General features: G+C 38.3%; 5 protein-coding genes and 5 long non-coding RNA genes across 14 annotated transcripts in view; 7 read left to right on the forward strand and 3 right to left on the reverse strand.

The window, feature by feature from the left end:
• The window catches only part of LOC110914994 (probable N-acetyl-gamma-glutamyl-phosphate reductase, chloroplastic), an 8351-nt gene extending 3110 nt beyond the window's left edge, over nt 1–5241 (reverse strand). The window contains exons 1-7 of one of the 3 annotated variants that reach the window (XM_022159610.2): nt 4950–5241; nt 4355–4411; nt 1800–1922; nt 1018–1125; nt 866–952; nt 723–773; nt 579–650 (exon numbers count right to left, since the gene is read on the reverse strand). In XM_022159610.2, coding sequence (XP_022015302.1) covers nt 579–650; nt 723–773; nt 866–952; nt 1018–1125; nt 1800–1922; nt 4355–4411 — 498 coding nt within the window. In that variant the 5' untranslated portion in view covers nt 4950–5241. Of the gene's footprint in view, nt 1–578; nt 651–722; nt 774–865; nt 953–1017; nt 1126–1799; nt 1923–4354; nt 4416–4949 lie in introns of all 3 variants that reach the window. The other 2 variants (XM_022159612.2, XM_022159611.2) reach the window with 2 other exon arrangements.
• Nucleotides 5242–29472: 24231 nt separating this feature from the next.
• On the forward strand, nt 29473–32337 carry LOC110917514. 2 transcript variants are annotated; one of them, XR_002580613.2, is made up of 3 exons: nt 29473–29609; nt 31096–31180; nt 31477–32337. It is a non-coding gene; the product is annotated as an uncharacterized LOC110917514 (long non-coding RNA). The 2 variants fall into 2 exon arrangements; XR_002580612.2 differs by lacking the exon at nt 31477–32337 and having other exon boundaries at nt 31096–31323.
• A 12080-nt stretch (nt 32338–44417) lies between these two features.
• LOC110917516 lies at nt 44418–92811 on the forward strand. 2 transcript variants are annotated; one of them, XR_002580614.2, is made up of 3 exons: nt 44418–44567; nt 92111–92195; nt 92492–92811. It is a non-coding gene; the product is annotated as an uncharacterized LOC110917516 (long non-coding RNA). The 2 variants fall into 2 exon arrangements; XR_002580615.2 differs by lacking the exon at nt 92492–92811 and having other exon boundaries at nt 92111–92338.
• On the forward strand, nt 53585–54716 carry LOC118488019. Its single transcript, XR_004883273.1, has 2 exons — nt 53585–53649; nt 54464–54716. It is a non-coding gene; the product is annotated as an uncharacterized LOC118488019 (long non-coding RNA).
• On the forward strand, nt 63096–77849 carry LOC110917517. Its single transcript, XR_002580616.1, has 2 exons — nt 63096–63162; nt 77594–77849. It is a non-coding gene; the product is annotated as an uncharacterized LOC110917517 (long non-coding RNA).
• Nucleotides 92812–103104: 10293 nt separating the features above from the next.
• LOC118488020 lies at nt 103105–104505 on the reverse strand. Its single transcript, XR_004883274.1, has 2 exons — nt 103413–104505; nt 103105–103313 (listed from the first exon to the last, which is right to left on the reverse strand). It is a non-coding gene; the product is annotated as an uncharacterized LOC118488020 (long non-coding RNA).
• Nucleotides 104506–114798: 10293 nt separating this feature from the next.
• On the forward strand, nt 114799–115356 carry LOC110920252. Its single transcript, XM_022164475.1, has one exon. It carries the CDS (start codon nt 114799–114801, stop codon nt 115354–115356), a length of 558 nt encoding a protein of 185 aa, XP_022020167.1.
• A 7199-nt stretch (nt 115357–122555) lies between these two features.
• On the forward strand, nt 122556–124805 carry LOC110917522. Its single transcript, XM_022162057.2, has 3 exons — nt 122556–122854; nt 124113–124153; nt 124257–124805. Exons 1-3 carry the CDS (start codon nt 122743–122745, stop codon nt 124500–124502), a joined length of 399 nt encoding a protein of 132 aa, XP_022017749.1. The 5' UTR covers nt 122556–122742; the 3' UTR covers nt 124503–124805.
• Nucleotides 124806–128846: 4041 nt separating this feature from the next.
• Nucleotides 128847–132061, forward strand: LOC110914997 (DNA-3-methyladenine glycosylase). The gene is made up of 5 exons (XM_022159616.2): nt 128847–129337; nt 130505–130562; nt 130660–130743; nt 131341–131482; nt 131556–132061. The coding sequence occupies exons 1-5, from the start codon at nt 128908–128910 to the stop codon at nt 131832–131834; spliced, it is 993 nt and encodes a 330-aa protein (XP_022015308.1). The 5' UTR covers nt 128847–128907; the 3' UTR covers nt 131835–132061.
• A 762-nt stretch (nt 132062–132823) lies between these two features.
• LOC110914998 (phosphatidylinositol 4-kinase gamma 7) lies at nt 132824–135877 on the reverse strand. Its single transcript, XM_022159617.2, has 2 exons — nt 135665–135877; nt 132824–135110 (listed from the first exon to the last, which is right to left on the reverse strand). Exon 2 carries the CDS (start codon nt 134955–134957, stop codon nt 133065–133067), a length of 1893 nt encoding a protein of 630 aa, XP_022015309.1. The 5' UTR covers nt 134958–135110; nt 135665–135877; the 3' UTR covers nt 132824–133064.
• Between the last annotated feature and the right edge of the window lie 8302 nt (nt 135878–144179).

The raw sequence follows: 144179 nt of genomic DNA on the forward strand, positions 1-144179 counted from the left end.
AGTGCTCGCTCTTCCCGCCTAGGCGATATTTTTGGGCGAGTCGACCTACCTGCGTTTCTCCCTCCTAGGTAAAAAAAAAGCCACGTGATTTTTTTTGAAATCCTATTTTATATATATACACCAGATTATAGTTACAAATATTTATCTTTTTTTTTCGGAAATTATGTCTCAATCAAATTTGAATTCTAAAAAAGTTACGAGATCATATCTTCTGTAAAAAAAAAAACATATTGTTATATACAGCCTATGTTGTAAACAAACATTCATTTTTTTTGGCCGGCAAAACATACAATACTACAATTATTTTTCGACCTTATGAGGATTCTGCAGTATATTTTTCGACCTTATGAGGATTCATGACGATTTGGGTTTCATTTTAAGAATTAGGGTATTCAAATACTTTTGGAATTTGAAGAAAGTGTTTTTTTAATACATAATATTATTTTTTTATGTTTTTATTTGCTTGCGCTTTTTTTCTCAGTCCGCGCTTTTTTTGCGCTTCTCACCTAGGCGACAGGCTATGCGCCTAGAGTGCGCCTAGCACATTTGATAACTATGATATAAAGAACAAATTGTACCTGCAATTCTGATGCTTTGTGAGGCTGACCGTACCATTCATTGTAGTCATTGATGTCTCGTAATCTAAAATCCTGCAAATATCTTTTATTATATGTTATATCCAATATTGAAAGAATAAAGAACATAGTATTTGCTGAATGTACCGCAGAAAGATCAACAATCTTTAACCTACTTGGAAGACCTTTGATAATTTCCTGTAATAAGAACAATACTTCTCAACCATCAATCACAAACTGACCGCAATAAGCTCAACATAACTCCGTCTCGATAATAGAAATTTAGAAACCTGAGTGGTGCCATGTGGCAAACAACAAAAAACAGCATCTACGCTTGAAAAATCCGCATCCTTGACGGCAACCAAATCCGGCAAATCCTACAAACAAACAAAGTATCATAAGCTACTACGATCTTCGCAATATAACTGCAGCAGAAGCTTACCCGTGTGATCAGGTGTGGAAATACTGAAGCAATTGATTGACCAGCTTTTCTATCGGCAGTCATCAGAGAAATACCGAAGTAAGGATGGTTTGCAATGAATCTAATAAGCTGAAACCAAAAAATATAGTTAAATTTAGAAAAATCTCTAAGTAGATGTATATATATGTGTATATGTTAAAAGAAGTCATATATAGGGGTGTAAACAAGCCTAGAGGCTCGAGAGCTACTCGTGATCGGCTCGGTTAAAAGCTCGAACGAGTCGAGCCTTAACGAGCCCCAGCCCGAGCTCGAGCCTGAAATAGAGCTCGTTTAGTTATCGAGCCCGAGCTCGAGCCTGAAATACAAAGCTCGTTTAGGTTCGCGAGCCCAAATGAGCCTAAACAAAATTTTAGTTTTTTATATATATAATATAATAATGATGATAACATTGGTGAGCCGAGCTCGAGCCGAGCATTGGCTCACTTAATCGCTGTTGAAACGAGCTCGAGCCGAGCTTTTAGCTCATTTAAGGTTGTTCTCAAAAAAGCTCGAGCCGAGTCAAGCCGAGCTCGAGCTTTAGGTTTTACTCGCGAGCCGAGCTCGAGCTCAGAGAAGTAGGCTCGAACCGAGCCGAGCTCGAGCTCGAGCTTCATAAAAACATAACAAGCCGAGCTCGAGCCTAGTCGGGCTCGCACTCGGCTCGGCTCGTTTACACCCCTAGACTCATATACCATAAGTTAAAACATCATGTTAAAATTTAAGCAAAATGATACATTTAGTTGGTTAGTCAAAAAATGATTTACCTCGACACCGGTATACCCGCTGGCTCCAAGAATACCAACTTTAATAGCTCCATCGGCTTTCGGAGATGATATCGCTAAAGCCCGCACAGGCCTATTCCTAGCTTTCAGCAATTTTGGTTTATCCTATGATTCAATATAAGTCGCATAGTTAATTCCAACCAAACATCCTTTTGGCATAAGAAACTGGACATTGAATAATCCCTTTGCCCTTATATCCTACAACTAGAATTATAAATGAGCCGAGGCACTCGTGAGCTAAAACTCAAATCAAGACGTGCCTAAACAGGCAGAAGCTTGAGCCCGAACTTCATATACCAATTACCGAGATTGACAAGCCTCGCGAATCTAAACAAGTTATTACAACAACAACAACAACAAAAGCCACCATACCCGGTAAATCCCACAAATAGCAAAGCTACCTGTAGGGTATAGGGAGGGTGAGATGTAGGCAAGCCTTACCTCTATCCCTAGGGATAGGGAGGTTGCTCCCAGAGAGTCCCCTTGGCTCCAAAACAAATAACAGACCAACACATAGACCCAAAAATTATAGAAATAGGAAGTTACAAACTAGTCTATTATTCATATAAATACTATAACTCTTTTCTAATACAACTATTAAAAAATATATCTAAATAATACATAGGGTAAATTACTTTTTGAGTCCCTATGTTTTAGTAGTTTTAACTAGTTGAGTCCAAAAGCAAAAAGTTTAACGATCTGAGTCCCTGTAAGCATTTTCTTTAACCATTTGAGTCATTTTGAGTCCAAATTTTAACATTTTGAGTCCAATTTTTTGGACTCAAATCGTTATAAAATGAACAAAATTGGACTCAAAACGTTATAAAATAAATGGCTAGGGACTCAGGGCGTTAAACTTTTTGATTTTAATCACATATATGTTCAAAAATAACTATAAACAGTAAAACTTGGTACGATACCAACTTGAAGGACCCGAACAGTTAATGCCAGAAAGTATACAGGTGGTTCGGTTTTGGTCTCATGGGGTGGCTTGGAGGAGATCAAGGATAATAATAAGAATTAACAATATTATTATTATTGAGTTAGTCTATGTTTATCCTTTCTTTATTAATTAATTGGGTTAGTAGATATGCATTACCAAAAGATCTTTTTAAGTAGTCCGTAAGTCAAATTAACGTTGGAATAGGATTAGTTTAATTGGTTTCCAATTGAAATATGTTCACTATGGGTCGGTAGAGTTAGATATAAATATGGCATGCATTTGTTTCTTTTTGTTTTGTACATAAGTCCCAAGATCAATAAAAGAGTTTTTTTTTTTTTTTGTTCCGAGCATAACATTCATTAAGAAACAAGTTCCGTCTATAGGAGTTGTGTGTTCTTGATTCTTGTGTAAACGATCTCACGTTTAACACATAGATGTATGAATAAAATAACTAAAGAGCCTGACACAAGGCGAGCACGAGCTCAGGTTGGTTCGACTCGGTTACACACCTACCTACAACTAGAGTCTACTTTCGACATTCGACATTCAACTTGTAATTGAAAATCAAAAGAAGTTACTTTCTCCTATCTAAAAAATCATCGATAATCACATGAAATCCAGGGGCGGAACTAGCATTCAACGAGCCATAGCCCGGCTCAACTTCGTATCGGTAGTGTTTTTTTTTTGTTGGTTTTATACAGAGGATATCCCTAAACAATTACGAGGATACCCCTAACAGAAAAAAGGATACTTTAGCCCAAAAGAAATAATAAACCTTTGAATGTAAGCCCAATTGTTATATAAGCCCAAGTCCCAACCCAACTAATATTTTAGCCCAAAACAAATAATAACCCTTTGAATATGGGGCAGGGGTGCGGCAACAGTGACCATAACTTCTGAACTCCATAACATAAGCAGTGACAAAGTGCAGAAACTTATCAAAATTCGACAAAGTGTAACCTGTGGGAGACTGATAAAAAAATCGAACAAGCAGCCAAGCAGAACTTATCATAATTTCGATTTTCGAACAAGTAGAAGCAACAGTGCAGTCGCAGAACTGATCAAAATTCGAACCAACATCGACTAATCAAAATTTGCAGATTGTTTGTGAGTATTATTTTCTTCTTGCGCTTTGATAGTTTGATTTCTTGGTTAGTTTGTGCTTCGATATTTTGAATTTTGTTAGGTTATTCAGAATTTTGGTGATGATGATACAATTCTGAATGAAAGAACTCCGAATGTTTTTTTTTTTTTTTTTTGAAACGTAAACTTCATTAACACCACCGAACCCGAAAACCGGGACGGAAAACTCCGAATGTTGATAATGATAATATTGATGCAAGTCCGATCTAAAAATTAAAAATAAACCTAGCCCAATCTAAAACCTAAAAACTTATTGCCAATATTAATTCATAAAGCCTAGCCCTACTGTGAAATGCTTAATATTGATTCGTTAACCTAAATGCTTAAAATTTCCGTTCTATAAATGTACAGTAAAAAAATCGGGATACCCCTAGATATTTGTTCTAGTTCCGCCACTGAATTGAAATCAATCACACAATACCTATCAGCAACTGAATATTTTGTTTAATACCTGAAACCTGGAAAAGCAGCATCCATCCATAAAAAAAGCAGAATGCAGAGCAACCATCTGACTTGTGAAAATGCACAACGAAACATAATAAATTGTATTAGACCAGAAGGAGTTGCAGGCATTGTCAAGCTAATACTAGCATGTTTGGCTAAGCTTATTTAACTAAAAAAAAGGACTTTTTTGTTAAAAGGACTTATTGAATTATGACTTTTTGAAATGAAAAGGAGTTTTAAAAAAAGTGTTTGGATTAGCTTACGGGAGTGGCTTAAATTATTCATGTATGCAAATCATGCTAGTATTGTATGCAAATCAGAGAATTATTCATGTATGCAAATCATGTTTTAAAAAAAGTGTTAAAAGGACTTACAAGAGAACTATCGTATGCAAATCAGAGAATTTGTAAGCTAAAACAAAGGGTTCACGACCAAAAAAAAAAAAAACTGACCAAATGCCATAATCACAGAAATCAAACAATCAATAAATTAAGCAAATCAAATCAAACAAATCTGACCTTGTGTGGTAAATGCCATAATTACATAAATTAAACAACCAAGAACAAATGAAACAAACAGCATCAGCCGGAAACAAGTCTGACCTTGTGTGTGGAAGGAACGAAATCAGCAGCAGCAAAAAACGGAATCAGCGGCGTCGCCGGAGCTGTTGTGGGTGTCGGATCTGTTGTGGGAGCCGGAGCTGCAGGGTCGCTTTGGTGGGAGATGGAACTGGCAGGGGTGAGGGAGGCTGTGGAGAATGCGATGGGTGTTGCAGCCGGACGGAACTGTTGAACCAGATGGCAGCTGTGTTGAAGTTTGCTGTTGCAGAATATAAGCAGTGTTTCCACATGGGTAATCTGGTAATTTCGTTGTTGAAAAGTTAGAAACTCTTCAAAAAGTCACAATACAATTCTAACTTCTTAAAAATAACTTTTTCTAGTTTCAAAAAAAAATGACTTTTTCTTCTATACAAAAAGTCATTTTGGGTTTGTCAAAGTGCATGTTTGGGGTTCCTTATTTTGAAGAAAAAAGTCCTTTTACATGCCCAAAAGTCCTTTTTTTTGGGTGTTTGCCTTTCCTTTTTTAGCCCAAAAGTCCTTTTCCAAAGGCAAAAGTCATGTTTTCCTGACTTTTTGTTTTCAAAAGGACTTTTCCAAAAGTTGAAAATAAGTTAAGCCAAACATACTAATCTCGTTATTAGATTTTTGTAAAAGTCAATAAGTTATAAGTTGGGATGGAAAAGCTTAACCAAACATGCCCGAAGAGGATTCTAGAAGTAGGCAGGATGATGAGTTTGAAAGATTTCATGCTCTTGAAATGTAAGGTGTAGATTTCATCAGCCGTGTTGCATTATCTTGATTTCATCAAACTTTTTTTTTTTACTTTTTGAAGCGTGAGGTTTTTTTTTTTTTTTAATTAAGCGACTGCTCGACAGGGATGGTCATGAGCTGAGTTAGGTCAGAGCAAGCTCGAGCTCGGTTCAATTATCAATTATTAATCGAGCTAGTTAGGCTTGGCTTGGTTTGGCTTGGATTTGAAACCGAGTTGAAAATCTAAACTCGGGTTTGGTTTGGTTTTAAACCAAGCTAGCTCGACTCGGGTTAGTTTGGCTCGATTTTAAAAAGAATAATTAATATGCATCTCTCAAAATTATTATTAAGTAATATAAAATATTATTAGATAGTTCAAAAGAACATATACAAAATAAGATCAATTTAATACATTGCAAAACAAAATCAAGTTTATCGACACAAAATAAGTTTTAAATTTAAGCAAAATACAATAATACTTGATTAGGAATTAGGATGGTAATGAACCTTCAAATATGTCATAAATATCAAATTACACTCCAAAATACATGTAAATAACAATCATTTATTTGCAATATATTATAATGTATATAGATATAAAATATATTATAAGTAAAATAATCCGAGCTGAGCTATTAAGCGAGCCAAACTGAGCCAATCCTTCTCGTTACGAATCGAGCCGAGCTACGCTTACTTTCTAACCGAGTCGAGCCGGCTCGGCTCAGTTTCAAACTGAACCATACCAAGCGAGCTTTTTCCAGGCTAAATCCAAGCGAGCTTTTTCCAAGCTAAACCATACCAAGCGAGCTTTTTCCAGGCTAAATCCAAGCGAGCTTTTTCCAAGCTAAATCCAAGCGAGCTCCGAGCCATGAGTTTTTTCGGACAATCTTAATACTCGAAATTTTGTAAAAAAAATCGTATCTAAAAGTTATAATATTTTTTTTTTAATTACTAATGTAACAAAAACATTAAGAACTATAAAAGTTCTAATAATAAATAAATAAAATAATTTTTACTATTTATCGTCCTCGCAGTTTTAATCTAATATAAAAAGTAATATTATGTAGTTAGTATTAAAGATTTAGAAATTTCACAATATACGAACGAAAATCGGTACAAGTTCAAAATGTAGTAACTGGAGTAAAAAATGATGTAGGGTGTATGTTTGTAATAGTTTTTTTTATCAGGTGTAGAGGAAACCCTTTTTACTTGAAATCTCTATCTATCCAAATTCCAATTGAATCCCTCCCCACACACCGGTCCCTTTCAAACCTATTAGGTATATTTTTTTCGGTGAACGGCAGGACTTGAACCGGGAATCTTTCGTGCAGGAACCCCAGAGGGGAAAACCTTCCCACCTCCGTTGTAACTACTGGGCTACAACATCATTGGCTTATGCTTGTAATGGTGGTGGTCTGTTTCTTGTTTGCTGGCTCTAGCACCTTGCTAGGCCGGCTCTCTTTTGAATAATATGATTTTCATTTTGGTGTTAAGAAAAAGATTTGAAATCGCATGCGATAGTGTCATTGCTATGGGGAAGGGATTGGAATGAAATGAAATGAAAGGTAAGGTTAAAGTATTTTTTTGATAGTGATTATGGTGGTTAGCAACATCTTTCGTTATTTGAATTAAAATGGTATGTTATTAAATCCGGAGAATATTAATATTAAATTATTTAAACTACAATTTATACATGTTATTATGTTTATTTTAGAAAGGTAACACACTCACTAATTCTATATCGCTTAAAATTTACCTAAATGTCTATAATAAGATTTAAATGCTCACCTGATATTGTAATTCACTAGTGCCATTAGTCCAAATTACTTTAGACAGTATGTTGCATGCGTTATAATTAAACCCATCTAGTTTTGTGGAAAAATAAAATATTGTTTTTTTTTTAACTTTTATGGATGAAATTATACCCAAAAAGTACAAACATAAAGTAGTTGAAATGCATAACTAAAAAGCAGCTAACTAAACTAAGGGATGTTTGGTAATTTCTGAATGGTTAAGTGTTAAACCAATAAGATGTCTGAATCATTAAGGGGCTGTTTGGTAGCCTCTTAATAACCATTCAGATGTTACCTCTTAATGGTTTAAAACCTCTGAATGAATAAGAGGTAACCTCAAGTCTGAATGGTTAAGAGGTAACCTTTGAATGGTAAATCATCACATGTCACATTCTTCTACCATCTCATTGGTAAAATTCTTAATAGTTTCATTAAGAGGTAGCCTCTTAATGACCATTCAGAGGCTACCAAACAGCCCCTAAGTGCTAAATCAGTAAGAGGTCTGAACCATTAAGAGCCAATATAATGCTTAATCGTTCAGAGGCAAATGTTTGACCAATTCAAAATAGAGGTGTTAACCATTCAAATTCAGCTTAATGTTTAACCATTTAGAGGCAAATGTCTGAACCATTCAGACATCTGCTCACGAAACAAACAGTTTGAACCATTAAGTGTTGAACCAATAAAAAGTCTAAACAATTAAGAGTCTCATTAAGAGGTAAACAAACAGCCCCTAAAATTCACAGCTAAAATATCATCTAACTATAACAACTTTATTACATTTGAAGAATTTTAAAATTACTCATTCGATTTTTAAAAACCGTTTATAAAGTTTTTAAAACTAATATATTTCATTCCTGGAGCAACATGTTTTGAAAAAACCATTAAATTCTCTCTCCTCTCTTTTCTCTTGCCGCCTGGAAGTCGCTTCGAGTGCTCGACGATGAACACCTAACCTGTATAGTGAGGGGGGTTTAATCGTTCAGTTCAGTGGAGCTGTCCTAGATCTAACCGTTCTCCCTATTTGGGATAGGTCTAATCCATTCGCCTCTTAGGTTTTCTGTGGTTTTAAAAATGGCCTCGACGAATGAGAGTGAGGGGAATCAGGATGATGGTGACCCGTGGTATGATGTGCAATATCGGAAAAACAAAAGAAGCAAAGGCGATGGTGTTGAACGGACGTTTTTAGTACAGAATATCTCAGATCGAGTAACCAGGAACGTATTGTGGAGAGCTTTTAAGCCATACGGATATGTATCGGATGTTTATGTGGCTCGAAAGAGGGATGCTAGGGGCAAATGCTTTGGATTTGTAAGATATGTTGGGGTTGAGAATATGAAAGAAACACTAGTGTCGATGAACACTGTGAAGATGTTTGGCATGAAGGTGAGTGTGTCTTTAGCAAAATACGATAAGGATCATAAGAGATTTAATTATGTTCCGAACTCCACCGGTCGGAGTGAATGGAGGCCAATGGAAAACAACTAACCCTTTAATAAATTTACGAGCAGTAGTAAGAATGGGGACCAGTATCCTCCAAAGATGCAACCGACTGGACAGGGGCATAGTGGCCCCTCGTTCATGCAGAATGGAACGTCGTACGCAGATATGCTAAGAGGCAGAAAGGAAATGGGTAGTCAAGGTGCAAAAGGTATAACGGTGGAGGGAAAATGATCCTTGTATCCTTTACACTGCATTGGTAGATCAGGTCTAGGTTATGCTAAGGATGTTTGGACCCTGACGAATATCAGAAGAGTGATGGAAGCAGAAGGTATGGTTGATTTTGGATTGTCATATGTTGGTGGGTTAAATATTATTATCACATTTAAGGACAATGCATCAGCAAAGGAGTCATTGGAGCAACATGTTTCTTTATTCTCAAAGGTTTTTTCTAAGTTCAACCTTTGGAATGGGGAAGATATCCCGTTCAGTCGGATCGTTAATCTGAGAATTATCGGTGTACCTTTTCTCATCAGAGATAATAGTTTGTTTGATAGAATTGGTGGTCTGTTCGGTGATATAGTTCAACCATCAACCTTTTCGTGGCAAGAGGAGGATAATTCGTTTGATATGGTTAAAGTTTTGATGTCCCATGTCACACCCCGATTTCCACGTGTCTTACCGGTGGACCCAGTGGGGGATTACCGTGACGTAGTTGGCAACATTATAGTCAAACCACACAATATATATGAATGCACAGCGGAAGCATAAAGATAATATATTTCAACGTTAAGTGTAATATCAAAGTATCACCATTGTTGAAATAAAATCCACAGGGGATCAAATAAATATAATAAAGTATTGTTCAACAGACTTCAGACATCTTAAGCTTGCGAGACTTCTAATGATGCTAAGGAGAAATCCCAGCCAATTACGCATAGTACCTGCATTTAGTCTTTTTGGGAAAAATACGCCAGTTTACACTGGTAAATACATTCAACTGACACTTTTGTAAAATGTTTAATAAAATTGGTTTAAATGCACAAGGCACAAACTCTTTATAACTTGGGATAATTTATAATTAAATCTTGTAAAGAATTACATGTTACTATGTGTTCGGTCGCCCGGGTCGTGCCGGGTTAAAGTTTAATAGACACGCCACATAGTATAAAACCGTGGCGGGTAAACCAATGGCTACACTTTCATAGTCATGGACATAATGCCGGGTGTACGCCTACACCCGGATGTCAAGGTCGTGGCCATTTCATAAAATGCTGCCAAGGATATCCGGGACATGGTCATTAAGCCCCCAAAGGCGTAAAGCCAACAAAACAAGTTTTTAAACGGGTCACATTGATAATACCCAATTACTAATGAGTTGGGGTCAATTGCCTGACCAAGCGGTATTTTAAATACCGTAACCCAAGCCCGTATAACGGAAAATAAGTTAAAAGTATTTACCTTTGCAAGTATAATTCCTTAATTGAAATAAATTGCAGATAGCTTTTACTGGTTCCCTAATCCGGAACGAAGGTTTAAATTAACCTACTAGAATCCTAACGGGTCTTTAATTTAGCCGTAGATTAGACCGATCAGTTTCAATGGATAGTTACGGTTTAATCGCGTGAAAGGCGAAAACCGAGAATGGAATGTGATTTGAACCCAACAAGTTTGAAGACTTGTTTTATATGGGTATAACAACCACACTCTGAATCTTGAGGTCGAAACAACAAGATTTGACCCGTTTCGGCTAGCGTATGAAAACTAGTTACATAAAACGAACCGTGCGCGCAAAAGGCGCAACGGGTATCCGTTAGAGTCCTACACTGTTTTCCTAAGTCAATATGCCCTAAAGAGGTTGTGGTATCAGTAGGATACCTTCCATAATGCCCGTAACGAGTTTAAGTTAATATTATGCCCCGTAGGGGTATTTCGGTCCTTTTAAAGATTATAAAAGAGGTTTCTGAGTTCTACAGGAAATCTGAGTTTCCCGAATAGTTTATAAAGTCTAAAATACTTTATTTATTATTTAGAATCAGTAGCAACTGGAATCGGGTCAAAAGACCTTGTAGAACTCAAGTTATGGCCGAAAAGGGTATATTCGGTATTTACCGAACCGTTGCCATAACCGCAGGTTATGAGCAGGTTAAAAATAATTAAAAATCTTTAAAAATCCCAAAATATTATTTTACATCAGTGTGTAAAAGGTTTGGTGTCGAAATCTGGGTTTAGATAGGCGTTATGCTAATTGCCCTATTTAATTACTAAAGTTTCGCCATTTGCGCTATTTAGCATAACTCCTATTCTGGACCTCGGATTGACATGAAATTTTAGGGACATGCTTAGTAATCAGTAACTAAGGTTATGATTCTTTCACATGTCCGAAATTCTCGTTTTAATTTAAAAAGGGCGTTACGGTCAACTTTTAAGCATTTAACGGAAAAGTGTAAAAGACTCGGACAACAAACGAACCGGTCACAGAGGGTCATACCATCATGTAACCTGGTCCTAAGAGAGTCCTAAGGCATATCTAAATCAAACTTTAACGGGTCAGAACTGAAGTCAAAGCAAAAGTCAAAGCTTTTGCGACTTTCGGCTCCGAACCGGGTCAAAACAGTAAATGGTTGGATCAAACAAGCTTAGACTAGTTAATATACTTATTATCATGTTTTATGAGTGTTTAAACAGGTTACATATCATCTACATTACAGATTATGCAAGAAATCGCAAAATAGCATTTCTGTTGACTTTTTCTAAGCACGTTTGACTCGACATTTGGACTAGTTAGATGGGAATCAGAGGGTGCCCTTTTAGGGGTTTAAAGCCCACATGATTACCAACATATAACGATCTTTGATTCAACAACCCACTGGACCATTTGTGATTTATCGCAAAGTCAATCGTTAATTACGACGGATTGACTTTTAAGCTAAACTAAGCAAAAACTAAGCCATAAAAGGGTTGGCATACTTACAGAATCTTGGTGCACGACTAAGGATGTTAGAAAAGTGCTTGAGAGCTCCAGAGATGGCCAAGAGAGCAGGTTTGAGGTGTGATTTACTTGTGCACAATGTATGGCCTTTTATAGTAACATTTCATGCATAAGATCATTACAACTCACCCTACAAGGGTTCATGGATGATCACCAGGTGGCCCTTGGTGCTAGGGGGCATGTAGAGGGCGCCCATGCTTCATTAATTGCTCAAATGATCGTTCACAACCTCAAACAGCAAGTCTGTCCAAGAATTCTGCATCTGGGTCTGTCACGCGGCCCGCATTAGGATTCAGGCTACATGCACGCGGGCCGCCTGAATCTTCATGTCAGGAAACGTATCCACAGGTGGCTCACGGCCCGCTTCAACTTGCTTGTTTCACTCAGGCGGCCCGCCTGAGGCATGAATTTCAAGATTTTCAAATCTTTCGTCATGATTAACCTGACCTTTCGGTTTCGAAGGGGTAACTTTGCGATTTGGCCCTTGATTATTTACAATGAAGGGCCTCGTGACTTTTACCCGCATTGTTAAGTCCCCGGTTAGTTTAATTACTATCCGAAAAGCCTTAACTTTTAATATTGACGCTTTTAACCCCTCGCATACGAATTTGATCATAACTTTCTCGTTTTAAAACGGAACTTCGCGAAATTTATATCGTATATTCTAGTGAGCGTATTTTACTGTTACAAAGCCTCGGGTTCGTCAAAGGGTCACTCAGAGGTATAATTAAACATGTTGACACAGTTAACCCCCGGTAGCTTGTAATCTCTCACTTTCTTCCGTGTTTCGCTCCGTACGATCCATGATTTATTCGTTTGAAGGTACGAGCATCGTTCAGGGTTACTATACAGTATATTTACCCTTCGTTGACATTTATAACCCTCGAATTTACATACTTTCAAGGTTCGTCAACTTTAGTCCTTTATTTAATATTTTATGCCACGTGTAAACTCATGACACGTGTTAACACATTATTGGACACAAAATTTCGAGGTGTTACATCCTCACCCCCTTAAAATAAATCTCGACCCGAGATTTACTGAAATAAATAAGGGTATTTTTCTTTCATCGTGGCTTCAACCTCCCACGTGAATTCGGGACCTCTACGGGCATCCCATTTGACCTTAACAATAGGTACATGCTTCCTTCGAAGCTTCTTTACCTGTCGATCTTCAATCGACAAAGGTTTTTCCACAAATTTCAAGCTCTCATTTATATGCACATCTGTATGTGGTATTACCAGTGATTCGTCAGCGAAACACTTTTTCAGATTGGAGATGTGGAACACATTGTGAATTCCATTGAGCTCCTCCGGTAAGTTTAGCTTATAGGCAACTGACCCGACACGTTCGATAACCTCGAAAGGTCCTATGTATCTCGGGCTTAGTTTGCCTTTCTTACCGAAACGCATCACCCCCTTCCAGGGTGATACTTTAAGTAACACTTTTTCACCTACTTCGAAGTGAAAATCTTTACGCTTTGGATCCGCGTAACTCTTCTGCCTATCTCGGGCAGCTTTGAGACGGTCTCGAATCTGGACAATCTTGTCCGTTGTCTCAAAGACTATCTCTGGTCCTGATAATTGGACATCTCCAACTTCCGCCCAACAAACATGCGATCTACACTTTCTACCGTATAATGCCTCGAAAGGCGCAGCCTTAATGCTGGTATGGTAGCTATTGTTGTAGGAGAATTTGATTAGTGGTAGGTTCTTATCCCAACTACCACCCAAATCGATAGCACATGCACGTAGCATGTCTTCCAATGTTTGAATAGTACGCTCACTCTGACCGTCTGTCTGAGGATGGTAAGTCGTACTAAAATTCAAACGTGTGCCCAAAGATTGCTGGAAACTTTTCCAGAAATGAGACGTGTATCTAGTATCTCTGTCGGAGATAATAGACACTGGTATGCCATGTAAGGCTACAATCTTATCAACGTATAACTGGGCTAACATATCGGAGCTATAAGTCTCCTTGATGGGTAAGAAATGAGCTGACTTAGTCAGTCTATCGACTATAACCCATATTGTGTCATTTCCTTTCCTTGTCTTGGGTAACTTGGTAATAAAATCCATAGTTACACATTCCCACTTCCACTCGGGAAGTTCAGGCTGTTGTAGCAAGCCAGACGGCTTTTGATGCTCAGCTTTGACTTGCGCACAAGTTAAGCATTTGGCTACATAAGCGGCTACAGACTTTTTCAAGCCTATCCACCAATAATTTGCCTTTAGATCCTGATACATCTTATCAGCTCCCGGGTGAACAGAATATTTGGAACTATGGGCTTCCTAGAGGATAACATCTCGTAGTCCTCCATAAATTGGAACCCATATTCGTCCATTTAATCGTAAAATTCCGTCCTTGCTAAGAGTTAACTGCTCCTCAGTTACTCCTAACTTTTCCTTAGGATAGTTAGCTTCCAACACAGCTTCTCGCTGTGCAGCCAACAACCTTTCAATCAAATTATTTCACTTCAATGCTCTTGGCATTGATTCGGATGGGTTTCACCCTTTCCTTTCTACTCAGGGCATCAGCGACTACATTCGCCTTGCCGGGATGATATCTGATTTCACAATCATAATCATTTAAAGTCTCCATCCAACGGCGTTGCCTCATATTTAGCTCCTTCTGATTAAACAGATGTTGAAGGCTCTTATGATCAGAATAGATCACAAACTTGATACCATACAGATAATGTCTCCACAGTTTTAGTGCGAACACAACGGCACCCAGCTCCAAGTCATGGGTGGTGTAATTCTTCTCGTGCACCTTTAACTATCTCGAAGCATAGGCAATAACCTTGCCTTTCTGCATGAGCACACATCCCATGCCAGTGTGTGACGCGTCGCAGTAAACTACAAACTCTTCGGTACCTTCAGGTAATGTCAGCACAGGGGCGTTGCTCAGCTTTTGCTTCAGAATATCAAAGGACTCTTGCTGCTTAGGGCCCCAAACAAAATTTATTTTCTTCTTGGTCAGGGAAGTTAAGGGCGCAGCTATCCTTGAAAAATTTTCAATGAAACGCCTGTAATATCCTGCTAACCCCAGGAAACTACGAATCTCTGTAGGCGTCTTCGGCTCTTGCCAGTTCATAACTGCTTCAACCTTAGCGGGATCCACTTGGATACCACGCTCGCTGACAACATGTCCAAGGAATTGGACTGCTCGTAGCCAGAATTCACACTTAGAGAATTTGGCATAGAGTTTCTCACGATGCAAGAGTTTGAGAATACAGCGAAGGTGTTTCTCATGGTCAGCTTGGTTCTTAGAATAGATAAGAATGTCGTCGATAAAAACGATGACGAATTTGTCCAAGAACGGCTTGCAGACGCGATTCATGAGGTCCATGAACGCAGCCGGTGCATTAGTGAGCCCAAAAGGCATCACTAGGAACTCGTAGTGACCGTAACGAGTCCTAAATGCGGTTTTATGTACGTCCTCATCTCTGACTTTCAGTTGATGGTAGCCTGACCTCAAATCAATCTTCGAGAAATAACTTGTCCCTTGTAACTAATCGAATAAATCGTCGATCCTCGGCAAGGGGTATCTATTCTTTATCGTGACCTTATTAAGCTCGCGATAATCGATGCACAGATGCATCGATCCGTCCTTCTTCTTTACAAACAGAACAGGTGCTCCCCAGGGAGACGAACTAGGTTTGATAAAACCTTTAGCCAGCAGTTCATCTAGCTGGGTCCTCAACTCCTTCATTTCGGTTGGTGCAAGCCTGTAAGGTGCTCTAGCAATAGGTGCTGCTCCAGGGATGATATCGATCCTGAATTCCACTTGCCTATCTGGTGGCAAACCAGGTAGATCTTCAGGGAAAACTTCTGGATATTCCGAAATGACGGGAATGTCTTCTATCTTCGGTTTAGGCTCTTCAATAATCACCTGTGCCATGTAGATGACACAACCCTTCTTTAGACATTTTGAAGCCTTGAGCATAGTCACTTGCTCAGGTAATCCGTACTGGGTATCTCCCCGAATGGTAAGCGATTCACCAGACGGAGTCTTTATCACCACTTGCTTTCTATTGCAGACGATTTGGGCCTGGTTGTGAGATAACCAGTCCATACCCAATACTAGGTCAAAACCGGCTAATTTAAAGGGAAGTAGAGATAGAGGAAAAGAGTGGTTCTTAATGGATATCACACATCCATCTAACACAGTGGAGACGGTTTCTATGGTACCATCTGCTAGCTCTACCTCGTAATTCACATTTAAGGTTTTGACAGGCATATTTAGCAATTTGCAAAATTTATGATCTACGAAAGACTTATCAGCGCCCGAATCAAAAAGTACTCTTGCAAAGATATCATTTACGAGAAAAGTACCTGTGATCACGTTATCATCCAGCACTGCTTCTTTCGCCTCCATCCTGAAGACTCTTGCATTGGTCTTCTTGGCTTCTTCAGTCTTCTTGGCATATTTAGGGCAGTTGCTTTTAATGTGCCCTTTCTCGCTGCAGCCGTAGCAGGTTGCATCTTTTATCTTTTTGCAATCCACGGTCTTGTGGTCCTTGGATTTGCATAACCCGCAAGCATACGACTTCGAGTGAGTCTGCGAGTTTGATTCGAGTCTACACCTTCCAAAGTGATGTCTCTTGCAATTCTTGCACTTGGGCTTCTCACCAGACTGTTGCCCATCCTTCCTTGACTCCGACCCTCTCTTGTTATCACCGTTTCCACGGTGCTTCTTGCCCGACCTCCGTGAAGTATCATCTTCACGCTTTCTCTTTTCAGCTTCTTTGTTCCTCAGCGATCTTTGTCGGACCGCATCCAGAGTGAGGGACAAAGAAATATCAGCTACAGATCTAAAGGTCACTGGCCGAGAGGCCTTTACGCTTGCTTTTATTTCGGGGGCTAACCCACCGATAAAACGAGCTATTCTTTTTGGCTCCGGGGTTACCAGATACGGAACCAACCGGGACATCGTGTTGAAGCTCGTGAGGTAAGCTTGACAGTCAAGGTTCGTCATTACCAATGACAGGAAGTCGGTCTCTATCTTTTCAACCTCATGTTGAGGGCAGTAATTCTCTTTGATGAGAGAAATGAATTCCTCCCATGTCATGCTGTATAGAACAGCCTTTCCCGAGGCCTGAACCAACGACCTCCACCAAGCCAGGGCCTTGCCCTTGAATGATTGTGACACATACTTTACCACATCTTTCTCTGCGCATCCACTGATGTCCACCACGGTGTCCATCTCGTCCAGCCACGTCATACAATCGACCGCTCCTTTCTCCCCAGTGAAGTCTCGGGGTTTGCATGATACAAAGTACTTGTAGGTGCAGCCTCTGGCGCGAGATGCATCAGTATATACCTTTTCTGGACGGACACTGTTTTCATTGGATGAGTGATTATCATCGTCCTTTTAGGCTTGGACGGTGGTTTGCTGTGAGATTTTGAGTGGGTTTTTGGCTTTGAGTGTGGTTTGGATATGGTTCTGCTCCGGGATTCAGTATACTCCTCGTATTGTCGATCCAGAGTTGCCTTAACAGCATTGTCGACAAGAGCTTTCAATTCTGCGCCCGTCAAATGAACCTGGGCGTTATCGTATTCGTCTTCTTTCGAATGGCTATTCTCCCCACTTGGATCAACCATGGTAACTTGAATCTGCTACAGAAGATAACGAAAAATTTTATTTAGGAGTTTATTATGGAATTGTCTTTTATGGCAATTCATTAACCATGGTAAACAGAGACCACATCTGGTTAATTTGTTACTCACTTTTTATTTAGGATTTGAACTTACTTATCCTAATTACAAATAATATTGTTATCGGCACAAAAGCCTAGTCACGAGGACGTTGTTATAATATTAGCCGAGATTACAGATAATCAAGGTACGAAGGTTTAAACCGTAGTCCTTTTACCCTTTCTGACAGGGAGTCATAGACCACCACTGTCTTTTGTCTTATATGACAATAATTATGGCCCGTAGGCACGACATCACTAATGGATGTTTTATAATTTGGCCCGTAGGCACTACATCACTAATGGATGTTTATAAGTTTGGCCCGTAGGCACTATATCACTAATGGATGCTTAATAAATTTGGCCCGTAGGCACTACATCACTAATGGATCCTTAATAAATTTGGCCCGTAGGCACTACATCACTAATGGATGCTTAATAAATTTGGCCCGTAGGCACTACATCACTAATGGATGTTTAATAAGTGATCATCTTTATTGATGATTTAACCCATGATTTATAAATCATTAATTTAGGTTTTGGAATCCTTAGAAGGATTCTTATACAAGAATGACGCGTGCGATTTTTAACGAATCACATCTGCCATGAATGTTAACATGATTACTTACAGAGGTTAACTGGAATCTGAATCTTTTAATCAGGTCTTACCATCTTGGCCGGATCTTATAAAGACACCTGGCTAGGTTTCACTCTTAAGTGTTGGTGCATTACGTCTATTGACTTCGTCTTGTATCATGTTATAGGATAGGATAGGTTAGAATAACCAGTGCACGAGGTTCGAGAAACGAGAAGTGGTTGAATAGCATGTTGGACCGCTTATATGGACATTGTCCATAAAAGCGATCCACACACAACATACCTGGATCGCTTTTGTGACATGTACGTATAAGGGGTTCCAGATCTCTATAAATAGGTGACTGGTTATTTCATTTGTAACGGCTCGGAACTTGTAACGAAGTGCTGCCGAATTGCTTCCAGGTTGTAAACATTATCAGAATCAATAAAGTGAAGCATTATATTTGGTTTGAGCATCTAATTCACTGATTCCGCCTTTGAATTGGAAAACAACTCTTCTGATCGACTCATTCAGGGTCAACGACGATCCAACAAGTGGTATCAGAGCTCAGGAAGAAGAGTTCAGCTCAAATTTGATCCGTTTTCTGTCTTCTACACCTTCTTTTTTCGATTTAGACGAGTTTCCACGGTTAAAATTGGACGAATTTTTCACAGGACGTGTATTATTGGACGATAACAAACCCTTGAAAATTTCAGACTAAAACTCGAACTAAAAATGGACAAAACAGCTTTCGAATGTAGGTTCGTGTTTTTGGACATAGTGTGAACCGCTTTTAAGAAAATTTGAAGTCAGGACCGCTCCAAAATTGGTTTAGGACTGCTTTTCTGAACATCTAGGATCGCTCATTTGAACATCTGTTAGTCTGGATCGCTCATAACTACTATTTGGACCGCTCCAAGAACACTTGAATCGCTTATATGAACCGCTCATAGGTCTTAATTTTGAACCGCTTATTTGATTTTGAGGTGGTTCGCTTTTGTGAACAAAGTAAGGATCGCTTATACAGACATTGTGACTCGCTTATGTGACAAATTCTGGATCGCTCATTTGTCAAATGTTCTGGATCGCTTATTAGTTAAAAAGTTCAGTTCGCTTTTGTGACCATTCCTGGTCCGCTCATCTGACTTGGGCCGCTTATTTGTCCAATCAGTTTCGCTTATTTGTCAAGTTTGGTTTTGCTCGTTCGATCAATCTGTGTTCGTTCAAGTGTCAAGATTATTACACGACATCGAGTGTTTGTGTATTTCAAAAATTACTTGATATTGTTTTAACTGATTTAGTTTGTTTGGTTGCTTTCAGTCATTGAGTTTCAGGTATTCAAAGATGTCGAACAATAGAGAAGAGTATGATCAAATAGATCCTGAAGAAATGGAGCTGATGGATATCAGATGGGCTATGGCAAGTGCTGTTAGACGTGCACAACGTTTTATGGAGATCACGGGGAGAAAGTCAATTGGAGGGCCATCTACCAAATTGGGTTTTGATAAATCCAAGGTGACATGCTTTAAATGCAAACAAAAAGGTCACTTCAAACGCGAGTGCCGTAATTCATATGTTGCTGATGACTCTGAGAATCCTTTCACTGAAGATTATTACAAACGAGCAATTTACCATCAGAACAAGTCTGAGCCACCAAGATTAAAGCAGCAGGAAGAGAAATCAAGAGCTCTTGCAGTCATTTATGATGATGAAGGCTATGATTGGAGCAAAGAAATTCTTCCAGAACAAGATGCTGTAGGTTATGCATTTGTTGCAAGAGAAGAGCATGATGCCTGGTGGAGAAGAGACAGTGCAAGATGGGAGATTGGAAAGTTGTATGAACCATTTCAAGAAGCACAGAGAGCCAACAGATGGAATGAAGAGTTGGAGTGTTACTTGGATCCACAGGGGAATCCAGTGGTCGATCCGGAAAAAGTTGACTTTGATGCAGTAACTAATGTGTTTCCAAGTGAGCGTGTTTTCAACACAAAAAGGCTTTCTGATAGCAGCTATCTGCCAGAGTTGATGAATAAGTTGAGAGAAGTCTTTGAAATGAGTCTACCGAAGGTGGTAGAGATGAAGAAGAGAAAAGAAGAAGAGCTGAAGAAGATGATTGAAGAGGTAAAGACTGTTGCAAAGCTTGCTGGTGAAGAGAATCAAAAAGCTGAGGAAGAACAAAAGCCGAAAGAGATGGAAGAAAAAGTTGAGAAGATACAGGAGACAAAGGCAGCTGATCATGCGGAGGTGTCAATTACTGAGGTAACAGAATCTTCTGAACTACCAGATGTTGATTTAATTGTAGAAAAGGAAAACCAGTGCAGGAATTGCATTGAAAAGTGCAAAGCCTGTATTGAAAAAGAAGAAATAATCATAACAAAAGATAATGAAATGAACAAACTTGAAAATGCGTTAAAACTGAAATGTAAAGAAAGGATTGACACAGAGCAAAGTCTAAAATTAAAAGTTGAGAAATTAACACAAAAGTGTCATGATTTTGAAAAAGAAAATAAGGTTTTAAAAGAAAAATGTGATACAAAATGTGTTGATTGTATTGAGAAAGAATCTAAGTTTCTAGAGTTACAAAAACAGTATGATTCTTTAAAATGGTCAAGTAAGAGAGTACAAGAAGCTTATGATACTTTGAAGAGCCAAGTCAAAAGTTTTGATCAGAGATTGTCTGAAACTTTAACAACCAAAGAAATGTATGAAAGACAATTTAAACAAAAACAAATTGAATTAAACAAACGTGTTGATGAAATTGCGAATCTTAAACAAGTCTTGGCTGAAAAAGAAAAGATTGTTACAAAACTTCAAAGTTATCATAACTCTTCGTACATTCTCGAACGTATTTTCAATATCACACCTGATAACAAAGATACTAATGTTTGTAAAAAGGGTATTGGTTCAGAATATCATCAGGTACCACCACCATTGAGAGACAATTATACTTTTTATGATGAGGAAAAAGTGGCAAAGGGTTTGAACATAGCTGACCAATTACCTGACAGTATCGATGTTACTTACACCAAATCTGATGATGCTGATGATTCAGAGGTGGTGAGTAAGGTGGTTGATAGTGTTTTGAAAGATGAGTCTACAAAAGGTAAGTCTGAATCACAAGATGAAGATGAAGGAAATCTGTATGATGGATATCTGAAAGACACGAAATCTGAGAAGAATTTGAATGATGATTCAAAAGGATTGGTTTATACCATGATTGGATCGGACAAACTATTCTTGGATGTGGTTTTCCCGATTCAGAATGTGATTTCAGAAAAAATTGACAAAGTTTTCAAGATGGTTGAAATTGAGAAGTCGGAAATGTCGAAGTTTGCTGGTAAAGGTTTCAAAGGGTCTTATAACAAACCTGGGTCTAAGAAGAAAAACATGAAATCTGGTTTGGGGTATAAGAAGAAACATAATCGACACAGAACTGAAAGGTCTAATTTTCAGACAAAAATGACTTTTGTTCAAGGAAAAAGCTTCACTGAAGAAGAACAACTCAAACTTGGAACACAATCTAATGCAGAGTTTGAGGCCATGAAAAAGACACGACAACAACCAAAAGATGTGTCAAAGAAAGTTTGTTTTAAATGTGATCAAGTTGGACACGTTGCACGGAAATGTCAAATTTCAAAGTCTGTTGATGATCAAAAACAGAAATCTGGTAATGAGAAACCAAGGTCAACCAGATTTGATTCGAGACAAACTTGGAGGTACACTACAAATAAGTTTGCATCAAATCAAATTTGGAAACCAAAATCGGACAGGTTCGATTCAAGACAGACCTGGAATTCTCACACATCCAGATCGACTACAACACAGATTTGGAGACCGATAGTTGTTGTGACAGAACCTCGAAAAATCTGGAAACCTAAAAATGTTGTTCAAAAGCAACAGGTTCAGAAAGAAACAAATTTTTATAAAAGAGGTGTTCCTGAAGGTCAAGTGTGGTCGGTTAAGAAACGTGTTGATTTGATAAAAGATGAGAAACAGAAACAAATTTGGAAACCAAAAACAACTTCTGAGGTTTCAGATGTGGTTGCTTATGATGTAAATTTTCCACCGCTTAAGGCTGAGAATTTTAAAATTCAGGTTGCTAGAATCAAGGTTACACCTAAGGCTCCTGAGGCCTGGGTGGACACCATGTTTGATTAAGTGGTTGGAATTGCCGGAGCTTCCTGGATCGCGAAGCATGAATCGGCATCTATCTTTATTGATTGAAATTTTTATGACAAATTGTTTGTGTATTTGATAAAGTTTGAATGTGCAGGTGCTAAACGCTGATGAAGATTGTGAGAGTATTGCACAGGAAGAGGTTGAAGATCCCTGGTTTTGGACAGACAGGGAGTTTGTTGGTTGTTTTGTATGAATTTGTGTTGTGTTTGATGATTGGTGTATGTTTGTTGGTTGTGTTGGTTTAGATTGATGTTTGGGATGTTTGATGTTAGTTTACTTAGAATAAGTGGTGATGGACTATGCCGAAACCCTCACGGCGGAACAAACATGATTACTCACAGGTTGAAGAATGGTTTTCTAATGGTCAAAATCAATGGGTTGTAAATCATGGGGGTACGTTATATTTTCTGCAAAACAGAGCATGAGATGCAGAAAATGGATGGCGAGATAAAGCTATCAGTATCGGTTTGTCAAATTTCTTTAATGGTTTTGCATTTTAGGGAGAGAAAAATTGTTAGAAAATACAAAAACATTAGAAAATTTGAAAAATACAAAAACATGATAAAATCAAAAATTTGAGTTTTGCGTAAAAAGAGGAAATGATAGTACATCAGTAGACAGTTGCAGTATGCTAAAGAAATGTAATGATTAAACAGCATTAAGCAGTCTCACTGATGATATGTCGATAGGTTTTTATACATTTAGTAAGCTTTTTCGGGATATAAACCTAAATTCAAAACTTGCTTATTTTGTGGGGAACACTACTTGGATATATAGGTAACCCCTGAAATCTCGTTTGAAAGGTCTCGTATTCTGATATACTAGGTGTTTATACTCTATGATGTCTGGGGTATTATTCCGGGACTTCTGCTGAACGGTGGTTCTGACCTAGTCCCTGGCTAATACTTTCACCAAAATGCTTGAAATATAGCATAAAGCCCTCAGCTGATTAGACAATAAAATTGATAATCAGTTGTTGTAGCTGAAAAGATTCTCTAAAGGGAACACACTGCTAAGTCGAAGCTGATATCTCTCTGCTGAACGGAAGTTCTGACCTGAGATCCCTCAGTTCTCGCATACCCTAATTTATGTACAGACATCATTGTAGTATTCTTACCTGTAAGACTGAATATTGGGATTCTGGATACGGGAGTATATTCAAGAGGTGGGACACATGAATGAGTTTAAGTCTTAAAACATCTAAATAGTATCCTGAATCAGTTGAAATTTGTATGAAAATTTAAATGGATCAATATATCGACAATCTAAGTGAATTGTTTAATTCTGAGTATGATTTAAAGCTTAACGGTACTTGTGACTTGTCATAAACTGATATGATCCTCTGACGCATACTCAAACAAAAAAAATATCGTTTGTAAATATTGTTTGTATATATTTCTTTACAGCTTTATATTTTCAGAAAACACAAAAAGATTTTGATTTCTGCGTTATTTTTGATAAACCGATGTCTGAGTTGCTGAGTTTCAAAATCTTAATATGCTGATTGTGTTTCTGAAAACAAAACGAGTTCATTAATTTGAAACTTGAAATTTCTTGGAAAATTTTCAAAAACATGTGTGATTTCGTCAAGGTCATTAACTTGAACTTGAATGATAATGTGTGAGAAAATTGATTTCTTTATATTGCCATATCTGTTAAGTTTGTTGACAGGGGGAGTATATTAGAGAATATGTTTCATGAATTTGAAAATATTGTTACTTATGAATGTTTGAGAACTACAGGAAAGATTCAGATTACGATCCCGAAGAGCTGAATTTAAGGGGGAGTCTGGAGATAAGTTGTAGGTGAGAAAGAGCTTGTAGCTGGAAAAGCAAGGTGATGATCTCTAAAAGCATGGAAGCTTGACGAGAGGGAGAGCTTACTGATGATGAAGGTGTAAAGATGATCAAAGTGAAAGATTAAAGGATTCTTATATGGTTGCAATCTGAACAAGTTGGCAAAGATGATAAAGACTGAAGAGGTGGCATAACAGAGAATGTTCACTGAAGACTTCGTCAATATCCGAGGGGGAGTCTGTTGGTGCATTACGTCTATTGACTTCGTCTTGTATCATGTTATAGGATAGGATAGGTTAGAATAACCAGTGCACGAGGTTCGAGAAACGAGAAGTGGTTGAATAGCATGTTGGACCGCTTATATGGACATTGTCCATAAAAGCGATCCACACACAACATACCTGGATCGCTTTTGTGACATGTACGTATAAGGGGTTCCAGATCTCTATAAATAGGTGACTGGTTATTTCATTTGTAACGGCTCGGAACTTGTAACGAAGTGCTGCCGAATTGCTTCCAGGTTGTAAACATTATCAGAATCAATAAAGTGAAGCATTATATTTAGTTTGATTCTTTATTTAGGCAAATTTAAATTTAAAAGGAATGATTTTTGATTTATTTCATATATAACAATAAAAATGAAATTTATAACATAACATTCCAAAATTTCAAATATGATTACACGCTGCCCTAAACGGGACTTTTTAAGTAAATAAATACCTACGCAGAGGTTTATAGAAAAACATGTCCACGCAGGGACCAAATACAAGATAGATGTCCGCGTAGGGACTAAAAGATAAGTCCACGGAGGGACTGAAATACGATAAATGTCCACACAGGGACAAAAACACTCTAAGCAAATGTCCTCGCAGGGATTTTGCTTGTAATAGTAAATACTGTAATACATAAAGAGATTAATGATCTCGTTTCTTCCTCCCTTTTAGTAGGTTTGCTAGGCCCTTGAGAAATCCACGATTACTCTTCCGTTCTTGTTCGAAGTCTTGTTCCACACGGTTTAAACGGTGGAGTATTTCTTCTTGCTCCGGTGGAGAAAAACGTGGCTGCTGCGACGGTTGCTGAACCGGAGGTCTAGGAGGTATTGGATACCCATGAGCTGAGTAATCTGGTCTCCAAGAGGTTCCATGGAGGGCATTATAATTAGCCGCTACCACATATGGATCGGCATCATAGTTATAGTTGTAGTGCGTGTGAGTTGGCTGCTCAAACGGATTGTACGCGGTGGAAGTGCCGTACGCTGGTATCGGATTGTCATATCCGAATGGTGACGGAGATGGTGCAACTGGTGCAGAATTCACCTCTGCAGGGTGACCAGAAGGTTCCCCTAATTGTGGTTCTTCTTCAGGTACTGACGGAAAATGACTCGCACTCAAGTGGCGAGGGGTGCTGAAATGGAATTCCCCTCCTCGGGTAGACATCCGTGCGCCTAATCTTCTACGCCTTGGCGGATCTGGATATACTGGTTGAACCGGTGGCGGTGGTGGTGGCGTAACTGCCACAAACCGCAAATCCTCAGAAGAATCCTGTTGTTGCTGTTGGTCGTTAGGCGAGAAATGTTGCGATGGTGTGAAGTACCAATTACATTGGTCAAACCTCGCCTGGTAGCTGTCGGGACCTTGATAGGGTGTTCCATGGAAGGATGACCCATCCGAGATCTCGATTGGATGATTGGGAGTACCCCATGCAGGCTCGACGGGATCTGTATCCTCGTCCATATCCACTGCATTGTCTTCAGAAAAGTGATCCTCTGGTCCTAAAGGGTTATACCCTATTGGCTCTTGGACATAATCCGCCGGGTTAAACTGTCCTATGAAGAAAGGTGAAGGATCGCCATAAGAACGGTGCGAAGCAGATCGCTGGAGAGATATAAAGGATGGTTGAGGGTTATTGGGATTGTTTTCCGAATCTGGTCCAAACGAATGACGGTATAAGGGTGTTGAGCTATGCGAGGTAGAATGTCTCGCAAGTTCCAAAAGGTTTCTTCTTCGTCTCTGTGGTTCTTCACTCCTTGTACTGGAAGGAGCTCGCATGTTCGAAGGTCCAGCCTCGTGATCATTGTGAGTAATGATCGTTCCTCTGCCTCTTCCTCCTCTTCCTCGTCTGATTGCAGGTGGCATATTCCTGCTTTCAAAACTTTAAATAACAATGAACAATAAAAAGACAATTGGAATAACAATTCGAATTTGTCCTATGTTCTTATCTAGACTCAAGTATGTGCAATTGTGTAACTGAGATTAAACACAAAGGTTAGTGTTTAATTCACTCAGTGTTGGCTCTGATACCAACCTGTCACACCCCGATTTCCACGTGTCTCACCGGTGGACCTGGTGGGGGATTACCGTGACGTAGTTGGCAACATTATAGTCAAACCACACAATATATATGAATGCACAGCGGAAGCATAAAGATAATATATTTCAACGTTAAGTGTAATATCAAAGTATCACCATTGTTGAAATAAAATCCACAGGGGATCAAATAAATATAACAAAGTACTGTTCAACAGACTTCAGGCATCTTAAGCTTGCGAGACTTCTAATGATGCTAAGGAGAAATCCCAACCAATTACGCATAGTACCTGCATTTAGTCTTTTTGGGAAAAATACTTCAGTTTACACTGGTAAATACATTCAACTGACACTTTTGTAAAATGTTTAATAAAATTGGTTTAAATGCACAAGGCGCAAACTCTTTATAACTTGGGATAATTTATAATTAAATCTTGTAAAGAATTACATGTTATTATGCGTTCGGTCGCCCGGGTCGTGTCGGGTTAAAGTTTAATAGACACGCCACATAGCATAAAACCGTGGCGGGTAAACCAACGGCTACACTTTCATAGTCATGGACATAATGCCGGGTGTACGCCTACACCCGGATGTCAAGGTCGTGGCCATTTCGTAAAATGCTGCCAAGGATATCCGGGACATGGTCATTAAGCCCCCAAAGGCGTAAAGCCAACAAAACAAGTTTTTAAACGGGTCACATTGATAATACCCAATTACTAATGAGTTGAGGTCAATTGCCCGACCAAGCGGTATTTTAAATACCGTAACCCAAGCCCGTATAACGGAAAATAAGTTAAAAGTATTTACCTTTGCAAGTATAATTCCTTAATTGAAATAAATTGCAGATAGCTTTTACTGGTCCCCTAATCTGGAACGAAGGTTTAAATTAACCTATTAGAATCCTAACGGGTCTTTAATTTAGCCGTAGCTTAGACCGGTCAGTTTCAATGGATAGTTACGGTTTAATCGCGTGAAAGGTGAAAACCGAGAATGGAATGTGATTTGAACCCAACAAGTTTGAAGACTTGTTTTATATGGGTATAGCAACCACACTCTGAATCTTGAGGTCGAAACAACAAGATTTGACCCGTTTCCGCTAGCGTATGTAAACTAGTTACATAAAACGAACCGTGTGCGCAAAAGGCGCAACGGGTATTCGTTAGAGTCCTACACTGTTTTCCTAAGTTAATATGCCCTAAAGAGGTTGTGGTATCAGTAGGATACCTTCCATAATGCCCGTAACGAGTTTAAGTTAATATTATGCCCCGTAGGGGTATTTCGGTCCTTTTAAAGATTATAAAAGAGGTTTCTGAGTTCTACAGGAAATCTGAGTTTCCCGAACAGTTTATAAAGTCTAAAATACTTTATTTATTATTTAGAATCAGTAGCAACTGGAATCGGGTCAAAAGACCTTGTAGAACTCAAGTTATGGCCGAAAAGGGTATATTCGGTATTTACTGAACCGTTGCCATAACCGCAGGTTATGAGCAGGTTAAAAATAATTAAAAATCTTTAAAAATCCCAAAATATTATTTTACATCAGTGTGTGAAAGGTTTGGTGTCGAAATCTGGGTTTAGATAGGCGTTATGCTAATTGCGCTATTTAATTACTAAAGTTTCGCAATTTGCGCTATTTAGCATAACTCCTATTCTGGACCTCGGATTGACATGAAATTTTAGGGACATGCTTAGTAATCAGTAACTAAGGTTATGATTCTTTCACATGTCCGAAATTCTCGTTTTAATTTAAAAAGGGCGTTACGGTCAACTTTTAAGCATTTAACGGAAAAGTGTAAAAGACTCGGACAAACAACGAACCGGTCACAGAGGGTCATACCATCATGTAACCTGGTCCTAAGAGAGTCCTAAGGCATATCTAAATCAAACTTTAACGGGTCAGAACTGAAGTCAAAGCTTTTGCGACTTTCGGCTCCGAACCGGGTCAAAACAGTAAATGGTCGGATCAAACAAGCTTAGACTAGTTAATATACTTATTATCATGTTTTATGAGTGTTTAAACAGGTTACATATCATCTACATTACATATTATGCAAGAAATCGCAAAATAGCATTTCTGTTGACTTTTTCTAAGCACGTTTGACTCGACATTTGGACTAGTTAGAGTGGGAATCAGAGGGTGCCCTTTTAGGGGTTTAAAGCCCACATGATTACCAACATATAACCATCTTTGATTCAACAACCCACTGGACCATTTGTGATTTATCGCAAAGTCAATCGTTAATTACGACGGATTGACTTTTAAGCTAAACTAAGCAAAAACTAAGCCATAAAAGGGTTGGCATACTTACAGAAGCTTGGTGCACGACTAAGGATGTTAGAAAAGTGCTTGAGAGCTCCAGAGATGGCCAAGAGAGCAGGTTTGAGGTGTGATTTACTTGTGCACAATGTATGGCCTTTTATAGTAACATTTCATGCATAAGATCATTACAACTCACCCTACAAGGGTTCATGGATGATCAGCAGGTGGACCTTGGTGCTAGGGGGCATGTAGAGGGCGCCCATGCTTCATTAATTGGTCAAATGATCGTTCACAACCTCAAACAGCAAGTCTGTCCAAGAATTCTGCATCTGGGTCTGTCACGCGGCCCGCATTAGGATTCAGGTTACATGCACGCGGGCCGTGTACACCTCGAAAACGGGTTTGGTAATCAAGCCCCGTTAATACTAAAAGACGGGTAAAGTACCGTTAATGGTAAAAATTTACCGGTGAGTAATTAGGATTTTTAAATAAATAAACCTAATATTTAACAAAAAGCTAAATAAAGGCCTATGGATAAATAGAGTTTATAAAAGGCCCGAGTTAACGGGACCTAAAATAAACTCAGTCGTAAATTTCCCCGAACCCACTAAATTAATTAGGAATATTTAACCTAGTTAATAAGTGAGAATAGTGTTAGAAATGGTTAGGTTGTGGTCTACTTAATAACTAACCAAACATGAGGGACCAAATTGGATATCTTGAAAATAGATTTATAAAAAAAAAACAAAATACACACAAAAAGGTGTTTTGGTCGACATCTTCACAGGAGCAAAAAGGGGTTCTTCCAAGTGAACCCTAAACTCACAAATTGGATCAAAATCAAGGGAAATCAAGCCAAGATTTTGGGGCTTTAACTAAATTCGTGATCACCAAGCTTAGGAGATCACAAGGTATGTTCAATTTCATCATTTGGTGTTATCTTGAAATTTCGATAAACACTCATAATTGAAATTCATGCTTGAATGTTGAATGTATGAGTGTTGTTATGTTGAAACCATGTCTAGGAACAAACCCTAGTTAAAAGTTTGATGATATAGTGATAAAAACTATGAAATTGATAATCACCCATATATGTGTGTAGTGGGTTTTTAGAACAAAGTGATGAACACAAGAATTTGTATGCTAGATTGTGAAAAAATTGATGTTATGATGCAAGATTTGATATTGTTCATGAGTGCTAGACATAAGGGTTTGATTTAATGATTGAAACTTGGTTAAAAAGATTAGCCATGAACTAAATAGAAGAGGTATAAAAAATCATGCCCACAAGGTGCCCGTTAAAATGACTAAGTGAAACCGTGTTGTCTACTAGTTCGTATGTAGAGCTTGATTTGATGATTTCATGAGTAGTGGGTTTATGACAAATCTTTGATATGTATGAAATTAAACATGATGGTGTATGAGAATCACTAAATAGGACTTGAATATATGTTAATTTTAGTTCTAGTTCTTAAATTGACAAAGATGAAGCTGAGAAGATGGTAAAATTAGGATTCATATGATGACTTCTTGAAATAGATGATGTTTTTGACATCTCTTAGCCTACAATCACTGTGTTATAGGTTTCTAACCACTACCAAGAGTTTAATAAGGGTTTTAGCCATGGAAATGGGTTGCATTTGATGATTTGGGTCGAATTTGAAAGGACCCTAAACATGATTTCCGTAGGTTTTTATATAGATTTTGACCAATCTTAAAAAAATCATATAAAATCAACCGTTTATCCGATTTGGGTGTTCTATACCTTTTCGGAAAGCTTATGAAGTAATTTTTACTGTTTTCAATCATAAGAAACAAATGTGGTTGTTAAATAGGCCAAAAAGGCGAATTAAACCTGCTGTTCAGAACTTGAAAGCTGTTGAAAAATGAAAATATAGTTGCTGAGCTGATTTTATAAAAATCATATAAAATCATAGAAAATTCGCTAGAAAGTGTACCTTATATGCTTGCGAAGGTATTGGAGTGTTCTACGATCCATCTTTGAACATGTTGATCTAATTCAGATTTTAAACGGGTCAAAATGGTTAATTACAGTAGCTAAATATAAAATCGCTGCACATAAATAATGTTCTTATTAACCAAGAAAAAGGCATAGGATTGCATATACTTGCTTTAGGCATTAAGTATTGATTGTTGGGAACAAATAGCACTTTATGTGACATACTTAAAGTGTTTAAAATCACTTACTAACTTGTTATATAAGTAATTTCACTAACGGGTCAAACGGTTAGTGAATGAAAATAATTATGGTATGAAACTAGTTGTTGAATATATGGATGCTTTGATTGATAAGTGTGTATAAAAAAGGGGGTCCATAGGGTGATGGCCATTATATAGAATGACCAATCTAACCATCTTATGGATGTTATGATATAGTTGACTCTAAACAAGCTAGGTGGGAGCTTGGAAAGGAACGGGTCAAACGGATCATGGATGCGAAGAATGTTTGCGCGGACGCGAGGTAAGTAAAGCTTACACTTTTTTTAGGATACGTATTTACTTTATAGATTATAAACACGACCAAGGTTATATCCGAAATATGGGTTCCGACACGAAATGATACGGGCCGGGATGAATAAAAGGATAAAAACCATGTTTAATGGCGCGAAATGGGTTAAATAATGAAATGGTAAATAAATACCATTCAAATATAAGTGCAAAATGTTTGGTCGTTTAGACTAAACAGGTCAAATGGTAATGTTAACACCATTTGACGAATAATGACTAACAAGTGCTTGTCGAGTCTAATGCTCACAGGGTAAAACGACTTATGGAATTTACGTGGCTATGAATCAGCAAATTATTAAGGCAAGGTATTAAAACGGGTCAATACTTTGACCCGGGCCAGGTACGCGTAAATTTGGTGGAAGATATGTGAATACCTTAATGTAGAAAAATGACATGTGAAAGTAGAGAGTGGGATTTAAACTTAAATGATTAAATCCTCTCTAACGGGTCAAAATGAATTACGCGCGTAACTTGGGTGTTCGCCGCGTAATTCACAAAACTTATGAATCCAAGATAGGTATTTTGAGTTAAATACCTTGGTCTAAGAATTTTGATTAACTAGAAACAAGTTTCGAGGTCTTAAATACAAACGGGAGATCAAACGGATACGCGTATTGAAAGATACGAAAGTTTTCGTGTCAAAAACGGTAAAATGGGAAGGGCTGATACAGGGGCCACCGTAACTTACGGTGACCACCGTAAGTTACGGTGGGGCTGAAATCTTTACGGTAGTTACCCACTGAGTTACGGTAGGGGAACTTTAATACAGGGGCCACCGTAACTTACGGTGCCCACCGTAAGTTACGGTGGAGGCCAGTTTGGAATCCTTGTCTTTGGATCAAGAGATTAACATTGGGATTTTCCTTCCATTATCATAATCTTGTTTTGTACCGTCATTTAAACTATCAATACTGACTTTTAAGTTGGTTTTGATCACAGGTGAATGTCGAGAGTCCCGGATGAAGATCAAGTGTCGAGCAAGAACCGAACACATGTTAAACGAAGCTTCCGCAATGTTGTTTCGTCGTTATTCTAAAACGATGAATTAAATTACACTATGTTGTTTGCTTACAAATTCAGAAAAGTTTTAATAAACCCGTATTTTAGCATGAATGTTTAAATATAAATACTCAGTAATCTGTGATTATTTACGGAAATCGCTAAATAAATTTATGGTTGTTACAAGTTGGTATCAGAGCCTTGGTTTAAGAGATTCAAGTATGGCGGGGAAAACCATGCTTGGACTTAAACCTTATGCTCTTGACAAAGATTGGTGTTCGGTTCGAGGCTTGATCACAAATCCGGTAAGTGCATGTATGTTAATGGTTTAGCGAATTAAAGTGTTGAGAACAACACATATGGTTATCGTGTAATACACGTTACGCCAATAAAATCGATATAGAGTAGATATAGTCAACGAAATTACACGCGTTGATGCGCATAGTAGAAAAGCCTTGTATTATAATACGGGCGATTATTGAAGTTGATGTTACTAATTCTTGTAAATGTTTTAATTGAAGGACACTCACATCTGAAGATAGCGAGAGTTTAACCAATTGCGGATATGACGGTGGAACGGTCCAAAGTATGACAAGTAAAGCATGCTCACCAAGGACCTAAATCACATAACAAACGCGAATAAGTTAACAACAAGGAAAGCCTTTTAAACCAAGCATTATCAGGTGCACGTTTTAAATTATAGTATGAATGGTAATATGCAATAAATACATAGATATTGAAAGTTGGATATGTAGATATGAAACTTGGAAAAACCTGAATAGAATACCTATCCAGGATATTGTTTCCAAAAAAAAAAGTAGAGGTATTACTTACATGGGGTGTAAAGTGAAAATTATAAAAGGGTCATGTATACCAGGTGTTGATCGCTTACTCTGGCCAAGTAAGTAGTGAACACGGGGTACCATAAACTTTTTATGATGGACATGCTTACATCCGATGTAGTAAGGGCGGGGTGAATGGGACTAACTTAAAAGGTACCCAAAAGAATCAAATGAGCAAAATATGTGATAATAATGTAAACGCACAGCCGGGTGACGGAAGCGTATTATATTAGGATAATGAGCCCGAGTGAAGGGGCAAAGAAACACATAAAATGATTAGGATATGTATCGGGAGGGGGTGTACTTACACTCGAACCCGGAAAATGCAAACATGTAAAATGATGTAGACATGTATTGGGAGGGGGTGTACTTACACTCGAACCCGAAGAATATAAACATGTAAAATGATCAAGATATGCATTGGGAGGGAGTGTACTTACATTCGAACCTGGAAAATGCAAACATGTAAAATGATGTAGACATTGTGACACCCAGTTTAAAGTACTAGATTTAATGACATGGAACCTTACACTTGATGCCAAAAATTTAGAGTTTACAAAATCTTTAATATTCTAGACCATAATTAGACACAACATACATGTATTGTTCTTACGAAATCATAATCAAACGATAACTACAATTGTTTACATAGTTTTTAAAACAAAAGATCATGTGCGGAAGCGTTTGTTAAAGTGTTCGGTTTGAATTCATATGCTTGATCATCACCCTTCAGCTAGGAAACCTGAAAAACTGAACATTTTAACCCAATGTTAGCATTATGGTCCTTGACCAAGGAAATAAATGAAAAGGTGTGTTAAAACCACCTAGAGAAATCAAAAATTATGAAATTACAAGCATGTAGGAAGAAACGGGAGGTTAAACGGGTAAGCGGTTTAAAAGTTTCGCGAGTTTTAGCGTTTCAGACAACAAATATGATTCAACCGCAATTTAACATTTTTAGGGGCCGTCGCCGACGCCCCTATGGCCGTCGCCGACGCCCCTTGCATTTACCAGTTTTGCCCGACGCCTTATCTTACTGCCTACGCGAAGCTGGCCGACGCACAGTGGTGCACGGTCGTGCACCTAATCGCACGGTCGTGCGTTTCCGGGCAAACCAGTGCACTGGCTGGTGCACTGCCAGTGCCCCCACGTCGTAGGGACTGCACGGTCGTGCCGTTGGATGCATGACCGTGCATCAGCTGCCAGTTCAGGATTTCATGTTTTTCAACTATACGACCTAAACATGCTTACCAAATTCGGATCCTTAACTCCTGTATGAAGAGTTTAATCTTCACAACAAGTTTAGCGCAACCAACTTGCAACTCATACATTAATTATAACCGTGCTTCATATAATGATATCTAACTTCATGCTAGACACCAAAACTTGTTTTGACCCGTTTGGGTACTAAATAAGGCACCTTACGGACGCCCAACTACCATGATTATTACTTGTTTAAATCTTGGCCGAGTTCATACCATAGGGTAACTCTCGGGCATCTTGTTTGAATAATGAGATAAACTTAATAACAAGTGTAATGTAATGAAACGATAAATTTCATACCTTTAAAGCGCGCCTTTTCCCCGTGAACTCCCTCCGGCTTGTCCGCTTGATGATCCGGACTCTTTGCCTAATAGATTCAGTTTTTAACTTGTTTAGAATTCTTTTCTTGACCATATTCACATCATTTATGAAACATGATCAAATTCTGCGTTTTTATCAAATTTAACATAAAAATCATCACTTAGGCATTTCATCAAACACCTAACGGGTCAGATTTTTACCTAGTCGTTACTTAGTTCATGGCTTGTTATTTACATCTAAATTCACTTCAATTAAGCAAGTCTTACATCCTTAACATTTAAATAGCTGAATTTCATCATACAATTCAGCTTTTCATTAGATTGAAAATCACAATCCTAGTGTTTGTCTAGCTTTACAACATCATAATTCACCTACAATGGTGATTGCAATTTCTTCAAGTGTCATGCTATAATTTTCACTAATAATCATCTAGGGTTCAATCCTAAACATCATATTACTTCAAGACTTGTTCATGCATAGCAAATTTGGGCTAAATTTCAGTTTTTCACCATTACCCTAGTATTCATGGTGAACCAAAACATCAAAATTTTACATACCTTTTGATCCTTGTGACGAGGTGATCACTAATTCGTGTTTAGAATTCGATTTGGAACTGAATTGGGGCTTCAATTTGCAGATTTCTAGCAAGAAGTTAGGGCTTGGAGAAAGCCCTGGTCGCCCCTTTCCTCTTGATCGACCAGACACACCCACAAATGGTGTGTTTGGTGAATTTTGTTACTATTAGGCCCTAACTTTCATTCTTTGGCAATTTCAGTCCCTCACTTATCATTTCTTTTTAAATACTAGAGTTTTAACCAAGTGTAGGTTATTTTCAAGACTTGTAAATTTTAACTAGGTTAAAATTTCTACATGGTTATTTCTTGTTTATGAAATCCTTAAATTTCTTATATAAAGATTTATATTTTCGGGGTGTTACAAGTCCACCCCCCCTTAAAAAGGGTTTCGTCCTCGAAACCGAATTACGTACCAAATAATGTAGGGTGGAGACGTCGCATCTCCTCTTCAGACTCCCACGTAGTGTCTGATCCTTTTCTGTGCTCCCATTTGACCTTGACTTGATTTATCACTTTGTTCCTCAAGCTTTTCTCTTTACGATCTAAAATCGCAATTGGTTTTACTGCATAATTGAGGCTGTTATCCACCTCGATATCATCGTAGTGGACATGAGCAGTTTCGTCAGCCAAACATTTTCGGAGATGTGACACGTGGAATGTACTATGTATCCTACTCAGCTCTTCGGGTAATTCAAGTCGATAAGCTACCTTACCAACCCGTTCGGTGATTCTAAATGGCCCAATAAATCTTGGGCTTAGTTTTCCCCTTTTTCTGAATCTAATAATGCCCTTCCATGGGGAAACTTTTAGCATTACCATGTCGCCAACCTGAAATTCAATTGGCCTATTTCTTTTATCTGCGTATGCCTTTTGCCGGTCTTGAGCCGCTTTCAAGTGTGCCCGAACTATGTCGATTTTCGCATTTGTAGCTCGGATTATATCAGTTGGTGCTAGCCCTCGCGGACCCACTTCTCCCCAGCATACCGGAGTCCGACACTTTCTGCCATATAATAGCTCATACGGGGCCATTTTAATGCTCGCGTGATAGCTATTGTTATACGCGAATTCGACCAAGGGTAAATGGACATCCCAACTACCTCCAAAGTCAATAATACAAGCCCGCAGCATATCTCCCAATGTTTGTATTGTTCTTTCGCTCTGCCCATTCGTTTGTGGATGGTAAGCAGTGCTAAGGAACAATTTAGTTCCCATTTGTTCTTGGAATTCACGCCAGAATTTCGAAGTAAACCGAGTGTCTCTGTCTGACACAATGGATATCGGTACCCCATGCCTTGCTATGATTTCGTTGGTGTATACTTCCGACATTTTCTCCGATGTATAAGTCTCACGAATCGGGATGAAGTGAGCACTTTTAGTTAACCTATCCACGACTACCCATATAGCATCAAAGCCACGGCTTGTTTTAGGCAGTTTGGTCAATAGGTCCATCGTAATTTGCTCCCATTTCCAAACCGGGATTTCTAACGGTTGAAGTTTACCATATGGCTTTTGGTGTTCCGCCTTGACTTGTAGGCACGTCAAACACTTTTCCACGTATTTCACGGTGTCACGCTTCATTCCGGGCCACCAATAGTTTTGCTTCAAGTCGTTATACATCTTGGTCGCTCCCGGATGAATGGAATAGCGGGACTTATGAGCTTCATCAAGCAGAAGCTTCTTAACTTCACATGTGTTAGGGACCCAGATTCTATTAAAACGAGTCTTTAGACTGTGACTGCCTATCTCAAGGTCTTTTACTTGGCCGATAATTCTTTCCTTTTTCCAGTTTTCCGCCTTTACAGCCTCATCCTGTGCTTCTCGAATTCGTTCTAGTAGGCTTGATGTCACAACGAGTTGCATTGATCTTACTCGTATCGGGGTATAATCTGTTTTGCGACTCAGCGCATCGGCCACTACATTAGCCTTACCGGGGTGGTAATGTATTTCGCAATCGAAGTCTTTGACTGTTTCCAACCACCGCCTTTGCCGCATGTTTAATTCCTTCTGATCGAAGAAATATTTCAAGCTTTTGTGGTCGGTAAAGATTGTAAATTTTACCCCGTACAAGTAATGCCTCCATATCTTTAAGGCAAACACTACCGCCGCTAATTCCAAGTCGTGAACCGGATATTTATTTTCATGAATCTTCAATTGCCTCGAGGCATAGGCGATGACCTTACCTCTTTGCATTAAAACACACCCGAGCCCCAATTTAGAAGCATCCGAGTATACCACCATGTCATCAGTCCCTTCTGGTAATGTTAACACCGGAGCGTGGGTTAACCTTTCTTTGAGCGTTTGGAAGGCTTCCTTTTGCTTATCGCCCCACACGAACTTTTCCTCCTTACGAGTTAATTTGGTCAATGGTAAGGCAATTTTGGAGAAATCCTGTATGAATCTCCGATAATATCCCGCAAGCCCTAAAAAGCTTCGGATTTCCGAGGGATTTCTTGGAGGGCTCCATTTCGACACAGCTTCTATCTTTGACGGATCTACTAGTACTCCATCAGCACTAATGAGATGTCCAAGAAACTGTACCTCTCGTAGCCAGAAGGCACACTTTGTGAATTTTGCGTACAACTTTTCTCGTCTGAGTGTGTCTAATACTTCCCGCAAATGACACACGTGCTCAGCTTCATTCTTTGTATATACCAAAATGTCGTCGATAAATACAATTACCGACTTATCTAGCATGGGTTTGCAAACCCGGTTCATGAGGTCCATGAAAGCCGCGGGTGCATTCGTCAATCCGAAGGGCATTACAAGGAACTCATAATGCCCGTACCGTGTACGAAAAGCCGTCTTTGGTACGTCTTCCTCCTAGACTTTCAATTGATGATAACCAGATCGGAGATCAATTTTGGAGAACCAACTTGCTCCTTGTAGTTGGTCAAACAAATCATCAATTCTTGGGAGTGGGTATCGATTCTTCACCGTGAGTTTGTTTAACTCTCGGTAATCGATACACATGCGCATACTGCCATCCTTCTTTTTCACAAATAAGACTGGTGCGCCCCACGGAGACACACTCGGTCGGATAAACCCCTTGTCGAGAAATTCCTGAATTTGAGACATCAATTCTTGTAACTCCGACGGTGCAAGTCGGTATGGCGCCTTGGCCACGGGTTTCGCGCCCGGAATCAACTCGATTCCGAACTCTACCTCCCGTTCTGGCGGTATCCCCGGTAGTTCTTCCGGGAACACGTCTTCATAATCTCGCACGACTGGTACATCCCCAATTTTGAGGAGTTCTTTTTCCGTTTCGCTTGCATATACCATAAAGGCCTTGCATCCATGTTTCATGAGTTTATGAGCTTCTAGCATTGTGCATATCACTGGGTTACCTCCCTTTTCTCCATATATCGTAACTTGCTTTCCGCTAGGAGACGTTAGTTTTATTTCCTTTCGGAAACAAACCACCTTCGCGTGGTAACGGGATAGCCAATCCATTCCCACTACCACTTGAAATTCTCCCATCGACATCGGGATCAAGTCTATTGTGTATTCCTCGTCATCAATGTTCATTGTACAGTTTTTACATACATCGCAAACAATAAAGCTTTTGTTATTACCTATCTCTACTTCTAAAGGCATAGGTAATTTTGTTAGAACAAATGAAGGGTGCCGAATAAACCCATATGAAACAAAGGATTTATTCGCACCAGTATCAAATAACACACGTGCGGGAATTGAATTTACAGTGAATATACCTGAGACCACGTCAGGTTCGACCTTTGCTTCAGCAGCGGTTAATTGGAAAGATCTTGCTTTGGCTTTTGAGGCTTCACCTTTCGAGTCTTGCCCTTCTTTCTTTCCCACCAGTTCTGGGCACTCCGATCTTTTGTGACCCGTTCGGTAACAGTTGTAACAAACGGTCACTTTCTCCGGGCACGATATAGCCATATGTCCCGTTTCTCGACATATGGGACAGGGCTTATCTTTGAAGCGACATTCGCCCTTATGATTCTTGCCACAGATTTTGCAACTGGGTGTGCTACCCTTTGTATCTGATTTCTTCGTTGTTTCATTCGTTTTTGCTTTCTTGGTAGGGCTTGGATTTACGTCTTGTGCCCTTCGTTCACCCCGCTCAATACTCTTTTTCAGCTCGATCTCCCTTTCCCGAGCGGCATTGACAATCTCGGTAAGGGTCTCGTACTTTGAAGGGGTTATGAACTCCCTATATTCCGCGCTTAGCATGTTATGGTAGTAATAGACCTTTTGCTCTTCATTTGTTATCAAATCATCACAGAACTTCATCTTGTCCATAAACATCCCCGTGATCTTGTCTATGGATTCACCTTTATGTCTGAGTTGCATGAACTCTTCCTTGATCTTGTTTATAACCGCTTTGGGACTATGGTGTTTAAGAAACGGCGTCTTAAACTCCTCCCATGTCATGGCCTTAGCCGCTTCGCTTCCAATCTCCTTCTTTTTATTATCCCACCAGTCTTTCGCTTGACCTCTTAATTGACCCGTACCATAAGCTACGTAGTCATTCTCATCACAATGAGTTCTCTCGAATACTCCCTCGATATCTCCTATCCATCGTTGGTACACAATGGGATCAACCTCCCCATTATATATAGGTGGTTTACAAGCCATAAACTCCTTGTATGAACAAGGCTTTCGTCCTCCTGATTTTTCTTTTGCCACATTCGAATTATCCTCTAGCTTCTTGATTCTCTCTTCTACCACTGATAAAACCGTGTTTTGAATTTTATCAATGAAGTTTGACAAACTGTTTTCGATCGCCTTTCCAACTTCTTCGGCAATCACTTCTCTCATTTGCTCGGTGACTCTTGGCACCGTATCGTCACTACCTTTATCTGCCATCTCTATTTCTGAAATGTTTACATAAGTTGTTAAACATTCCATTTATAACACATGTTTTACTTGTTTGATTCAATCAAGTTCACAACTTGATTTAATCGCTCTTGCTTTGATTCGATCAAGTTCACAACTTGATTTAATCGCTCTTGCTTTGATTCGATCAAGTTCACAACTTGATTTAATCACTCTTGCTTTGATTCGATCAAGTTCACAACTTGATTTCATCATTCTTGTTTCACGCCTTTCTTGTGTTTGAGTGTGTTTACACACTCTTGGTTCTATTGTTCTTGTTTCATGCTTTTCTTGTATTTGAGTGTGTTTACACACTCTTTTCATGCATATTTGTTCATGATTTATTTCTATATTCTCTAATTTCTACTTAAACGGTTAACTCTTACCGGATGCTTGATCAAGCTTGAACCGAACACTTATTGGCAACCTTGAGCTCTGATTACCAACTTGTGACACCCAGTTTAAAGTACTAGATTTAATGACATGGAACCTTACACTTGATGCCAAAAATTTAGAGTTTACAAAATCTTTAATATTCTAGACCATAATTAGACACAACATACATGTATTGTTCTTACGAAATCATAATCAAACGATAACTACAATTGTTTACATAGTTTTTAAAACAAAAAATCATGTGCGCAAGCGTTTGTTAAAGTGTTCGGTTCGAATTCATATGCTTGATCATCACCCTTCAGCTAGGAAACCTGAAAAACTGAACATTTTAACCCAATGTTAGCATTATGGTCCTTGACGAAGGAAATAAATGAAAATGTGTGTTAAAACCACCTAGAGAAATAAAAAATTATGAAATTACAAGCATGTAGGAAGAAACGGGAGGTTAAACGGGTAAACGGTTTAAAAGTTTCGCAAGTTTTAGCGTTTCAGACAACAAATATGATTCAGCAGCAATTTAACATTTTTAGGGGCCGTCGCCGACGCCCCTTGCATTTACCAGTTTTGCCCGACGCCTTATCTTACTGCCTACGCGAAGCTGGCCGACGCACAGTGGTGCACGGTCGTGCACCTAATCGCACGGTCGTGCGTTTCCGGGCAAACCAGTGCACTGGCTGGTGCACTGCCAGTGCCCCCACGTCGTAGGGACTGCACGGTCGTGCCGTTGGATGCATGACCGTGCATCAGCTGCCAGTTCAGGATTTCATGTTTTTCAACTATACGACCTAAACATGCTTACCAAATTCGGATCCTTAACTCCTGTATGAAGAGTTTAATCTTCACAACAAGTTTAGCGCAACCAACTTGCAACTCATACATTAATTATAACCGTGCTTCATATAATGATATCTAACTTCATGCTAGACACCAAAACTTGTTTTGACCCGTTTGGGTACTAAATAAGGCACCTTACGGACGCCCAACTACCATGATTATTACTTGTTTAAATCTTGGCCGAGTTCATACCATAGGGTAACTCTCGGGCATCATGTTTGAATAATGAGATAAACTTAATAACAAGTGTAATGTAATGAAACGATAAATTTCATACCTTTAAAGCGCGCCTTTTCCCCGTGAACTCCCTCCGGCTTGTCCGCTTGATGATCCGGACTCTTTGCCTAATAGATTCAGTTTTTAACTTGTTTAGAATTCTTTTCTTGACCATATTCACATCATTTATGAAACATGATCAAATTCTGCGTTTTTATCAAATTTAACATAAAAATCATCACTTAGGCATTTCATCAAACACCTAACGGGTCAGATTTTTACCTAGTCGTTACTTAGTTCATGGCTTGTTATTTACATCTAAATTCACTTCAATTAAGCAAGTCTTACATCCTTAACATTTAAATAGCTGAATTTCATCATACAATTCAGCTTTTCATTAGATTAAAAATCACAATCCTAGTGTTTGTCTAGCTTTACAACATCATAATTCACCTACAATGGTGATTGCAATTTCTTCAAGTGTCATGCTATAATTTTCACTAATAATCATCTAGGGTTCAATCCTAAACATCATATTACTTCAAGACTTGTTCATGCATAGCAAATTTGGGCTAAATTTCAGTTTTTCACCATTACCCTAGTATTCATGGTGAACCAAAACATCAAAATTTTACATACCTTTTGATCCTTGTGACGAGGTGATCACTAATTCGTGTTTAGAATTCGATTTGGAACTGAATTGGGGTTTCAATTTGCAGATTTCTAGCAAGAAGTTAGGGCTTGAGAAAGCCCTGGTCGCCCCTTTCCTCTTGATCGACCAGACACACCCACAAATGGTGTGTTTGGTGAATTTTGTTACTATTAGGCCCTAACTTTCATTCTTTGGCAATTTCAGTCCCTCACTTATCATTTCTTTTTAAATACTAGAGTTTTAACCAAGTGTAGGTTATTTTCAAGACTTGTAAATTTTAACTAGGTTAAAATTTCTACATGGTTATTTCTTGTTTATGAAATCCTTAAATTTCTTATATAAAGATTTATATTTTCGGGGTGTTACAGACATGTATTGGGAGGGGGTGTACTTACACTCGAACCCGAAGAATATAAACATGTAAAATGATCAAGATATGCATTGGGAGGGAGTGTACTTACACTCGAACCCGGAAAATGCGAATATGACTCTAAACGGGTCATTTTTGTAAAACATCATACTCGAGGACAAAGTCAGAATATAAAAATGAAGCGAGGTCTTAATGCATACCGGGAGGGTTGCAATAATAATGACTTCGGTAAAACACCCGGTTGATGGATAAGAATTAAACACATGCGTAGACCGAGAGACGGGAACTCGGATGGAAAGTTAAAAGACTCGGGTTTTGAGTCATAACTAAAAGACGATAAGATAATGTAAATTGAAATTGTGAATAAATTATGTTCAACTATTTTAAAGTTAAACGGGTCGAATATAATATCATGCCGGACGGCATGAGTAAACACAAACGGGATAATAGTAACGTTAAAAGCAAAAGAATAATGAGCCCGGTAATGGGACATAATCAAATACGAATGTGTGTAAACTGGATAATGGTGAGCATAAGATAAACCGACGTATAAATAACGTGAGAATTCATAAAGTCGGAAAATGTGTCCGAAAAGAAACGAATGTAGCCTTAGACTACGGTCAAGGTCAGAGAGAATATCAAGGCGAAACTAAATAATTTTTTAACAAAAACAGAATGCCTTGACACCAGACATGTATTTCAAGGATGACATGAGTAAGAAATGATCTACGGGATCAACCTAACCTTTGGGGTTATAAACAATGGAAAGGTCTACGAGACTAAAATGACCCACGAGTCATGACTAGAAAGAAATAGATTATAAGGACCTCGCCTTAAAGAGGGGAAGGTCTACTAAAATAGCCCATAGACTAAGCGATAAAACCTACGGGTTAATTAGACAAAGCAAGGGAATAAATGGAGAATCCTCGCATAAAACAAAGACTGAAAAAGAATAAATTTTGGATTGTCAATATCCAGCTTTGGATAATTGACAAAGGCTAAAGAGAAGACGCTAAACTAGAACTTCGGTTTTGGTAAGAAATAACGTTTCTACAAAAATGAATTATGATAGACGTATAAATAGTAAACAGGAAAGATATAGGTTTTGACACTGATAGGTGCAAGACTATATATTCGAAAAGTGATAATGTTGAAAATAGAGAGTTGATATAAAACTTGGCGGAACATGACATGATCACGGTCAAGAAGTGTAATGTGAAGTAGAATCACATTAGAGCCGAGCGATGGATATTGCTAAGTTAATTAAACTGGTAGAAATGACGAGATTACGTTATTTCAAGTCGCATTATGTCGTATGAGATACGTAGATGATTAGTAACCAAAAAGATATGATCATACTTTTCTTGTAATACTAACAATTGGTTAACATATGAGCAATGCTCAATTGATTATCGAGAGCAAATGCATGGAGTTAAACTCGATAAGTTATGTAGGAAAAGGTTTCGAGGATGAAACCTCTTTAAGGGGGTAGACTTGTAACACCCCGAAAACGGGTTTGGTAATCAAGCCCCGTTAATACTAAAAGACGGGTAAAGTACCGTTAGTGGTAAAAATTTACCCGGTGAGTAATTAGGATTTTTAAATAAATAAACCTAATATTTAACAAAAAGCTAAATAAAGGCCTATGGATAAATAGAGTTTATAAAAGGCCCGAGTTAACGGGACCTAAAATAAACTCAGTCGTAAATTTCCCCGAACCCACTAAATTAACTAGGAATATTTAACCTAGTTAATAAGTGAGAATAGTGTTAGAAATGGTTAGGTTGTGGTCTACTTAATAACTAACCAAACATGAGGGACCAAATTGGATATCTTGAAAATAGATTTATAAAAAAAAAAAAACAAAACACACACAAAAAGGTGTGTTTGGTCGACATCTTCACAGGAGCAAAAAGGGGTTCTTCCAAGTGAACCCTAAACTCACAAATTGGATCAAAATCAAGGGAAATCAAGCCAAGATTTTGGGGCTTTAACTAAATTCGTGATCACCAAGCTTAGGAGATCACAAGGTATGTTCAATTTCATCATTTGGTGTTATCTTGAAATTTCGATAAACACTCATAATTGAAATTCATGCTCGAATGTTGAATGTATGAGTGTTGTTATGTTGAAACCATGTCTAGGAACAAACCCTAGTTAAAAGTTTGATGATATAGTGATAAAAACTATGAAATTGATAATCATCCATATATGTGTGTAGTGGGTTTTTAGAACAAAGTGATGAACACAAGAATTTGTATGCTAGATTGTGAAAAAATTGATGTTATGATGCAAGATTTAATATTGTTCATGAGTGCTAGACACAAGGGTTTATTTAATGATTGAAACTTGGTTAAAAAGATTAGCCATGAACTAAATAGAAGAGGTATAAAAAATCATGCCCACAAGGTGCCCGTTAAAATGACTAAGTGAAACCGTGTTGTCTACTAGTTCGTATGTAGAGCTTGATTTGATGATTTCATGAGTAGTGGGTTTATAACAAACCTTTGATATGTATGAAATTAAACATGATGGTGTATGAGAATCACCAAATAGGACTTGAATATATGTTAATTTTAGTTCTAGTTCTTAATTTGACAAAGATGAAGCTGAGAAGATGGTAAAATTAGGATTCATAGGATGACTTCTTGAAATAGATGATGTTTTTGACATCTCTTAGCCTACAATCACTGTGTTATAGGTTTCTAACCATTACCAAGAGTTTAATAAGGGTTTTAGCCATGGAAATGGGTTGCATTTGATGATTTGGGTCGAATTTGAAAGGACCCTAAACATGATTTCCGTAGCTTTTTATATGGATTTTGACCAATCTTAAAAAAATCATATAAAATCAACCGTTTATCCGATTTGGGTGTTCTATACCTTTTCGGAAAGCTTATGAAGTAAACTTTTACTGTTTTCAATCATAAGAAGCAAATGTGGTTGTTAAATATGCCAAAAAGGCGAATTAAACATGCTGTTCAGAACTTGAAAGCTGTTGAAAAATGAAAATATAGTTGCTGAGCTGATTTTATAAAAATCATATAAAATCATAGAAAATTCGCTAGAAAGTGTACCTTATATGCTTGCGAAGGTATTGGAGTGTTCTACGATCCATCTTTGAACATGTTGATCTAATTTAGATTTTAAACGGGTCAAAATGGTTAATTACAGCAGCTAAATATAAAATCGCTGCACATAAATAATGTTCTTATTAACCAAGAAAAAGGCATAGGATTGCATATACTTGCTTTAGGCATTCAGTATTTGTAACACCCCGAAAATATAAATCTTTATATAAGAAATTTAAGGATTTCATAAACAAGAAATAACCATGTAGAAATTTTAACCTAGTTAAAATTACAAGTCTTGAAAATAACCTACGCTTGGTTAAAACTCTAGTATTTAAAAAGAAATGATAAGTGAGGGACTGAAATTGCCAAAGAATGAGAGTTAGGGCCTAATAGTAACAAAATTCACTAAACACACCATTTGTGGGTGTGTCTAGTCGATCAAGAGGAAAGGGGCGACCAGGGCTTTCTCCAAGCCCTAACTTCTTGCTAGAAATCTGCAAATTGAAGCCCCAATTCAGTTCCAAATCGAATTCTAAACACGAATTAGTGATCACCTCGTCACAAGGATCAAAAGGTATGTAAAATTTTGATGTTTTGGTTCACCATGAATCCTAGGGTAATGGTGAAAAACTGAAATTTAGCCCAAATTTGCTATGCATGAACAAGTCTTGAAGTAATATGATGTTTAGGATTGAACCCTAGATGATTATTAGTGAAAATTATAGCATGACACTTGAAGAAATTACAATCACCATTGTAGGTGAATTATGATGTTGTAAAGCTAGACAAACACTAGGATTGTGATTTTTAATCTAATGAAAAGCTGAATTGTATGATGAAATTCAGCTATTTAAATGTTAAGGATGTAAGACTTGCTTCATTGAAGTGAATGTAGATGTAAATAACAAGTCATGAACTAAGTAACGACTAGGTAAAAAAATCTGACCCGTTAGGTGTTTGATGAAATGTCTAAGTGATGATTTTTATGTTAAATTTGATAAAAACGCAGAATTTGATCATGTTTCATAAATGATGTGAATATGGTCAAGAAAAGAATTCTAAACAAGTTAAAAACTGAATTTATTAGGCAAAGAGTCCGGATCATCAAGCGGACAAGCCGGAGGGAGTTCACGGGGAAAAGGCGCGCTTTAAAGGTATGAAATTTATCGTTTCATTACATTACACTTGTTATTAAGTTTATCTCATTATTCAAACACGATGCCCGAGAGTTACCCCTATGGTATGAACTCGGCCAAGATTTAAACAAGTAATAATCATGGTAGTTGGGCATCCGTAAGGTGCCTTATTTAGTACCCAAACGGGTCAAAACAAGTTTTGGTGTCTAGCATGAAGTTAGATATCATTATATGAAGCACGGTTATAATTAATGTATGAGTTGCAAGTTGGTTGCGCTAAACTTGTTGCGAAGATTAAACTCTTCATACAGGAGTTAAGGATCCGAATTTGGTAAGCATGTTTAGGTCGTATAGTTGAAAAACATGAAATCCTGAACTGGCAGCTGATGCACGGTCATGCATCCAACGGCACGACCTGCAGTCCCTACGACGTGGGGGCACTGGCAGTGCACCAGCCAGTGCACTGGTTTGCTCGGAAACGCACGACCGTGCGATTAGGTGCACGACCGTGCACCACTGTGCGTCGGCCAGCTTCGCGTAGGCAGTAAGATAAGGCGTCGGGCAAAACGGGTAAATGCAAGGGGCGTCGGCGACGGCCATAGGGGCGTCAACGATGGCCCCTAAAAATGTTAAATTGCTGCTGAATCATATTTGTTGTCTGAAACGCTAAAACTTGCGAAACTTTTAAACCGTTTACCCGTTTAACCTCTCGTTTCTTCCTACATGCTTGTAATTTCATAATTTTTGATTTCTCTAGGTGGTTTTAACACACCTTTTCATTTATTTTCTTGGTCAAGGACCATAATGCTAACATTGGGTTAAAATGTTCAGTTTTTCAGGTTTCCTAGCTGAAGGGTGATGATCAAGCATATGAATTCGAACCGAACACTTTAACAAACGCTTCCGCACATGATCTTTTGTTTTAAAAACTATGTAAACAATTGTAGTTATCGTTTGATTATGATTTCGTAAGAACAATACATGTATGTTGTGTCTAATTATGGTCTAGAATATTAAAAGATTTTGTAAACTCTAAATTTTTGGCATCAAGTGTAAGGTTCCATGTCATTAAATCTAGTACTTTAAACTGGGTGTTATAAGTTGGTAATCAGAGCTCAAGGTTGCCAATAAGTGTTCGGTTCAAGCTTGATCAAGCATCCGGTAAGAGTTAACCGTTTAAGTAGAAATTAGAGAATATAGAAATAAATCATGAACAAATATGCATGAAAAGAGTGTGTAAACACACTCAAATACAAGAAAAGCATGAAACAAGAACAATAGAACCAAGAGTGTGTAAACACACTCAAACACAAGAAAGGCGTGAAACAAGAATGATGAAATCAAGTTGTGAACTTGATCGAATCAAAGCAAGAGCGATTAAATCAAGTTGTGAACTTGATTGAATCAAACAAGTAAAACATGTGTTATAAATGGAATGTTTAACAACTTATGTAAACATTTCAGAAATAGAGATGGCAGATAAAGGTAGTGACGATGCGGTGCCAAGAGTCACCGAGCAAATGAGAGAAGTGATTGCCGAAGAAGTTGGAAAGGCGATCGAAAACAGTTTGTCAAACTTCATTGATAAAATTCAAAACACGGTTTTATCAGTGGTAGAAGAGAGAATCAAGAAGCTAGAGGATAATTCGAATGTGGCAAAAGAAAAATCAGGAGGACGAAAGCCTTGTTCATACAAGGAGTTTATGGCTTGTAAACCACCTATATATAATGGGGAGGTTGATCCCATTGTGTGCCAACGATGGATAGGAGATATCGAGGGAGTATTCGAGAGAACTCATTGTGATGAGAATGACTACGTAGCTTATGGTACGGGTCAATTAAGAGGTCAATCGAAAGACTGGTGGGATAATAAAAAGAAGGAGATTGGAAGCGAAGCGGCTAAGGCCATGACATGGGAGGAGTTTAAGACGCCGTTTCTTAAACACCATAGTCCCAAAGCGGTTATAAACAAGATCAAGGAAGAGTTCATGCAACTCAGACATAAAGGTGAATCCATAGACAAGATCACGGGGATGTTTATGGACAAGATGAAGTTCTGTGATGATTTGATAACAAATGAAGAGCAAAAGGTCTATTACTACCATAACATGCTAAGCGCGGAATATAGGGAGTTCATAACCCCTTCAAAGTACGAGACCCTTACCGAGATTGTCAATGCCGCTCGGGAAAGGGAGATCGAGCTGAAAAAGAGTATTGAGCGGGGTGAACGAAGGGCACAAGACGTAAATCCAAGCCCTACCAAGAAAGCAAAAACGAATGAAACAACGAAGAAATCAGATACAAAGGGTAGCACACCCAGTTGCAAAATCTGTGGCAAGAATCATAAGGGCGAATGTCGCTTCAAAGATAAGCCCTGTCCCATATGTCGAAAAACGGGACATATGGCTATATCGTGCCCGGAGAAAGTGACCGTTTGTTACAACTGTTACCGAACGGGTCACAAAAGATCGGAGTGCCCAGAACTGGTGGGAAAGAAAGAAGGGCAAGACTCGAAAGGTGAAGCCTCAAAAGCCAAAGCAAGATCTTTCCAATTGACCGCTGCTGAAGCAAAGGTCGAACCTGACGTGGTCTCAGGTATATTCACTGTAAATTCAATTCCCGCACGTGTGTTATTTGATACTGGTGCGAATAAATCCTTTGTTTCATATGGGTTTATTCGGCACCCTTCATTTGTTCTAACAAAATTACCTATGCCTTTAGAAGTAGAGATAGGTAATAACAAAAGCTTTATTGTTTGCAATGTATGTAAAAACTGTACAATGAACATTGATGACGAGGAATACGCAATAGACTTGATCCCGATGTCGATGGGAGAATTTCAAGTGGTAGTGGGAATGGATTGGCTATCCCGTTACCACGCGAAGGTGGTTTGTTTCCGAAAGGAAATAAAACTAACGTCTCCTAGCGGAAAACAAGTTACGATATATGGAGAAAAGGGAGGTAACCCAGTGATATGCACAATGCTAGAAGCACATAAACTCATGAAACATGGATGCAAGGCCTTTATGGTATATGCAAGCGAAACGGAAAAAGAACTCCTCAAGATTGGGGATGTACCAGTCGTGCGAGATTATGAAGACGTGTTCCCAGAAGAACTACCGGGGATACCGCCAGAACGGGAGGTAGAGTTCGGAATCGAGTTGATTCCGGGTGCGAAACCCGTGGCCAAGGCGCCATACCGACTTGCACCGTCGGAGTTACAAGAATTGATGTCTCAAATTCAGGAATTTCTCGACAAGGGGTTTATCCGACCGAGTGTGTCTCCGTGGGGCGCACCAGTCTTATTCGTGAAAAAGAAGGATGGCAGTATGCGCATGTGTATCGATTACCGAGAGTTAAACAAACTCACGGTGAAGAATCGATACCCACTCCCAAGAATTGATGATTTGTTTGACCAACTACAAGGAGCAAGTTGGTTCTCCAAAATTGATCTCCGATCCGGTTATCATCAATTGAAAGTCAAGGAGGAAGACGTACCAAAGACGGCTTTTCGTACACGGTACGGGCATTATGAGTTCCTTGTAATGCCCTTCGGATTGACGAATGCACCCGCGGCTTTCATGGACCTCATGAACCGGGTTTGCAAACCCATGCTAGATAAGTCGGTAATTGTATTTATCGACGACATTTTGGTATATTCAAAGAATGAAGCTGAGCACGTGTGTCATTTGCGGGAAGTATTAGACACACTCAGACGAGAAAAGTTGTATGCAAAATTCACAAAGTGTGCCTTCTGGCTACGAGAGGTACAGTTTCTTGGACATCTCATTAGTGCTGATGGAGTACTAGTAGATCCGTCAAAGATAGAAGCTGTGTCGAAATGGAGCCCTCCAAGAAATCCCTCGGAAATCCGAAGCTTTTTAGGGCTTGCGGGATATTATCGGAGATTCATACAGGATTTCTCCAAAATTGCCTTACCATTGACCAAATTAACTCGTAAGGAGGAAAAGTTCGTGTGGGGAGATAAGCAAGAGGAAGCCTTCCAAACGCTCAAAGAAAGGTTAACCCACGCTCCGGTGTTAACATTACCAGAAGGGACTGATGACATGGTGGTATACTCGGATGCTTCTAAATTGGGGCTCGGGTGTGTTTTAATGCAAAGAGGTAAGGTCATCGCCTATGCCTCGAGGCAATTGAAGATTCATGAAAATAAATATCCGGTTCACGACTTGGAATTAGCGGCGGTAGTGTTTGCCTTAAAGATATGGAGGCATTACTTGTACGGGGTAAAATTTACAATCTTTACCGACCACAAAAGCTTGAAATATTTCTTCGATCAGAAGGAATTAAACATGCGGCAAAGGCGGTGGTTGGAAACAGTCAAAGACTTCGATTGCGAAATACATTACCACCCCGGTAAGGCTAATGTAGTGGCCGATGCGCTGAGTCGCAAAACAGATTATACCCCGATACGAGTAAGATCAATGCAACTCGTTGTGACATCAAGCCTACTAGAACGAATTCGAGAAGCACAGGATGAGGCTGTAAAGGCGGAAAACTGGAAAAAGGAAAGAATTATCGGCCAAGTAAAAGACCTTGAGATAGGCAGTCACGGTCTAAAGACTCGTTTTAATAGAATCTGGGTCCCTAACACATGTGAAGTTAAGAAGCTTCTGCTTGATGAAGCTCATAAGTCCCGCTATTCCATTCATCCGGGAGCGACCAAGATGTATAACGACTTGAAGCAAAACTATTGGTGGCCCGGAATGAAGCGTGACACCGTGAAATACGTGGAAAAGTGTTTGACGTGCCTACAAGTCAAGGCGGAACACCAAAAGCCATATGGTAAACTTCAACCGTTAGAAATCCCGGTTTGGAAATGGGAGCAAATCACGATGGACCTATTGACCAAACTGCCTAAAACAAGCCGTGGCTTTGATGCTATATGGGTAGTCGTGGATAGGTTAACTAAAAGTGCTCACTTCATCCCGATTCGTGAGACTTATACATCGGAGAAAATGTCGGAAGTATACACCAACGAAATCATAGCAAGGCATGGGGTACCGATATCCATTGTGTCAGACAGAGACACTCGGTTTACTTCGAAATTCTGGCGTGAATTCCAAGAACAAATGGGAACTAAATTGTTCCTTAGCACTGCTTACCATCCACAAACGGATGGGCAGAGCGAGAGAACAATACAAACGTTGGGAGATATGCTGCGGGCTTGCATTATTGACTTTGGAGGTAGTTGGGATCTCCATTTACCCTTGGTCGAATTCGCATATAACAATAGCTATCACGCGAGCATTAAAATGGCCCCGTATGAGCTATTATATGGCAGAAAGTGTCGGACTCCGGTATGCTGGGGAGAAGTGGGTCCGCGAGGGCTAGCACCAACTGATATAATCCGAGCTACAAATGCGAAAATCGACATAGTTCGGGCACACTTGAAAGCGGCTCAAGACCGGCAAAAGGCATACGCAGATAAAAGAAATAGGCCAATAGAATTTCAGGTTGGCGACATGGTAATGCTAAAAGTTTCCCCATGGAAGGGCATTATTAGATTCAGAAAAAGGGGAAAACTAAGCCCAAGATTTATTGGGCCATTTAGAATCACCGAACGGGTTGGTAAGGTAGCTTATTGACTTGAATTACCCGAAGAGCTGAGTGGGATACATAGCACATTCCACGTGTCACATCTCCGAAAATGTTTGGCCGACGAAACTGCTCATGTCCACTACGATGATATCGAGGTGGATAACAACCTCAATTATGCAGTAAAACCAATTGCGATTTTAGATCGTAAAGAGAAAAGCTTGAGGAACAAGGTGATAAATCAAGTCAAGGTCAAATGGGAGCACAGAAAAGGATCAGACACTACGTGGGAGTCTGAAGAGGAGATGCGACGTCTCCACCCTACATTATTTGGTACGTAATTCGGTTTCGAGGACGAAACCCTTTTTAAGGGGGGTGGACTTGTAACACACCGAAAATATAAATCTTTATATAAGAAATTTAAGGATTTCATAAACAAGAAATAACCATGTAGAAATTTTAACCTAGTTAAAATTACAAGTCTTGAAAATAACCTACACTTGGTTAAAACTCTAGTATTTAAAAAGAAATGATAAGTGAGGGACTGAAATTGCCAAAGAATGAGAGTTAGGGCCTAATAGTAACAAAATTCACCAAACACACCATTTGTGGGTGTGTCTGGTCGATCAAGAGGAAAGGGGCGACCAGGGCTTTCTCCAAGCCCTAACTTCTTGCTAGAAATCTGCAAATTGAAGCCCCAATTCAGTTCCAAATCGAATTCTAAACACGAATTAGTGATCACCTCGTCACAAGGATCAAAAGGTATGTAAAATTTTGATGTTTTGGTTCACCATGAATACTAGGGTAATGGTGAAAAAAAAAACTGAAATTTAGCCCAAATTTGCTATGCATGAACAAGTCTTGAAGTAATATGATGTTTAGGATTGAACCCTAGATGATTATTAGTGAAAATTATAGCATGACACTTGAAGAAATTACAATCACCATTGTAGGTGAATTATGATGTTGTAAAGCTAGACAAACACTAGGATTGTGATTTTTAATCTAATGAAAAGCTGAATTGTATGATGAAATTCAGCTATTTAAATGTTAAGGATGTAAGACTTGCTTAATTGAAGTGAATTTAGATGTAAATAACAAGCCATGAACTAAGTAACGACTAGGTAAAAAAATCTGACCCGTTAGGTGTTTGATGAAATGCCTAAGTGATGATTTTTATGTTAAATTTGATAAAAACGCAGAATTTGATCATGTTTCATAAATGATGTGAATATGGTCAAGAAAAGAATTCTAAACAAGTTAAAAACTGAATTTATTAGGCAAAGAGTCCGGATCATCAAGCGGACAAGCCGGAGGGAGTTCACGGGGAAAAGGCGCGCAAGGTATGAAATTTATCGTTTCATTACATTACACTTGTTATTAAGTTTATCTCATTATTCAAACACGATGCCCGAGAGTTACCCCTATATTATGAACTCGGCCAAGATTTAAACAAGTAATAATCATGGTAGTTGGGCGTCCGTAAGGTGCCTTATTTAGTACCCAAACGGGCCAAAACAAGTTTTGGTGTCTAGCATGAAGTTAGATATCATTATATGAAGCACGGTTATAATTAATGTATGAGTTGCAAGTTGGTTGCGCTAAACTTGTTGCGAAGATTAAACTCTTCATACAGGAGTTAAGGATCCGAATTTGGTAAGCATGTTTAGGTCGTATAGTTGAAAAACATGAAATCCTTAACTGGCAGCTGATGCACGGTCATGCATCCAACGGCACGACCGTGCAGTCCCTACGACGTGGGGGCACTGGCAGTGCACCAGCCAGTGCACTGGTTTGCTCGGAAACGCACGACCGTGCGATTAGGTGCACGACCGTGCACCACTGTGCGTCGGCCAGCTTCGCGTAGGCAGTAAGATAAGGCGTCGGGCAAAACGGGTAAATGCAAGGGGCGTCGGCGACGGCCATAGGGGCGTCGGCGACGGCCCCTAAAAATGTTAAATTGCTGCTGAATCATATTTGTTGTCTGAAACGCTAAAACTTGCGAAACTTTTAAACCGTTTACCCGTTTAACCTCCCGTTTCTTCCTACATGCTTGTAATTTCATAATTCTTGATTTCTCTTGGTGGTTTTAACACACCTTTTCATTTATTTTCTTGGTCAAGGACCATAATGCTAACATTGGGTTAAAATGTTCAGTTTTTCAGGTTTCCTAGCTGAAGGGTGATGATCAAGCATATGAATTCGAACCAACTTTAACAAACGCTTCCGCACATGATCTTTTGTTTTAAAAACTATGTAAACAATTGTAGTTATCGTTTGATTATGATTTTGTAAGAACAATACATGTATGTTGTGTCTAATTATGGTCTAGAATATTAAAAGATTTTGTAAACTCTAAATTTTTGGCATCAAGTGTAAGGTTCCATGTCATTAAATCTAGTACTTTAAACTGGGTGTTATAGTATGATTGTTGGGAACAAATAGCACTTTATGTGACATACTTAAAGTGTTTAAAATCACTTACTAACTTGTTATATAAGTAATTTCACTAACGGGTCAAACGGTTAGTGTCACACCCCGACCTCCACGTGTCACCGGTGGGCCCGGTGTGGGGTACAGTGACGTAGTTGGCATCGTCATAGACAAACAACACAATATAATAATGCACAGCGGAAGCAGAATAGATACATTTCAACTTTTAAATAAATTGCAATAATAAATATCACAGTAGTTGAAACGGATCCACAGGCGGATCAAATAAAAATAAGAATAAATTGTTCAACAGTTATTTGTCGTCCGAGCTTGCGAGACTATAATGGACGCTCTTAGGAAACAGCCAGCCTATTTCGTATAGTACCTGCACTTAACCTTTTGGAAAAAAATACGTCAGTTTACACTGGTAAATACAAATCGACTGACTCATTTTGAAAATGATTGAAAATTGATTTAAATGCACAAGGCATAAATATTTTTATTAACTTGGGATATTTATGCAATATAAACTTGTGAACGATTTACATGTACCCGTACTTATGGTGGCCCAGGATCTGCTGTCCGGGCTAAAGGTTAAATAACACACCACATTAAAGAGTTATACACGCCGGGTGTACGCCTACACCCCGTGCTCTGGTCGTGGCCATCTCGTAAGATAATGCCAAGGATATCCGGGACACGGTCAATAACCCCCCAAAGCCTAAAGTAAGACAAGACTGTTTAAACGAGTCGCACAAGCTATTCAAGACTGTACACCCATAAGGTGCAGGACTTGTGCGCCCGATCAAGCGGTATTTTAAATACCGTACCCCAAGCCCGTATAGGGAAAATAAGTCAAAATGTATTTACCTGAGCAAGTATGAATCACAACGGTAAGTGTAGGTAGCTTTTACTGGGCCTCCTAATCTGGAACAAAGGTTTATAATAACCTATTAGATTCCTAACGGGTCTTTTATTTAAGCCTAAGCTTTGACCGGTTAGTTTTAAGGACGATATGGTACAAGCGCACGATTAAGCGAAAGACCGGATAGAATGTGATTTAGACCCGACAAGTTTGAATACTTGTATAATATGGGTATACTAAATACATTCTGGATTTTGAGATAAAAACGATAACGTTTGACCCGTTTCGGTCAATTTACGCAAACTAGTTACGTAAACCGAACCGAACGCAAAAAGGGCGTTACGGGTAGCCAAAAGAGTCAAATGCAAGTTCCCTGAGATAATATGCTTTAAATATGATATAATATCAGTAAGTTAGGTTCTATGTTGCCCGGAATAATTTAAAACTTAATTTATGCCTTATAAGGGCATTTTGGTCATTCAAAAGATTATAAAAGAGTCAAATTAGAAATCTGAGTTTTGGGTCTGGTTTATACAGCAAATATACTTTATTTAACATATTATAACAGTAGGGTATGACCCATATACCAAACTTAACATTTAAAATCAAACTATGCACTGTAGGGGTATTTTAGTAATTTCACAAGGGCTAAAACTGCCAAAACTGGAAATCTGAGTTCAAACATTTATACTTACTGTTATTATATGAAAATACACTAATTACATCAGTAGGTATGAGTCTTATATGTTTAAAACGGGTATAACGCTTACTATGCGTTAAAAACGCTAAAGATGCGATTTAGAGCCGTTTCCGGGTTTTTAAAAGAAAGCTGAGATTTTTATATTTCCAGAATGCTCAAAATAATTCATTTAACATATAAAATTAGTAGAAAAAGGTTTCGGGTCAAAAGGATGTATAAAACTCATTTTATGGCTTAAACGGTCAAAACCGGCATTAACCGAATCGACTAAGCGATCTAAGATACGATCAGCCAAAAATTAAATAAAAATCATCAAAAATCCCAAAATATTATACAACATCAGTGGGTAAAAAGTTTTGTATCAAAACGTGGCCTGAAATAGGTTATACGCGAAATGCGCCGTTTATGTAACTTTATGATATAGTTTTACGATATCGGCCATAACTCAAAATCTGGACCACTAACTGACCTCAAATTTTCGGTGCAAGTTTATATATTAAAAATAAGATTTCTACTCTTTCACTTTTCCAAAAATCACGTTTTATATCAAAAAGGGCAAAATAGTCAACTTTAAGCATAAATCGGAAACATGCAAATGAATCGGCTAAACATAGACTCAAGCAATAAAATTCCAGAGAGTTTTACCAAAATAAAAAATGGTCAAAAATACTCTCTAATACAGATCTCAAACATGCATGTACGAATCCGAATCGATAGTCTACGAAAAAAGTCGTTTTACAAGACTTTCGGCTCCGATTCGTATTTATACTAAAGATTGTCGAGTTGATGATGATAAACACATTCTTATATCCATTATAAGTTATTTTTGATGATCAAACGGATTTCATGTCATCTACATTACCATTCAAGCTTATTTTTGCGAAAACAACTTCTGTTGACTTTTTAGAAACAAGTTTGACTCGACAATTAGCATGCATAAAGTGGGAATCAGAGAATACCCTTTTTAGGGTTTGTTTCCCACATAAATACCAACATATCAGTGGTTTCAATTTGAGAAATGACAGAGCTAAACTCGTTTAATCGAAAAGTCAAACTACAAGAACAACGGTTTTGACTTTTACTAATAATCAAAGCAAGAACGAATTTGAGACTGATATAGAAGCTTACAAAGGTCCTAATGAAGCTTAGTTAACACTAGGAAGTGGCCTTGTCGTTCAGATTTGCTCCAGAAGTTGCTTTGAGTGTGCTTGAAGCTTGTGGGTGTTCTTGTTACTAAACTAGTGCCTCAAGAAGTAAACAAATGATCTGATTTAAGGTGTTTTCAGCTGTTGTAAGAGTATCACAAGTGTCCCTTATTGCATGGCATTTTATTGGTGAGAAAGGGGGGTGGAAATAGCTGTAATGCACCCAAAATTCGGACCCAAATACATGAATTCGTGAATTTGCTGTTACTGGGCTTGGGTCGCGGCCCGCATTAGGCAGCCCAGGCGGGCCGCCTGGCTTCTGCAGCTGTCAAACTTTGTTTTATGTTGACAGTTTTGGTCCCTGACTTCGCAAACAAGGTTTCGGCAACTTATCTTGACTCGTAAACCCCCAAACTTGGTTTCTAAGAACCTTGGGACATTTACCAACATGGTAATGTCCTCGGATAACTTTGCGCTCAACCGAAAAGCCTTGTTCATACAAGGAGTTTATGGCTTGTAAACCACCTATATATAATGGGGAGGTTGATCCCATTGTGTGCCAACGATGGATAGGAGATATCGAGGGAGTATTCGAGAGAACTCATTGTGATGAGAATGACTACGTAGCTTATGGTACGGGTCAATTAAGAGGTCAAGCGAAAGACTGGTGGGATAATAAAAAGAAGGAGATTGGAAGCGAAGCGGCTAAGGCCATGACATGGGAGGAGTTTAAGATGCCGTTTCTTAAACACCATAGTCCCAAAGCGGTTATAAACAAGATCAAGGAAGAGTTCATGCAACTCAGACATAAAGGTGAATCCATAGACAAGATCACGGGGATGTTTATGGACAAGATGAAGTTCTGTGATGATTTGATAACAAATGAAGAGCAAAAGGTCTATTACTACCATAACATGCTAAGCGCGGAATATAGGGAGTTCATAACCCCTTCAAAGTACGAGACCCTTACCGAGATTGTCAATGCCGCTCGGGAAAGGGAGATCGAGCTGAAAAAGAGTATTGAGCGGGGTGAACGAAGGGCACAAGACGTAAATCCAAGCCCTACCAAGAAAGCAAAAACGAATGAAACAACGAAGAAATCAGATACAAAGGGTAGCACACCCAGTTGCAAAATCTGTGGCAAGAATCATAAGGGCGAATGTCGCTTCAAAGATAAGCCCTGTCCCATATGTCGAAAAACGGGACATATGGCTATATCGTGCCCGGAGAAAGTGACCGTTTGTTACAACTGTTACCGAACGGGTCACAAAAGATCGGAGTGCCCAGAACTGGTGGGAAAGAAAGAAGGGCAAGACTCGAAAGGTGAAGCCTCAAAAGCCAAAGCAAGATCTTTCCAATTGACCGCTGCTGAAGCAAAGGTCGAACCTGACGTGGTCTCAGGTATATTCACTGTAAATTCAATTCCCGCACGTGTGTTATTTGATACTGGTGCGAATAAATCCTTTGTTTCATATGGGTTTATTCGGCACCCTTCATTTGTTCTAACAAAATTACCTATGCCTTTAGAAGTAGAGATAGGTAATAACAAAAGCTTTATTGTTTGCAATGTATGTAAAAACTGTACAATGAACATTGATGACGAGGAATACGCAATAGACTTGATCCCGATGTCGATGGGAGAATTTCAAGTGGTAGTGGGAATGGATTGGCTATCCCGTTACCACGCGAAGGTGGTTTGTTTCCGAAAGGAAATAAAACTAACGTCTCCTAGCGGAAAACAAGTTACGATATATGGAGAAAAGGGAGGTAACCCAGTGATATGCACAATGCTAGAAGCACATAAACTCATGAAACATGGATGCAAGGCCTTTATGGTATATGCAAGCGAAACGGAAAAAGAACTCCTCAAGATTGGGGATGTACCAGTCGTGCGAGATTATGAAGACGTGTTCCCAGAAGAACTACCGGGGATACCGCCAGAACGGGAGGTAGAGTTCGGAATCGAGTTGATTCCGGGTGCGAAACCCGTGGCCAAGGCGCCATACCGACTTGCACCGTCGGAGTTACAAGAATTGATGTCTCAAATTCAGGAATTTCTCGACAAGGGGTTTATCCGACCGAGTGTGTCTCCGTGGGGCGCACCAGTCTTATTCGTGAAAAAGAAGGATGGCAGTATGCGCATGTGTATCGATTACCGAGAGTTAAACAAACTCACGGTGAAGAATCGATACCCACTCCCAAGAATTGATGATTTGTTTGACCAACTACAAGGAGCAAGTTGGTTCTCCAAAATTGATCTCCGATCCGGTTATCATCAATTGAAAGTCAAGGAGGAAGACGTACCAAAGACGGCTTTTCGTACACGGTACGGGCATTATGAGTTCCTTGTAATGCCCTTCGGATTGACGAATGCACCCGCGACTTTCATGGACCTCATGAACCGGGTTTGCAAACCCATGCTAGATAAGTCGGTAATTGTATTTATCGACGACATTTTGGTATATTCAAAGAATGAAGCTGAGCACGTGTGTCATTTGCGGGAAGTATTAGACACACTCAGACGAGAAAAGTTGTATGCAAAATTCACAAAGTGTGCCTTCTGGCTACGAGAGGTACAGTTTCTTGGACATCTCATTAGTGCTGATGGAGTACTAGTAGATCCGTCAAAGATAGAAGCTGTGTCGAAATGGAGCCCTCCAAGAAATCCCTCGGAAATCCGAAGCTTTTTAGGGCTTGCGGGATATTATCGGAGATTCATACAGGATTTCTCCAAAATTGCCTTACCATTGACCAAATTAACTCGTAAGGAGGAAAAGTTCGTGTGGGGAGATAAGCAAGAGGAAGCCTTCCAAACACTCAAAGAAAGGTTAACCCACGCTCCGGTATTAACATTACCAGAAGGGACTGACGATGACATGGTGGTATACTCGGATGCTTCTAAATTGGGGCTCGGGTGTGTTTTAATGCAAAGAGGTAAGGTCATCGCCTATGCCTCGAGGCAATTGAAGATTCATGAAAATAAATATCCGGTTCACGACTTGGAATTAGCGGCGGTAGTGTTTGCCTTAAAGATATGGAGGCATTACTTGTACGGGGTAAAATTTACAATCTTTACCGACCACAAAAGCTTGAAATATTTCTTCGATCAGAAGGAATTAAACATGCGGCAAAGGCGGTGGTTGGAAACAGTCAAAGACTTCGATTGCGAAATACATTACCACCCCGGTAAGGCTAATGTAGTGGCCGATGCGCTGAGTCGCAAAACAGATTATACCCCGATACGAGTAAGATCAATGCAACTCGTTGTGACATCAAGCCTACTAGAACGAATTCGAGAAGCACAGGATGTGGCTGTAAAGGCGGAAAACTGGAAAAAGGAAAGAATTATCGGCCAAGTAAAAGACCTTGAGATAGGCAGTCACGGTCTAAAGACTCGTTTTAATAGAATCTGGGTCCCTAACACATGTGAAGTTAAGAAGCTTCTGCTTGATGAAGCTCATAAGTCCCGCTATTCCATTCATCCGGGAGCGACCAAGATGTATAACGACTTGAAGCAAAACTATTGGTGGCCCGGAATGAAGCGTGACACCGTGAAATACGTGGAAAAGTGTTTGACGTGCCTACAAGTCAAGGCGGAACACCAAAAGCCATATGGTAAACTTCAACCGTTAGAAATCCCGGTTTGGAAATGGGAGCAAATTACGATGGACCTATTGACCAAACTGCCTAAAACAAGCCGTGGCTTTGATGCTATATGGGTAGTCGTGGATAGGTTAACTAAAAGTGCTCACTTCATCCCGATTCGTGAGACTTATACATCGGAGAAAATGTCGGAAGTATACACCAACGAAATCATAGCAAGGCATGGGGTACCGATATCCATTGTGTCAGACAGAGACACTCGGTTTACTTCGAAATTCTGGCGTGAATTCCAAGAACAAATGGGAACTAAAGTGTTCCTTAGCACTGCTTACCAACCACAAACGGATGGGCAGAGCGAGAGAATAATACAAACGTTGGGAGATATGCTGCGGGCTTGCATTATTGACTTTGGAGGTAGTTGGGATGTCCATTTACCCTTGGTCGAATTCGCATATAACAATAGCTATCACGCGAGCATTAAAATGGCCCCGTATGAGCTATTATATGGCAGAAAGTGTCGGACTCCGGTATGCTGGGGAGAAGTGGGTCCGCGAGGGCTAGCACCAACTGATATAATCCGAGCTACAAATGCGAAAATCGACATAGTTCGGGCACACTTGAAAGCGGCTCAAGACCGGCAAAAGGCATACGCAGATAAAAGAAATAGGCCAATTGAATTTCAGGTTGGCGACATGGTAATGCTAAAAGTTTCCCCATGGAAGGGCATTATTAGATTCAGAAAAAGGGGAAAACTAAGCCCAAGATTTATTGGGCCATTTAGAATCACCGAACGGGTTGGTAAGGTAGCTTATTGACTTGAATTACCCGAAGAGCTGAGTGGGATACATAGCACATTCCACGTGTCACATCTCCGAAAATGTTTGGCCGACGAAACTGCTCATGTCCACTACGATGATATCGAGGTGGATAACAACCTCAATTATGCAGTAAAACCAATTGCGATTTTAGATCGTAAAGAGAAAAGCTTGAGGAACAAGGTGATAAATCAAGTCAAGGTCAAATGGGAGCACAGAAAAGGATCAGACACTACGTGGGAGTCTGAAGAGGAGATGCGACGTCTCCACCCTACATTATTTGGTACGTAATTCGGTTTCGAGGACGAAACCCTTTTTAAGGGGGGTGGACTTGTAACACACCGAAAATATAAATCTTTATATAAGAAATTTAAGGATTTCATAAACAAGAAATAACCATGTAGAAATTTTAACCTAGTTAAAATTACAAGTCTTGAAAATAACCTACACTTGGTTAAAACTCTAGTATTTAAAAAGAAATGATAAGTGAGGGACTGAAATTGCCAAAGAATGAGAGTTAGGGCCTAATAGTAACAAAATTCACCAAACACACCATTTGTGGGTGTGTCTGGTCGATCAAGAGGAAAGGGGCGACCAGGGCTTTCTCCAAGCCCTAACTTCTTGCTAGAAATCTGCAAATTGAAGCCCCAATTCAGTTCCAAATCGAATTCTAAACACGAATTAGTGATCACCTCGTCACAAGGATCAAAAGGTATGTAAAATTTTGATGTTTTGGTTCACCATGAATACTAGGGTAATGGTGAAAAAAAACTGAAATTTAGCCCAAATTTGCTATGCATGAACAAGTCTTGAAGTAATATGATGTTTAGGATTGAACCCTAGATGATTATTAGTGAAAATTATAGCATGACACTTGAAGAAATTACAATCACCATTGTAGGTGAATTATGATGTTGTAAAGCTAGACAAACACTAGGATTGTGATTTTTAATCTAATGAAAAGCTGAATTGTATGATGAAATTCAGCTATTTAAATGTTAAGGATGTAAGACTTGCTTAATTGAAGTGAATTTAGATGTAAATAACAAGCCATGAACTAAGTAACGACTAGGTAAAAAAATCTGACCCGTTAGGTGTTTGATGAAATGCCTAAGTGATGATTTTTATGTTAAATTTGATAAAAACGCAGAATTTGATCATGTTTCATAAATGATGTGAATATGGTCAAGAAAAGAATTCTAAACAAGTTAAAAACTGAATTTATTAGGCAAAGAGTCCGGATCATCAAGCGGACAAGCCGGAGGGAGTTCACGGGGAAAAGGCGCGCTTTAAAGGTATGAAATTTATCGTTTCATTACATTACACTTGTTATTAAGTTTATCTCATTATTCAAACACGATGCCCGAGAGTTACCCTGTAACACCTCGAAAAAATTTCGTCCAATAATGTCTTGACACGTGTCATAAGGTTCCGTTATGTGAAAACATACTTTAGAGGGACTAAAAGTGACAAACAGTGAAAACTATGGAACGTAAGGGTCCAAAGTGTCAACAATGGATAAATAGGCTCTATGATAACCCCACATAATGTTTATAATCTTTAACGGATGGTTCATGGATCATACGACGCGGAAATTTCACAAAAGTGAAGTATTGTAAACTATAGGGGCCAAAAGTGTCAACATGTTTAATTTATACCTCTGAGTGAACTTTTGGCAGACCCGAAGCTTTGTATAGCTAAAATATACTCACTAGAATATGTGGTAAAAATTTCATGAAGTTTCGTCAACGTATGAGAAAGTTATGGCCAAAACCGTACTCAAGGGACTAAAAGCGTCAACGTCGAATTTCAGGGCTTTTCGGTTGAGCGCAAAGTTATCCGAGGGCATTACCATGTTGGTAAAATTCCTAAGGTTCTTAGGAACCAAGTTTGGGGGTTTACGGGTCGAGAAAAGTAGCCGAAACATCGCACGCAAGCTCAGGGACTAAAACTGTCAAGAATGAAACTTGTTTTGCTGAACCAAGGGTCAGGCGACCCGCCTGGTAAAGCCCAAGCGGGCCGCGTGGGTTGCCCAGCGACAGGAACTTCGAAAATGGTTAGTTTGGGTCCGATTTTGGGTGGTAAACAGCTCAATTGCACCTCCAATTACTCCAATCAAAGGCCTTGCATGGCTACTACAACAGTAAACCTAAAGAATTCAGCTTTAAATTCAAATTGATCTCATTTTTGATCATTTACAATTGAAGAACAAGTGCTCTCAACATTCAAGAACTTCAAGGCAGCTTTCTGGAGGAAATCTGATCATCAAGGCCGACTTCTAGTGTTCACTAAACCTCTATAGGACTCTTGTAAGCTTTCAATTCGTTCTATAATCCGTTTTTGCTTTGATTATTAGTAAAAGTCAAACTGGGTGTTCATAACCTTTGACTTTCCGATTAAACGGATTTCTTTCAGTCATTTCTCGAATTGAAACTTGTTATAGGTTGGTATTTATGTGGGAAACAAACCCTCTAAAGGGCACTATCTGAATCCCACTATATGCATGCTAATTGTCGAGTCAAACATGTTTCTAAAAAGTCAACAGAATTGATTTTCGCAAAAATAAGCTTGAATGTTAATATATTAGACATGCAATCTGATTGATCATCATAAATAACTTGTAATACATATAAGAATGGGTTTTACCATCATCAACTCGACAATCTATGATATAGACACGAATCGGAACCGAAAGTCTTGTAAAACGATTATTTCGTAGACTATCGATTCGGATTCATACTTGCATGTTCGAGATCCGTGTTGGAAAGTATTTTTGACTATTTTTATTTTAGTTAAACTTTCTGGAAATTTTATGTCATAAGTCTATGCTTAGCCGATTCGAATGCATGTTTCCTATTTATGCATAAAGTTGACTATTTTGCCCTTTTTGATTTAAAACGTGATTTTTGGAAAAGTGAAAGGATAGAAATCTTTATTTCTAATATATAAACTTGCACCGAAAATTTCGGATCAGTTGGTGGTCCAGATTTTGAGTTATGGCCATTAGCGTAAAACTATATTATAAATTTACATAAACGGTCCTTTTCGCGTAGAACCCGTTTCTGGCCACGTTTTGATACGAAACTCTTTACCAACAGAAGTAATATAATATTCTGGGAATTTTGATGATTTTTAATTAATTTTTGGCTGAACGGATCCTAGATCGCCTAGTCATTTCGACTTATGTCGGTTTTGACCGTTTTAGCCATAAAATGAGTTTTACACATCCTTTTGACCCGAAACCTTTTTCTACTGATTTTATATGATGAATAAATTATTTTAAGTATTCTGGAAATATAAAAATCTCAGATTAAATTTGAAAACCCGAAAACGCCCTTAAATCGTATATTTAGCGTTTTAAGCGCATAGTGAGCGTTATACTTGTTTTAAACATATAAGACCTATACCTACTGATGTGTTTAGCATATTTTCATATAAAAACAGTAAGTATAAGTATATGAACTCAGACTTCCAGTTTTGGCACTTTTAGCCCTTGTGAAATTACTAAAATACCCCTACGGTGCATAGTTTGGTTTTAAATGATAAATTTGGTACATGGGTCATACCCTACTGATATAATATGTTATATTAAGTATAATTACTGTATGAACCAGACCCGAAACTCAGAGTTCTAATTTTACTCTTTTATTATCTTTTAAATGACCAAAATGCCCTTCTAAGGCATAAATCGGGTTTAAAATTATTCCGGGCAATATAGAACATAACTTACTGATATTATATCGTAACTGAAGCATATTATATCAGGGAGCTTGCATTTGAATCATTTGACTACCCGTATCGCTCTTTTCGCGTTCGGTTCGGTTTACGTAACTAGTTTGCGTAAATTGACCGAAACGGGTCAAACGTTATCATTTTTGTCTCAAAATCCAGAATGTATTTTGTATACCCATATTATACAAGTATTCAAACTTGTCGGGTCTAAATCACGTTCTATCCGGTCTTCGCTTAATCGTGCGCTTGAACCGTATATTTCCTTAAAACTAACCGGTCTAAGCTTATGCTTAATTAAAGACCCGTTAGTATTCTAATTGGTTATTTATACCATCGTTCCAGACTAGAGCCTTCCGGTAAATTGTACCTACGCTTACTTAAGTGAATACGGCTGAGTTATTATAATTCTTGCTATTTAAGACAGGAGCTAGCTCAGGTAAATACTCTTAACTTATTTTCCCTATTACGGGCTTGGGATACGGTAATATAAATACCGCATGGTCAGGTATGGGATTCGAAGACCAATGTGTCGGGAGATCCAAATAACCTGTTTTAATTCGTATTGCTTGACTGAAACATTGGGGATTAATGCGACCGTGTCCTGGATATCCTTGACTCATTAAGTGCAATGGCCACGACCTAAGCACGGGGTGTAGGCATACACCTGACAGATGCTTTATGCTATTAATTGATTATACCCAATATGGGATTCCCAATAAGGGAATAGTGGTGTGTCGGTTAATCTTGAACCGGCATAGGACCGGGCCCCGTATGTAGAGCAAGTTATGTAAAACTGATAACATGAGATATAGTTTGTCCCAAGTATAAAAGATTAATATTGCCTTGTGCATTTTAATCAAGTGTCAAAATAGTTTTGTGCCTTGTGCGCCTAAACCAATTTTCATAAACTCTTTTCAAATGAGTCAGTTGAGTGTATTTACCAGTGAAAACTGACGTATTTTCCAAAGTCTAAGTGACAGGTACAAGTACGTAATAGGCTGGAAGCTGCTCAGGGCGTTAGTAAGGAATCTTGCAAGTTCTAGGCGTCTAAAGTCTGTTGAACATTTATCTTATTTTATTTGATCCGCCTGTGGATCCGTTTCAACTACTTGTGATATTAAATATTACGTTTATGTAAAGTTGAAATGAATCTATTTCTGCTTCCGCTGTGCATTTATATATTGTGTTGTTTGACTATGATGTTATCAACTACGTCACGTTACCCCCACCGGGCCCACCGGTGACACGTGGAAATTCGGGGTGTGACAGGTTGGTATCAGAGCCAACATTGAGTGAATTAAACACTAGCCTTTTGTGTTTAATCTCAATGACACAATAGCACATTCCTTAACCTTCTGAGTCTAGACTTAACATAGGAATACTCCCGATTCTAATCTGGAATTTACTGCTTCCAATTATTTTATATATTGGATACGTCGCCAAGCGAAGGAGCCGTAATAGGAGTTCTCCACACCCGGAGTCCCGAGATGCTGAGCTCCGTACCACGGCTAAAGTGAAACGAACATCCAAGGAGAAAGCATTCAGAAATAAAACGAAGAAGAAGCTCCTTTTACTGAAGATCGTTTCCTTATTAGTCCTTATAAGGACATATTTATTTTTCAGTCCCTGCGAGGACAACATTATTCCTTTCAAGTCCCGCTTAGGGCAACTTTATACTTTTACTTTTATATAATGGAATGATTACGTTTGGACTTTCATTCTAAATAAGAAATATTAAATAAATGGAAAATATCAATTTTTATTTGATTTGCCATTTAACAAGAATCTTAGTAAGGTAAAACCTAGCTTGAATGTCTTAATAAAAGGCCTGGCCAATATGGTAAAACCTGGTTGAAAAGATTCAAATCTCTGTTAACATATGTAAACATGTTAACACTCCTGGCTAAGCGTGACCGTAAAATCACACAAGCCACTCTTTTTATAAATTATCTACAGATTATATCTGTATACAAGTCTGATAATGACTTGATGCCTACGGGTAATAAATTTGAAAATTGGGATTTATTTAAAATTCCCTGCAAGTAAAATAGCCATCCATTAAGGATGAAGTGCCTACGGGTAATAAATTTGAAAATTGGGATCTATTTAAAATTCCCTGTAAGTAAAATAATCATCCCTTAAGGATGAAGTGCCACGAGCTATAATACACTGTCCGATTGCGACATCGACAGTTGTGAATCTTTTGAGATTCCCTGTCCTAAGGGGGTGAGCTATGCTCAAAAGCCCTCTAGACGATAATCTGGTCGTCATGTCATTATTATGACCGCTGAATGACATTTGATTTAAATTAAGTACTAATCCTGTCGTTATGTCATTACTATGACCGCTGAATGACAGTTGATATAAATTAAGTGCTAATCCTGCCGTCATGTCATCATTATGACCACTGAACGACAGTTGATTAAATTAATGACACTGATCATGGCGTCATGTCATTACTTTGACCGCTGAACGTATCATCAGTACAATGACTATATGTCTTAACATCTTACGAGATGTTAATTGATAGGCCCACGGGCCAGAAATTTTAATAAATACAGTGGTAGCTATGACTCCCTGTCAGAAAAAGGTAATGAACTAGGTTCAAACCTCAAGGCTTTGATTCTCTGAAATCCTAGCTTATAATTTATAAATGTCCTTGTGACTAGGCCTTGGTGCCACCTCAATATCCGTAATGATTTATAACTAGGATAAATTGTAATGCCTTGATCCCAGACGATCATGGCTTATAAATTAAACTTGTCCACGTGACTAAGCATTTTGTGCTATTACTAAATGCCTCGATCCCAGACGATCATGGCTTATAAATTAAACTTGTCTACTCGACTAGGCCATTTGTGCTATTACTCACTTATAAATTAGGATTCATGATAAAAATCCTGAATAAAATAAACTTTATTCCTTTTCCGTTAAGTGTATGTATTAAAGGAGAATCTTAAAAGGTTTGACCTAGCTTGAATGTCATTGAAGACCGTGCTAAGACGGTAAAACCTGATTAGAAGAGATTCAGATCCTGATTAACACTTGAAAACGTGTTAACACTCCCGACAACAGTGATGCGATAAAATCGCGATTGTCACCTTTATATTAGGAACTTTCAAATTCCTTAATTAGCCTATATGATCGATAGGAATCATGGCTAATAAACGTCGAACATGATGTACACATCTAAACATCCACCTGGGATGTATGCCTACGGGCAAGGATGCATACATGAAAACGATAGTTTTATTTCATAACTTCTTGTCAAGACAATAAATTATGAAATTTTCCGATCCAAAGGAATCATTGGTTATGTTTTAAAATTTCCCTAGTGACAAGGCATCTATGCCATCGAAAAGTCCTATGGGACAAGCCGTTGTGCTATATAAGATGTCGCTATGACATTGACAGTCGTGACTTATGTCCCCTGTCTAGTAAGTATAAAGGATTTATTCCATTTAAAAACGCCAAAGATGGTTTATTTAAAAATCTAGGCAAGACATGATCAAATAAACTAAATACTATCTATTGGCCTATATGGTTTGCTTGCACCATGGTTATTTAAATTATCAGATTCGACAATTCCCTGTAATTAAGTAAGCTATTACTTCATGGTTAGTTGGCCTTCAAGGCTTCACCATGGCTGACTCCTCTGGGGCTCACAATCATCTAGTTAGTCAGAATGATGTACATTGACTAGCCTTTGTGGCAAAATAAATTATCTTCCACAAGATGACGGTTGTAGTCTTTGACTCTCTGTCCAAAGGTGAAGAACTATGTTCGAACATTAAGATCTCTGATCCAATAAGATTACAGCTTATATATTAATGCCTTATGTACCATATTTTGTATGTCCTTTGTGACAAGGCCTTCGGGCCTATGATTATTAATGTCCTTCATGACAAGCCTCCCAACTATCTAAAGATTGTCGTTATGACAAGGACAGTTGCGACATTGTGGTCCCCAGTCAAAAGGTGATGGACTCGGTCCGAACCATAAACAAAATTGATGGTCCTTTTTGACCTAGGCTAAATATAATTGACATACTTTCTAGTAGCATACTATAAGGAAGTTATAAACCAAACAACCATTATGGTTTAGTAATACCATGACCTTATAAATCATCCATTACGATGATTCCATAATAACTTGCATCTAAGCATATGTTATTTTTGGGTGTTAGTACCAAAGCTCCAGAATGGAGGTTTCCGACGAAGCACACAGCAGTGCAGCGGCTAAAAACAAGGGTGCAAATATAAACATAAATGTTAATGGCACTACTCTTCAGGCCTTGATTAGCGCAGCAATTAGTGAAGTTGTGGATAAGGTGCTTGAGAACAAAAAGGAACCGAGTGTCACTCACTCAAAGATCCATACGGAAACGCATACATCAGCTCGAAAGGAGAGCTTCGTTCACTCTTCAGATGAAAAGAGCGAACCTCAGGAGTTAGTACTCTATGATAAGCCCCGTTCAACTGAGGGCGGGTGCACCTACAAATATTTCGTCTCATGCAAACCCAGAGATTTCAATGGCGAAAAAGGAGCAATTGATGCTATGGAATGGCTTGAGGAAATGGAAACGGTTGTGGACATCAGCGATTGTGCTGATAAGGACATAGTAAAATTTGTTTCACAATCTTTTAAAGGAGAGGCTCTTGTATGGTGGAAGGCCATGATGCAGTCCACGGGGAAAATTCCCCTATACCTTATGGGATGGTCCAAGTTTGCGGACCTTATCAAAGAGAACTACTGTCCACAACACGAAGTGGAAAAGGTGGAGACGGATTTTCTGAACCTCTCAATGAAAAACCTAAATTGCCAGCAATATGTTACCGACTTCAACTCCCTATCTAGACTAGTACCCTATTTAATCACCCCGGAACCAAAACGCATTGCGCGTTTCATCGGTGGTTTGGCACCAGAAATAAAAGGGGATGTTAAGGCTTCAAGGCCAATCAACTACAGATCAGCTGTAGATCAATCCTTGTCTCTCACTCAAGATGTAGTGAGACAAAAGTCGTTCATGAAGGAAACTAATGACAAAAGACGAAGGGAGGAGGATAACTCTCAGAATCCTAAGAAGAGCAAATCCAAGCTCAGCAATAACCAACAGGATTCCAACAAAAAGCCTACATGCAAAACCTGCAAAAGAAGACATTGGGGGCAGTGTCGATTAAGCCAGAAGATAAAGCAATGTGGCATCTGTAAAAGAACTGGCCACCAGTCCCACGAATGTAGGGACATGAAGGATGCAAACTGTTTCAGCTGTGGTGAAAAGGGGCACATCAGTACTAATTGCCCTAAGGCTGCCAAGAAAGAAACAGCTAGGTCTGGAAAGGATAAGAAAGGAACCGCCTAGACTACCGGTTGAATACCTGAGACAGTGCACATCGATAATAGCATTAGGTACGTCCTTTACCGTTTAGCATTGATAGTGACTGCCAAGTATTTTTACATTGATGCAAGGGATAATAAACCTTTAGCGAACCATAAGCTTAGCAAACTCTGGATTACATTCATAAGGACTTCATATATTAAATATGAGGTATAATTTGCCAGTGGAATCTTTGATGACCTCTCTCCCATCCTCGGAGATAATCCTTTCATAAGAATCTGGAGTACTCTTCCCCAGAAAGAGTACGACAATATATTAATTATTCTATTTATTTTATTATTTTCTCATTGTTTTCTATCGTCTGCGAATGCCAAACTATGTTTGATAAGAGTGCCATATGAGGAATTGCGTATCCTAGTGTGTCCCATAGATTACTTCCATGCCTGATCAGTATGGAGGTTTAATGCATGGGATCCCCGAAGATATCCCAATGATCATATTGTACTAAAGTCGACTAGTAGTATTCAAAGGAGATATCCAATATAAAAATGTCCTTATAAGTATCTCTACTTAGGGCATCTTTGCAATGGTAAAGGGAATGTGTCACTTATCTGACACCGAAAGCGATAGATGAGCCAAAGCCTGAGAATGCAGAAATCTCTGACACCTCTATGTGTCATAAATAGCTTCTTTATAAGAATTACCATGTTTACCTTCCGAGAGGCAAGAGGATGTTAGGACAAACATCCCGCGTAGGGCTGCAGTTATTGTAAAGATCTTATATCTGTTATTACCAGCGAAACAGGAAGAACTAAGAACCAAATCCATAAGTTTTGGATAAGGTTTCGTAAAGCCAAAATTCAAAGTTCTAAGAACTCCGATTTTAGTAAATAAGAAAGACGGTTCATCTTGCTTATGCATTGATTACCGCAACCCTATTTAGGCAATATCTAGGAATCCCCAATTGCCGCCCAGGATCGTCGATTTATTCGACTGACTTAAAAGATAAGCTACCCCTTAAGGTTAGTTTTAAGCAGTGATTGGAATAACCATCTCACCTTAAGATTAGCTTGTCTATAACAGTTGTTATATAAGTATCAAGGCTGCTCCTTTGGGAGACCTTGTATAGATAAGATGTTAAACATCTATTGCTAGACAGAAAATTGGTAAGTCCAATTATCGGGATCTATAAGTTGCCAGTATTCGGCAGAGAATCAAGGATTCATGGAAATAGCAAACCTTCTAGGTTCTTGCTAAGAAATAAGGTTCAACAAAAGATATCACCCTGGAAAGGTGTGCCAAGCTGTTAATTGTCAGGCTAGTAAGCTCTGAATATATGAAACCATTCGAAGTAAACGAATATATCGAGGTCAAATAACTTATGAGCTAAAACCTATTTAAGGAACTTGGTGGAGCTCGCAATGTATTACACCCTAAGGATTTAAGGATATGTTTCCCCAATGAGTCAAGGAGCATCATCACATAACGGTTGGCTGACAGACGGACAGAGTGGGCGTACCATCCAAACATTGGAAGACATGCTTCGAGCATGTGTGATTAATTTAGGTGGCAGTTGGGATAACCGCCTACCCTTGATAGAATTCTCCTACAAAAATAGCTACCATACTAGTATTAGGGCCGCGCCTTTGGAGGCCCTATACGGTAGAAAGTATAGATCACCCATTTGTTGGGCAGAAGTTGGAGATGTCCAGTTGTCTGGGCCGGATATCGTCTTTGAGACGACAGACAAGATCGTTCAGATTCGCGATCGTTTGAAAGCTGCCAGGGATAGGCAGAAAAGTTATGCGGATCCTAAGCGCAAAGATTTTCACTTCGATGTGGGTGAAAAAGTGTTGCTTAAGGTATCACCTTGGAAAGGTGTGATGAGATTTGGAAAGAAAGGCAAGCTGAGCCCGAGATACATAGGACCTTTCGAGATAATCGAACGTGGCGGGGCAGTCGCTTATAAGTTAAACTTGCCTGAAGAGCTTAGTGCTATTCATAATGTGTTCCGTATCTGTAACTTGAAGAAGTGTTTCGCTGACGATTCACTGGTTATACCGCATACAGATATACACATAGACGAAAGTCTAAAATTTGTGGAAAAACCTTTGTCGATTGAGGATCGACAGGTAAAGAAGCTTCGAAGGAAGCACGTGCCTATTGTTAAGGTCAAATGGGATGCCCGTAGAGGTCCCGAATACACGTGGGAAGTGGAATCCACGATGAAGGAAAAATATCCCCATTTGTTTGAATAAATCTCGGGGTCGAGATTTCTTTTAAGGGGGTGAGGATGTAACACCTCGAAAAAATTTCGTCCAATAATGTCTTGACACGTGTCATAAGGTTCCGTTATGTGAAAACATACTTTAGAGGGACTAAAAGTGACAAACAGTGAAAACTATGGAACGTAAGGGTCCAAAGTGTCAACAATGGATAAATAGGCTCTATGATAACCCCACATAATGTTTATAATCTTTAATGGATGGTTCATGGATCATACGACGCGGAAATTTCACAAAAGTGAAGTATTGTAAACTATAGGGGCCAAAAGTGTCAACATGTTTAATTTATACCTCTGAGTGAACTTTTGGCAGACCCGAAGCTTTGTATAGCTAAAATATACTCACTAGAATATGTGGTAAAAATTTCATGAAGTTTCGTCAACGTATGAGAAAGTTATGGCCAAAACCGTACTCAAGGGACTAAAAGCGTCAACGTCGAATTTCAGGGCTTTTCGGTTGAGCGCAAAGTTATCCGAGGGCATTACCATGTTGGTAAAAGTCCTAAGGTTCTTAGGAACCAAGTTTGGGGGTTTACGGGTCGAGAAAAGTAGCCGAAACATCGCACGCAAGCTCAGGGACTAAAACTGTCAAGAATGAAACTTGTTTTGCTGAACCAAGGGTCAGGCGACCCGCCTGGTAAAGCCCAAGCGGGCCGCGTGGGTTGCCCAGCGACAGGAACTTCGAAAATGGTTAGTTTGGGTCCGATTTTGGGTGGTAAACAGCTCAATTGCACCTCCAATTACTCCAATCAAAGGCCTTGCATGGCTACTACAACAGTAAACCTAAAGAATTCAGCTTTAAATTCAAATTGATCTCATTTTTGATCATTTACAATTGAAGAACAAGTGCTCTCAACATTCAAGAACTTCAAGGCAGCTTTCTGGAGGAAATCTGATCATCAAGGCCGACTTCTAGTGTTCACTAAACCTCTATAGGACTCTTGTAAGCTTTCAATTCGTTCTATAATCCGTTTTTGCTTTGATTATTAGTAAAAGTCAAACTGGGTGTTCATAACCTTTGACTTTCCGATTAAACGGATTTCTTTCAGTCATTTCTCGAATTGAAACTTGTTATAGGTTGGTATTTATGTGGGAAACAAACCCTCTAAAGGGCACTATCTGAATCCCACTATATGCATGCTAATTGTCGAGTCAAACATGTTTCTAAAAAGTCAACAGAATTGATTTTCGCAAAAATAAGCTTGAATGTTAATATATTAGACATGCAATCTGATTGATCATCATAAATAACTTGTAATACATATAAGAATGGGTTTTACCATCATCAACTCGACAATCTATGATATAGACACGAATCGGAACCGAAAGTCTTGTAAAACGATTATTTCGTAGACTATCGATTCGGATTCATACTTGCATGTTCGAGATCCGTGTTGGAAAGTATTTTTGACTATTTTTATTTTAGTTAAACTTTCTGGAAATTTTATGTCATAAGTCTATGCTTAGCCGATTCGAATGCATGTTTCCTATTTATGCATAAAGTTGACTATTTTGCCCTTTTTGATTTAAAACGTGATTTTTGGAAAAGTGAAAGGATAGAAATCTTTATTTCTAATATATAAACTTGCACCGAAAATTTCGGATCAGTTGGTGGTCCAGATTTTGAGTTATGGCCATTAGCGTAAAACTATATTATAAATTTACATAAACGGTCCTTTTCGCGTAGAACCCGTTTCTGGCCACGTTTTGATACGAAACTCTTTACCAACAGAAGTAATATAATATTCTGGGAATTTTGATGATTTTTAATTAATTTTTGGCTGAACGGATCCTAGATCGCCTAGTCATTTCGACTTATGTCGGTTTTGACCGTTTTAGCCATAAAATGAGTTTTACACATCCTTTTGACCCGAAACCTTTTTCTACTGATTTTATATGATGAATAAATTATTTTAAGTATTCTGGAAATATAAAAATCTCAGATTAAATTTGAAAACCCGAAAACGCCCTTAAATCGCATATTTAGCGTTTTAAGCGCATAGTGAGCGTTATACTTGTTTTAAACATATAAGACCTATACCTACTGATGTGTTTAGCATATTTTCATATAAAAACAGTAAGTATAAGTATATGAACTCAGACTTCCAGTTTTGGCACTTTTAGCCCTTGTGAAATTACTAAAATACCCCTACGGTGCATAGTTTGGTTTTAAATGATAAATTTGGTACATGGGTCATACCCTACTGATATAATATGTTATATTAAGTATAATTACTGTATGAACCAGACCCGAAACTCAGAGTTCTAATTTTACTCTTTTATTATCTTTTAAATGACCAAAATGCCCTTCTAAGGCATAAATCGGGTTTAAAATTATTCCGGGCAATATAGAACATAACTTACTGATATTATATCGTAACTGAAGCATATTATATCAGGGAGCTTGCATTTGAATCATTTGACTACCCGTATCGCTCTTTTCGCGTTCGGTTCGGTTTACGTAACTAGTTTGCGTAAATTGACCGAAACGGGTCAAACGTTATCATTTTTGTCTCAAAATCCAGAATGTATTTTGTATACCCATATTATACAAGTATTCAAACTTGTCGGGTCTAAATCACGTTCTATCCGGTCTTCGCTTAATCGTGCGCTTGAACCGTATATTTCCTTAAAACTAACCGGTCTAAGCTTATGCTTAATTAAAGACCCGTTAGTATTCTAATTGGTTATTTATACCATCGTTCCAGACTAGAGCCTTCCGGTAAATTGTACCTACGCTTACTTAAGTGAATACGGCTGAGTTATTATAATTCTTGCTATTTAAGACAGGAGCTAGCTCAGGTAAATACTCTTAACTTATTTTCCCTATTACGGGCTTGGGATACGGTAATATAAATACCGCATGGTCAGGTATGGGATTCGAAGACCAATGTGTCGGGAGATCCAAATAACCTGTTTTAATTCGTATTGCTTGACTGAAACATTGGGGATTAATGCGACCGTGTCCTGGATATCCTTGACTCATTAAGTGCAATGGCCACGACCTAAGCACGGGGTGTAGGCATACACCTGACAGATGCTTTATGCTATTAATTGATTATACCCAATATGGGATTCCCAATAAGGGAATAGTGGTGTGTCGGTTAATCTTGAACCGGCATAGGACCGGGCCCCGTATGTAGAGCAAGTTATGTAAAACTGATAACATGAGATATAGTTTGTCCCAAGTATAAAAGATTAATATTGCCTTGTGCATTTTAATCAAGTGTCAAAATAGTTTTGTGCCTTGTGCGCCTAAACCAATTTTCATAAACTCTTTTCAAATGAGTCAGTTGAGTGTATTTACCAGTGAAAACTGACGTATTTTCCAAAGTCTAAGTGACAGGTACAAGTACGTAATAGGCTGGAAGCTGCTCAGGGCGTTAGTAAGGAATCTTGCAAGTTCTAGGCGTCTAAAGTCTGTTGAACATTTATCTTATTTTATTTGATCCGCCTGTGGATCCGTTTCAACTACTTGTGATATTAAATATTACGTTTATGTAAAGTTGAAATGAATCTATTTCTGCTTCCGCTGTGCATTTATATATTGTGTTGTTTGACTATGATGTTATCAACTACGTCACGTTACCCCCACCGGGCCCACCGGTGACACGTGGAAATTCGGGGTGTGACATACCCCTATGGTATGAACTCGGCCAAGATTTAAACAAGTAATAATCCTGGTAGTTGGGCGTCCGTAAGGTGCCTTATTTAGTACCCAAACGGGTCAAAACAAGTTTTGGTGTCTAGCATGAAGTTAGATATCATTATATGAAGCACGGTTATAATTAATGTATGAGTTGCAAGTTGGTTGCGCTAAACTTGTTGCGAAGATTAAACTCTTCATACAGGAGTTAAGGATCCGAATTTGGTAAGCATGTTTAGGTCGTATAGTTGAAAAACATGAAATCCTGAACTGGCAGCTGATGCACGGTCATGCATCCAACGGCACGACCGTGCAGTCCCTACGACGTGGGGGCACTGGCAGTGCACCAGCCAGTGCACTGGTTTGCTCGGAAACGCACGACCGTGCGATTAGGTGCACGACCGTGCACCACTGTGCGTCGGCCAGCTTCACGTAGGCAGTAAGATAAGGCGTCAGGCAAAACGGGTAAATGCAAGGGGCGTCGGCGACGGCCATAGGGGCGTCGGCGACGGCCCCTAAAAATGTTAAATTGCTGCTGAATCATATTTGTTGTCTGAAACGCTAAAACTTGCGAAACTTTTAAACCGTTTACCCGTTTAACCTCCCGTTTCTTCCTACATGCTTGTAATTTCATAATTCTTGATTTCTCTAGGTGGTTTTAACACACCTTTTCATTTATTTTCTTGGTCAAGGACCATAATGCTAACATTGGGTTAAAATGTTCAGTTTTTCAGGTTTCCTAGCTGAAGGGTGATGATCAAGCATATGAATTCGAACCGAACACTTTAACAAACGCTTCCGCACATGATCTTTTGTTTTAAAAACTATGTAAACAATTGTAGTTATCGTTTGATTATGATTTCGTAAGAACAATACATGTATGTTGTGTCTAATTATGGTCTAGAATATTAAAAGATTTTGTAAACTCTAAATTTTTGGCATCAAGTGTAAGGTTCCATGTCATTAAATCTAGTACTTTAAACTGGGTGTTATAGTATTGATTGTTGGGAACAAATAGCACTTTATGTGACATACTTAAAGTGTTTAAAATCACTTACTAACTTGTTATATAAGTAATTTCACTAACGGGTCAAACGGTTAGTGTCACACCCCGACCTCCACGTGTCACCGGTGGGCCCGGTGTGGGGTACAGTGACGTAGTTGGCATCGTCATAGACAAACAACACAATATAATAATGCACAGCGGAAGCAGAATAGATACATTTCAACTTTTAAATAAATTGCAATAATAAATATCACAGTAGTTGAAACGGATCCACAGGCGGATCAAATAAAACTAAGAATAAATTGTTCAACAGTTATTGTCGTCCGAGCTTGCGAGACTATAATGGACGCTCTTAGGAAACAACCAGCCTATTTCGTATAGTACCTGCACTTAACCTTTTGGAAAAAAATACGTCAGTTTACACTGGTAAATACAAATCGACTGACTCATTTTGAAAATGATTGAAAATTGATTTAAATGCACAAGGCATAAATATTTTTATTAACTTGGGATATTTATGCAATATAAACTTGTGAACGATTTACATGTACCCGTACTTATGGTGGCCCGGGATCTGCTGTCCGGGCTAAAGGTTAAATAACACACCACATTAAAGAGTTATACACGCCGGGTGTACGCCTACACCCCGTGCTCTAGTCGTGGCCATCTCGTAAGATAATGCCAAGGATATCCGGGACACGGTCAATAACCCCCCAAAGCCTAAAGTAAGACAAGACTGTTTAAACGAGTCGCACAAGCTATTCAAGACTGTACACCCATAAGGTGCAGGACTTGTGCGCCCGATCAAGCGGTATTTTAAATACCGTACCCCAAGCCCGTATAGGGAAAATAAGTCAAAATGTATTTACCTGAGCAAGTATGAATCACAACGGTAAGTGTAGGTAGCTTTTACTGGGCCTCCTAATCTGGAACAAAGGTTTATAATAACCTATTAGATTCCTAACGGGTCTTTTATTTAAGCCTAAGCTTTGACCGGTTAGTTTTAAGGACGATATGGTACAAGCGCACGATTAAGCGAAAGACCGGATAGAATGTGATTTAGACCCGACAAGTTTGAATACTTGTATAATATGGGTATACTAAATACATTCTGGATTTTGAGATAAAAACGATAACGTTTGACCCGTTTCGGTCAATTTACGCAAACTAGTTACGTAAACCGAACCGAACGCAAAAAGGGCGTTACGGGTAGCCAAAAGAGTCAAATGCAAGTTCCCTGAGATAATATGCTTTAAATATGATATAATATCAGTAAGTTAGGTTCTATGTTGCCCGGAATAATTTAAAACTTAATTTATGCCTTATAAGGGCATTTTGGTCATTCAAAAGATTATAAAAGAGTCAAATTAGAAATCTGAGTTTTGGGTCTGGTTTATATAGCAAATATACTTTATTTAACATATTATAACAGTAGGGTATGACCCATATACCAAACTTAACATTTAAAATCAAACTATGCACTGTAGGGGTATTTTAGTAATTTCACAAGGGCTAAAACTGCCAAAACTGGAAATCTGAGTTCAAACATTTATACTTACTGTTATTATATGAAAATACACTAATTAGATCAGTAGGTATGAGTCTTATATGTTTAAAATGGGTATAACGCTTACTATGCGTTAAAAACGCTAAAGATGCGATTTAGAGCCGTTTCCGGGTTTTTAAAAGAAAGCTGAGATTTTTATATTTCCAGAATGCTCAAAATAATTCACTTAACATATAAAATTAGTAGAAAAAGGTTTCGGGTCAAAAGGATGTATAAAACTCATTTTATGGCTTAAACGGTCAAAACCGGCATTAACCGAATCGACTAAGCGATCTAAGATACGATCAGCCAAAAATTAAATAAAAATCATCAAAAATCCCAAAATATTATATAACATCAGTGGGTAAAAAGTTTTGTATCAAAACGTGGCCTGAAATAGGTTATACGCGAAATGCGCCGTTTATGTAACTTTATGATATAGTTTTACGATATCGGCCATAACTCAAAATCTGGACCACTAACTGACCTCAAATTTTCGGTGCAAGTTTATATATTAAAAATAAAGATTTCTACTCTTTCACTTTTCCAAAAATCACGTTTTATATCAAAAAGGGCAAAATAGTCAACTTTAAGCATAAATCGGAAACATGCAAATGAATCGGCTAAACATAGACTCAAGCAATAAAATTCCAGAGAGTTTTACCAAAATAAAAAATGGTCAAAAATACTCTCTAATACAGATCTCAAACATGCATGTACGAATCCGAATCGATAGTCTACGAAAAAGTCGTTTTACAAGACTTTCGGCTCCGATTCGTATTTATACTAAAGATTGTCGAGTTGATGATGATAAAACACATTCTTATATCCATTATAAGTTATTTTTGATGATCAAACGGATTGCATGTCATCTACATTACCATTCAAGCTTATTTTTGCAAAAACAACTTCTGTTGACTTTTTAGAAACAAGTTTGACTCGACAATTAGCATGCATAAAGTGGGAATCAGAGAATACCCTTTTTAGGGTTTGTTTCCCACATAAATACCAACATGTCAGTGGTTTCAATTTGAGAAATGACAGAGCTAAACTCGTTTAATCGAAAAGTCAAACTACAAGAACAACGGTTTTGACTTTTACTAATAATCAAAGCAAGAACGAATTAGAGACTGATATAGAAGCTTACAAAGGTCCTAATGAAGCTTAGTTAACACTAGGAAGTGGCCTTGTCGTTCAGATTTGCTCCAGAAGTTGCTTTGAGTGTGCTTGAAGCTTGTGGGTGTTCTTGTTACTAAACTAGTGCCTCAAGAAGTAAACAAATGATCTGATTTAAGGTGTTTTCAGCTGTTGTAAGAGTATCACAAGTGTCCCTTATTGCATGGCATTTGATTGGTGAGAAAGGGAGGTGGAAATAGCTGTAATGCACCCAAAATTCGGACCCAAATACATGAATTCGCGAATTTGCTGTTACTGGGCTTGGGTCGCGGCCCGCATTAGGCAGCCCAGGCGGGCCGCCTGGCTTCTGCAGCTGTCAAACTTTGTTTTATGTTGACAGTTTTGGTCCCTGACTTCGCAAACAAGGTTTCGGCAACTTATCTTGACTCGTAAACCCCCAAACTTGGTTTCTAAGAACCTTGGGACATTTACCAACATGGTAATGTCCTCGGATAACTTTGCGCTCAACCGAAAAGCCATGAAATTCGACGTTGACGCTTTTAGCCCCTCAAGCACGGTTTTGGCCATAACTTTCTCATACGTTAACGAAACTTCATGAAATTTTTACCACATATTCTAGTGAGTATATTTTAGCATTAAAAAGCTTCGGGTCTGCCAAAAGTTCACTCAGAGGTATAAATTCAACATGTTGACACTTTTGGCCCCTATAGTTTGTAATTCCTCACTTTTGTGCAATTTCCGCGTCGTATGATCCATGAACCATCCGTTTAAGGTTATAAACATTATGTAGGGTTATCATAGAGTCTATTTATCCATTGTTGACACTTTGGACCCTTACGTTCCATAGTTTTCACTGTTTGTCACTTTTAGTCCCTCTAAAGTTTGTTTTCACATACCGGAACCTTATGACACGTGTCAAGACATTATTGGACGGAATTTTTCGAGGTGTTACATCCTCACCCCCTTAAAAGAAATCTCGTCCCCGAGATTTACTGAAACAAATGAGGATATTTCTCTTGCATCGTGGATTCCACTTCCCACGTGTATTCGGGACCTCTACGGGCATCCCATTTGACCTTAACAATAGGCACGTGCTTCCTTCGAAGCTTTTTCACCTGTCGATCCTCAATCGACAAAGGTTTTTCTACGAATTTCAAACTCTCATCTATGTGTATATCCGTATGCGGTATAACCAGTGAATCGTCAGCGAAACACTTCTTCAAATTACAGATGTGGAACACATTATGAATAGCGCTAAGCTCTTCAGGCAAGTTTAACTTGTAAGCGACTGACCCGACACGTTCGATAATCTCGAAAGGTCCTATATATCTCGGGCTTAGCTTGCCTTTCTTTCCAAATCGCATCACACCCTTCCAGGGCGATACTTTAAGCAATACTTTATCACCTACATCGAAGTGAAAATCTTTGCGCTTAGGATCCGCATAACTTTTCTGCCTATCCCTGGCAGCTTTCAAACGATCGCGAATCTGAACGATCTTGTCTGTCGTCTCAAAGACGATATCTGTTCCTGACAGTTGGACTTCTGCCCAACAAATGGGCGATCTACACTTTCTACCGTATAGGGCCTCAAATGGCGCAGCCTTTATGCTGGAATGGTAGCTATTGTTGTAGGAGAATTCAATCAGTGGTAGGTTCTTATCCCAACTACCACCCAAGTCGATCGCACATGCACGAAGCATGTCTTCCAAGGTTTGAATAGTACGCTCACTCTGACCATCAGTCTGAGGATGATAGGCCGTACTAAAATTCAAACGAGTGCCCAACGATTGCTGGAAACTTTTCCAAAAATGCGACGTATATCTAGTATCCCTATCGGAGATAATAGATATAGGTATACCATGCAATGATACAATCTTATCGACGTATAATTGAGCTAACATATCGGAGCTATACGTCTCCTTGATGGGTAGAAAATGAGCTGACTTAGTCAGTCTGTCTACTATGACCCATATGGTATCATTCCCCTTTTTCGTCTTCGGCAACTTGGTGATAAAATCCATTGTCACCATTTCCCATTTCCACTTGGGAATTTCAGGTTGTTGAAGCAAACCTGACGGCTTCTGATGCTCAGCCTTGACTTGCGCACAAGTCAAACATTTAGCTACATGCTCAGCTACTGACTTTTTCAAACCAATCCACCAGTAGTTTGCTTTCAAATCCTGGTACATCTTATCAGCTCCAGGATGAACGGAATATTTAGAGCTGTGGGCTTCCTGGAGGATAACATCCCGAAGTCCTCCATAAACTGGAACCCATATTCGTCCGTTTAGTCGTAGCATTCCATCTTTGTCGTAGGATAACTGCTCCTCAGTTACTCCTAACTTCTCTGCAGGATAGTTAGCTTCCAACACCGCTTCCTTCTGTGCAGCTAACACCCTTTCGTTCAAATTATTTCTTATTTTAATGCGCTTGGCATTGATTCTGATTGGTTTCACCCTTTCCTTTCTGCTTAAGGCGTCGGCAACTACATTTGCCTTGCCTGGATGGTATCTTATCTCGCAGTCATAATCATTTAAAGTTTCCATCCATCGCCTTTGACGCATGTTCAATTCCTTCTGATTGAACAAGTGTTGAAGACTCTTGTGATCCGAATAAATTATACACTTGGTTCCGTACAAGTAATGTCTCCATAGCTTCAAAGCAAATACAATTGCACCCAATTCCAAATCGTGGGTGGTGTAGTTCTTCTCATGCACCTTGAGCTGTCGAGAAGCGTAGGCAATGACTTTGCCTCTTTGCATGAGCACACAGCCCATACCAGTATGTGATGCATCACAATACACCATAAATTCTTCTACGCGGAAGGATTCCTGCTGCTTAGGGCCCCAATCGAACTTAATCTTCTTACGAGTCAACGAAGTTAGGGGCGCAGCAATCCTTGAAAAGTTCTCGATAAATCGCCTATAATATCCTGCCAATCCGAGGAAACTGCGAATCTCGGTAGGAGTCTTCGGCTCCTGCCAGTTCATAACTGCTTCTACTTTAGCGGGATCTACTTGGATACCACGCTCGCTTACTACATGTCCAAGAAATTGGACTTCTCGAAGCCAAAATTCACACTTCGAAAATTTGGCATAAAGCTTCTCTTGATGCAGAAGTTTGAGAATACAACGAAGGTGTTTCTCATGGTCAGCTTGGCTCTTCGAGTAGATAAGGATGTCGTCAATAAAGACGATAACGAATTTATCTAAATAGGGCTTGCAGACACGATTCATAAGATCCATGAATGCGGCTGGTGCGTTAGTGAGCCCAAACGGCATCACTAGGAACTCGTAATGTCCATATCGAGTCCTAAACGCTGTCTTGTGCACATCTTCATCCTTGACCTTTAGCTGATGGTAACCTGACCTTAGGTCGATCTTTGAGAAGTAGCTTGCTCCTTGCAACTGATCGAACAGATCGTCGATCCTGGGTAACGGATATCTATTCTTAATAGTGACCTTGTTAAGCTCACGGTAATCGATGCACAAACGCATCGACCCATCCTTCTTTTTAACGAACAAGATTGGCGCTCCCCAAGGAGATGAGCTAGGTCTAATAAAACCTTTAGCTAATAGATCATCCAACTGCGTCCTCAACTCCTTCATCTCCGTGGGTGCCAATCTATATGGTGCTCTTGCTACAGGCGCAACGCCTGGAATGATGTCTATCCGAAACTCCACTTGCCTATCCGGTGGCAAACCGGGTAGTTCTTCAGGAAATACTTCAGGGTATTCTGAGATAACAGGGATATCTTCAATCTTCGGCTTCGGCTCATCCATGGTAACGTGTGCCATATAAATGACACATCCCTTCTGCATGCATCTGGATGCCTTGAGCATGGACACTTGCTCAGGCAAACCATGCTGGGTATCTCCATGAATAGTAAGTGACTCACCAGACGGAGTCTTCACTACTACTTGCTTTCTGTTGCACACAATTTGGGCTTGGTTTTGCGCTAACCAATCCATTCCTATCACTATATCGAATCCAGCTAGCTTAAAGGGAAGCAAGGATAACGGGAAGGAATGATTCCTAATGGATATAACACATCCCTCTAGAACAGTCGAGGCGGTTTCTATGGTTCCATCGGCTAATTCCACCTCATATTTCACGCTTAAGGTTTTAATAGGAAGGTTCAACAATTTACAAAACTTATCATCTACAAACGACTTATCAGCTCCTGAATCAAATAAGACTCTAGCAGAAACATCATTTACAAGAAACGTACCTGTAATGACGTTGTCATCAAGGACTGCTTCCTTGGCGTCCATTCTGAAGACTCTCGCATTAGTCTTCTTCCTGTCGTCAGCTTTCTTTGCATTCTTTGGGCAATTTGGCCGGATATGCCCTTTCTCGTTGCAACCAAAACAAGTTGCATCCTTCATTTTCTTGCAATCTAAAGCTTTATGGTTTGTGGACTTGCAGATTCCACATCGCTTTTCTTGAGACTGGGATTTCGTCTCCAAACGACATTTCCCAAAATGGTGTCTCTTGCAGTTCTTGCATCTGGGTTTTTCACCCGACTGATCTCCTTTCTTGAACCCCGACCCTTTCTTATGGTCGTTGTTTCCTCTGTGTCGTTTCTTAGATCTTCGTGAGGTGTCATCCTCACGTTTCCTTTTGTTTTCCTCTGAGCTCTTCATAGCTCTCAGTCTGACTACATCTTGAGTGAGGGAGAGGGATAGATCAGCTACGGATCTAAATGTCGTAGGCCTTGAAGCCTTGACGCTTGCCTTTATCTCCGGTGCCAGACCCCCAATAAATCGAGCAATCCTTCGCGGCTCCGGGGTCACCAGATAAGGCACTAACCGAGATAAAGTGTTGAACGTAGTAAGATACGCTTGACAATCGAGGTTCTTCATAACCAGAGATACGAAATCCGATTCAATTCTTTCGACCTCATGCTGCGGGCAGAAATTCTCTTTGATCAGGGCCACAAACTGTTCCCATGACATACCGTACAGTGTGGCCTTACCGGCAGCTTGTAGGAGTGACTTCCACCATGCTAACGCATCTCCCTTGAACGACTGGGACACGTACTTCACGACGTCCCTATCAGCACACCCGCTGATATCAACCACAGTATCCATCTCATCAATCCACGTCATGCAATCAACTACTCCTTTTTCCCCAGTAAAATCCCTAGGTTTGCATGAAATGAAATACTTGTACGTACAGGACTTGCTGTGCGTATCATGCTTCAGCTTGACTTCTTGCTTTGGGATGCTGCTGTGGTTGGAGGAGTGATTATCCTCTTCATCCTTCTTCGGCTCACTCTTTTTAGAAGGTGGCTTACTGTGAGCCTCAGAATGAGTCTGGGGCTTTACGTGCGACACTGTTCGGGTCCTACTCCGAGTACCGCTAGATTCCCTGAATTGCCTATCCATAGCTTTGGCAACAGCGTTATCTATCAGTGCTTGCAATTCTTCACCAGTGACGTGAATCCTGGTATTATCTGGGTGTTCTCCAGAATGACTGTTGGTCTCCTCCGATTTGGCCATGTAGCTTTAAGCTACATAAAAGGACAAGGTCTTATTTAGAAACCTAACAGTATTATCGTTCTAGACGATTGATTAACCATGATATTAAGAATCATAATAGTTAATTCATTTAATTTCATTCAGGGCTTTTATTAGCAACTATATTATGGAATGAAATATATATATTGGCACAATAGGCCTAGTCACTTCGGACAACTTACTAAATTATAAATTTAGATTTTTATAGGATTAGCATTGTATAATTAAACAAATAATCCTTTACTAGGCAGGGAGTCATAAACCACAACTGCCACTATATGACATAGTCATAACCCGTAGGTATCAAGTCATAAACAGACTTGTGTACAGATATAATCTGTAGATAATTTATTAAATAGGGTGACATGTGTGATTTTACGAATCACGCTTAGTCAAGAATGTTAACATGTTTTCAGATGTTAACAGAGATTTGAATCTTTTCAACCAGGTTTTACCATATTGGCTAGGCCTGTAAATAAGGCATTCAAGCTAGGTTCTACCTTACTAAGATTCTTATTAAAATGGCAAATCAAATAAAAATTGATATTTTCCATTTATTTTAATATTATTTTCATGCACATAAATAAAATGAGAAATTTAATTTAACCATTTCAAATTTTTAATAAAGTAACTAGTACATCTTTGCCCTAAACGGGACTTTAATTCAAATAACATGAATAACATGCCCGCGCAGGGGCTAAACCAAATAACAACAGTAAAACAACAGACAAAACAAACCCACGCAGGGGTTAACAGAACAACATACCCACGCAGGGGTAGAATAAGAGAAATATACCCACGCAGGGGTAGAATACAGGAATAAATGTCCACGCAAGGACATGAGTAAAAGAGCTAACATCAAAGGATTTAATAATCCTTCTTACTCTTACCCTTAATCAAGTCAACCATCTTCTTGAACATACCGCGGTTGTGTCGGCGATCATTTTGCAATTCTCGTCGCACGTCATGTATCCCTTGCAGGATTTCTTGGACTTGCGGTGGCGACATCATCGGCGCCGGCGGCGGTGGCTGATACTGCTGTGGCTGTGGAGGCTGCGGCTGCTGGTATCCCTGCGGTGGGAATCCAAAAGCTGATTGTCCCGTAGCCCAGGGACCTCCAAAAGCACTCTCCTGGTTGAGAGGGTTGTAGCCTGAGGCTAACCAGTAGGGATCTCCCGTATAATCATAACCGGGAGGAAAAGTCGGCTCGAAAGGGTTGAACTGTGCTGCGCTAGCATACGCAGGGATGGGCTCTCCAAAGTTCTGCGGCGGTAGTGGCGCAATAGTCGCAGAAGTAACCTCTGAGACGGGATGATGAGACTCTCCCATCTCTGACTCCTCGTGGAGCGGCGAGTAGCGGCCGCTACCTGAATGTCGAGGGGTGGCAATGCGAATCCCTCCTTGCGTAGACATACGCGCGTTCCTCCTTGGCCTCTGAGGCGGAGGAGGCAAAACCGGTGGTGGTGGTGGCGACGGAGTGATCACGTCGCGCCAAAAGGCCTCAGATGGGTCCTGCTGCAAAGGCGGCTGCTGAAGCTGCTGCTGCTGAGAGTGGTGCTGAGAGTGCATGGGAGAACCGTGGTAAGACTGGTGCATGGGAGAGTTGTGATGGCTGGGGGTGTAAAACCAATCATGCTGTTTAAACCTCTCCTCGTAGCTGTCAACACCATTGAAGGGTGATCCCCTGTAAGGTGACCCATCCGATATCTCAATGGGATCGTTAGGCGTGCCGGACGGTGGCAGGGAAGGGTCAGTGTCCTCGTCGACCTCCATCTCGTTACCACCAGAGAAGTGGTCTTCAGGTCCTAGTGGGTTATGACCCACTGGTTCATCCAAGTAAGCATCAGGGTTGTATAGGCCCTGATAAGCTGGGTAGTGGTGAGGTGACTGGTGTAATGAAATGAAAGATCCATGAGAGTCATGGGGCCCATTTTCAGAGTGGGGCCCAAATGAGTGGGGTAGGGATGGCGAGGTGCTCAAAGATACCGAGTGCCTGGCTGGCTCGGCGAATGATCTCCAAAGATCATGGGCTGCAGTGTTGTGCGAAGCTGATGGGGCTCGCCTGTGTGAGGGTCCTGCCTCGTGGTCATGTGATGTGGCGAATCCTCCTCGTCCTCGCATACGTGGCGGCATGATGAACCTGTCAAAAATTAAACAAGTTGCACAACAAAATATATAAGACAAAGCTAATAATAAAAATAAAGATAAAATAAACGAAATGTCGAACATTTCCTAAGTTTTTGTCTAGACTCGAAAATCGAGGATTGTGCAATTGTGTAACTGAGATTAAACACAAAGGACTAGTGTTTAATTCACTCAGCGTTGGCTCTGATACCAACCTGTCACACCCCCGACCTCCACGTGTCACCGGTGGGCCCGGTGTGGGGTACAGTGACGTAGTTGGCATCGTCATAGACAAACAACACAATATAATAATGCACAGCGGAAGCAGAATAGATACATTTCAACTTTTAAATAAATTGCAATAATAAATATCACAGTAGTTGAAACGGATCCACAGGCGGATCAAATAAAAATAAGAATAAATTGTTCAACAGTTATTTGTCGTCCGAGCTTGCGAGACTATAGTGGACGCTCTTAGGAAACAGCCAGCCTATTTCGTATAGTACCTGCACTTAACCTTTTGGAAAAAAATACGTCAGTTTACGCTGGTAAATACAAATCGACTGACTCATTTTGAAAATGATTGAAAATTGATTTAAATGCACAAGGCATAAATATTTTTATTAACTTGGGATATTTATGCAATATAAACTTGTGAACGATTTACATGTACCCGTACTTATGGTGGCCCGGGATCTGCTGTCCGGGCTAAAGGTTAAATAACACACCACATTAAAGAGTTATACACGCCGGGTGTACGCCTACACCCCGTGCTCTGGTCGTGGCCATCTCGTAAGATAATGCCAAGGATATCCGGGACACGGTCAATAACCCCCAAAGCCTAAAGTAAGACAAGACTGTTTAAACGAGTCGCACAAGCTATTCAAGACTGTACACCCATAAGGTGCAGGACTTGTGCGCCCGATCAAGCGGTATTTTAAATACCGTACCCCAAGCCCGTATAGGGAAAATAAGTCAAAATGTATTTACCTGAGCAAGTATGAATCACAACGGTAAGTGTAGGTAGCTTTTATTGGGCCTCCTAATCTGGAACAAAGGTTTATAATAACCTATTAGATTCCTAACGGGTCTTTTATTTAAGCCTAAGCTTTGACCGGTTAGTTTTAAGGACGATATGGTACAAGCGCACGATTAAGCGAAAGACCGGATAGAATGTGATTTAGACCCGACAAGTTTGAATACTTGTATAATATGGGTATACTAAATACATTCTGGATTTTGAGATAAAAACGATAACGTTTGACCCGTTTCGGTCAATTTACGCAAACTAGTTACGTAAATCGAACCGAACGCAAAAAGGGCGTTACGGGTAGCCAAAAGAGTCAAATGCAAGTTCCCTGAGATAATATGCTTTAAATATGATATAATATCAGTAAGTTAGGTTCTATGTTGCCCGGAATAATTTAAAACTTAATTTATGCCTTATAAGGGCATTTTGGTCATTCAAAAGATTATAAAAGAGTCAAATTAGAAATCTGAGTTTTGGGTCTGGTTTATACAGAAAATATACTTTATTTAACATATTATAACAGTAGGGTATGACCCATATACCAAACTTAACATTTAAAATCAAACTATGCACCGTAGGGGTATTTTAGTAATTTCACAAGGGCTAAAACTGCCAAAACTGGAAATCTGAGTTCAAACATTTATACTTACTGTTATTATATGAAAATACACTAATTACATCAGTAGGTATGAGTCTTATATGTTTAAAACGGGTATAACGCTTACTATGCGTTAAAAACGCTAAAGATGCGATTTAGAGCCGTTTCCGGGTTTTTAAAAGAAAGCTGAGATTTTTATATTTCCAGAATGCTCAAAATAATTTATTTAACATATAAAATTAGTAGAAAAAGGTTTCGGGTCAAAAGGATGTATAAAACTCATTTTATGGCTTAAACGGTCAAAACCGGCATTAACCGAATCGACTAAGCGATCTAAGATACGATCAGCCAAAAATTAAATAAAAATCATCAAAAATCCCAAAATATTATATAACATCAGTGGGTAAAAAGTTTTGTATCAAAACGTGGCCTGAAATAGGTTATACGCGAAATGCGCCGTTTATGTAACTTTATGATATAGTTTTACGATATCGGCCATAACTCAAAATCTGGACCACTAACTGACCTCAAATTTTCGGTGCAAGTTTATATATTAAAAATAAAGATTTCTACTCTTTCACTTTTCCAAAAATCACGTTTTATATCAAAAAGGGCAAAATAGTCAACTTTAAGCATAAATCGGAAACATGCAAATGAATCGGCTAAACATAGACTCAAGCAATAAAATTCCAGAGAGTTTTACCAAAATAAAAAATGGTCAAAAATACTCTCTAATACAGATCTCAAACATGCATGTACGAATCCGAATCGATAGTCTACGAAAAAGTCGTTTTACAAGACTTTCGGCTCCGATTCGTATTTATACTAAAGATTGTCGAGTTGATGATGATAAAACACATTCTTATATCCATTATAAGTTATTTTTGATGATCAAACGGATTGCATGTCATCTACATTACCATTCAAGCTTATTTTTGCAAAAACAACTTCTGTTGACTTTTTAGAAACAAGTTTGACTCGACAATTAGCATGCATAAAGTGGGAATCAGAGAATACCCTTTTTAGGGTTTGTTTCCCACATAAATACCAACATGTCAGTGGTTTCAATTTGAGAAATGACAGAGCTAAACTCGTTTAATCGAAAAGTCAAACTACAAGAACAACGGTTTTGACTTTTACTAATAATCAAAGCAAGAACGAATTAGAGACTGATATAGAAGCTTACAAAGGTCCTAATGAAGCTTAGTTAACACTAGGAAGTGGCCTTGTCGTTCAGATTTGCTCCAGAAGTTGCTTTGAGTGTGCTTGAAGCTTGTGGGTGTTCTTGTTACTAAACTAGTGCCTCAAGAAGTAAACAAATGATCTGATTTAAGGTGTTTTCAGCTGTTGTAAGAGTATCACAAGTGTCCCTTATTGCATGGCATTTGATTGGTGAGAAAGGGAGGTGGAAATAGCTGTAATGCACCCAAAATTCGGACCCAAATACATGAATTCGCGAATTTGCTGTTACTGGGCTTGGGTCGCGGCCCGCATTAGGCAGCCCAGGCGGGCCGCCTGGCTTCTGCAGCTGTCAAACTTTGTTTTATGTTGACAGTTTTGGTCCCTGACTTCGCAAACAAGGTTTCGACAACTTATCTTGACTCGTAAACCCCCAAACTTGGTTTCTAAGAACCTTGGGACATTTACCAACATGGTAATGTCCTCGGATAACTTTGCGCTCAACCGAAAAGCCATGAAATTCGACGTTGACGCTTTTAGCCCCTCAAGCACGGTTTTGGCCATAACTTTCTCATACGTTAACGAAACTTCATGAAATTTTTACTACATATTCTAGTGAGTATATTTTAGCATTAAAAAGCTTCGGGTCTGCCAAAAGTTCACTCAGAGGTATAAATTCAACATGTTGACACTTTTGGCCCCTATAGTTTGTAATTCCTCACTTTTGTGCAATTTCCGCATCGTATGATCCATGAACCATCCGTTTAAGGTTATAAACATTATGTAGGGTTATCATAGAGTCTATTTATCCATTGTTGACACTTTGGACCCTTACGTTCCATAGTTTTCACTGTTTGTCACTTTTAGTCCCTCTAAAGTTTGTTTTCACATACCGGAACCTTATGACACGTGTCAAGACATTATTGGACGGAATTTTTCGAGGTGTTACAGTTAGTGAATGAAAATAATTATGGTATGAAACTAGTTGTTGAATATATGGCATGCTTTGATTGATAAGTGTGTATAAAAAAGGGGGTCCATAGGGTGATGGCCATTATATAGAATGACCAATCTAACCATCTTATGGATGTTATGATATAGTTGACTCTAAACAAGCTAGGTGGGAGCTTGGAAAGGAACGGGTCAAACGGATCATGGATGCGAAGAATGTTTGCGCGGATGCGAGGTAAGTAAAGCTTACACTTTTTTTAGGATACGTATTTACTTTATAGATTATAAACACGACCAAGGTTATATCCGAAATATGGGTTCCGACACGAAATGATACGGGCCGGGATGAATAAAAGGATAAAAACCATGTTTAATGGCGCGAAATGGGTTAAATAATGAAATGGTAAATAAATACCATTCAAATATAAGTGCAAAATGTTTGGTCGTTTAGACTAAACAGGTCAAATGGTAATGTTAACACCATTTGACGAATAACGACTAACAAGTGCTTGTCGAGTCTAATGCTCACAGGGTAAAACGACTTATGGAATTTACGTGGCTATGAATCAGCAAATTATTAAGGCAAGGTATTAAAACGGGTCAATACTTTGACCCGGGCCAGGTACGCGTAAATTTGGTGGAAGATATGTGAATACCTTAATGTAGAAAAATGACATGTGAAAGTAGAGAGTGAGATTTAAACTTAAATGATTAAATCCTCTCTAACGGGTCAAAATGAATTACGCGCGTAACTTGGGTGTTCGCCGCGTAATTCACAAAACTTATGAATCCAAGATAGGTATTTTGAGTTAAATACCTTGGTCTAAGAATTTTGATTAACTAGAAACAAGTTTCGAGGTCTTGAATACAAACGGGAGATCAAACGGATACGCGTATTGAAAGATACGAAAGTTTTCGTGTCAAAAACGGTAAAATGGGAAGGGCTGATACAGGGGCCACCGTAACTTACGGTGACCACCGTAAGTTACGGTGGGGCTGAAATCTTTACGGTAGTTACCCACTGAGTTATGGTGGGGGAACTTTAATACAGGGGCCACCGTAACGTACGGTGCCCACCGTAAGTTACGGTGGAGGCCAGTTTGGAATCCTTGTCTTTGGATCAAGAGATTAACGTTGGGATTTTCCTTCCATTATCATAATCTTGTTTTGTACCGTCATTTAAACTATCAATGCTGACTTTTAAGTTGGTTTTGATCACAGGTGAATGTCGAGAGTCCCGGATGAAGATCAAGCGTCGAGCAAGAACCGAACACATGTTAAACGAAACTTCTGCAATGTTGTTTCGTCGTTATTCTAAAACGATGAATTAAATTACACTATGTTGTTTGCTTACAAATTCAGAAAAGTTTTAATAAACCCGTATTTTAGCATGAATGTTTAAATATAAATACTCAGTAATCTGTGATTATTTACGGAAATCGCTAAATAAATTTATGGTTGTTACAGGCCGCCTGAATCTTCATGTCAGGAAACGTATCCACAGGTGGCTCGCGGCCCGCTTCAACTTGCTTGTTTCACTCAGGCGGGCCGCCTGAGGCCTGAATTTCAAGATTTTCAAATCTTTCGTCATGATTAACCTGACCTTTCGGTTTCGAAGGGGTAACTTTGCGATTTGGCCCTCGATTATTTACAATGAAGGGTCTCGTGACTTTTACCCGCATTGTTAAGTCCCCGGTTAGTTTAATTACTATCCGAAAAGCCTTAACTTTTAATGTTGACGCTTTTAACCCCTCGCATACGAATTTGATCATAACTTTCTCGTTTTAAAACGGAACTTCGCGAAATTTATATCATATATTCTAGTGAGCGTATTTTACTGTTACAAAGCCCCGGGTTCGTCAAAGGGTCATTCAGAGGTATAATTAAACATGTTGACACAGTTAACCCCCGGTAGCTTGTAATCTCTCACTTTCTTCCGCGTTTCGCTCTGTACGATCCATGATTTATTCGTTTGAAGGTACGAGCATCGTTCAGGGTTACTATACAGTATATTACCCTTCGTTGACATTTAGAACCCTCGAATTTACATACTTTCAAGGTTCGTCAACTTTAGTCCTTTATTTAATATTTTATGCCACGTGTAAACTCATGACACGTGTTAACACATTATTGGACACAAAATTTCGAGGTGTTACATCCAATTGTCTAGAATAGAGGAATTAGTGGTGATTAAGTGGAAGGATAAGAGTATTGTAATCTGGGTTTCAGAATCTCCTGAGAGGTGGGTACCATGCTTTGATGATGATACGACGTCCGAATCCAGTGATTCAAAGTCAGTTTCGGAAGCGGATTCAGAAGAGGAACCAGAGAATATGGAGGATGTTGATGAGGTTGAGGAAGGTGAGATTAGGATGGATGAAGTTCATACTCTGGTACCAGAAGTCAATGTAGTCACTCCGGTTGATAACGTTCAAGGTGCTCAGGGAGTTCACGAAAAGTCGTCGGAAAATCTGGATCTATTAGAATATCAAAAGACGTCGGACATTAATGTTGGTGTGGAAGATACGCTCTTGCATGGGGATGTGGAAAGACAAATGCATGTTTCCAATAATGCTGATGATGGTGACGTTTTTCAAATTGACTCTCAAAATTATAGTGGGCTTTTCAATTTGAATCCAGATGAGAATTTAAATCGGCCCAATAATTCCTTGGTAAATGAAGGCCCAGCTCATGGTGTAAACTTAGGCAAAAGGACCAGGAATGCTCTTAGCCCACCGTCAATTGGATCCACTCAAGGTCCTGCTCAGAGATTATTTTGCCAGTCACAAGTGCATCCTCATGAACCATTGGATCTAAACACACCAGTAAACGACAAGTACGGAGTTGATGAGGAGGGCCCGACCATTTCAGATCAGCATAGGCTTTCTCAGGCGGATGATAATCGTACGAATGACACAACAAATGGGATCCCGGAGTTGGGTGTGGATTCTGTTCAGGTTGATCTGAATCGGAATGGAAACATCGATTCGGAGGTTCAAGCAATGATTGGTATAGGGTCGGTTATTGGGATAAAACTAAACGGATTCGAGTCAGTCACAGAGAGTCTGATAGTTGAAGAAGGTGTTAACAACTGTGCCCAATGAATTGTCTGTCTGTGAATTTGAGAAGGGTAAGGTGTAATCGGAAATCGGACTGGATACGTGGTTTAAAGACGAGCTATGTGATACATTTTCTAGCTATTCGGGAAACTAAGTTACAGGACTCTGATTCGTTTATGTTCAGCAAGTTCTGGGGCAGAGCTGAGTTCAAAATTGCAGTGGTGAATTCGACAGGAAGATCTGGGGGTCTAGCTTGCATATGGTGTCCAGCTGTATTCAGGTGTGTAAACATAATTCATAATAGGTATTTTATTGTGGTGTCCGGAAGTTTGGTTCAATCTGGGTGTTTGATTAATTTAGTAAATGTCTATGCTCCAAATGACGCAAAGAGGGCTTTATGGTTAGAGATTTTGAGTATTAGGAACTCTTTACAAGGGCTTTGGATTTTAATAGGGGATTTTAACAAGGTAAGGGATAACAGTGAAATAATGAACTCGGAATTTGTTGAAGCTAATGCGGATGCGTTTAATCATTTCATTCTTTCGGCTGGACTAGTGGAGTATAATATGGGCGGGGGCAGTTTCACCTGTATATCGGATAACGTGACAAAATTTAGCAAGTTGGACCGGTATCTGGTATGTCTTGGATTCAAGGAACGGTAGCCAAATGCAGCAGTAATTGCTTTAGAAAGAGAAGCGTCGGATCACCGGCCAATCGTGTTGTCAACTGTGCAGACTGACTTTGGCCATATCCCATTCAGGTTCTTCAACTCCTGGTTTGAATTTCCTGGATTTTTGGATTATGTGTTGCAAAGGTGTGGTATGTTTAACTTTTCGGGGCTGGCTGTAACACCCTTATTATTATTTAAAGGTTTTCGTATAATTTACGAAAAATAAACGGGTAATTATGATTTCAAATACATTAAAAATACGGGTTTCATTAAACTTTTTACAGAATTAAAATCTATACAACATAACATGTGTGAGTTCGTCATTTAACATAACAATGATACTTAGTGCGGAAGCTTATTTCTTGATCGTGTTCGGTTCTTCGGTGAGCTTGATCTTTATCCGGGGCATCTTGGCATTCACCTATGATCAAAACCAACATAAAAGTTAGTTTTGATAGCTTAGATATAAGCCTAAACAATTTCTATGCAACGAATAATCAAAAAAATAATTTTTCCCAACTTTGATGTCTCCCGCGAGTCGCGGGAGACCCATCCCGAATTGCCACGTGTCGCGACCCCATCTACGTCCTCCGTCGCGTGCCGCGGGGGAAACCAATTTCCAGCAGCTTTGTTGCTGAAACCTGCATATTAGCCCAGCTATGGTTTTAGTCGAAATACGAACTTTAAAGTGCCATAACTTTCATTCTACTTATCCGTTTTACGCGATTCTTTTTCCTACGCGACCGTAATTTAATTCTCCGTCTAATGGAGTTAAAATCTAACATCCTTCATAATAAAATTTTAGACTTCAAGCTCTCGGCTTGAAGTTCAATTATGACACTTCTTGACCCGTTCGTGGTTTCATCTAACAAACTTGTTTATGGCCCTTGATTCTTCTGTAACATATTATTATGATTATTTCTTATTGTACAAGGTTCAATTCACGGGTTACTACACATCTTTAACCCGTTTCGCTAATACTTCTATTTTGACCCGTTAAGGGTATTTACGCATTTTAGTCTAGAGCTTGTGCTTTTCTTTTGATGCTACAAAATTTCCATGTCTAATTAACTACAAATATTCCACCACAACTATTTTGTGGTGGATTTAACATATGAACCCCTTTTTCCTAATTTTACCCATCGGTTGGTCATTTTTCCGCGATTGACTATTTCTAGGCGTTCGACCCACAAATGTTTTTGCCTAGAACTTTTATACACATCTAAGGGTTACAAACTCATAATATAAGTTTCTAAACAACCTCTAAGGGTCGTTTACATTGTTTACCTATTAAGGGCTCTTTGGTCACATTTAATCCTTCATTTTTGAAATGAAGGATTTCGGCTAGATATTTGACCTTCTTTGCACTTTTAACTATAAGTCCACTTATGCGTACCTGGCTCGGGTCATTATATTGACCATTTTTTATACCTTGCTTTAATATTCGCTACTTAATAGCGATACAAGTTATCCTTCCGTATTTACTCCTGTGAACACACAACTCGACAATATTCTTAGTCGATATTTTCAAATGGTGATATTTTCACCATTCGACCCGTTTGGTCTAAGTGACCGTTTATTTTTGCGAGATGTTATTTAGTACCATCTCGTCTACAAGACTCGCTTCGGTTTATACCGTATAGTCCTTTTTACTTATAAATCATTTCTTAACACTTTTTGGCCTACTATGGCTTACATCATAATTGTCTTTTTTCGTAATTAACACGACAAAAGGATACTCTAAAATATATGACTAGTGTAAGATATACTTACCTCGCATCCGAATTATGCTTTTCCTTCCCTTCTTGATTCGTTTGACCCGTTCACTCATCAAGCTTCCACCTAGCTCGTTAGGCGTCAAACTATCACCATAATTCATAAGATGGTTAGATTAATCATTATCAACCATCTAACGGGTCTTATGTCGACTTTATCACTCGATTAAATCATTGGTTAGTTTGACTTCCTAAAAGTCAATTGATCTATCAACATATTCAAATGCACACTTCACATGGAATTTCAACATTTTAGCTTCGTTTAGGCATTTTAACAAACACCTAGTGGGCATAATTTCACTAAATCAAAAACCAAGTTTCATGACTAACTATTTAGCCAAGATTAAACAATTCTTGCAAGTTTAATATATCTACTATGCATAATAACATCCAGATTCTCTTGATGTAAATAAATAACACTCAATTTATAATCAAATTTCTAGTGTTCTTCATCATTCTACAACACCCATTTAACACACATATAGGTAATCACCAAATCATTCAAGTCATAGCATCATATGTATGATTTTCACTTAGGGTTTAGTTCCTAAGCATGTGTACATCACTAACTTAGCCATAGCTCCTCTAATCCTTACATAATTCGCGAATTATGATGCTAACTCAAATTTTGCAACTTCACGAATCATCAATTTTTTACATACCTTATGATCCCCATGACTAGGTGATCACGAATTGGTAGTCATGCAGACGATTCGGGCTTGATTTGAGCTTCAATTTGGAGGATTTGTTGAACTAGGGTTTTAAACCCCTTTCTTTCTTCTCTTGGCTATTACACGCACACACACCAAGTGTGTTATGTTTTTTTTTTTTTTGTTTTAATAAAACAAGTTTCCCACTTGTCCATGTTAGTCCCTCATGTTTTATTTTGATCAAATGAAGCTATATCTCACCATTAGTTACTTAATCACATGCTACTAACTAGGTTAATTACTCCTAGTTACTTTAACGGGTTCGGGAAGTTATAACCCGTTATGTTTTAAGTCCCGTTAATTTAGCTTTTTTTTATATACTTTGTTTTCTCAAAGTATTTATTCCCCTTTTTAATTAATTTAGTTTATTTATTTGAGTCCTAATATTTACCGGATTAATTTTTACCACTGACGGTATTTTACCCGTCTTTGCTATTAACGTGGTTTGATTACCAAACCCGTTTTTGGGATGTTACAAGTCTACCCCCCTTAAAGAGGTTTCGTCCCCGAAACCTTATTTACGTAGTTCATTGGTTTAATCAAACGAATCCAGTTTCGTTTTCAAGGCTCCCGTTTCCTTTGGTCAGAAGTTTTCATGTATACTGACGCGTACGTCTTTCATGTGTAAGGCCTCGCGGGCCGTTACTTACAGCTTATAACCCTTTATCTTTATTGACTGAGTTGCCACTTGACCACTGATGTGCGTAAAATGCAACATATAAATTACATCAAATAAAGCATAAAACTAACCCTTTTTAAGTACTAACGTTGGAAAAAGAGTGTTTTTGTCTTCCTTTTGTATTTTCAGGATGAAATGAGCTCAAATTCACAAAAGAAGCAAAAAGACAGCTAATTCTAACATAAATACAAGAAAAGGAACAAAAGTAGATTGCCCGAACCCTCAACGGCATCCTCCCAAGCAAAGAAAAGAAAACAGAAGCCTGAACACGCCCCGTACTCAGCCAGCACGGGGCCGTGCCCAAGAAGCAGCAGAAAAGACAAACCTGTAGAAGCTTCTATTGCCCACCACGGGGCCGTGTCCAGTGAGCACGGGGGCGTGGCGAAAGTACAGCAGGCGCATTAATTGTAATTGCGAATTACAATTAATGAAGAGAGAGAGTGTCAGACGGGCACGGGGGCGTGTCCAGCGGACACGGGGCCGTGCCCAGCCTTCTGTTCAGCCTATAAATAGGAGTGCTTGGTTTCATTCCATCTCATCCCTTGGCACACCACCTCTCTCACACTTCATCCACCACCCACCACCACCATAACACCATTATCCACCACCATCATCCATTGTCCATCGTAGAGTGTGTGAGTCGTCTCGGGATCCAAGATTAATAGTAAGAGTTCTTGACAATCAAGGCCATGTTTGCCTAAGTCTCTTACATCACTTGGTGAAGACAAGTGTTTAGTATAATACTTTTTATTTTTAATCTTTTGCACTTTTTATTTGGTTTTGTATTAATGACTTTAATAACTAGTTGCTTATGTTGAAGGTGATCTTTCCTTATCGTTTGTCCGTGGTGTCTTGGCATTATTTTACTGTCTATATAAAATAAAAGATTTTCACCATTCATATCTCCACGGTCTATATGGAGGTCTGTTGGCTACCTGGTCGGGGGTTAAGGGAACGGTTTGGTAAGGGTCTTGCCCTTGTTCAGCGTTTAGAGGTCCTGCAAGGGACCTGGGTCAAATTTAGTAGGATCTCCTTCAATGCCCATAGGTATTGGATGGCGGGGATCTAAACTCTTTGACCCCCTTATAAGTTAACTACTATTAATACTATAACCCGGCTATTTAGGACTGTATCCCTGCTGACTCAGACTACTTAGCCGAGGGTAACGTCACCACCAAAAGCGGGGCCTACCATAATTTGCATTAATAACTTAATTCATTATCTTCCAATAATCCAACCCTTTAGGATTGTATCCTTGCTGACTCAAACTACTGGGTTGAGGGTAACGTCGCCTTCAAAAGAGGGGCCTACTACAATAACTAAGATAATCTCTTAAACAAGTGCAAAAGTGCAAAAATAATCAAAGGTTATACTAATACACGAGTCGGATCCAAGTGATTCATCTTGTCTATCTGTTTTTATTTTATTTTTATTTTTCAGCATTTAGTTAGTTTTTATTTTCTTAGTTTAAAAACATTTTCTAACTTTTTGATTTGATTAGACGTTGAGGATAAACCGGTACTAAAAGCTCTTGTGTCCTTGGACGACCTCGGTATCTTACCAACACTATACTACGTCCACGATGGGTGCACTTGCCCATATGTGTGTTTAGTGTTAGTAAATATCGTGTTTTATAAATTTAAAACTTGGCTAAAGGTGTAAAAAGGGCTTAATTATATATCTAAATTATATATACACTACACACGCATCAACCACCTAGTCTCGTTAGTCTTTTAATAGGTCTATCCCACGCTTGTGTTATATTAACAAGCGCCTGTATTTGTCATGACGCTTTCTTAACTTTGAATAGTTTTACCGGCTAGACTAATTAGTCGCCGTCACTTCATACCCCGTAACTCACGTTACAACGTGATCATTTTCTACATTTCTTTTCTTGTCCGTGAGCATGTCACGTCACGTTTAAGTATAATTCAATGTTTCTTTATCATACTTCTTCTTTTCGAATGTATCGTCTCGCACCTATCGATGTTAAGACCCATACTTTTTGATATTTGTTATTTCCGAATTTGCTTTATAGTATTCATATTTGTTAAAACGTTATTTCCTTACTAAAACTGAATTTTAGTTTAACGTTTTTCTCTTTAACTATGTCAATTACTCATATCAAGGAAATTGACAACGCATAATTTATTGTTTTTCGTTCTCATTTTTACGCGGGGAATCGTAACAAGTTCCCTCACCTTACACTATTGACCCGTAGGTTCCTTCACTTAACCTCGTACGCTATTTCCTTAAGCTTTCACCTCTTTAAGGCGAGGCCCTTATGATCCATTTGCTTCAATTCATGACCCGTGGGTCATTTTGGCCCCGTAGACCTTTTCACTAATTAATATCCCGTAGGTTATGATGATCCCGTAGATCATCTTTTATTCGAGTCTTTATTCAAATGTGTATACATTTATATATGCATATGGCGTTAAGGCACCCCTTTTTATGTTTAGAATTATTCACCTTTACTTTTTGGATTTCGTTTGACCTTGACCGTAGTCTAAGGCTACATTGTTTTCTTTCGAATTATCTTTCCGACTTCTTGACTTCTAACGTCAATTACACGTCAGTTTGCCCTACCCTTACCGTTACCCGGTTCTTACCTATACTTCTTTACGTGCCATTACCCGGGTTCTTTTATTTCAATGTTTTTAACGCCTATAACTCCTTTACATAGGTTTATTAATATTTCGCACTTTTACTTATCCGATTCGCGCTTACTTACTTTAGCAAGTGTCATCCTTTATTAAATTTGTTTGACTTATTCGTCTGAAAATTCATCACTTATAAATGTCAAACTTCCGTCTTTGTTCGACTCGTTCAGCTTTGAAATAGTTGAACTTAATTTATTCAAAATTTCTATTTACATTATCTTGTCATCTTTTAGTCATGACTCAAAACCCGAGTCTTTTAACTTTCCATCCGAGTTCCCGTTTCTCGGTCTACGCATGTGTTTAATTCTTACCCATCAACCGGGAGTTTAACCGAAATCGTTATCATTGCACCCCTTCCGGTATGCATTAAGACTTCATTTCGATTTACTTGGTCATCTTAGCGAAATCTGTCGCTTTTATTCGACCATGTCTTTATTCTTTACGTGACCACCATTGGCGGCCTTATTAATTATGAGTGATGATTATCATCGTTATCCTTTCTTTACTACGACTAAAGTTAACAACCTTGATTATCTTTTTCGTGTGGGCAACACCTTTGTTTTTATGACCCGGCGGATCATCTATACTTTGGTTTTACTTGCCCATTTTATTCACCATGGCCCTTTCGTCCAAGATGACTTATTTTCGTGAATTTTCTTTTGATCATTCATTTATATCATCATTTCCATTAATCCTTGTCCCTTCTCTCGGGCTCATTATCCTAATGTAATACGCTTCCGTCACCCGGCTGTGCGTTTACATTATTATCAACTATTTTGTTCATTTGTTTCATTCGGGTACTTTTTAATTTGTCCCATTCACCCCGTCCTTACTACATCGGATGTAAATGTGTCCGCTATAAGAAGTTCATGGTATCATATGCCACTACTTACTTGGCCAGAGTAAGCGATTAACACATGACACGCATGACCTTTTTATAGTTTTCACATCACGCCCTATGTAAGTAATGCCTCTATTTGTTTCTCTTGGAAACAATATCCCGAATACATTTTCTATTCGGGTTTTTCCAAGTTTTTAATCTACATATGAAACTTTCAAATTCTACATATTTGTTGCATATTACTATTTGTGCAATTAAATTTAAAATGTGCACCTGGTAATGCTTGCCCTAACGGGCTTCTCTTGCCATTAGCCTTGTTCGCGACCGTTACGCGATTTAGGTCCTTGATGAGCATACTCTTTGGACCGTTCCTCTGTCAAATCTGCGATTTGTTAAACTCTCGCAATCTTCATATGCGAGTGTCCTTCAACTAGAAATATACAACAGTTAGTAATTTCGACATTAAAGGATGCCCGTATTATAATACAAGGCTTTTCTACTATACGCATCAACGTGTGTAAAATTTCGTTGACTATATCTATTCTATATCGTTTTTATAGGTGTAACGTGTATTACACGATAACCATATGTGTTGTTCTCAACACTTTAATCATACTAAACCATTGATATACATGTACTTACCGGATTTGCGATCAAGCTTCGAACCGAACACACTTTACTTTTTAACCATGAGCTCTGATTACCAACTTGTAACACCCTTATTATTATTTAAAGGTTTTCGTATAATTTACGAAAAATAAACGGGTAATTATGATTTCAAATACATTGAAAATATGGGTTTCATTAAACTTTTTACAGAATTAAAATCTATACAACATAACATGTGTGAGTTCGTCATTTAACATAACAACGATACTTAGTGCGGAAGCTTATTTCTTGATCGTGTTCGGTTCTTTGGTGAGCTTGATCTTTATCCGGAGCATCTTGGCATTCACCTATGATCAAAACCAACATAAAAGTTAGTTTTGATAGCTTAGATATAAGCCTAAACAATTTCTATGCAACGAATAATCAAAAAAATAATTTTTCCCAACTTTGATGTCTCCCGCGAGTCGCGGGAGACCCATCCCGAATTGCCGCGTGTCGCGACCCCATCTACGTCCTCCGTCGCGTGCCACGAGGGAAACCAATTTCCAACAGGTTTGTTGCTGAAACCTGCATATTAGCCCAGCTATGGTTTTAGTCGAAATACGAACTTTAAAGTGCCATAACTTTCATTCTACTTATCCGTTTTACGCGATTCTTTTTCCTATGCGACCGTAATTTAATTCTCCGTCTAATGGAGTTAAAATCTAACATCCTTCATAATAAAATTTTAGACTTCAAGCTCTCAGCTTGAAGTTCAATTATGACACTTCTTGACCCGTTCGTGGTTTCATCTAACAAACTTGTTTATGGCCCTTGATTCTTCTGTAAACATATTATTATGATTATTTCTTATTGTACAAGGTTCAATTCACGGGTTACTACACATCTTTAACCCGTTTTGCTAATACTTCTATTTTGACCCATTAAGGGTATTTACGCATTTTAGTCTATAACTTGTGCTTTTCTTTTGATGCTACAAAATTTCCATGTCTAATTAACTACAAATATTCCACCACAACTATTTTGTGGTGGATTTAACATATGAACCCCTTTTTCCTAATTTTACCCATCGGTTGGTCATTTTTCCGCAGTTGACTATTTCTAGGCGTTCGACCCACAAATGTTTTTGCCTAGAACTTTTATGCACATCTAAGGGTTACAAACTCATAATATAAGTTTCTAAACAACCTCTAAGGGTCGTTTACATTGTTTACCTATTAAGGGCTCTTTGGTCACATTTAATCCTTCATTTTTGAAATGAAGGATTTCGGCTAGATATTTGACCTTCTTTGCACTTTTAACTATAAGTCCACTTATGCGTACCTGGCTAGAGTCATTATATTGACCATTTTTTATACCTTGCTTTAATATTCGCTACTTAATAGCGATACAAGTTATCCTTCCGTATTTACTCCTGTGAACACACAACTCGACAATATTCGTTAGTCGATATTTTCAAATGGTGATATTTTCACCATTCGACCCGTTTGGTCTAAGTGACCGTTTATTTTTGCGAGATGTTATTTAGTACCATCTCGTCTACAAGACTCGCTTCGGTTTATACCATATAGTCCTTTTTACTTATAAATCATTTCTTAACACTTTTTGGCCTACTATGGCTTACATCATAATTGTCTTTTTTGTAATTAACACGACAAAAGAATACTCTAAAATATATGACTAGTGTAAGATATACTTACCTCGCATCCGAATTATGCTTTTCCTTCCCTTCTTGATTCGTTTGACCCGTTCACTCATCAAGCTTCCACCTAGCTCGTTAGGCGTCAAACTATCACCATAATTCATAAGATGGTTAGATTAGTCATTATCAATTATGACTACTCCATCTAACGGGTCTTATGTCGACTTTATCACTCGATTAAATCATTGGTTAGTTTGACTTCCTAAACGTCAATTGATCTATCAACATATTCAAATGCACACTTCACATGGAATTTCAACATTTTAGCTTCGTTTAGGCATTTTAACAAACACCTAGTGGGCATAATTTCACTAAATCAAAAACCAAGTTTCATGACTAACTATTTAGCCAAGATTAAACAATTCTTGCAAGTTTAATATATCTACTATGCATAATAACATCCAGATTCTCTTGATGTAAATAAATAACACTCAATTTATAATCAAATTTCTAGTGTTCTTCATCATTCTACAACACCCATTTAACACACATATAGGTAATCACCAAATCATTCAAGTCATAGCATCATATGTATGATTTTCACTTAGGGTTTAGTTCCTAAGCATGTGTACATCACTAACTTAGCCATAGCTCCTCTAATCCTTACATAATTCGCGAATTATGATGCTAACTCAAATTTTGCAACTTCACGAATCATCAAATTTTTACATACCTTATGATCCCCACGACTAGGTGATCACGAATTTGTAATCATGCAGACGATTCGGGCTTGATTTGAGCTTCAATTTGGAGGATTTGTTGAACTAGGGTTTTTAACCCCTTTCTTTCTTCTCCTGGCGATTACACGCACACACACAGCAAGTGTGTTGTGTTTTTTTTTTGTTTTAATAAAACAAGTTTCCCACTTGTCCATGTTAGTCCCTCATGTTTTATTTTGATCAAATGAAGCTATATCTCACCATTAGTTACTTAATCACATGCTACTAACTAGGTTAATTACTCCTAGTTACTTTAACGGGTTCGGGAAGTTATAACCCGTTATGTTCTAAGTCCCGTTAATTTGGCTTTTTTTATATACTTTGTTTTCTCAAAGTATTTATTCCCCTTTTTAATTAATATTAGGTTTATTTATTTGAGTCCTAACATTTACCGGATTAATTTTTACCACTGACGGTATTTTACCCGTCTTTGCTATTAACGTGGTTTGATTACCAAACCCGTTTTTGGGATGTTACACTGGCGGATATGGGGCTTGCTATAAAATTAAGATGGCTAAAAAATAATATAAAGTCTTGGCTGAAAATAGAAAAAAGAAAGTAGGGAAGGTATTTATAGAGTCAAGAAGAGGCGTCTAGCTAATATTGAAAGATTGGCGGTGTAAGATTAAATATGTTACGTATTAATATTTAATCTGTAGCCATCATAATCATTTACATTATAGAGATCAAAATATATAATAACCTATTAAATAATTAGTTGGTAATTGTTGATGGACCATATTACCCTTAGTAACTAATTAGGTTTCCTCCTGGGTGCTTATAAAAGGAGAATTATGTGGAGGTTAAGGGGTTACTCAGTTACACAATTCACACACCCCATTAGCCATAACATCATCACGAACGACCTCCTCTCCTAACCGATATCCCTTTTCGGTTTCTAAGTCCCCATCATCAGTTAGCACCCTAAGGAGGAACCAGATCACCCTGACAAAGATGTCGAACTCCATGTCGTCTTCTCTCACTGGATTCTCCACTGCACTATAGGCCATAACAGGTATGTTTACTGTTTTCCTTCATGTACAAACATAACTGAACCAACATGTGGTATCAGAGCATATGTTGATTAGTCAGTTCTGTTTTCGTATCCATAATTCTGGGATTGAAGCTTGGAAAACGGAATTTTTTGAAATCTTATGAATTAACAGCCGGTTTCGAGTGGTTATATGTTCGAAATCCCTGTTTTCGGAAATATTAATCATATGTTTACTCAAAATCTAATGGGTTATGTTTTTATGGCCGAAATCTGTTTAGAAAAACTATTAATATTCAGGTTTTGGGTTCCAGAATTTATGTTTTATGTTTTTAGGGTTCATCATGTTCATGAGAAAGTTCGAAAATTCTATTATTTTTTTGGAATGATTTAGGATTAATGGGTGTTTTTTCCATGTTTGATCTAAATTTATCTTTTAATTCTATACGAAACTGTTATTAGATAAACAGTTACCATATTTTTCGAAACATGTTGATAAAATTAGATCATTTTAAAACAGGAAATAATATCTCATAATCCCTTAGATTTCGAATTTTCAGTTATGTTATCACAATAAACAGCTGTAACAGGAAGTCTAGAGACCATCAGTCTCGACTAGAGACCATAAGGTCTCGACTCGAGACCATAAGGTCTCGACTCGAAATCATAAGGGAGCAAAAGGTCTACAACTCGAGACCATAACGTGATGACTCGAGACAAAGGTCTCGACTCGAGACCGTAACGTGATGACTCGAGACAAAGGTCTCGACTCGAGACCATAACGTCATAACTCGAGACCGTGGTTGCGACTCGAGACCATAACGTCATAACTCGAGATCGTGGTTGCGACTCGAAACCTCATTATTTTAGGTTGTTTAAATGTGAACTAAAGAAAAAAATTTTGCTATTAAATAATTGGTTTTGTAAATATTTAGTTAAATAATCAGAATCAGATAATGTAATGTTTTGCAAAACCAAAATAGCTTAACTTGAATGAGCTTCTGATGTATCATTTCTGGCCAAAGCTGACTTGATACATCTACTTATCGTTCAAGTATTACGAAAGCTATGTTGAGTGTGCATCATAAGCATGAATGTTTTAATATCTGGCCAAAGCTGATTTAATTCTTTCATAGATGGCATACTTAACAAGTGCATAACTAAAGTGATTGTTTCAATTTCTGGCCAAAGCTGATTTGTTACAACCACTTTGCATATATGCTTAAATGATTACACTTCTGGCCAAAGCTGTTTTGTCTTCATTTAAGTAGAATTTTAACTAAGTCTATTATTTTGATGTTAGTAATAGACATTATCACAGCTTCATTATGTAAAATGGTCATTATCTTGCCTGCCTTAGTTTAACGTGCCCATAGATCACATTAGGACTTCTTCCTTTGTATCATAACTTGCTCATCTTATTTCCACTATCAGCACCCAATCAGGGAATTCCATCTTTGACTGGTGATAACTTTGCTGCATGGAAGGATGCTCTCATGCTTACGCTTGGGCTGCTGGATTTCGATTATGCTCTAAGGGAGAATAAGCCAGCGGACCTTACCACTCAGAGTACTTCCGCTGAGCAGATACTTCATGAAAAGTGGACTAGGTGCAACCGCATGTGTCTCATGTTTTTGAAGCAGTCCATAAGCAATGCTATCAGGGGAGCTATTCCTGATTCTGAAGATGCTAAAACCTACATGGCTTCTGTGGAGGCGTAGTTCAAGGGGACGTCTAAAGCACACGCTAGTACCCTTATTCTCAAGCTGGTGACAACTAAGTATGATGGGAGGAGCGGCATTCGCGAGCACATCATGATGATGAATGACATGGCCAATAAGCTGAAGGGGCTGGAAATGGAAATCAGTGATGGTTTCCTCGTTCACTTTATCATCACTTCGCTTCCTTCGTCCTTTGAAGCATTTAAGATCAACTACAACACTCAGAAGGAAAAATGGACGATGAGTGAGCTGGTCGCCATGTGCGTACAGGAGGAAGAGCGCATGAGGATGGATCGCACTACTGATGTTGCCAACTTCACTACCTCCAACTCTAAGAAAAGGAAGAACAATTATCAGAGGAAGGATGCTTCAAAAGTCCAAAGGCCTAATCCTAACTCTAATACAAGTGCACCTTCCAGCTCTAAGAACTCCTTAGGCAGTATCCGCTGCAAGTTCTGTAAAAAGACAGGATACATGCAGAAGGAATGCCCTGACTTTAAGGAGTGGCTGGCTAAGAAAGGTAACGATTATTTTATGATACTTGAGTCCTATAATTTAAGTGTTCCTGCTAATTCTTGGTGGTTTGATTATGGTTCTATGGTTCATGTTACCAATTCTACTCAGGGATTCCTTTCAAGCCGGAAGCTGGAAAGAAACCAAAGAACGCTTAAGGTTGGGGATGATCGAGAATTAGAAGTGAAGGCCATTGGAACATTACAATTAGTTATGAAAACTGGTTTATGTATTAAACTTTATGATACCTTATATGTTCCTGAGGTAACTCGGAACCTTGTATCAGGACCAAAGTTAGACATGGACGGTTTTATTGTTTCCCATGGTCATCGCAAACTCTCTATCCTCTATGATTCTGTTCTTTATGGTACTGGTGTTCTGGATGGTGGTCTCTATAGATTAGAACTAGAAGATAACTTTTCCAAATCTTTGTTGTCATATAACATTAATGAATCACTCACAAAGATGGAAGAGAAACGAGACTTAGAGACTTCATCCATGTTGTGGCATCAGCGTTTAGGCCACATTTCTAAAGAACGATTAAATCGTCTCGTAAAGGATGAAGTCTTACCTCCTCTCGATTTCTCTGACTTTGGAACATGTGTCAAATGTCTTAAAGGTAAAATGACATTAGCGAATAAGAAAGGTGCCACTAGGAGTTCTAATTTATTAGAACTCATTCACACTGACATTAGTGGTCCCTACCAAATCGCTGGCATAACAGGACATACTTCATTTATCACTTTTATTGACGATTATTCTCGTTACATGTACTTGTATCTTATTAAGGAGAAATCTGAATCTCTAACAACTTTTAAAGATTATAAGGCTGAAGTTGAAAAGCAATTAGATCGTCAGATTAAAGTTGTGAGATCAGATAGAGGCGGTGAATATTATGGACGACATACTGATGTGGGTCAAGCTCCTGGTCCATTTTATGAGTTTTGTAAGGGCCAGGGGATTGTGAACCAATACACCATGCCTGGTACACCTCAGCAGAACGGTGTTGCTGAAAGAAGAAACCGTACCCTTATGAACATGGTGCGCAGTATGTTAGCCAACACCAATTTACCATTATTCCTCTGGACTAGAGCGTTAAAACCAGCTGTTCATATACTCAATAGAGTTCCTTCTAAGTCTGTCCCTAAAACTCCTTATGAACTTTGGACAGGAAGGAAACCGAGTCTTAAATATATGAAAGTATGGGGCTGCATTGCTGAAGCAAAACTTTACAATCCTTTCCTAAGGAAACTTGACCCTAAAACAGTTACCTGTTTCTTTATTGGGTATCCTGAGAACTCTAAGGGTTATCGTTTCTATTGTCCTTCCCATGTCACCCGTATTGTTGAGACCAAGCGTGCCGTGTTCCTGGAGGATTTCAAGGTCAGTGGGAGCAGTACCAACACTTATGAAGAATTGCAAGAAGTACAAGACGCGGGGGGGAGAGACTCGTCGCTTACCATTACTCCGATTACTCCTCTTGTACCCAATGCAACTACTACACCTGAAGCTACTGCACCAACTCCAAATTCACCTCTACAATCAGAACCCATTATACCTCATGACGAAGGCACATCAAACGCTCATGACCAAGACAACGCTGTACCCGATAATCCACTCAGGAGGTCATCTAGGCAAAGAAGGCCTACTAATTGGGATGATTATGTTACCTACCTGACTGAAATGGATCCCGGAAAGCTCAATGATCCTATCTCTTACAATGAAGACATTAGCAGTGATCAGTCTTCTGAATGGAATAAAGCAATGATTGATGAGCTTGAATCCATGAAGAAAAATGACGTTTGGGATTTGGTAGAATTACCCAACGGAGTCAAACCCGTAGGATGCAAATGGGTGTTCAAAACAAAACTGGATCCGAATGGGAACGTTGAATGCTACAAAGCGAGATTGGTTGCAAAGGGCTACACTCAGAAAGAGGGAATTGATTATCAAGAGACGTTTTCACCTGTCTCTCGTAAAGATTCATTAAGGATCGTCATGGCCCTAGTAGCTCATTTTGATTTGGAGCTGCATCAGATGGACGTTAAGATCGCTTTCCTTAACGGAGATTTGGACGAAGATGTTTACATGAAACAACCTGAAGGCTTTAAACCTGAGGGTCAGGAGCATCTAGTCTGTAAGTTGAAGAAATCCATTTACGGGTTGAAACAAGCATCACGTCAGTGGTACCTCAAGTTTGATGAAGTCATGAAGAGGCAAGGTTTTATGAAGAATCAAGTGGATCAATGCACCTACCTCAAGATGAGTGGGAGTAACTTTACTATACTTGTCCTTTACGTAGATGATATTCTATTGGCAAGTAATAGTTTAGACATGTTGCATGAGTCGAAGCGTTTACTCTCGCATAACTTCGACATGAAGGATCTCGGAGATGCTTCTTACGTCATTGGCATCGAAATTCACCGAGATAGACACAAAGGGATTTTAGGATTGTCCCAAAGGTCCTACATAGATCGTGTCCTTACACGATACAACATGCAACAGTGCAAACCCTCCGTCGCTCCAATAGTTAAGGGAGATGTTTTCGGTTCGTTTCAGTGTCCGACAACAGAGGTTGAGAAGGAGCAAATGAGCCAGATACCTTACGCGTCAGTAGTTGGGAGCTTGATGTATGCTCAAGTCTGTACTCGTCCAGATATCGCTTATATTGCTGGAATGCTAGGCCGTTATCAGACTAATCCTGGCCTAGATCACTGGAAAGCAGCTAAGAAGGTACTTCGATATCAGCAAGGGACGAAAGACTATAAACTGACTTATAGAAGAAGTGATCATTTAGAAGTGGTGGGCTATTCTGATTCTGACTTTGCTAAATGCAAAGATGACAAGAAATCCACTTCGGGCTATATTTTTATGTTAGCAGGCGGCCCTATCTCTTGGAAGAGTCATAAACAACAGTTGACCACAACTTCCACAATGATGGCAGAGTACATTGCTGTTTATAACGCAACCTGTCATGGAATGTTGCTTAGAAACCTGGTCACTGGACTCAAAATCGTTAATTCCATTTCTAGACCATTGAAGCTTTACTGTGATAATTCAGCTGCCGTTAGTTTCTCGAACAGTAGCAGTTCGACTGGAGCTGGTTTATATCTCGATACGAAATATCTATTTGTACGTGAACGAGTTGAGGAAAATAATCTTTGTATCGAGTATATTAGTACTAAGGATATGCTTGCGGATCCGATGACTAAAGGTCTCCCTCCTAAGGTTTACGAAGAACATGTTCGGAATATGGGATTTAGTAAAGACCTTATTTGAGCATATTATACTAGCTTATGTTTTATGATTAATGAAATTTCCTCAAGTTTGATTTTGTATGTCTGTTAGAATATGTTCAACCGGTATAATGGCATATAGACAAATAAAAGTTACAAATCAAACAAAGGGCTTACGCGTATTTTGATCATGACGATTAGGTTTTAAATTAAGGCTATAGTATGATTAATGGGGGTCCTGAGTCGCATAATGATTCAACGGCTGTATTTTTCTGCTATAGTACTTGTTTAAGGCTAAAATGAGTGTTAACTCCTGATCAGGCTTATCTAATACTCATAGTAAATGATTACTCGGCTAAGTGGGAGAATGTAAGATTAAATATATTATGTTTAATATTTAATCTATAGCCATCTTAATCATTTACATTATAGAGATCAAAATATATAATAACCTATTAAATAATTAGTTGGTAATTGTTGATGGACCATATTACCCTTAGTAACTAATTAGGTTTCCTCTTGGGTGCTTATAAAAGGAGAATTATGTGGAGGTTAAGGGGTTACTCAGTTACACAATTCACACACCCCATTAGCCATAACATCATCACGAACGACCTCCTCTCCTAACCGATATCCCTTTTCGGTTTCTAAGTCCCCATCATCAGTTAGCACCCTAAGGAGGAACCAGATCACCCTGACAAAGATGTCGAACTCCATGTCGTCTTCTCTCACTGGATTCTCCACTGCACTATCGGCCATAACAGGTATGTTTACTGTTTTCCTTCATGTACAAACAGAACTGAACCAACAGGCGGAAGATAGAATGTTATCGGAGGAGGAACTTTTGGAAAGAGCGGAGTGTAGAAATTATATGGCTGAATTTGATAGAATTAAACAATTGGATTTACGACAAAAATATAGATCTAAGTGGGCTGTGGATGGTGATGAGAATTCAGCGTATTTCCATCATACTATTAACGCAAATATAAGTACTAATTGATTGAATGGGTTGATGGTTGATGGCGTTTGGGTTACGAATCCAGTGTCAATAAAGGAGTCGTTGTATGACTTTTTTCTCCACCAATTCACCAAGCCAATGTCAGTGAGGCCGGAGTTGGTGTGTCCTAATTTACCCACTATTTCAGATTCGGAGGCAAGTATGTTGGAGTCTCCTTTTTCTGTAGAGGAAACTAAGGCAACAATTTGGGATTGTGATGGCGATCGTGTACCAGGACCGGATGGCTTTAATTTCAAGTTCATTAAAAAGTGTTGGACAGGTCTCCGAGCAGATTTTGTCAACCTGTTTAATAGATTTTATGAGGAAGGTTCTATTAATAAGTGTTGCACATCTTCGTTTATTGCTTTGATACCGAAAGTAAAGGATCCGGTTAGTCCAGCGAATTTTAGGCCAATAAGCCTTATTGGGGTGGTTAATAAAGTTATTTCAAAGGTGTTAGTGAATCGTCTTAAAGGGTGCTGGGAAACTTGATTTCGGAACAACAATCGGCATTCTTGGCTGGAAGAAATATTATGGATGGCCCACTTGTGCTCAATGAAGCTTTAAGCTGGGCGAAGAAAACAAAGCGGAAGGGGATGTATTTCAAAGTGGATATTAATAAGGCCTATGATTCGGTGAATTGGGCATTTTTAAATTCGATTATGACTCAAATGAAGTTTCCAAGTAGATGGAGAACTTGGGTAATGGCAACACTATATTCGGCTAGAGATTCAGTACTGGTTAACGGGTCACCAACTAGGGAATTCGATTGCTCCCGTGGGCTGCGACAGGGGGATCCATTGTCTCCTTTTTTGTTCGTGATAGTTATGGAAGCTCTAACTGGTATTATGAAAAAAAGCCTCTGATGAGGGTCTGTCTAAAGGAATCAAGATCTCTAATGAAGGTACGTCATTATCTCATCTTATGTATGCTGTATGCTGATGATGTTATATTTATTGGTGAATGGTCATTAGCAAATATATATAATTTAAGGAGATTATTGAGATGCTTTTATCTGGCTTCAGGATTAAGAGTAAATTTGGAAAAATGTAGTATCTATGGTATAGGGGTGGAGGACCATGAAATACAAGGAATGGCAGATTTGTTAAGGTGTAAAAAAGGTATATTTCCATTTAAACATCTTGGTATGTTAGTAGGTGCGAATATGAATCTTGAAAAAAATTGGAAGTCGGTGATTGATGTATTTAGAAATAGGCTTTCTTTGTGGAAAGCTAAAACACTATCATATGGTGGAAGGATTACGCTGATTAAATCAGTGTTAAATTCCTTAACCACATATTTTTTTCACTGTTTAAAGCCCCGATTAAAGTCTTGGATGCCCTTGATAGAATAAGACGAGTATTTTTCTAGGGAGGTTCGGAGGAAAATGCTAAAATGAATTGGGTGGCATGGGACAAAACTATAGCTCCGGTGGAATATGGGGGATCGGGGTTTGGTTCTCTTAGGGATGCTAATTTAGCGATGTTAGCAAAATGGTGGTGGAGGTTTAAAACGGAAAAAAACGGATTGTGGAGGCGTGTTATTTGGGTATTTCATCACAACTCGAGAGGATGGAGGGATATACCAACAAAAGTTTCTATAGCTGGGCCTTGGAAGAATATTGCAAGCATTTGAAATATACTTCTACAAGCCGATATAGACCTGAATAATGCTTCATCAGCAGTTTTGGCTAATGCCAGGAACATATCCTTTTGGTTAGATAGCTGGGCAGATTTCAATTCCTTTCTATATTAGGTTCCCAGATCTGTTTAAAGTTGAAAAACATAAGGATTGTTTGGTACAAGACCGAATGGGATTAAGTGGGTCACGCCTGGTATTCAGTTGGACCTGGACATCCTCGGCACTGGGTAATATTGAAAACAGTCAACTAATTCAGCGATTGGGCTTGATTAATGGGCTTAATGGTCTGAATATGTCAAGTGGATAAGACAAATGGCTGTGGAAACTCGATGGTTCAGGTATGTTCAAAGTTGCAAGCATAAAAAAATCCTAAGTGATGTTAACCGTGTGCGACCTGATAAAGTGTTTGAGTGGAACAATTGGGTCCCGAAAAAAGTTGGCATGGTGGCATGGAGAGCAGAGATGGAACGTTTACCGACCAGGTGTGCTCTAGCAGCTCGGAATATATCGGTGCAAAACCGCACGTGTGTTATGTGTGGTAACGATGATGAGACCAGTGAGCACATTTTTGTATCATGTCAATTTGCACAACTGATATGGCAAAACGTTGCGACCTGGTGCACGATTCCCCCGATTATTGCATTCGAAATAAAAGATCTACTCACACTACATGAGATATGTTCGGGTTCAGCCAAGAAGATAAAGGCGTTATATGCAGTCATCTTGGTAACGCTCTGGAATATTTGGAAGTCGAGGAACGAAGCCGTGTTTCAACAAAAAATACCGAATACGACTAAGATTCTGGACGAAATTAAAGCGTTGGCGTATCTTTGGGTGAAGAACCGGTCAAAGTTGGTGTCTCTAACATGAGAAGATTGGAGTAAATTCAAAGTTGGTGGCTAAGTAGTTTATGTAATTTACGTAAATTTGCTTATAATTGGTGCAAAACGATTGTATGTATGGTGGTAGCATCTTGCTACATTGAATAAAATATTTTATCGGTCGTTAAAAAAATATATATATTTTATTCCTACACTTAATCCTTCTATTTAAATTTATTAGATTTTACCGTTCAAAAAAATATGCAACACTTAGTTTTAGGGGATACGGAGTGGGTGCGGCAAACCATCGGCAAACATGGTTGCCGCTCGGTAACCACCACCCCTCACTTGTTTGACGTGCGGCAAAGTTGCCAAATCGGTGATGGATCACCGTTCGGTAAAGGGAGAAGTGTGTGTGGGGAGTGGGGTCCATGCCATCTTTAACCAATCACACCTTTTTTTTTTTTTTAAGTTTACCACTTCACCAAGTGTCTAACCATTGCCAACACTTTTCAACATAGTTTAAACACTTATGACTGAACCACGTGGCACACTCTCATTGCTTGATTTTCAAGTTTGCCACTTTCAAGTGTCTAACCACTCCTTACACCCTTAGGCATGGCTCATAGATTATAGCAGTACATCATCTTGGGAATTCAATTTCCAATCATGTGAAACAGTGATTTCAAATGTCAATTTATATGTTCAAGAAATGTTGACGAAAATAAGATGGCAAATTGGTAGGTGGTTACATTACAATCGATGATATTAAGTATAACATCATCAATAAAATATAGTTTTGGACAATCTTACTTAGTTACTTTCAAACTATATTTTATGGTAAACTTTTCCAGAAAATAACAATTAATAGCGTAAATGGCATTAGTGAAAATGTAAAATGCATGCATGAAAATGTTGAGTTTAATATACATATTTTTTTAATGGCTTAAACCTCAATATACATATAATAAACTTAACGGTTGGGGGTTCGGGTCTAGTGGTGTGATAGTGGTCCCACGATCAAGAGGTCGATTGTGGGTAGGGCGGGCAATAGGTAACATGTAAAAGACACGATTAGACATGTTTACTGAAAAGCACACCATTTGAATTTTCACCTTGTTAAAAGCAATTAAAATTAGAAAGTTAAAATCCATTATTTCTCCTTCTTGGTACATCAAACAGACAACTATGTTATAGATATTGGATATAAAGTAGTTAAAAGAGTCGTATTCATGCTTAGAACTTGTGTTGTTCGTGTTGTCTGAAACATGTTAAACCTGTTAAGACGCGATTTTCCAGCCCTAGTTGTGAGTTTAAATCTTACCAAAAAAACTGTCGTTAAAAAAATTAATAAACCTTTTGAATCTCTACCATTAAATGTAAAAGATGACATGAATGATGCACTTGTTGTGGTCTTATTTGTTCCTGAGATGGATTTTTTTTTTTTAGTTTAGTGAGTGGTTGTCATTATTTAAAAAGTGTGTTATAAATTAAATGTGTTCAAGAAGACTATACGAGATCTAATAGCGAAAAAATAGAAAAAATATATGGTGATTCATGTTTGAACACATGACCTGCTTGTATTCGCGTAGATGTTAATGTTTGTAAATACATTATGTCAATTGTCACATTACAATAATTAGGGCTGTAAACGAACCGAACATTCAGCGAACAGTTTATGAACCGTTCGGCGGGAAGTTCGTTTATGTTCATTCGTTTAATAAACGAACGAACATGAACAAGAAATTTCGTTCGATTAGTTAAATGAACGAACATGAACAGAGGTCTCGTTCGTTCGATTGTGTTCGTGAACGTTCGGTAAGGTGTTCGTGAACGTGTTCGTGAACATTCGTTGATTTGCGTTCGTTTATGTTCGTATATTTGTGTTTTAATTGAAGATCTTTGTACTTTCTTATATTTTATTTGTACTTTTTATATTATTAAACTTTTATTTATTTTATTACCCTAACAATGAAACTAGGAAACTCACTTTCACCTTGTTTATGCATCATTTCCCTTTCATTTCTCATTATTTACATCGGCGAATACGATCGGCCTCCGTTCCACAACAAGGGATTCAAGTTCGAGTGCTACTCTCTGGGCCATCTATCTTTATCCTTCGCCGCGTTCGCCAAATTTATTTGTGTTCGTTTATGTTCGTGAACCGTTCGCGAACACGCTCATTTCCTTAATGAACGAACACGAACATAAAATCCCGTTCGATAAGTGTTCATGAACCGTTCGTAAACACATTTATTTCCTTAACGAACGAACACGAATAAGGCCTTGTTCGTGTTCGTTCGGTTCGTTTACAGCCCTAACAATAATACTAACCACATAGCTCACCACGCAATAAAGTTTTGTTATTTTTTTCGTTTACTTTCATATTAAGGGGACCCGGAGTGGAGGAGAATTTCTCCGTGATGGAAATTTTTCACGCGTGGAAGATAACAAAACACTACCGCCACCTCTGTCTATCACACTCCATTTTTATAACGCATGGTATTTTTCACGCGTGATAGGGTATTGGGTGATGAGGGAAATTGTTGGGTGTGGTGGTGAATGATGGACAGTTCCACAAAAGAAGATTGTGAGTGATAGAATAATGGTTGATGACATGGCGGAACTTGATTAGAAGTTGTGAGTGAGTGATGACCACCCTTAGCCCCCTAATAAAACTTTGATTAGTTACTTCACCTACGCCTGGGGTGTGCAATAACCGAACCGTTAACCGAAATTGAACCGAAACCCGACAAAACTGAACCGAAATTAACCGAAACCGAATTACCCGAAAGTCGGTTAACGGATATTTTTTTTACCATCGATTAACCGAAATTAACCGAACCGAACCGAATCATTTATGTCTTTATATATTTCTAGCTTTTATATCTCTATTTCATGTTTTATACTTTCATTTCATGTAATAATACCTCTATTTCATGTATTTATGCATTCATTTCATTTATTTATACCTCCATTTTATGTTTTTAAACATTTATTAATGCATTTATACCTCCATTTCATTTGTTTATACATCCATTTCATGTATTTATACATCTATTTCATGTATTCATACATCTATTTTCATGTATTTATACCTCCATTATATGTATTTCTAAGGAAAAAAACTAGCCCTTGTTTGAATTGGTTATTAACCGAAAATTAACCGAACTGAACCGGAAAACTGACAAATTAACCGAATTAACCGAACCGATGACTTCGGTTACGGTTACGGATAATGCTAATAATCTAACCGTACCGAACCGTACACACCCCTACCAACGCCAATGAGCTAGTGGTGGAGTGGTAACTGGTAAGGAAAAGACTTGTTGTCCAAGTGACACAGGTTCAATTCGCCCCCAACATTTAGTTCTTGCCACCGCACTGTCGTGCCTTCGGGCGAGTGTTCACGGGCTTCGGCCCTAGGCGGGGGCGGACCCACGTTAAGCGGAACGGGGTCCCCGGACTCCAATCTTTTTTTTTTAAAGTAGTAGAAGCGGTATATAAAAATTTTTATGGACCCCATAAAATAATTTAGTTGGACCCCATAACAATGAAAGTGAGCCTGGTGCAGTGGTAAAACCCCTTGTTTACACACAAAAGGTCCCAGGTTCGATACATGTTTGTTTTGTTTTTTTGTGTTTTTTTAACGTGATTTTAAATTAATCACTCTATTTTTTCCTATTTCAATTTTTTCTCACCTATATTTAGCAATGTGTAGCAAATGAAAATTGTAATTTCGTTATGATATTGTTTTCTATTATGTTTCTCGACCCGACCCGAACAACGACCGATCCAAAAAATTTGAACACCGGAAAAATGGGACCCTATTGTCCAAAAATCTTGGGTCCGCCACTGACCTTAAGTGAGGGTTTTTTCCAATTTAGAAGGCAAGTAGCCTATTTGAAAGATTCGTTTGCTGTTTAAAAAAAAACTTCACCTACATAAAACATTTTAGTTTAAATCTGAACCGTTGAACACATGTATTCACTTGTCTAGCTAGTCTGCGTATTTTTGTAAATCTCACTATTTGTAAGAAAAATGTGTCATTTAAAATACAAACATTTAAATTCGTATTATGATATTTAATGTGAACATTCAAATTTGGTGGATGTAGGCCCACCACTATTCCAAACTTAGAAAGGCTACAAACCAAAAGGAGATTTGTGCATTTATATTGGAAACTGAAATCAAAATTCTTCTCCGGAAATAAAAGGACAGGGGTTGGTTCCGGTACAAACCATATTTATCCTACAAACCGTATAAACATATCCTAGCACTTAAAAAAAGTTAAATTAGCACATACCAAAACAATACATAGATAAAAGTTGCACTTTTAAATTATATTAGCACATGAAAATTAATCAAGATAATTGATTTTAGCACATATTTGAATGGTATCAGCACTTTTCTTAATTAGCACATTGAAAACAAAAGAAAGATTCAAATAAAGAATTAATTAATTGTTAGCATATTTATAAGGAATTCAATATAATTGATATTATTTAAGATATTATTTTATCATTTCTCTATAATTGGTTTGATGTCACATGACACTTTTTAAATGGTTCTTACAGTTTGTATGCGAAATGTGGTTTGTATTTGATCCTGCTCCTAAAAGGACAAAGAGTACAAATGAATTTAATAGTTTTATCAAGTTCTCTCGAAATGCATGCATGGCGGCAGACAGGCACAAAGCACCTGTATCTTGCATTCCACGTTATTCTACCCTACTCACCGATCCTTATGCATTACCATGGACACTATTTATGATATATTTCCTTTTTAGTTTTATTTTTTTAACGGTAAACTAATCTACTTAGAAGTTTTTTATATATTCATCTTACAAGATGTAAACCTTTCACCTCATTGAAACATTTTACCACCACACCATGTTGGACAATATATTTAATTACATACCTAGTAGTCTTTTTTCCTTAATATTGTTTTCCTGAAATTGAGACATTGAGTGATATATAAGACTGAATTTGCCAATGATCCGCAGATCAATTGGTTTCGGCGCTGGTGGGAAGATTTACCTACTTATATAGGGTTCCTGCTCGGGATTTTCCTCATGTTAAACTCTCAATTTCTGTGGTTATAAGGGGAGGCGGGGTGGGAACTTTTGTTCCCGTGATAAACATGTTCAACGCGAGATACATTGAATTAAACCACCGCCACTGCTCAATTCCACGCGTGGATTTCAATTTCCGTGATATATTTCACGCGTGATGGAAGGAAGGATGTGAAGGGGTGTGAGGGTTTATTGTTGGGTGTTGTGAGTGATGACCATTTCCACTAAAAAAGGTTGTGAGTGATGGAATAATGGTTGATGACATGGCGGAACTTGATTGGATGTTGTGAGTGATGGAATTTTTGCAAGTGATAACCACCCCTTCCCCCTAATGACTCAATGAATTCACCCCACTCCCTCACATCAACCAATATTATCTGCTTGTAACTCACGACTTTGTTTGTGATTGTTTGGATGAAGACTTATTGAGATATCATCCCTTTTGGATTTACTTATAGTCAATAAAATTCTTATTTTATCCACAACCAATGCCCAAAACGGGTTTATGACATTTAAGGTCCAATGACTTTTATAAACCCAACATCGCTAATCTCTCGGATGGTATTAAATTTGATTTTTTTTTTTTTTTACAGTGGGTTTATGTCATTTGTCTTGACAGTAAAATTTCCCAAACTTCAAATTTCGACTGGAATTTTACAGAAAAAAACTTAGAGTAAATTACAAGTTTTATCCTTTATGTTTGTACCAAATTGCAGGCGGTGTTCTTTACCTTTAAATTTGACGAGTTTTGTTATTAACATTTCAAAATCCTGCACGTTATGTCCTTTAGCCCTAACCTAGTTAGATTTTTTGGTTAAATCAGATAACACAAGGGTATTTTAGTCCTTTTACCAAATTATTTAAAAATATTCAAATAAAATATATCAAAATTAAATATTAAAAGTTAATATCTCTTTCCACGTCTCTCTATCACTCCACCCCCTGTCTCATCAGTCCACCCCTCTCTCTCACATCAGTCCTCCACCGCCACCATCAAGTACCACTCCCACCATCAACCACTACTACCAACCACACCCCCGCCCGCCCCCACCAACCACCACCTCCTGTTCCCCATCTGCTCTCATCCAGATCCACCACCACCTGCACCTGCCACCCCCACATCCACCGTCATCATCCAACTCTCGTTTCTCATATGCTTTCCTCTAGATCTGAGACGTCGCCCACCTATGTCCACGTTCCACCCTTTCCCACCACCACTGTTCACCACTAACCCAAAATCGGTCTCTCTCTCGTCGGATTTGCAGATCAATCAGGTGACAGGGTTGGGTAGTAGAAGAAAATGGTGGATTTGCAGTGGTCGGGCTTCCGACTAAAATCAGAAAATATGAACAATTAAGTGAATTATTGAAAACAAGTGCAAAATCCTAAATTAAATTAGGGGAAAACCATTGGTTGTAGCATGTAGTTATTTGAGTGGCGTATTAAAAACATGAATTTGGTTTAATCAAACATGAATTTGGTTCATTTAAGTAGACGTTTGTTTACTCGATCTTCTTTATCACAATTTTTTTATTGCTTTAGTTCTTTCGATTAAGAGGGATGTGCGATCGGATGAAGGCGGAGTGGTGGAGATGGTGAACAGTGGTGGTGGTAGGTAGGGTGGGGTGGATATGGCCTTTTTCTTTATTATTTATCGTAAATGAGTGAAGCATTACACATAGTATGGTGGCGTTTGTTGGTTGTGAAGGAGATGCTAGGCTAGGTTTTTTTATTTATATTTTATTCTTTAATCCTTTTGCACATTTAGTACATTGATATAAGTTATTTACTCAATAGTCCCTGGTGAGGTAAAATGATAAGAATACCCTCATGTGCAAGGCACGTGACCATTTTTAACAAAAAAAAATCTGACTGAGTTAGGGCTAAAAGACATAACTTGTAGGATTTTGAAACGTTAAGGACAAAACTCGTCAAATTTAAAGGTAAAGGAACCGCCTGCAATTTGGTACATATTTTTAGAATCAGAAATAATTTACAAAGGAGACCATACCCATCAAAACTTCTCGAGATCATAGGCAACATCGGTGATCGATAAGTGAATGAAACAATACACATGGGGTTTGACACGATTGTTAATGTAAACCCACCTTAAAATATTGCATTTCCAAACAACTTGGTCCCCGATTTTGATAAATTCAAGAATGCATGTAAATTTGCAAATCCTAAACCCCAAAACCCTAAGTTAACTTCAAGAGTTTGAACCATCTTTGACTGTACCTCGGGTCTATATAAGGCTACACAAAAGCTGCATATCATTCTCTTCTTCATTCTTCTTTCTGTCCAACTACTAAAAACAGACATACTCATAGAAAAAAGAATTAAGATAACTCAGTACGTACAATGATCAACGTACCACACAAGACAACAGGGGTGTCTTTAAGGTTTATAACTATAAGTTCGTTACTGCTGTTAGCCATTGCAAGCATCCTCTTCGCTGCTTTTCACTGCAAAGGTGTGTGTGCACACACATTGATTATATATCTTTCTTGCATGCATGATTGATTTTGTTAAGATATTATGCTCAATAATAGTCACTAACAGAGTAACAGTTTAGCTTATTATAGCTTATTATAGTACTTTTTCAATTCATTGCATTTAACGTTAGAGATTATAGAACATTATGTTATGAATTTGGAATTTAGCATTATTTTATCGGCATTGTTCGTGTATGTATTCTTCCAAATATATTTGTTCTAGTTGTTTTTATGCAGTTGGTTTACGGTATTTTAAACGTTATATATGTAAAAAAAAAAAAAAGTTAAAAAAAACCCTTATCTGACTATTTATTTGTGAATGCCGGCTGAGGCTTAGGCCATCCATAGTCATAAAGCCCCTTTGTGGGCGTTATGCGACACGTGTCGTGGCACGTCACACAGGGACTTTATGGGGCATTATGTCACTTAAGGCCGTAAATCATAAAGCCCATACCCATCATTACCTAATTATTAATTTTCAATTTTTTTAATTAATTATAAAAATCCTATGTTTTTGATTGGTCAAAGTTTGAAAACCAAACACACATAGCGCCGCTATATGCATGGCGCCACCCACCAAAAAAGCCCCCATAACGCCGCCCGCCGTGGTGTTCGAGACGTTATGGGGCGTTATGGGAGGAAAAAAACCAAATATCGCGCCCCACTACAGGGGGTCTTAACCCGTTCTTTTCGGGCTACCTAAAATTCAGTGACTATATATTTTGGTAAAAATCTTGGTCGACTTGAGTAGTTTGATGATTTAACGTTTTTAATTTATTCTTGTATTTTATAGTGTTAGAAAAGCTTATTCCATATCTATAGTATGACTATATGAAGATTACTACTCTTTCAAATTGAAAGTTAGAGTCAATGAGTTCTAGATTAATTGGTTTGAGAAGAGGCATGGCCTTTAATGTTGAGGTTATGAGTTAGAGTCCCATTTGGTGTAATATTTTCAAGGTGGGTCAGGGGTTTTACCATAGTAAGCCTTCGGGTGGTGGGTTTCCTCTGTAATGGTGGGCATGTCTGGTCACCAACGCTGTCTGTGTTCGCAGGGCGTGAGTGGCCTTTCGTCAATGGATTTACTAGTGTGACTAGGCTTGTATAGTATTCGTTGGCTATTAAACAAAAGTAGACAAAATTATTGCCTCTATCCCACACAAATTTTAATATTAATAGGTATAAATGTTCATTTATTATCTCTTTATAACCTTTAACTTCAATGTGTAATATTAGGAGGGAAAAATGTTGGATTCGTTGCTGCCTCAGATGAAGAGGTACAAATTTGTTACTCAAGTTAAAGTTTCCCTTTTTGTTGTATAATATTTTTAGTAAACGTTGAAGCTTCAAAGCGAATTAAACGACGTTGCATATGTATAGGTACGCCCCAAGAACGTTTATATTGTTCCCGCTGCTGCAGCTGCTAGAGAAAAGACATTAAAAACCCGAAAAATGGTGGTCGATAAAACGATTATACTTAACAAGAAGGCCGAAGAAAAATTAGTGGCAAGAGGAAAGCATACGACTTTTAGGAGAATAACCCTTTCCGGAAACAAAAATGTGAATTTTGTTGCTTTCACTGAAGATTACCATAAACCAAGGCATCATCCACCAAAGAATAACTAATTAAACTGTCTTATTGTTTACATTATTTTCATTTTCGGTTTTGTGATTTGACTTATTCCATTAAACAGGTGATTTGTCGAGTTCTTATACCAAAAGATTCGGGAGGTCACTTGCTTTATGTAAAAGTCAAAATGAATATGAAAATAATGTAAACTATATATATTACTACGTAATGTTTTTGAGCTTAAAAATTAATAGATGTAACGTGGTTTCTTTGTTAGGTTGTGTTTTTCATATTTTTCTTCATAGGTTTGCTTTTGTTTCTTTTCGTTTTGTTGTATTATTGTTATGTTAAAGAAGTGGATGTAAGAATGATAATCTTGTATACTTCGGTCTTTAATAAATAGTTATGGTTATTATGATTTGTGTCTCCTAAAGTCTTCTATCATCATAACCCTAATATTGGAGGGCTATGAAAGTGAGCGGGATCGATAAAAGAAATTAAAAGTTAACCCGCCTAATTAAATTTTCATGTTGCTACTGCTAAGATGGTATATGATTTAGTGTCGTTACTCTATAAATTAATTATTTTTCACACGAGTTTGCCACCGAAAATAAACGGTGGTAAATTTTTTAACCGCTTAGCTAATTGGTCACTAATTTGTCATATTTTTTAAGTAGCAAATTTTGGTGACAATTGTTCACTTTTCGAGGAGTGTGTATGGAGTTGTATGCAATGATATGATAGGGGATGAAGCCTTTACGAACTCTTCTACTATTTTAGTTGCATCATAACAAGATAATCATATAGTTTTGCGTAGTCAATGATACACAAAAACAAACAAGTGAAATCTCAACCACTAGCCACATACATTTTATCCCCTTGTAAAACCCTACCCCCTCTCGATTTTTAAGCAGTGTTAATATATATTTTTTTAATTACATTATATAAACGAGTATTTTCTTCTCTTTAATTTGAGTATAGTATTGCTATAGTTTTTTAATTAAAAAATGTTATGTTACGTGATTAACAGTGTCTAAGGGTGAGTAATAACTAAATTGTTAACCAAAACCGAACCACAATCAACAAAAAACTAAATTAACCGAAACCCCAGTTAACCAAAAACGTTATCGATTTTTTTGTATCCTCATTTAACCAAAATTAACTGAAGCAAACCATTCATATTTTCATATATTTCTAGCTTTTATGCATTCAGTTCATATATTTCATATTTATACAACCATTTTATTTACCTTCATTTCATATACCTACATCCATTTCATGATTTTATACCTAAATTTCATGTGTTTCTAATCAAAAGTTTTAGCCCAGGTTTGTAAATTTAAGCAGTTTGACATATACCAAGTTCTCCACACCTAAAAGTGTGTAAATTTAAGAGTTTGTTCATGCTTTTAAATATAAGTTTTAGCCGGTTGTCCAAATTTTCAAGTAAGAAACTTGTCACATCACATTTCTCCATACTAAATTTTGTGAATGTCTTTTCCTTCTCTTGATCAACTTCATTTGAAATACATTCAAGTGCCATAAATAAAAAAAATACATGTTCATCATTTTTTTGCCACAACATCTGAAATACATTCAAGTGCCATAAATAAAAAAAAATACATGTTCATCATTTTTTTTGCCACAAGAGCAAAATTTCATCAATTAAGTCCTCTGGTAAGTTACTCTAGTAAACAAAGCCTTGTGTGAAAAAGCTTTACTGTTTAACCTCTATATGTGCAGGAGCAAGAGCAACTGGATGTGCTTGAACATGTGCAACAGGCATTTGAACATATTGAACCTGAGGAACAGGTGTTACATGAGTATATTGCATAGGCACAGGGTTCATGCATAGGAAATAGATCCAAATATGCTAATCAAGTATAATTCATTTGTAGACACAAGACCTTATAAGAACCTATAACCAGCCTGGTAAATCCAATATTAACTTTGAAGACAACCAAATCATGATTCAAATGGCTTATTAGATGTACATGTTGTGGCAATCTTTGTTTCCATTGTTTGGTGGAGAGGATAGCTACTGTTCCATTGGTTATAATAAGACTATTAAAATAGGATTAGGTTGAGTTGTGTTGGCAATGTATATATGTTTGCTTTAACTCAAGTAGGATTAGGTTGAGTTATTACAATGTAGGTTGAGTTTAAGGAGGTTAGGATCAATTTTAGGTTACATATAAAGCTGAGGAGATGGTGGTTGTTGAGAGTTTATAACTTGATAAGAATAGTAAGCCCAATTGGCTCTATTCAATATCAAAAGGCAAATCAACATTCCTTGCAAGTATATTTACATAACAAACTTTTTTTCACCACTTAGTCGAAATTTATTAACTTTCGCTAACAGCCTGCTGGCCCACATGTATACACGGGCAAAAAACCGGAATCTCTTGATTAAACAGGAAGAAATTGAAAATTTACCATAGGAAATAGGGGTTTCATCGGTTTGGTTTACGGTTTATTTGGTATACACAATTCGGTTTATCCGGTTTTTCAAAATTTTGTACCCCAAACCAAATCCAAACCAAACCAAATTCAATTCGGTTTGGATTGGATTGGATTCCGTTAAAAACCAAACAAACCAATTTCAACCAAATTTAACCAAATTGTTCCTAAGTACTTTTTTCCTAATTTATATTCATAATTCATGTTTGTGTTCCAACTTTCGAACATCAAGTCAGCAATAATTTAAACCGAAAAATATGTAATAAAAAGAAAGTTTCAATGCAAAATAAACACAATCTCATCCAGAAAATAGTCTACACACAACTACCAAGTTTAAATTTCAAAACATAGAACTAGTCAACATAGATCATCTTTTAACCTTATATGTGAAAATTTAGAAGCCCTACTATATTTTGAAGAGTAAAACTACAGAAATAAGTGGGCTTAATTTGTGAGTTGGACTTTATATTTATCATGTGGGCCAATAAAATTTATATGGTTTATTAAATATTATTATTTTTATTTAATAATTAATTAAATTAGTGGTTTATTCGGTTATCCAAATAAACCAAATTAAAAAAATATATGGAACCAAAACCAAACCAAAAACAAAATTCACAATTTGGTTTCGGTTAAAAACCAAACCAAAAACCGAATTCGTTATTCGGATCGGTTTTTCGGTTACGATTCGGTTTTCGGTTTTTATTTGGTTTCGGTTTTTTCTGAACACCCCTAATAGGAAAGGAACATGTCATGTAATATTGTAGCTTCATCAGATTATTAAATACTTAGTGTTCATAAGAAACAAACTTTAAAATTTTTAAATGAATTCTAAATTACAAACATAATGGGCTAGCTATTAGGTGTCACAGAGGCATCTAGAGGCCTCTTTCTCATCTTTCCCTACCTTGTAATTTAAAATAGAAAAACCAAAATTAGTGTGAAAATGGCATCATGATACCTCTAGACTGTGAGCATGTAGAAAAAGACCAGGAAGAACAACAGATGGGATATCTTTTTCTATTTGGGCAATGGGTATGCCTCAAACTTACAAGAAATATGCAACTGGAGTGGGACTTAAGTTTTTTCATACCTCTCTGAAACTCACATGCCAACCACTTTCAATTACTAGAAATATAAACATGCATATATATATAATGTGCTTTCTTTTCACTTGTATAGAAATGTATATTTTTTTTATATATAGAAACTTTTATCTTTATATCAAAGCTAATGATTAAATAACACTTGTAACTTAAGTAAGTTCCTGGTTTTCATACTATTGATTAAGCTGGTAATATTGACCAAAATCATGCCACTTTTTGTCTATCAAAATAAAATAGGTCTTCATGTTTTATAAATAAAATATATTGTTTTATGAACTTATGTATTTCTCAGTGACACAAACAAGGGACCTTACCATATCTAGAAGACTAGAACTCAATAATTACAATAATGTTACTAAAAACTGGTATTTGGGACGAACGTCACAATTTTAGTTTCGTCTTCATCACAAATTCCAACGATACTATTTGCGATCGATTTTTTCATCATAGAAAGCGTTTGCGCGTGTTTTGCAATCTAAAAAAGGTCATTTTGTTGTAATGACATAGGACATTTTTTATAAAGTTTTTAAGGCTCTTCCAAATTTACCTCATATTTTTTTAAATTATATAATCAATCATAGAAACTATTATTGCAATTTAAGATCAAATTATTAAATTATACATAGAAAACTCCTCTTGAGAATTAAATTATGCATATATTGTTTGTCACAGACCATCCTATATTCATATTCAACTGTCATTTTCAAAATAAGGTGATTATTTTTGTTTGAATCCGTGAGAATAATAAGGTGCTAGTGGTACATTAAAAAGTCATGGCATTTCACCAACCATCTTCTCATCTTTATAAATATTCAAACTCCAAGCCAAATGTAATCAAATCAATAGTTCTGTAACGTGTTAGTTATTAATTTATATTCTCTTTCAAATATCAAGAATGTCTAAAGAAAACATGAGGAGAAACATTGTGGAGAAGAAGAACAACGGCAGTCCGAATTCGACGAGAGATAAAGAAAAGCTTTCATCAACTCAAAATTTGTTATCAAAACACTTGAAGAAAGTTTATCCTGTTGGGATACACAAAACAAGCTCACTTCTCTCCCTTTCTTCGCTTTCTTTAACTCTTTCGCATAACTCGAGTGGCTCGTTTACAGATTCTTCTTCTACACTCGAGCAGACCATCTCGTCTGCACTTCAACTGATCGCACCATCACCAACTCGATCACCATCATCATCACCAACACCTGCTCGAAGAGATTCACCTGCTGCTAAAACTAGTACTCATGGGTTAGTTCCACAACCGAGTTTGGATCCTAGCATCGGTGAGGATGGCTTGAGAAGATGCAATTGGATTACTAAAAATAGCGGTAAGTTTTTAAGTTTTTATATAGTTGAGGCATTATTTACCTAGATGACAAATAAAACATGTTTAAACATTTGTCACTTAAAACTTATAAAACATGTTTGCAAATGAGATTTTATGTTTTTCTGAGTTTACAAATATTAACATCTTTAACATGAATACAAACACAAAGATAAAAATGTGTGTGCAAGTCGCGCATTTGTTGCTTGAATTCCAGAAACACGACCGTGTGTTCATGATATTGATCAGTCATGCTCATCTACATTATTGTTTTCATTAGAGTTTTGTCTTCACATTATTTAATCTAGAGTTAAGTGCCATTTTCGTCCCTGTGGTTTGTCAAAGTATGCCAGTCCAGGCCAAATTTCAAATTTATGTCATTTTTGTCACTGACATTCTTGAAACATGTCAATTCTGCCCAAAAACTAAGGTTGAATCGAATAATTTGACAAACCACAGGGACGAAAATGGAAGTTAACTCATGTTTTTTTTTGATGGAACTGGCATGTTTCAAGAATGTCGGGGACGGAAATGGTATAAATTTGAAATTAGGCATGGACTGACATAATTGGACAAACCACAGGGACGAAAATGGTAGTTAACTCTTTAATCTAATTAAGGAAATGATACAACATAGTTAATCTGTTATAAGAGCATCCACTTCCCAACTAGGCATTGAAAAAACAAGTAAATTAACAAGTTGAAATAGAATCTATTCCTTGCTACCTACAAAATGTTGTTCAAGTATTTTATTAGAATTTAAAAAGAATAATCCAAAATGAATACTATATACATGTATATACAATAATGAGTCAGGTACTTCATTAGTTATTTAGTAATTTCCTGTTTGGATTTTATAATAGTTTGGTGTTTGGTATGACAGAAACATAAAACCTAATACACCAAACTTGTATCCCTTGTAATGAATCTTGACTAATCATGGACAGCCATAAAATATGCTATGTCTACAACCACTCTAGTGTTTTATTGATACTTTAAACATTCATTATAACAACATTTGAAAGATATTAAAGCAACCCAATGCACCAGAAACATCAACCGTAAAAACATCTTGTAAAATGTATATTTTCTGTACTTAACGACGCGATCTAATCATTTACTTGCGATCAATACACAAATTCAGAATTTTAATGTTTTTCGTTTTGTTCAGATAAACTTTATGTACAGTTTCACGACGAATGCTGGGGAGTTCCCGTGTATGATGACAAGTAAATGACCATCCCTTGCATTTTTTAGTTTTATTATAAATAACGGTTAACTGGATAGTACGCGGAAGCTAACTTGTAATGACTTGTAAATTAATAGTCAACTGTTTGAGCTGCTGTCATTGTGTGGAATGTTGATGGATTACAATTGGACTGAAATCTTGAAAAGGAAGAATCTTTTCAGGTAACAAAAACTAACATATGTTTAGTTTGTCTTTAGAACCATTAAGGTTAGGTCTGTAAACGAACTGAAAGTTCAACGAACCGTTCGGCTGGAAGTTCGTTTGTGTTCGCTCATTCAATAAATGAACGAACGTGAACAAGAAATTTCGTTCATTTATGATAATAAACGTTCAGTAACGTGTTCGTTTGTGTTCGATATTTCATCAATGTTTTTAGTTTTTTTTATTTTATTTAAATGCTTCAAAATAATGACAAATACAATATTTAATAAGTATCGCAGTGTATTATATATTATGTTCATGAACACTTGTTTGGGTTCGTTTGTTTCCATTTGTATTCATCAACATTAGTTTGTGTTTATGAACGCTCGTTTGCGTTCGTTGCCTAAAAATTAACAAACAAACACATACATATTCTTTTCCTTAATGAACGAACACGAACATAAAATCTCGTTCGGTAATTATTCATGAACAGTTTGTGAACATATATATTTCCTTAACAAACAAACAAACAAGAACAAGGTCTTGTTTGTGTTCGTTCGGTCCGTTTGCATCCCTAATTAGGATTTTGAAACAATTTTTTGTTCATTAATGCGTAGGGAAGCTTTCGCTGGATTTGAACCGAACATTGTTGCCAAAATGGGCGAGGACGAGATCATGGAAATAGCCTCTAACAAGGACATAATGTTAGCCGAAAGTCGAGTCAGATCCATCGTCGAAAACGCCAGATGCATCCTTAAGGTAAGTTTATTGATTCAGATTAATTTAAACATTTTCTTCGAAAGATCTAAACGTTTAACAATTATTGATGCAGATTGCTAAAGCACATGGATCATTCAGTGGATACATGTGGGGATCAGTAAACTATAAGCCCACCATTAACAGATGCAGACATTCAAGAAATGTCCCTCTTAGAACACCAAAAGCAGAAGCTATTAGCAAAGATTTATTGAAGCATGGGTTCCGATTGGTCGGGCCAGTGATCGTTTATTCGTTCATGCAGGCTGCTGGAATGAGCATTGACCATCTTGTTGACTGTTTTAGGTTTAGTGAATGTGTGAATCTTGCTGAAAGACCATGGAGACATGTCTAACTTCAAGTATTTATTGGATATACATATATAGAGAGAGAGAGAGAGCTGTTTATTTTAACATTATTGATTTTATTTCACAGGGGATGCATTTCAGTTTGATTTATATTGGTGTGTATGTAATGGGCTTGATCTTGTTCAGAAGTTTAATTATAAGTGAGGATATTTTTGTAATAAAACAATTATGTAAATAATAAGACTTTTAATCTTAATGAGAATTTCTATTGGAAGTTGATGTGTTGATGATAGGAGTTCTTTTAGTGGGATTTTACCGGATACGTTTGTTAAATATGGATTTGTTTCCTTTTTTTGAACGGCAACTTTCATTAAACGAGGTACCTAGCAAGTCGGAAGCGTTTCCAAAGCGTCAATCTTCCACCCGCCGAAAGCATTGAAGATTTCCATGTTGCTAGCCTCTTATGAAAGAAATCAATAACCGAATCCCAGTTCCTAATTCTGTTCATATTAGCCCCGAGCACAAGCCCGAGATATTTACAAGGAAGAGTACCTGAAGTGCACTTAAATAGATTCGCCATAACACCGACTTCCGCTTGATCGAACACCCACACCAAATAGGCTGGATTTAGTATAACTGATTTGAAGCCCAGAAACTAGATGGAAACATCTTAATAAGCGCGCCATGTTCAACACATTATCTATTGACCACTCTCCAATTAGAGAAGGGCATCGTCCGCGAACAACAAATGCGAGAGAACCAGCCCATTGTTCGGAGCGTGGAACCCGTGAAACAGATTTCTAAAAGGGTCTCCTAATTTGGTTTCAAACCAGTCCAAATCCTCTTGAATACACACAAACACACACCATGTTAATAGTTGCATAAACCGCGTATTATTCAGAATTGATCGTTAAAGGGTGTTAGCTCGACCATTAACCTCGGGTCACCTTCTCACGGTTTCTCCATGTGTTACAACTCATGCTTGGACTTTGGAATGGTAAAACAGTTCAACCCGCAGGCGAGATTAGCTACAATATGTAAAATAAATATGTACTATCAAATTTTGTCTCTTAACAAATTTATTTATAAACATAACGAAACAACAAATAACCAAAATAAACAGCTAACAGTCCCGAGAAAGAATATTTACCACTAAACTGAAATAACTAAACCCTAAACGCTAAATAACTCTAAAACCCGGCCCACAAGTCTGCAGGTCAACTTATTCAAAGTCAAACCCATATAACCAGTAACATAGTAGTAGTAGTACTCCTATCTCAAAACTGGCAAGAAGTTCCGAGCCTCTGTCTCTGCCTCTGACCCGTTGAAACAGACTTCCGTTTCGCAAACGCAGGGTAAAGCAGATCTTTAAAAATCTCGAGAAACAGTTCCCATTGCTCTTCAGTCATGTCACCCAACTTCACAAAGCTCGCACCGGCTGCTAGCGGCTCATTCGCACTCCTGTGTCCAGACGACGAATTCACCGCCAAGTAACCACCGCTTTCCACCTTCGTCTTCTGGCTCTTTAACTTACTAATACCACTGTTATTACCTAAACTCAACATCTTCAATGACAATTTTGAAGCAGAAGGTACATCCGTTTCCTCTTCACTTTCTTCTTCTTCTTCTTCTTCTTCCTCTTCAAGTTTTGAAAGCGGGGTCTTCCCGAACCCAAAACCCAAGTTGTCATATGATAATTTTGGAGTGAAGTCGAACACTGCATCATCGTAATCGATTTCAAACTGGAATCCGTCTTCTTCAGCTTCGACCTCAGAGGGTACAACCGTAATTTCCGTCTCCTTCTCGGCTACAATTTTTCTAGCGTCCATGCATAAAACCTCTAGCTCGCTTGGTTCCTCTTCACCACGCCTAAATTCCCGACTCATCATCTCACCGATTTCAGCCAAACACAAACCATAAGCGGCGGCTTCTTTTAAGAAAACCGTGCAGAGGATTAAAACCCGTAAACAGGCCTCTCGTATCATCGGGAGTTCATTTTTTAACATATCCGCGTCTTCATGCGGGTCGAGTTTTTCAATGTACTCGAGTTCATCCTCTGAAAACGGAATTGAAGCTTGGGGCCAATGGATCCACTCGAAATATGGGTCTTCTAAATCTTCGGGTAAACAAAGCCCGTGGTCGATGGGTATGAGTTCAACTTCGCTAAATCTTGTACCGTCGTCACTGTTAAGCTTTCTAACTAAAAGATTTCCCGCGTGTCGGTCGGTGTTAAAAATTCGTATATCTAATATACCTATGCGGTGAACAGCAGACACCGGGAAACTCGAGGTCCCATGGTCACTAGCATCAAAATCGTGTGCGATGAACTGCTGGAATGAAGCGATCTTGCTAAAAAGTTTCTTTTTTCGTTGAATTTTATTGTGTTCACTTACACCATCATTAACGTTGAAAATCGAATGTGTGATTTTGACCAATGCAGTGGCGGGAACATTAGCAAAGTGACCGTAGTCGAGAAGATAAGCAGCCACTTCGCGAAAACCCGTTTCACCTACCCGAACCGAACGTTTCAACCCGGGTTGACCAAGAGCTTTACCGACGAACCCTTTCGGGTTATTCGGTGCAAACGGTTCTTCGTCAGTCGGCTTTACTATCGCGACACTTTCACCTCTACTGTTCCGGAAATAATAAGCACCCCCAAGCCCACCGTGCACTGGTATCGGGTCAACTCCGGTCTTCATCGCTTTCACAACCTCATCAACGAGATGTTTCGCTCTCACAAAACGACTCGAATGGCCCAAGATCTCAACGGGCCCACTTTGATCTTTCTGTTGTATGTCTCTACCGGTGGGGGATAAACAAGGAGTTGAAGAGCTTCGATGCAAGAGATTTCTGGTTAAAAGAAGCGGGGAATCGTTACGAATGGCGCTTAGATCGTTATTCAAAACCATATCTCCGAAGGTCAACGAACTTTCTTCAATTGGAACATTTAAAGCGATTTGTAACCTACGCTTAACCATATGAGCACTATCACTTCGATCTAGCTCCATACCCAACACACAACCTGTTTCAGTTTGAACAAAAACGCGTCTTCTGCCAGTGGTTTTCGCCCCTTTGATCCTAGCATTTCCATGGTACTCGCGTCCTAAAGGACTTCTAAAAAGTGATACAGCCATTTGGATTTGAACTGGGCTGTCCAGGTCAGCAGACATGAACCGAATGAAGGTAACCGTAAACGTTTCCTATTCACTCCCGAAAAGGATCCAAACCCGGAAACAAGCTGCAAACGAATTGTGGTTAACCCGTATGGAGCACAAACAATCGTCAAACAACAAAATCCGCCCTCAATTCTTCACAGAGCAAATCTGTACACCAAAAGAACACAAGAATGTCTTAAATAACCCGAAAGACGACTACCAGTGATCAAATATCTCCTTAAAACAATGCTTATTAAAGAAATCAACAAACTTTTTACAATATTTGTTTCTTAACTTGTGAGATACTCCTTAACAACATATTTATCCAAACAGGCAAACACTCATTAACCATACTCAGCAACCATGAACACAAGATCAATTTATACAGGTATTACATTTTTCATCACCAACATAAACAAATATACAATCATACTCAACCTACAAAGTACAAAACACCTAAACAGCTTCTCCAACACTTAACAGTGCATATTACAATCATTTTTCTCTCAGGACTTTTCACAAACACTTGGCAGGCACCAACAAAATGAAGAAAAAAACTCCCATAATCCCAAACCAAAGTTAAATCAAACCAATAGATGATAAAAATACAACTAAACGAGCTGCTAATGAAGCTCCAAATGAAGACTATTAAACAATAAATGTAAAAACAAGATAGGATAAACAGGAAGAAGAAAACCCTAAATTGGAAAAAGGAAACTCACCAAATGAATCGATCTGTAGATAGAATCAGAGAGAAAGAATCAAACGGAGAGTGAAGAGGACATGATGTGGTTACTGTTCCGTTAAAGGGATAAGATTCAGACGGAGAGAGAAGAAAGACAAAACCCTTTCTCCCTGTAATTGCTCCTTTTTCTCGCTCTAAAAAATCTTTCGCTTTCTCTCTCTAAAACCATCTCCTTCCTCTCGGCATTATCTATATAGGGGGTGGAGGGGCCAATGTGTAAATTTTATGTCAAAAATATTGTGTAAAATAATGTACTTGAGCAGCACATTAAATATATTTTTATATATTGCATTAACTATTATTATTATTATTTTAACGGAGAATTTCTTGTGTTAGTCTGCAACACTCTTCAAATTGTAGAGCCTCGTTGCTCCACTCCGTCTTAATCGGGTCAACGCTGGTTTCAGAGTTTGGTTTGGCCGTTCCCCTGAAAAACCATACATTCGATTGTTACTTGACAGACGTTGTACCACTACAAGAGCTGAACACTCTCTAGCGTAACACACTAGGGTAGACTTAGTATTGGTTTTATTCTTAAATTAAAACTTACGCGTAAAATCAAGAATTGTTTAATGTATCATATAAGATTATCTTAATTACCATTTAAAGATATGTTAATTGTTTTATTTTTCGTATTTATTCAATCTTAAATACCATTTGAAGAATGGTGAGAGCAGTATAATATTCTTTTTTATAAAAGTATTCATGATTCTTAAAAACGTTAATAATCGCATAATATTTTTTTTTTCTAAAAGTGTTACGTAACAATTTATTAGCGGTTTTTGTTTGTTTGTCTGAGTATGGGTGATCAATTTTCGTATATTACATATAAAATTGTTTATACGAGTCGGATAAGATTTTCTTAAATGCTATTTAAAGATATATTAATTATTTAGTTTGTGAATTCACTCATGCATTGATGTTTTTAAAGAATAGTAAGATCATGTGTATTGGAAGACACCTCATTCTTCAGCGTTTTACATTATTTGGCAGTCAAGTTAGCAATGAGGTATTATGGAGCGTTTTTTTTTTTTAAAATGGGTGTAGGGGGATGTGAGCATTGTGGGCATTATGTCAAAAGGATGTAAAAAATTAAGTAAAAAAACCAGCAAAAAATGTTATTGGACAAAGATTGGGAAGGTGTGTGGTGGTTGGCCCAAAAAATTGAAGGAAGGCGTGGATTTAAGAACGCATGGGACCAAAATTTTGAAAAAAAAAAAAAAAAAAAACGCCCAAGGGGATACAGGGCATTGTTGGGGCAAAAAACGCACAAATTCTTGTCCAGTACAGGTGGTGTAAGAATCATACATTTATTTATTTTGTAAATATGTTACACAAGTCTTTTAGGGGTTTTGGTTTGTATGATCGATTATGTGTGATTATTTTCAAGTCCTACATATAAGTGTTGATATGAGTCACATAAGATTTTCTTAAGTGCCATTTAAAGCTAATATTGATTATCTCGTTTATTTATGAACGTTGATGTTATCAAGATCATGCGTAGTGGTAAAAGAAGTGGACGTTTTTTTGCCCAATAACGTCCAACATCGGCCCCCGGGGCATTTTTTGGCAAATTTTGGTTTAGGCGTTTTATTTTCCACGCCCATGCCCATTTCTTGTGTCCAATAACCTTCATTCTCCCTTTTTTTAAAACCAATCAGATTTTTGATGTTTTTTTTACTTAATTTTATTACAAACATAATGTCCCACAATACCCACATCCCCACTACACTAATTTTAGAAAACGTCCCATAATGTCATTGCTGACTGGGCTGTCACATGGCGCAAAACGCCTCAGGGTGGGGTGTTAACCACTACACATGGTCTAAAGATCGAACCGTGAGAATCACACCATTTATTTATTTTCTTAATATGTTACACAAGACGATCTTTTCGTTGTCTCTGTTTTTTCAGTTAGAGTACGTGTGATTATTTTTCATGTACTATATTAAGTTTTAGAGTTAATTACTGTTTTCGTCCCTGTGGTTTGTCAAAAATCACTATTTCAGTCCATTAGTTTAAAAATTGCGATTTCAGTCCCTGTGGTTTCACTTTCGTAACCATTTCAGTCCCTGTGGTTTCACTTTCATAACCATTTCAATCCATTATTCTGTCAAGTACAGGGACTGAAATGGTTACGAGGTGGATTGAAATAGTTACGAAAGTGAAACTACAGGGACTGAAATCGTAATTTTTAAACTAATGGACTGAAATATTGATTTTTGACAAACCACAGGGACGAAAACAGTAATTAACTCTAAGTTTTATATGATTCTCGTAGTTAACTATTAAAAGTTTGTTGTGTATAAAACGCATCCACGTACTTAAAAAGGGTATATTTGTAAATACATGTCATAAGAGAGGTAAATTTTTCTTTCTACTACGTATTATTTATAACCGTAATTCTGGGTGGGAAGGATCTGGAAGTGGAGTTAAACCGTTGGATTGTTGATGAGTTGGTAGTGATCAGAGCCGTTGGATGGAGCAGTGGATGGGGTTGATGAGGTGGAGGTGACGGATTGGATGGTGATGTGGCAAAAATGGTTGTTAAGACAGGTTGGAAGTTGGCGGCTACTTGCACAATCCATGTGCTCCTCACGATTAATTCTGAATTCTCTAGGATTTTGTTGTTTGAATGATTTCCTGTCATACATTTTTCATATAACTCCACGAGCACAAATGATTTTGTTTACTGATTTGGCTATTGTGTTGACTTATTTCAATAATTAAAACCTAAATATCGGTTTGTTAAGGTACCGTTATGATACGGACGTTCGGTATAAAAACTAAAAAAGATACGTTCGACAGGATATGAACACGTGTTTTACAGGGATCAAAAATTGTAAAAACTAATAATGGTACTGACATCAATGTTGGTTGGTCGGGACTCAGGATTGACTCAATTCGTTACCTGTCGTTACTATACCGGCACTCGCTATAGCTTGTATACCGTCCCATCAATAAGCTAATAAGTCACTAAAATAAGCAATCCCAAACACCCCTAAATAAACAACCAATTATACATTTCTTGTAAATTTAAAAATTAAGTAGATAAAACAATCTGCCAATGAGGTTGTGGTGACGTGGTTGAGGAAAGACTTACTTCCTTGTGACCTAGGTTCGACTCTCACTCTTTCCATTATTTTCTACGACATGCAGGTGAATGGCGAATACGGATGGCGTCCGTTCGTCTTGGATGAGAGGTGAGGTTTTACCGATTACTCCATTGTCGTGCATTCGGGCAGGTGAAGATCGGGTTTGCCAAGGGGCTGGCGATGGTCGAGTAGTCGACTTTGGCCACATCGCCCGGTATCATAGTGGTTGACGCATCATTTATTGCCGTTAAAAAAAACTAGATAAAACAATCATTGAAAGAATAGTTGAATCCACAAAATATTATTGGAGACAAAAGTGGTTTGGACAACATATATTATCAAGTCGTGAACTTCAATGTCCCAAACCATGGATATTTATTTATATGGTTTGATGGAGTCTAGTGCTAACGTCGGTTTCATGTTTCTTTTTCTCAATAACAATAATAATAATTATAATACTAGTAGTACTAGTAGCAGCACCATAAATATCGTTATTATTATAACAAATCACGTTGATTATAAAAATGGTTATGAAGGGGTCTTTGTCAAGGAATTGATTTAAAAAAGCAAACGATAAGGGGAGAAATTTTCACTCACCCAATCATGATGTGTCATGTCAATTCCTCTCTCATACACCACTCTTCCAAAAAAACAAGGGGTGACTTCCCCCAAACCATTAGGCTATACGGTATGGGGGTCGGCCCCGGCCCGTCGCGGGTCGGCGACGGTCCAAACACCGTGCCGCCCCCATACGTCGCCGTCCTCTCCGTCCCTTTTCGGACGTTCTCGACGAAGCAAAAAGATGTGGGCCCCCCATATGACCGTTTGAATATTAATAAAAAAAAAAAAAAACTAACGGCTACTTTTCAAATAAACACCCATTTCAATACAATTTTTATAAATACTCACACCCTTAACCCCTTTTTTCACCACTTTTCACCCAATACCACCCCATCTCTCTCACATTTTATAAACCACTCATCTCTTTTTATAAAAAGTCTTCATATTTTGCATCATTTTTTACCCGCTTCCACACCATTTCTCGCTAAAAAAATATCATGGCTTCACCCGTTTCTTCAATTTCCTCAATTTCATCAATGTCTTCATCGTCTTCGTCCGAGTGGTATTCATCATCTTCGGAAGAGGATGTTATTATGCACAACATGATTATGAACGCGGCTCAAGTGTTCATGTCGGCCGCTGAAGGGTCGTCCCAACCGCTAACCAGACGAGCAAAATATAATCGAGACCAAGAAGGTATTTTAATTTTTTTTGTATGTTTTAAAATGTATGTTTTTTTTATATAGATTTTAAAATGTATGTTTTTTTATATAGATTTTAAAATGTATGTTTTAATTAATTTCATTTTTGTTTTGTTCTAAATTTATAGCCGGCCACGATAAACTAGTAGCCGATTATTTTGCCGACGAACCCGTGTACCCAGCCGAGATTTTTCGACGTCGTTTCCGCATGAGTCGTCGACTGTTCTTACGTATTGCAGGCGACATGGCCCAGTCTGATCCGTTTTTTACATTGCGAAACGATGCTAGGGGTCAAAGGGGTTTCAGCAATTTACAAAAATGTACGTCGGCCATTCGCCAACTTGCGTACGGTTACGCACCAGATGCATTAGACGAGTACATTAGGATGTCTGAAAGAACCGCACGTCGATGTTTATACAAGTTTTGCCAATGGGTTGTCAAATTGTATAGCAAGCGATACCTGCGGAAACCGAACGTAAACGACGTTCAAAAATTATATCAAGCCCACGAACAGAGACATGGTTTCCCAGGAATGCTCGGGAGCATTGATTGCATGCACTGGCAGTGGCAGAACTGCCCGGTTGCATGGCAAGGTCAGTATACTAGGGGAGATCAGGGACATCCGACTATCATTCTAGAGGCTGTTGCGTCACAGGATCTCTGGATATGGCATGCTTTTTTTGGTCTACCTGGTTCACTCAACGACCTCAACATCATATACCAGTCACAGATTTTTGATGATGTAGTGGCGGGTACAGGTCCAGACACAAGCTTTACGGTTTCAGGGGTGGAGTACAGGCGAGGTTACTACCTAGCCGATGGGATATACCCAACGTACTCGACAATTGTTAAAACTGTCCCGCACCCGACCGACGACAAAAGGAAAAAATTTGCAAAGTTTCAGGAGGGCGCAAGAAAAGATATTGAACGGGCTTTTGGTGTTCTACAAAAAAAATGGCACATCATTTCTATTCCAGCACGTTCGCAAACACCAAGGAGGTTACGACACATTATGTACGCTTGTATCATCCTTCATAACATGATCATTGAAGACGAAGGGAGAGCGATATGTGATTACGACGAAAACGCGTCTACTGGAAATTCTGTTCCAGTTAGTGAGCAAGAACAAGATTTGAACGCCTTCGCTCTACGTAACGAGTACACACATCACAACCTACAAGCGGACTTGGTGGAGCATATTTGGAACAACGCTGAAAACGAGCCCGCCCACCACATGGAAGACGACGACTAGTAGCTTATTTTAGTATGTTAGGATATTTTTACGTTTTTTTTTTTTTTAACTTTAGGTTTTTAAGTTTATGTTTTTTTTAGTTTATTTTTTTTAAGTTTAATTTTTTTTATGTTTATGTAATGTTTTATAATATTAATTAAAATATTTTATTACTTTATTTGTTAAATGTTTAAAAAAAGATGGAGATTTAAAAAAAAATATATATAAAAGTGGTGGAGGATGATGACTAGGACCATTCTCCCATGCCCCCTAGTTTTGGAGGATGATCCATCCTTGGGAGGACTATGATGTGGCGCCTACGTGGCGGATCATCCTCCAAGTATGGTCCATCACCATACCATGTAGTCTTAGGGTGTGTGGGGCACTCCTCTAAGAGGGGAGTTACCTCTCTTACACACACCCAATCAGCACGCGCCACATCAACTCCCCTCTTAAGTCCTCATTTTGCACTCAAACATTGACATCACTCCACTCACACAATTATTTTTTTATAAAAAAAGAAAAAATATATGATTGGTGGAAAAAGGGTGGACTCACATTAACAACCAATCACCCCCCTCTCTCTCTCCTCTATCTCAATCGGTGAGCACACACCGAGCTATGAAGTCCCCGCGCGGTAAAGTTTGGATGGTGGCGGTGTACCCGCACGGCATTTGAAGTCCCCGCATGGGGTCACCGCTGGTGCCCCGTGCACCCTTAAAAAAACCAAAAAAGGCATGAGTGGTTAAATACTAGTGGGCCCCACCTTGACATCCTCTCATGACCTTCCCCTCATGCGGCAAGTGTTCACCGCACATCACCCGCACACCTCCTTCACCGCACACGGCAACCCCCTTGGCGGCACCTTCCCCGCGCGGCGATTCCTCTCTCCGCATGCCTCGCCGCATTGACCCCGTACACCCTAAGGGAAGCATTCAAACACAACCTTAGTCCTCATTTAAGTATTTATTATTATTACAAAAAACTTAAGAAACTAAAATATAAGATAATTAAGCAATATTTTAAAATCCGGTTTTTATATTGTATCGGATTTGGCTCAGAAACAATTTAACCGGGTGTATCGGGTGGTTCAATCGGACAATTTAACCGGTTCAACCGGCCGATTTGAAATGGTTGTTAAAAGATTGTAATTAAGTAAGTGTATCTGAATTTGATTATTGCCGGCCACAAATAAGTTCACTTTAGTTGATAGAGATAACCTACCAATTAATTAAGTAAAAATGCACATTAAAAGTTATTTACATTTTAAATTTTGTTTTATTAACATTATCATGCATAAAAATTGTTAACATTTGTTTCATAGATTTCAACATGTTTAAAAGAACTCAAGGAGAAGGAAAACAATATTATAAGTCCAAAACTTGTTGCTCAAAATATAGGGATTTAAAGTTCAAAACTATATAACAAAGGTTTTCATCTTATGAACCTAACATGATTTCGGATTTGATGGTGATGGTAGTAACGGTTTATTCATTAAAAGTGGAATGGAGCCCCTAGAGGTTTCATTGTGCCACCTCAACTCTACCTCACCAATAGTGTCTCCGTTTAACTTAAAGGGTACGGGACAAAGCCCACATCTCATTAATGGTGCCCCTTCCTTCACACATAGATATGTCCCTATTGCTCGCTATTGCATTCACATCCACTCAGTAGCGCCCCTCGATAGTGCCTGCAGTATGGTAAGGGGAGGGAGGCGCTATTGTTGTGTCTTTTTGGGGCATAACGTCCCATACCTTAGAGCAAAAGTATAACAATGGAAAATTGAAATTTAAATAACATTTAACAAGGGACAATACATAAGTTAAATATTTATAACTTTATATTAACCGGGTCAACGCTAACTTCAGAGTTTGGTTTGGTCGTTCTCCCGGAAAACCATACCTCTGACTGCCACTTAACAGACGTTGTACCACTACAAGCGCTGAACACTCTCTAGTGCGTTGACTTAGTATTGGTATTTTATTCTTAAATTAAAACTTACCCGTAAAATCAAGAATTGTTTAATGTATCATATAAGATTATCTTAATTACCATTTAAAGATATGTTAATTGTTCTATTTTTCGTATTTATTCAATCGAATGGTGAGAGTCGTTATGACAAAAGGGGTGTAAAAAATTAAGTAAAAAAACCACAAAAGAAAATGTTATTGGACAAAGATTGGAAAGGTGTGTGGTGATTGGCCCAAAAAATTGAAGGAAGACGTGGATTTAAGCTAATCAAGTATCAAAACAATTTATAAACTACTCACATATCAGTTTGGTTTTATATGATTACATATCTCTACAAGAAGTATATAGTCTGAATCAACAAAAAAATGTAAATAAGTATTCGAATTAGTATACAAAACATAATCTCTGAAATCTATAAGGGTGTAGGAGTGGTTAGACACTTGAAAGTGATAAACTTCAAAATCAACCCATGAGAGTGTGCCATGTCAAAGTGGTGAACTATACTTAAAAGTGTTGGCAATGGTTAGACACTTGATGAATTGGTAAACTATTTAAAAAAGGAAAAAATGTGTGATTGGTTGAGATGACATGGACCCCACCCTACACACCCTCTCTCTCCTCCCCTCCCCTCCCTCTACCCGCATCGGCAACCCCTCATCGATTTTTTCCCCAAAATCGGTAACACTTGTGCGGCAAAGGGGTTGGCATTGGTTGTTGCTCGGTGCCGAACCATTTTGCCGACTCCACTTCGGATCCCCTAATATAGATGCTCAAGTTATATATTTTATAAGTGAATTGTTATTCTAATAAGATTATATATAATATGTGGATAACGATTATAAAATATAAAAGAGTAGCAGTTTAAACAATTGTTGAAATCAAAACTCTGAGCAACTTTACTATATAGGGCTTTGCCAACACATGTCTGCGGTG

This window comes from Helianthus annuus, chromosome 16, assembly GCF_002127325.2.
Source record: "Helianthus annuus cultivar XRQ/B chromosome 16, HanXRQr2.0-SUNRISE, whole genome shotgun sequence".
NCBI classification, from domain to species: Eukaryota; Viridiplantae; Streptophyta; class Magnoliopsida; order Asterales; family Asteraceae; genus Helianthus; species Helianthus annuus.

Bases quoted from the DNA above. Each gene is read 5' to 3' on its own strand.
- LOC110917522 (XM_022162057.2), top strand. From the start codon at position 122,743: ATGATCAACGTACCACACAAGACAACAGGGGTGTCTTTAAGGTTTATA. The intron at 122,855-124,112 runs GTGTGTGTGCAC...GTGTAATATTAG, and splicing joins CGCTGCTTTTCACTGCAAAG to GAGGGAAAAATGTTGGATTC. The intron at 124,154-124,256 runs GTACAAATTTGT...GCATATGTATAG, and splicing joins TTGCTGCCTCAGATGAAGAG to GTACGCCCCAAGAACGTTTA.
- LOC110914998 (XM_022159617.2), bottom strand. From the start codon at position 134,957: ATGTCTGCTGACCTGGACAGCCCAGTTCAAATCCAAATGGCTGTATCA.
- LOC110920252 (XM_022164475.1), top strand. From the start codon at position 114,799: ATGGCTGTGGAAACTCGATGGTTCAGGTATGTTCAAAGTTGCAAGCAT.
- LOC110914997 (XM_022159616.2), top strand. From the start codon at position 128,908: ATGTCTAAAGAAAACATGAGGAGAAACATTGTGGAGAAGAAGAACAAC. The intron at 130,744-131,340 runs GTAACAAAAACT...ATTAATGCGTAG, and splicing joins AAAAGGAAGAATCTTTTCAG to GGAAGCTTTCGCTGGATTTG. The intron at 131,483-131,555 runs GTAAGTTTATTG...TTATTGATGCAG, and splicing joins ACGCCAGATGCATCCTTAAG to ATTGCTAAAGCACATGGATC.